The 121,115-nt window shown below is 49.3% G+C and overlaps 1 protein-coding gene across 1 annotated transcript; it reads left to right on the forward strand.

The window, feature by feature from the left end:
- Positions 1–1,433: 1,433 nt before the first annotated feature.
- Positions 1,434–91,073, forward strand: WNK2 (WNK lysine deficient protein kinase 2; the record flags this gene model as incomplete). The annotated part of the gene is made up of 29 exons (XM_084237042.1): positions 1,434–2,120; positions 32,980–33,152; positions 33,448–33,668; positions 36,180–36,337; positions 37,300–37,388; positions 37,861–38,080; positions 41,386–41,668; positions 44,333–44,535; positions 46,683–46,838; positions 47,384–47,575; positions 48,464–49,030; positions 49,952–50,248; positions 50,714–50,763; positions 51,601–51,769; positions 51,845–51,961; positions 52,298–52,468; positions 52,679–52,724; positions 53,282–53,401; positions 67,643–68,466; positions 68,660–68,732; positions 71,034–71,116; positions 71,211–71,887; positions 74,174–74,388; positions 75,392–75,601; positions 76,302–76,400; positions 82,180–82,224; positions 83,543–83,802; positions 88,265–88,388; positions 90,972–91,073. 29 exons carry the CDS (start codon positions 1,434–1,436, stop codon positions 90,995–90,997), a joined length of 6,555 nt encoding a protein of 2,184 aa, XP_084093168.1. The 3' UTR covers positions 90,998–91,073.
- Between the last annotated feature and the right edge of the window lie 30,042 nt (positions 91,074–121,115).

Here is a 121,115-nt window from a genome sequence, read left to right on the forward strand (position 1 = left end):
GGGGGGAAGAAATAAGGGAAGGCTCCCAGGGGGAGCTGGCATTTGACTGTGGTGCTGGAAGAACCCCGAGCCAAGGGGTTCTTCCCCCCATCTACCGGCATCACAGTTCTGTCTCAGCAGCATTGGGATGAAGGGCGGATACCTTCTGCCTCGCCCCTGTTTGCTCAGCTGTAAAATGGTGATGATTATGACAGTACTTGCCTTCCTGATAGAGAGGTCCTGATGGGCGCTGCCTGTGAAATGAGAGGAGGAAAGGACCCCCACCCTCCTCAAACCGGATCGGTCCCGAATTGGAGTCTGGGGAGGGGCTCTGGCTTCTTCATGAGGGGTGAGGTTACCCTTCACGGGCACAGGGCTCAGAGGTTTGGGGCGACTGCCGAGGCCAGGTGCGGCGGAGGGTAGGGGGGTGTCTCAGGGACAAGAGGAGCCCCGTTACAGCATGGAGCAGGGAGCCTGGAGGGCCAGGGCCAGCCCGACCCGGAAGGGGGTCGGGGTGGGGGTCCGCGGACCTGGGGCAGTGGGCGGGGCTCGGGCCCTCCTGCAGGTGTCTTCGAGCCGCAACCAGGTGGGCGTGCCAGGCTCCGCCCCGCGCGCCGAACGGGGGCGGGCGAGCGGAGGACCCGCCCTCCTTGCGCGCCGGGTCGGAGCCGGTGCCGGAGCAGAGCCGCGCGGAGACAGAGCGGCGCGAGCGGACGTTGCCCGCAGGGACGGCCCGAAGGAGCAGAGCCGCGACCCGGTTCCTAGAACCACCAGCCCCGGGCGCGGACCCTGGCCCCGAGAACGACCCGCCCAGCGCGAACCCCGGCCCGGAGAGTGACCCGGCCCGAGCGCGGACCCTGGCCCCGGAGTGCGGCCTCGCCCGCCTCGCCCGCCCCGGCTACTGGCCCTTGGGCATGGACGGCGCCCGCTCGCCCTGTGAGTGCAGAGACCCCCGCCCGCCGCCTTTGTGTGCGCGCCGCGCCGCCGCAGCCCCCTCGCCGCGCGCCCCTCCTGCGCCCCGGGCCGCGTCCTTTGTGGAGCCGCCGCCTGGCCGTTGCCTCCCGGTTCCCCGACCTCCCTATCCCCTCTGCAGCCTCTCTTGGGGACCCCAGGGACAGACCCCCAGGACAGTCGAACCCTCAGGACATCCCCGCAGGTCCCCGTCCCCGGGGCTTCCTCTGCAGCTTGTCCCGAGGTCCCCAGGGACGCTCCAGCAGGCCCCCTTCCTGGGGGCCCCAGGGACAGCCCAGCAGGCCCCCTCCGTGGCTGGAGCTTAGCAGGGCACGGCCCCTCAAACCCGGCCTCCTGGTCGGGTGTGCAGTCCCCTTGTAGGCCCCCTCCGCGGCTGGGGCTGGGCAGGGCGCGGGCCCCCGGGCGGCGCTGTCTCATCCCACGGCCGGGCAGGTGCGGCGGGCCGGCGCTCACGCGGGCCTGCGTGTCCTTGGCCCGCAGAGATGGACGGCGATGGCAGCCGCCGAGACGCCCCCGGCGCACTGATGGAGGCCGGGCGCGGCGCGGGGCCCGCGGGCATGGCGGAGTCGGCGGTCGTGCCGCGGACGCGGGCGGCGCGGCCCGGGCCCCAGCGCTTTCTGCGGCGCAGCGTGGTGGAGTCGGACCAGGAGGAGCCGCCCGGCCTGGAGGCAGCCGAGGCGCCTGGCGTGCAGCCCCCGCAGCCCCTCCAGCGCCGGGTGCTGCTGCTTTGCAAGACGCGCCGCCTCATAGCTGAGCGCGCTCGCGGCCGCCCCGCCGCCCCCGCGCCCGCCGCGCCTTCGGTGCCCGCCGCGCCGCCTGGCGCCCCTGCCAAACCCGGCCCGGAGCCCGCCGGCCCGCGGGAGCCGGGCCCCGATTCGACCGCTGTCCCGCCCGCACCCGCCCCCGACGGCGGCCCCCGGGGGGATGAGGAGGAGGCCGGGAGGAAAGAGGACGCCGGGGCCACTGAGGTGAAGCCGGAGCCGGGGCGCGCTCGCCGGGATGAGCCCGAGGTGGAGGAGGACGATGAGGACGACCTCAAGGCCGTGGCCACATCTCTGGACGGCCGCTTCCTTAAGTTTGACATCGAGCTGGGCCGCGGCTCCTTCAAGACGGTCTACAAGGGGCTGGACACCGAGACCTGGGTGGAAGTGGCCTGGTGCGAGCTGCAGGTGAGGGGCGCGCTGCTGCAGGTGGGCTGTGGGCGCGGGCTCCATGCTTGGGGCCAGCCGGGTCTGCGGGTGTGCCACCCTCGGTGTGAGTGATGCTGTGTCAGGATGGACCGCGGAGGTCGGACCTCCTGGTATGCGGTGGCGCCCACGCTGGAGAGGGGGCACTCCTGGGGCCTTTCTGTTCTCCTGCTCCTTCTTGATTTTTTAATTCAGGCTGTTCTGACTCAGGCTGTCTGGATGGTTGTATCTTTGCAGAAGTAGCCTGAAAGCTGCAGGGCCTTGTGTCCAGGTGTTGACAGGGCACCTTGGGGCCTCTGAGCTGCTCTTTAAGTCAGTAGCTTTCCCTGTCTTGTAAGGTGCAGGCACCCCAGCCAGGGTGTCTGAGGGGTGGCTTCTGCCCTGACTGGTTAAGGGCATACTCTGGTATGCCCTGGTCCAGCAGGGTGAGGCCTGGAAATACTTAGTGGCCTTAGAGCTCTAAGTCCCTGTTCCTTCACAAAATGGATGCATGAGTGATCTTATAACAAGGCTTGCAAAACGTGGGTGGGTTTTTGTTTTGTTTTTTGATACAAAGGCTTTGGGCATGTATTTTTCATAACCTGGCGCTCACGTTGGCTGTGTCAGCCCTGGCCCTGGAGATTATATAAATGGTAACCTGAGCTTCTCTGGGCCAGCCTTGGAAGCTGGGGCAGTGCCTGTCAGAGCGGGTGTTTATGGGCCCTCCCTCATTTTGGGGTGGGGGCAGCTGTTGGGCATGGGGCTGGTCAGTGTGAGCTCTGGCTGTGTGGGTGTAAGCCTACCCCGGTGCCCTGTAAAGTTAGCTGGCCCTTCCAGGCCTGATGTAGGCCTCCTGCCACACCGCCTGCCACACCGCAGGACGCCTGCCGCTTTGGCTCAGAAACAGATTTGGTTGCTCTGCCCTCTGGGCCCCTGCAGAATGGCCTGTGTGTGGGTGTGCAAGCTAGGCTGATTTGGTGGGTGTCTACCTGTCTTTGACCTTTCTCCCAAGACAGAGCTCAAGGCCACCCCTTTCTATGGCCCCTTGGTTCTGCCATGGAAATGTGAGCTTTCTGTGATATGCTGATGGCATCCTGTGCAGTCTTCAGAAGGTACTGAGCGCTCCCCTCCTTCTGCTGACTGCAGATTCTGAGCCTGCTGAGAGGTGCAGGACAGGGATAGGGATTTGGGCTGTGGTCTGGGCACCCTGGGGTGTGCTGGGGCATCCCTGCTGCCTGAGACCCAAAGGGAGAGTAAGAGAGGGCAAAGTGGGTTGGGGGGTGTTTGCTGCCTCCTGATTCTGGAGAGGCCGAGTGCTTCCTGGCTATGTGAGGTGGCAGATGAGTGGGGACCTGGGTGCTATAGCAGGCGAGATCCAAGTGAGACCTCACAGCAGAGCTAAGCTGATCTGGTTAAGGCATTGCAGCACATGTGACCCTCGGGACAGGCTGTTCATTTCCAGTCCCTTTAAGGAAGGGCAAGCTGTTCTGTCTCTGGTACCCCCAGCAGAGTAGCCCAGGGATGGAACCTGGCTATTGTTCAGGGGTCTGGACTCCAGCAGGAGTGAGGAGGCTGGAGGTGGCTTCTTGTCTGTCTGCTGGGGGCCCCAGACATCCAGGGAAACATCCCTATAGCTCCCCCAACAAGAGGGCACTTTTAATGTTTGCCTTAGGTTGATTTGTAGACTTTGGGGTCACTACCTCCTGTTTGATTGAGAGTGTTTTACACCAGAGCAGCCCAAAATAGCCCCTTTTGCCAAGAACTAGCCTCCATGTCTGGCCTCTTCACTAACTATGAGCTATTACCCTGTTTTATTTTTGAGGACCCCCCCCCAAGGTCACCAGCAAGGACATAACCAGTACAGGGGGGACTGCAGCATCATGGGAGTGGGCGACCAGTCTGGTGTGGCCATCCTTGAGTATGGAGGGCAATAGCTTGCATGTTGGCTTTGTGCCTGGCGAGGGGGTTCACAGTGTAGAAATGTCCATCCTCCACTAGCCCCCAGATTCCCGAGTGTTAGGGTTTCTGGTGGAGGGCTGAGTACTGGGAGCTTTGTAGGATTCCTTTTGATCTTTGTTTTCCTCTTCCCTAGCACCCCAAAATGCATTGGTAGAAAACTTTGGAATGCCCCCAAAATAACTAACCCTCCACAGTCTGCCCCCTTCTCCTGCCCTTGAAATTCTGGGGGGCTCTGCACCTGCCCACCACCCACTTCCTTTATCCCGGGTTCCCTGCTATGGGAGGAAAAGCCCATTTCTGGACTTACTAAGTTTGGCTTAGGGGATATAGAATCCCTGTGACTTTCAATTTCCTTTGATAAATTAGTGTTGAAAGGGCTTTGTGGAGAGCAGTATGTGTTTGTCTCACATCAGAGGGCAGCAAGATGGTTCACCTCCTGAATTCTCCAGATGTCCAAAGCTGACACTGACTTTTTTTTGGGGAAAGCCATTTTAAAGTATTACCTCTGTGACTTTTTCACTTTTGAGTGTACTTTTATTCCTGATGCCAAAATATATTACAATAGCAATGAAATAAGTGGAAACATACCTGCAGCTCTCTTGGCTCCTGTCCCTAGCAACGTGGGTCATTTTTGGCTCTCTCTGGGCCTGCCCATACCCCCATTCTTTCAGACAATGTTTGGGGAGCTGGAGGCTCCTCACTGGCTCTGGTCTGCCCTAGGAGCAGGTCTGGACCACTGACGCTGTCCCAGGCAGCTCAGGGCACCCTCTTGTACCTGCTGCCTCCTCTGAGCCAGTGTATGTCCTTGAGTAGAGAAAATGCAGCCAACCCGGACCCCAGCCTGCTGGCATTTCCTGGATTACCTGTTTCTCTTGCATTTTCCTCAGAAGCTTGAAGAAAGCCATTGTTTTCAGCCCTCTCTACTGATGCCACCCCCTCCCTTTAGCAAACCCTGCCTTTAGAGGAGATGGGCACTCAGATCCTCTATGCCACTCCCTCCCCTTCATAAGGTGGTTGTGAGCTGCCGTGGCAGGCTGGGTACTATCTCCAGGGATCCTGCTTGGAACCCATGTTCCTTGCTGGTGTCTGGACATTGGAGTTGGTCTGACTCACAGAGGTGTCACTCCTTGACCTGCCACCCAAGCATGAGTCCTGAAGAGGTATCATGAGAACTGAAGCCCCAACAGGTGGTGAAAAGTGCTAGATTACCCTGGTGCCATCATGAAGTCATCCTGCTGCTTCTATGTGCTTCCCAGGGGTGGCTGGGTTTGCATGGGCGCTAATGGCCTGGGCACAAGACTGGGAAATGACTTGCACAGACCCTAGGACTCCAGTGATTATATGGCTGTTGGTGTCCCCTTCATGCAGCCACAGAGGAATTGTGTTTCCAACTTAACCACCCCAGCCAGATGTTTGTGTCCTGTTTACCTGCCTATGCTCTGGGAGCAAATGATGCTGGTGGGTGGCTATGCTGAGCACACTGGTCCCCTCACTGTCCACAGAGGATGGTGGATCTGCCTGTCATCACTGTGGCCAGCCAGCCTGTCCTATGGCAGCCATGTGCTCATGTACCTGAGTGCTGAGCTCACATATCTGACCATGCAGCTGGAACATTGTCTCTCATAGATGGGCCAGGCACATGCCCTGTGTTCTGGGCAGCCTTGGGCAGGCCTAGGTTTGAGAGGTCCTTGTGGCTTCATGCAAAAGGCTTGGCCACCAGCCTGGTGTCCTTTCAGAGGAGCCCTGTGCAGCCTGCCCAACTGATTTGGGAGAGGAGGGGGTCAGCAAGGGATGGCTCGCTCACCAGAGCAGGGTGAACTCAGCTTGGCTGCTGCCCTGCTTTTTTATTTTTATAGTTGTAATTTCCTAAGAGCTCTTGTTGGGAGAGCTGTCACTTGAAATCATTTGGATGCCAGCACTGAGCCTGTTCTCTAGAATGAGATGGCTCATGCGCCACACTGACCATGGCCTTGGATTGTTGGCAAGAGAGGTTGGCGCCAACTGCACTGGAGGCCTGAGAGGACTGCTTCCCTGCCAAGGCAGAAATGTGGGCACCCAGAACCTAGAGCCCCTCCTCTGCCCTGTGTGGTGTTGGGTAGTGAGGTCAGTGATGACGGACAGGCATCCCGAGTGAGCGAGCTGAGGGTCACAGTCATGGGGCGTGCGGGCGTGCCAGGCTGTTCTCTGTTGGAAGCAGGCGCTGCTGTGGCAGGGTGTTTGCCTTTCCAGGTGTTGTCAAGAAGACCTGGTGTGAGGAGATGCCTCCTTCTGGGCTGAATCACTGTGTGACTTGGGCCCCAGAGCAAGGACCCCAAACTGTCTCACTTGGGTGAAGAGCTAACGGGTCTCTCCCTCCATTCCTGCCATTTCCTGCTAGGTGGCAGCTGAGAGCTTACTCTGAGGTGGGTGCAACTTTGCTGGTGGACTATTAGCCAGAACTGTGTGGTAGCCAAAAAAAAAAAAAAAAAAAAAAAAAAGAATCACTAAGAAGAAGGTAGGGATTGAATGTCCCAGAGTTTCCTGATGCTGGTCCCATGTGAGGGACTCAACATGATGGGTTGGTGTGGTTCATCAGCTCAACCAGCATTTGTTGATCATGTTCCCTGGTTTCCTTGTCCCACAGTGGGCAAGCCGGAATAGCACCCTGGGAGACAGGGAACAGGAGACCAGAGAACACATGGAGCATATTGGTGGTAAGATAGGGAGGGACATCCAACGTGAGAAGCCTGTAGGCAGGTGTGGAGAGAGGCTGTCTTGTTGTGGCCGTGGGTCGACCAGTCTCGCCCGTCCTTCCACACACCTTGCGGAGCTGCTGGACTCGTGCCCCTTCAGCAGGACTGCGGGTGTCTCTTGGAGTCTGTGGGTTGGACTGACTTCAGACTGGAATTGGACAACACCTGTGGTGATGACATGAAGCTCCAGGCGACTGCTTTGAAGGAGGAGAGCTTGACCCAGTCCAGTGGCGGTTTTGAGGAGCAGGGGGTTCTCCCTTGTGTCTTGCTAAGATGGGTGTGGCATCAGCCCATAGTGATGTGGAGGGAAGGTCAAGAGTCTCAAAGCCAGGTACATTCCTTGCCCAACACACAAACATCCAGAGCAAAGGGGCCTGCTGTATTTAGACTCAGTCCCACAGCTTTCCAGCAAGGTGACCTTGGGGAAGGCACCTGCCTTTGTGTGCCTTGGTTTACCTGTTTGTGCAGTAGAAAGAGAGCTCACAACCCTTGTGGGCTGTGGAGGCTGTTGGAAGAAGTATGTTAGCACTGAACTGGCACTCAGAGCGAAGCACACACGCGGATTGCCCCTTAGATACAGGCAGGCTGAGGGTTGTGCTTCTGCTCTAGGCTCTGCCCAAGCACCTGGCTGCTGCCTTCTTATCTTGTGAGGTGCAGATAAGGAAAAGGGTGTGAATGCAGCAGCTGGAATCTCCTGAGAAGCAAGTTAGGTGCTGCCTCTGGCCACAGAAAATCCCAAGGTTGTTTTGGGGAGTCCCTCTGGGTACAGAGGCCCCAGGGGAGGACTGTTATGAACAAAGGAATAAAGTCCCATCTATGATTAGCATGCTGAAGGCTGGTTGCAGTTTCCCCACTTCAAAATATTTTCAAATCCAGTTTTGTTCCCTGGAGGATTGAATTCTAGGAATTTCCTGGATTACTTAATTTCTATCTCTGATTTATATTAGCTTTAAAAATATATATTCATTTTTGGGTAAAGAAAAAAGATAGACTGGCGTAGAGAAATAGATTAATGGAATAGGATGTAGAGTCCAGTAACAGAGCTACAGAAATATAGTCAACTGACCTTTGACAAAGGAGCAAAGGTAATGGAGAAAGAACAGTCTTTTCAACAAATGGCACTGGAATAAGTGGACACCCACATGCCTAGAGAATCTGGACACTTCATAAGAATCTGGACACTTCACAAGAATTAACTCAAAATGGATGTAGACCTAAATGTAAAAAGTGAAATGAAACTCATAAAAGATGATATAGGAAGAAACCTAGATGGCCTTGGGCCTGATGATAACTTATTTTTTTAAGATTTATTTATTTATTTATATAAGCACTGGGGTACAGTCAGAAGCACAGGAGGGTGAGAGAATTCACCAGAGCCAGAGCGGAGGGAGAGCAGAACAGGCAGACTGATGAAGTACACTGCTGAGGGGAGCAGCGGGCGCGGCAGGAGAGGTCTGCGTGCCATGTGGGACCCTCACCCAGTGGCCGGGGATTGAACTGGCACTACAGAGGCTGTGGGCAGCTTCGCAACCCAGCGCTCAACCACTGCGCCACTGGGGAGGCCCCTGATGATGACTTACTATTTTATTTTTTAAAGATATATTTATTTATGCACACAAGAACTGGGGCAGAGGCCAGAGGTGCAGGGAGGGGACTGGTGAAAGGATTCACTAGAGACAGAGTAGGAAGTAGAACAGGTGGATCTACTGAAATATACTGTTGAGGGGAGCGGTGGGCAAGACAGGAGAGATCTACTGTGCCATGTGGGTTAGCTCCCTGGCAGGGATCAAACTTATGCTCATGCAACAGTGGCTGGTGATAGCTTAATAGCACTGAGACTTTAACCCCTGCATTATCAGGGAGGCCTCCGAGGATGACTTTTTAGATCCAACACCAAAGGTGTGATTCCTGAAAGAAAGCTTTTTAAGTGGAACTTCATTAAAATGAAAAACTTACGATCTGCAAAAGACACCATTAAGAAAAGACTGGGAGAAAAATCTTTGCAAGACTTACATTTAAGGTCTGTTATCCAGAATGTACAAAGAATATACTCTTACAACTCAACTATAAGAAAACAAACAACTTGATTAAAATCTAGGCCTAAGGCCTTAGCAGAAACCTCTCCAAAGATGTTCACATGGCAAATAAGCATATGAAAAGATGCTCCATGCAATATGTCATCAGGAAAATGTAGAGTAAAACAATGAGATGCCAAGACACAGCTATTCCAATGGTCACAATCCAGCGCACTAATACCAAATGCTGGCGGGATTGTGGAGCAACAGGAACTCCCATTCATAGCTGGTGGGAATGCACAATGTTACAGCCACTTTGGAAGACACTTTGGCAGATTTTTTCAAAATTAAACATACTGTACAATTTATTAAATATGCTGCTTTTTATTAAACATACTCTCACCATACAATTTGTTAAATATGCTTCTCACCATGAAATTTATTAAATATGCTCATACAATTTATTAAATTTATCCAAGGGGCCCAAAAACTTATTTCCACCAAAAACCTGCATGGGGCTGTTTATAGTAGTTTTGTTCATAATTACCAGAACTTGGAAGCAACCAAGATATTCTTCAGTAAATAAATGGATAATAAACTGTGGTCCATCCAGACAATGGAATGTTATTCAGTGCTAAAAGGAAATGAGCTATCAAGCCATGCAAAGACACAGAGGAGCCTTAAATGCATATTACTAAGTGAAAGAAGCCAATCTGAAATGCTACACACTGTATTATTCCAACTATGTGACATTCTGGAAAAGGAAAAAACTAGATGATAAAAATATCAGGGTCTGGGGGAGGGGGGGATGAAGAGGCAGAACACAGATGATTCTTAGGGCAGTGAAAATATTCTGTTTGATACTATAATGAGGGGTACATGTCTTTATACATTTCTTCAAGCCCACAAAATGTATGACAAGGATGAACCCTAACGTATATATATTGACTCATCAATTGTAATAAGGTACCACACCCAATGCAATGTTAATATTAAGGTAGGCTGAGAGGAGAGTGTGAGGGAGTTTTAGAGAACTCTTGCCTTTCTGTTCAACCTTGCCATGAGCCTAGCATTTTTCTAGGAAATAGTTTATTAATGAAAGACATTGTAACAGCAATTTTAAAGAAGTTTTCAGAAATGGAAAAAATCACCCATAATCCAAGTGAATGCAACTAACTATTTTTGCATGGTGCCTTCAAGTTCTTGTTCACACACATATTATCTTTTATAAATACAGCTGCAATCACAGGGTGTCACAGAGTTTAAAATCCATCTTTTGATTTGTTCCTGAAGGGTCTTTTAATGCTGTTGGTTTGTGAGCAGAGCCTGTGGCTTGGGCTGTCTCCGTGCTTGTTCTGGTCTTCGCTAAGGGCTTTCCCAGGAACACCTGCTCAGCTGTACTGGGGGAGGTAGGGGCTGGGAAGAACCTCCTAGGCTGCTTCTGGGGCTGTGGGACCCCTGAGCAGCTGCTTCTGGGAGCTTCAGTGCCCAGTGGTCTTCATGCTTTTGTGCTTGTGCCAGGAGGGCCTAGCAGGTGCTTCCTTCACAAGGACCTGACGTCCAGGGCTGACCTTCAACTGGGTGTGTTTCTCAAAATGTTCACAAGTGAGGTTTCCAGAAATTAAAAATGTTTTGGCAAGCCTGCCCAAACTGTTAGACAGGGGGGCCAATGGGGTGGAGTGCAGGTAGTGCTGGGTGAGAGACTGGATGCCCCTGAATTTGTGGCTGAGGACCTCAGGATGCCTAGATCCACACTGCGCTCCTCAGGTCTTAAAATCACCTCAGGAGGCTTCAGGATTCTGTATTCAAGAAGAGGGGTTCACACATGAGCTTACACGGAAGACAACGGTTGGTGACGGTCCAGGCCCTCCCCGGGTCCATATCTTCCATGTGTACAGGAAGGAGGTGTCACCAACTAGGTTTGGGTCATGCTGGATAAGGCAGATGCTGCTACTGCTGCAAGACTTCTTCTTTAAAGTGCCCACTGTGTTGCAAAGCTCTCTGCTTTTATTTAGCTTCTCCAGGGACCAGGATGAGCTCTTGGGAGTGGCATGTGGGGCCAACTGTTGGTAGAGGTACAGATGTTTCCACGGCCTGTCTTGGCTCTATCACAAATACTGCGGGGGGCTCCTCTGTGGTGGTGCCACTGACAGTACTTGGGTCTAGACTTAGAAAGCTGGGCTCGCCCTTGGGACTCTCCCTCTACCTCAGACCAAAAGTTGCCCTGAAAGGACTTGTTCTCCTTCTGATGTCCACTTCACACTCTCCTTGCCCCCAGGTTCCATCTTTCCTGGCTCTGTGTGTGCTTGCTCAGTGGTGGATAAGCTAGGAAAATTCTCAGCTGTAAGCTGAGTGTGGCTGAGGATGTAGATCATCCCCTGGATCTGAAACCTGGAGGACAGCTGAGGGCCCCAATAGCTCAGCAGTGTTGACAGGAACAATAGTACTTTCCTGCTTTCTCTTTACTCTCTTTAGCCATGTTGGATTTGTTCCTAATCTCATTGCCTCATGATTGCATGAAGGCTCCTATAGCTCCAGGCATCACAGCAACATTTGAAGGTAGGAAGCAAGAGGGTGGTTAGGTGAGATGTCCATATTTTAATTCACAAAGGGAAATATTTACTGTAGGTCTCTCTGGTTAGAGTGGGATTGTGTGGTTTCCCTCAGCTGCAGCGGCCTCTGGGAAAAACTTGATGGCATAAATCTGATCTGTTTCCTGGGACTGGGCATTATGAGTTCTGTTGGTAGGGAGGAGTGGCAAGCCCTGAGTGGGGGGCACCTGCCTGTGTCTGTCCTGGTTGCGTCATCCTTTGTGGTTTTGTTGGTCCCTGTAAGATGTGTCTTCTGCCTGAGCCTGTTCCCAAATAGAACAGACCATTCCTGCTGCTTCTGGGAGCCTCAGGGGCGGCACTCCCCACTCTTACCCTGCCTCCTTCCACCTCTCACCAGGGAACCCTGGGCCTTAGCCTCTGCTGCTGTCACCCATCACTCTCCTCCTTTCCTCACTGGTGATTTTTCCTTTCTGCTAGCAATCCAGTTTCCCCCACAAACTTCATTTTGAAAAACTTAAACCAACTGGAAAGTTGGAAGTGCCAGTTGTTAATGTTCCACCACCTCTGCTTTTTATCTGCTTCTCTGTAAGTATTTTATTCTGGTACATTTATACTTCACCCTGATTCCTTCTGCATGTGTCCAATAGGAACCGGAATGTTTTTCCACAAAACCAAACCCAGTGTCCCTCAAATTCATCCTGGATCCCATCAGTCACATACCTAACTGTGTTTGTCATGGTTCCCCTTTGTAGCAGGATCCAGTCAGGGGTTGAACATTGCGTCTAGTTTCATGTCAGTTTTAATTATTAATGATCCCTCTGTCTTTCAAATCATAGCGTCACTGCCTCTGTGAGATGCCACTGGACTCTCTGGGTCCTCGTGCGACCACATTTCTGGTGGGATCCTGTGACTGGTGTTAATCAGACCATGACTAGGTCAGCCTGTCCTCTGGCACATGGACTGGAGTCTCTGAGCTGGGTTAGGTTTACTGTCAGGTGATGGAGGGTCTCTGTGAGGTTTCATACGTCTGATCTGTGGCCTTAGGGTCCTGGGGTGATCCTGCTGGAATCATTGGACTTTTTGGAAAGACACCCTGGTCAAGTTGGTTCTCTGCTTATACCTCCCAGGGACCAGTCAGCAGTGGAGCCAGGATCCAAATCAGTCTACCTGGGAACACTGCCAGGAGGCTGGGCTACAGGTGCAGGTTGTCCAGGCTCAGGGGTGCAACCTTTCTCCTTCTTGAACCAGCACCTGAGCAAGACTGCTCTGCCTAACAAACCTTACTGCTGAGCTCCTTCAGGGCCCCTGGCCTACAGAAGGGGACCTGTGGGAGTACCCTGACCTCCTGAACCCCCATGGACCTCAGGCCCTGATGCCCATCTGGGACTTATATCTATTCCACCCTCATGTTCACTCCAGGGTGGGGATGGGGAGGCCATTTTTGGGCCCCTTCACTAAGCCAGGATGGTTCTGGCCCCTTCACTAAGCCCCTTCACTAAGCCACAGCTGGTGCTGTGAGGGCGGAGCTAGGTGGGGATGATGGGAGGTCACTCGGGGTGCATATCTCTAGCAACCTAAGATGCAAGGAAGGTGTGGACGTGATGGAGCTGAAGCCCAAACAAGAGCAAACTGCCCCAAATCTCCTTCTGACAGCTGTTTCCACTCTTGTGTGTGCCCTTGGCTTCTTTTTGTGCTCTTGGGTATTTTTGCAAAGTCATAGTCAAAGCTTCTGCACTAACGTGTGCGGTGACAGTGAATCACCCCACAGCCTGCGGCCCCCACTGCCCCAGCTTTCACACCAGTCTTCTTGGGAGTCAGTGGCCAGGGCAGCTCCCTGCATCCCCCGGGGGTGGTCTGGGGTACGCCCAGCCTCAGCCCTACCACGTAACTGGATGCAGGCTCCCTCATGTCCCCGTCACCTCAGGCCTGGGACCTGACATGTTGGGGCACCAGCCCCGGGCTCTGTGAGGTGTGGTTCTCAGCCTGGCTGCTGCTGCTGGCCCCTCAGAAGGTGGCCTGTGCCCTCCTGTCCTGTATCTTCAAGCCAGGAAGCATCTTGCTATGTAGGCCAGCAGCCATCTGCTGACATCTGCCCGGACAGGTTCCGAGGAATTCTTTTCTTTAATTAAGAGATTTGAGCAGGAGAGTAAATTTGGTCTTTTGGAGAGGGCGGAGAAGAGCGCGGACAGGAGCAGGGCAGGCTTGTGGTCACGGCACCTCCCTGGGTGTGGTGGGGTCAGTGTGGAAGACGGTCATCCTGGAGTCTTTGAATAAGTGCAGTGACTAACTTGAGACCCTAGGGTCCTGCCACAGCTGAAAGACACCCATGTCACTGTGCTGATGTCGTTTTTGGAGTTGTTGGGGATGGGGTCCTTGGGAAATATTTCACCAGAGCTCCCCTTTCGGCGGCGCGCAGCAAAGTTTCCCAGGTGAGTTTCTCCACGACAGAGATGTTAGTTATATCCAAAAGGGCAGGTTTATTAGGGAAAGGGACAAAAGAATAAAAGACACTTGCATAGACACTAGTGGGCAGGAAGAGCTGCCTCAAAAGGGACAGGTTTGCTAAGAGAGGCCTGCATGGTTGCAGGTGGGCGGCCTTGAGGAGAGCTGCCTCTGCCTCTGCTGAGGCAGGCAGGAGGCTGCTGCCCTATGGAGGGAGAGAGTTGGCGAAAAGCAGCACCTGCATAGGCACAGACGGGCAGATTGCATGATACAGTCTTCTCTTTGGGTGGGGTCACGCCTCCTTGGAGTGGTTTGTTTGCTCTTGATTTTGGAAAACTAAGTAGAATTTGAAAGGGACCAGAGATTCTACAGTGGCCCTCAATCTCCATATCTTTACCTCTGGTCTGTACCCTGTGACCCTCACAGCAGTCTGATACTTTGCTTGGGTCTGTGCCTTGGCGCCAAAGGATTTTCAGTTCCTCTAGTGGGTTTAATGACTACATTAATCACATCTACTCCCACCTCCAGCTCTTGGCACTGTAGAGCCAGGTTTCTGTGGTGCTTCCTTTCCAGTTTTTCTACCCTTATCCTCCATCAGTGCCACTCCTTTTGTGTTCCTGAAGGTCTGTGAGGATGACTACAGCCACAGGCAGGGAGGTCCTAAGTACCGCCATGGGATGGTTTAGATAACTGCACATTCTCAGGCCTAGTACTCAGATGGCATTGTACCTCCTGACTGTGCACTGGGCCCATGCCATGCGTATAAGCTCCCCTACTTTTGCTTTGGGATGATTGCCCCTTCTGACAATGACTTAGGAGTGGGCTTGGTCAACTAGACCATGGGGATACAAGGGGACAAAAGCCACTTTCTGTGGTCACCATCTGACTGCTAGCAGACTTTGGCACATTTCCTAGGTTTATCTGGGGTGGATCTTCCTTGATGGTGCCACTGAGTTGGCTTTGAGGGTTCCAGGCAAGGATTCTAAGAGAGGGTGTAGGTACCACATGTGGTCCTTGTGAGTATACACAGCAGACTTGAACCTGGAGCCGCCACTAGGGGAGAGGACTGTAGTATAGTGAGAGGGCTGCGCCTGATGTCTTGGGTGGGCCAGGCTGGCCACTAAGGGTTCTGGGGGTGATTGAGAGTACCTTGGCATCTCTCTTGGCACAAGGGTAATGCCCTGAGTGATTTGGAGTGACATGGAGGAGGACATAGCACCTTTGGAGGAGGTGGGGCCTGAAAATGGCAGAGGGAATGAGAGAGATATGCTGGGGCCCTGTTCTCCCACTCTGACCTCATGGTGGGTGGGGCTTTAGCCTTTAGAATCAGGTCATCTGGGGCTTGGGGCCCAGCTTCAAGGGGCTCTCCTGCAGCCTCCCATCTTGTTTAGTTGCCTTGGCAAGTTTGAGGTTAATGTCCTGCATCCCTGGAGTGCTTGAGGGTGGTCTGGCAGCCCAGCTCTGCCCGAGGGGAGAGAGGCCCAGACTGCTGAATTTGCAACTGTATAAAGAAGCTTAAAAAGAAGGTCAGAAAGTGAATAAATCTAGCTAGGAGTACTTCAGAGAAAGATAGGATGGGGCAGGTTGAGGGAAATTGGCAAAGCACATTAAAAGTGAACAGCAGGAAATAAAATAAAGGGAAAGCAGATAAAAGTAAATACAGTGAAAGTTTCTAAAAATGAAAAAGATAGGTGGGATTTTTCTGGAAATGTAGAAGAAAATGCAGCAAAAAATGACAGAAAAGACAAAGTGATTTACTTTTCTGGAGATGTAACTGGCACCCATGGGCAGGTTCACCCCCCATGGAGCTAGGGAGCACCCCCATCTGGGGCAGCCACATGGCCTGTCCTTTTATGCTAGGGTTTCCTGCCCATGGGTCACCTGCATCTGGCTGTCCAAGCCCATGTAGAGCCCATGTACTGCACCGCTTTGCTGTCTGTCCTTTCCCGTGGGTGAATGTCTCAGTCTGTCTGTCCATCCATCCACTGCCAGACATTTGGACAGCTGTGGTTGGACAAGGAGGTGGAAGTTGAGGAGTGGGCATTGTCTGTGTGGGTGAGCCTATTCTCTCTCTGTTCCTCTGTAGCACAAGGCGTCGTTCCCTGCCCAGGCTGGATGCACTCTTGTCCTGTTCCTGGCTTCCTGGGAGATGAGAGTGTGGAGAGGCCTTCGTCCAGTCCTGCATCCTTCCTGCAGCCTGCCCTGGACTATGTCCAGACCCAGACCCCAGTGGGTGTGCTCTGGGCAAAGTGGCCACCCTGCAGGAGGCCTGGCTCTTCTTGGCCCCACCTGCTCACCTGCTCGCCACATACCCTGGGAAGAGTGAGTTTGGCTCAGGTCTGGCCTGCTGAAATGGTTCATCAGCCTCTGTAAATATTTGATGACAGTGATGATAAAAAACAAAGGCCTGCTGTGTTCCCGGAGGGAGCGAGACCATGACGTTGGACGTTCCGGCCCTGCTGGCTGCTTCCTTGAACAGTTTATGGATGTGTTTCTGAGGCAGGTCCTTTGTGTCCTGTTCTTGCAGCGCAGGTAGAGCAGAGGCCCTTCATGGCCTGGCAAGGTGGAGCTGGCGGCAGCCCCGCCAACTTTCCACCTGAATCTGCCTATGCCTCTGGGAGGGCTGCTGGGCCCGCCAGAGGTCACTGTGAGGGGTTGTCCTTCAGATATCACCAAAGGCCCTGGAGAAAGGCTCAGAGAAGCCAGGGTAGCTTGGGTGTTTGACAGTATAAGGGTCAGTGTCAGATCATGGCTCTTTCCCTCCCTGCCCTGTGCTATTGCTTCCCTGTGGCCCTGCCCTGTATTCCTGCCCTATGGTCCTACCCCCTGGGCCTGACCTGTGGTCCTGAGTGTGCTGCCCAGCCCACTGGCTGCTGCATGTGCAGTGATACCTCATCAGGGCTTTGCTGGCTCTTTGAGCACTTGTGCCTGCTTGCCAGAGAAGAGCCCTGTGGCACTTCCGTGGGAATGACTAGCCCTTTGAGGCACCCTGGCCAGGGAAGCAAATGCCCGGGGTTCTGGCTGTGGGACCTGGCCCTCATCCACAGTGAAGATTTCTCCTTGGTTGGGGCTGAAACCACTGGACCCCTGTACTCCTAGGGGGTGGGGCAGGTGTTCCAGGCTGATGGCCTTTAAACAAAAGCTATTTGCTGTGTTTTCTTGGGGGAAGGAGATACGGGCAGGGCTAGAGCTGGAGTAGTTTGGTAGTGGTTTGGTCATGAGGTTTGGAAAGACCTTCCTCTCTGGGTGTAATGGTGGTAACAGCCAGGCCATTTCCTGAGTGCTCACTGAGTTCTATGCTAATGCTGCTCACCTCTTCTGATTCAATCCTGCCTGCAACCCAGGAGGTGGCTTACCCTAGGGGTTCTGGGGATCCTGAGACCCACCAAAGCAGTGCTCTGTGGAGACTGGGTGGCCCCGCTGCCCTGGGTTGCCTTTGTCTGGCATGCCCCTGCTGCAGGGGCTGACCTGGAGCCCCCACTGCCCAGGGCTGTGAAGGCCCTTCCTGGGGACTGCAGATAGGTGGTGGTGGCAGGTTGGCCTGTCTGATGGGGTGGAAGATGCTCTTGGGAGCTGTGAGGGTGCTTTGGGGAACTTGGACCTCAAATTGGGGCAAGGATTCTGCTTCCCTGGTGAGGTGTGGCCCAGGAGAAGACGTGGTGGCCAGGAGGTGATGTTGGAGGAACCCCAGGCACAGCAGCACACATATGGGGATATGTGGGGTGCACATAAAGGTGGGGCTTCCTTTTATTTTTAGAGTAGGAAAAAGCAAATTGATAGAGATGGCTGTATGTCTTTGACATAAGATGTGAAGCTAGGTGATAGCTGGAGCCTTTGGAGCCCTTGTCCAGGCCCAGGGGCAGGTGAAGGGGTTGGCAGAAGTGGGGGGGAATATGGGAAGCTGGGTGGTGGTCTCCATGGGCTTGTGACCCCTTACGTGGCTCTAGGGACATTGCAGATGCCAGTGACTTGAGGACCCTGACGTGGGTGATGATCCTGGACTATCTGAGCCCAGTGTCATCACCAGGATCCTTATGAGAGGGATAGGAGGGCCCCAGGGTAACAGGACAATGAAAGAGGGAGGAGGGCCACGAGCCAAGGGACGTGCTGTCCTGTGTCCCATCCTTAGTGTGCGGGCTGCCTCTGATTCTGCCTGGGGCTCGTGGAGGGGTGGCTCTCTCCGTTGTCTCATCCCACAGCTGACTGTGTCCTGGGTGCCAGAGGGCTGAGTTGACCTCATCAGCCAGGTGGGATCCTCCAGGGTGGCGTTCTGTACTGCAGGGAGGGAGGAACCTGTCCCCTCCTGGTGGCCAGGGAGGGTGGCAGGGCTGGGGGGCGTCCTGCTACAGCCGTAGACCCTGGGGCTGACAGCTTTGGGTGGGGGACTGTTGAGTATAGGAGAGTGTGTTGGACCTGTTGTGCTCAAGTCAGAAATGATCACATTTTGGGGAGATCTTGTTTGCTGCTCCCATTCTGCCGCAAATGTTACTGTTAGTGTGCCCTCCCCAAAGTCTGTATCTGCAGGTCACCTTTACGAGTGAGGGGGTCTGGGCAGCACACTGGCTGTTTGGCTTCCCGCTGGTCAGCACGTTCTCTTCCTCCCAAGCTGGTCTTCTCTGTGCTGCCCTATCTCTGCTCTCATCTCTGTTGTCCCCTACCTCGGTCCCCCTGCCCCATCGCTGCCCCCTTGCCTATTTCTGTCCCCTTTCCCATTCTCTGTCATTCCCCCATTTCTATCCCCTCCCCCATCTGTCCCTCCTCCCCATCTCTGTCCCCCATTTCTGTCCCCTTCCCCCTCCTCTGTCCCCTCCCCCCAGCTGGCTGGAGCCTGGTATCCATAGCAACAGTTGCTGCTGTGGAAGCTGGCGCCTGCTCCCTCATCCCGTGGGGAGGTATTTTTGGCACTGCAGAGGGATTTCATTTTATTTTATCTTTGGTGTTGACTTTTACTCTTTGAGTGAGTGCTACACAGAACTGGGGGCAGGGTGCTAGGAGACCAGGGGTGGGGGTGGGGGCACCTTGTGGGGCCCTGTGGATGTGCGTCCTGTTTATTCTGGCAGAGATGCTGGCCCTTTGAGCAGCTCTGGGGCATCAGCGCTTAGGTGTAGACATTGTGCCGGGTACTGTGAACGGTGACTCTGACAATGGAAGAAATCCAGGATTGCTTTACTTCATTGCCTTGGAGCCCAGCTTTGGCCCAGACCCTGACCAGCCTCACGCTGGGAATCTCATGGTCCTGCCCAGAGGCCATCTATGTATGAGGAAGCTGATGCCACCAGGGTGTCTATGGAACATCTGCTTGCTTCCCACAAGGCCCCCCACGTGGATGGTATAATGTCTAGGATCAGCTTCCCCTGCTGTGTGAGACCCCCATCCTTGTTTCTTTGGGCTTCGAAGTTACTTTCCTCCCCGACCTGGTCCTGTCAGCATCTGGAGACCCAAACTTACCCTTGCTAGGGGTACCACCAGGATGCTCGGGAGACCCTGGGCAGGGAAGCCTGGCTTGTCTTGCTCTTCCACATACCTGTGAGTGCTGGGGCCCTTGCATATCCACCCTTGCCCTTAGGAGGACACCCTGAGATCCCCTTTATTGGGTTTCCTGGGGATACACTGTGCTGGTGGCAGGTGTGGAATGCAGTGTGGTTTCCCAAGCTTCTCTTTAGTCTGCCTGGGGAGTATACCCTCCCCAAAGTCTGTATCTGCAGATCATCTTTATGTGAGGGGGTCTGGGCAGCAGACTGGGTGTTTGGCTTCCCATTGGACTCTTTTCGTCTGTGAGTGGAGTGGCGGTGATGGCAGCTTGCAGGGTGCTAGATGCATGCTTAACCAGGTCCTGTGGGCAAAGAGTTTGCCCCACACGGGGCATCCAAATCAGAGGCAAGGCCTACTGTGACAGAAGCTGGCTGAGGACATGACTATTCCACGAGGTGAATTCTGCCTTGTTACTGTGGAAATTCCAAACACCAGGAAATACAGAGAATGACCACTAAGTATTATCAGGGGTCTCCTAATTTCTTCCTCTAAAAACCCTCAGACATGGGTAAAACCCCAAGCACATAGCTGTGGGGTTTGGTCTGCCCAGATCTTGGGGCTCTCAGCCACTTGCTCCCACAAGCAGAACCTCAGCTCCCCCACTCCTCGGGAGAGTCATGTCTCCTGCTAGTCTGCACACAGTAGGCTCTCAGTGCTTGCCCAGGTCTCTGGTCCCCTCCTCTGCCCCCTGGAGGGGCAGGAGCCTGGTAGGTGGGCAGGGGGCATGGAGATTTGTGAGTTTGCATTTGGAATCCTGGTCCAGTGAATGTATCTGGTACAAGCCCCAGAGCTGTTTATAGAAGAGATGCCAGAGGGGCACTGAGGAAGCCAACACTATGGTAACCGCCCAGGGAAGGAAAATAGCCTCCTGTAAACACCGCAGTGCCCAGAACTCCTGAGGCCGAGGTGGCCCTGCAGACACTTTCTGTGTTTAGTTTCATGAAGTTCAGCTGATGGCAGAGAATTGGGGACTGGAGGAAAAGAAGAAAAAAGCCCCCATGCCTTCCTCCCTGAGTGTACCGCCAGTTGGCTCATTTGTTTTATTAAATTCCCAGCATGGTGCCTGTCACCATGGGGCCCCGTCCGACTCATGCATCCTTGCCCCTGGGTTTCTACCTGCTCTGTGACAGCATGGCCTTCCTCTCCACCACCAGGCCCTGCTTGGGATGTCCGGTTCTTTCTTGAGATTATAAATAACCACCAGTGATGAAGTCCAGACGCACACACGCAGGTCGCTTAGCTTTAGACCATCTCCCCGTGGGGAGCTGAGGGCAAGTCCTGGGAAATCTTGGTCACCTGCCTGCGCATGCATGTTGCAGTGCCGACAGGGATGGCTTTGTGTTTGCTGTGCTTGCCATCCCTTTACTTTGTGTTCAGGTGAAACATGTTTTAAAAATAGTTGAGGAAATAGTGTTTTCTAGAGGAGAATCCCCCTGCTCTGTCAGCTAGGCTGAGAGTGAGTATGCCTGTGTACATATGCTGTGTGTGCATCCTTCTGCAGGCATGTCCATGGGTGCCACTGGGCAAGCCCAGCGCTTCCCCACAACTGCTCAGAGGTGTGGGGGTCTGTTGGGTTTAGGGCGATTGGTCCCTGAACTCAGGCCAATGCCAGGAGGCAGAGGAACTGGGCATCAGAGCTAGGCCCACTTGGGTGCCCTCCAGCTATGTGAACTGGGAGGGCAGTCAGGTGTGTGTAGTTGAGTGCTGGGAGTTACCACTGCCTGGTGAAAGTTCAGGGTGCCCTCCTGATGCCCCTTCCTGCGAGGGATGGGGTTGGGGACTGACCAGTCTCTAGGATGACAGTAATTGGTTGCGACTGTGTCCTGTAGTTTATGTTGACTTAGTGACCCTGTCTCAGACCTTTCCAGTGTGCACAGGGCCTGCCAGGCATAGAAGGAGAACCCCTGTGTGAAAAGCAGGGATGCCCAGGGGCTGGTTTGTGTGGGTTACATAGCGCCTGAACCCTAGCCCTGACCTGGGAACCGTGGGTGCCTGTGGCATGATGAGGGAAACCTCTGATCAGCACTGACATTTTCTCAACCCTCTGCCCTCTGCTGGGGAGGGGTAGCCTCTGCCTGACTGCTATGAGGATGGAGGAGTCAGGCTTGTGGTGCTGGGCCCTGATCCATGCTCTTGGGGGCAGGCAGGTCCCTGGTGGCTGGTGGCCAACCTGCTGACCACTCTGTGCATGGTCCTTCATGGGAAGTGGTGTCCTGCCTCACCCTGCTGAGTACCGTCCTCCTCCCCTTTTCCTCTTCCTCTCCTCTCTCCCTTCCCCCTCCTTCTCCCTCTCCTATCTTAGGATCCATCTGAATAGCTTCACCTGTGCCAACCATCTTCCCACTTTCAGGCCCACATCCCCGACCAGCCTAGTGGGGGATGAGGGGGTTGGCCCTTTAGCTGGGGAAAGGCCTCCTGTCTCGGGGATGCTAAATAGTGGGGAAAGGGAAGTTGGGCAGGCAGACCTTATCTCAGAGCCCAGGACCTTATCATGGTCCCTTCTCGGTCTAGGCTATATGAGGATAAGGTGAACATGGGCCTGCCCTCCTGTAGGTGATGGCCTCAGGGACATGAGTGATATGTTGAGGGCTTGATGGGGCTCCTGGGACCAAGAAAGCCCTCCAAGGGAGGGTATGAGTGATAAGGAGGGAGATTCCGACTCTCACCCTCGTTATCCTATATCCACAGGATGTCAGACCTCAGGGTTTGCTCTCAGGCTTGGGGTCATTCCCACCTGTTGGAAATGATACATCATTGGTGGAGGTGGAGAAGGCTTGCAGGGGGCCAAACGCTGTTTTCTGGGACTCTGTCATGAGGTGGGGAATAGGCTTTACCATAATCTGGGGAGTAATTCCCCTAGCAAGAAGGGGCCTGCCAAGCACTGGCTATCTCTTAGATTTGGGATTCCATTCTGATCTTGGGAAAGACACAAGGCATCATTCCTGGTGATCTGGCAGCAGTGCTCTGCAGGGGACATGCCTAGGCTGCATACTGAAGAGGGCAGGTGGAGATTGGCAGAGAGCAGGATGTGGGGCGGCATGCCTGTAACTCTCATTTCATTTAATGCTTCATTTCACTGTGCGTTATTGTATGCTTCTTCGTCATTATTTCATCAGTACTTGCATATCCAGTGCATAGAGTGGTAATTTTGACAGCTGTGGTCTCAGATGTGTTTGCCTTATAATTGGATAAACCATGCTTTGGGTTTTAGACAGTTTAGAGTTTGCACTTGGGAAGTTTGTTTTGCATCTTTTGTAAGTTAGTGGTCCCACTAGAGAGGACATGAATATGTGATTATTTAAGTCCTATGTACCTAGCACTTTACCACTTCCTTGGTCATCCATGAGTCTTGGAATATTGAACTTGGCTTACCCACCCCTGCCTTTTGTGATGTCATGTAACCCAGCCCTCTACCTAGAAAATCCCATGTGACATTCCCACCATTGTTTTGTGTTGTCAGTATTAATTGAGAGTGGCTAGTGCTTTCACCCTTTCCTTTGCTTTCTGCTCCTGCCTGCATTTCCCTTTGCCTGGAGAATTCCCTGTTGTGTTTCATTTAGTAGTTGTTTGCTGGTGATAAAGTCTTAAAAGATCTTTGTTCTTATTTGAAAAATATATTCGTGGGATATAGAATTCCACATTACTAGTGTAGGGTAAGGAAAAATGTCAGGCTTTTCTGCCCTCCCATCATTAGGATAGATGATAGATCCTCGCGGTCCTGAATGCATGCCTGATGATGGGCACCTGGAATAGGGTGTGGGCATAGGTAGATGGGATTCACCAGGGCTGAGACTGGGCTTTTGAGGGCGGTGTCACGGGGACGCCAGCAGAAGCCGAAGCAGAAGCTGAGAGAGAAGCAAGAGAAGCAGAAGCCGGGAGAAGGCCAGAGAGCCCAGAGTGAAGACCTGCTGGGGGCTGGGAGGCCTGCCAGCCTCCCGGCCCCCCAGCACCCCTGCCTGCCGTATGCCTGGTGAACCCCAACAAAAAACCTGCAAAAACCACTGAGGACACTGACTCCTCCTTTACCCAGTCTGCATGGGATCCTAGAAAACCTGCACCGTGTCCATTCCTGCCCCTACAACTAGTATCTCCAGTACTTTAAAAATGTTATTCTTACTCAATTGTTAGTGTTGACATCAGCACCAGTCTACTTTGGGCTCCCTGGGTGGTAGCAGCAAATCTGTGTTTTTTCCCCCTTTTACTGCATCAAAGATTTTCTGTGTTGGACTTTCAGCAACTTTTTTTTGCTGTAATGTGCAGGTGTGTTTTTCTTTGTATTTGACCTTCGTGGGTTTACAGCCCTACTTGAATCTATGTCTGCATGCCTTGCTTCAGTTTGGAAAACTTTGGGGCATTAGTTTATACATACTGTTTTTACTCCATTCTTCATGCCCTCCCCTTCTGGAATCCCATTTATACAAAAGTTGGACCTTTTTACTGTGTTCTATAAGTTTTATTATTCTCTTTCCTGTAGTTTCCATCCATTTATCTCTCCATGATTTTAGCCTCCATATGTTCTGTTGACCTGGCTTCCAGTTTGCTAATCCCGTCTTTAGCTATGTTTAGCTAATTTGCTGTTTAACCAGCTGTTGATTTCCTAATTCCCTTTCTTAGTTCTTGATTCCATTTGCTGGATTTTAGTTCTGGTGAATTTCTCCGTCTTATTATCTATTTTCTTGACTGTACTAATCACAGTAATTGTAACGTCCTCATCTGATAACTGCACTATATGGATGCTTTGGTCATTTGCTGACATTGTCTATTTTCCCCTTGCTTTTCTATCATTTTTATCATTTTCCATCATTCTTGTCTCTTGGTCCATTGGTCGTTTTTTATTGTAGTGTTTACAACTTACAGATATATCTGAAGTTGGGAGTGATTTTGTCTTTCTCTAGAGAAGAATTACTCTTGCTCCTCGCAGTTTGTTAAAATAGGAGCAGATCACATTAATACCATCGGGAATTGACCTTATTCAAACCTAAGCCTCAACCTTTGTAAGGGCTGCTCTGTGTGGTTCTAGCGATTCTTCTACATTTCAGCTTTCTTCAGGGATGAAACTGAATGGAAGTCTGCATGTTCACAAGGCCTCTCTTCCTTGCAGGTCTCATCATGCTGCTGATCTTCTACCCAGTGTCTCAACTTCTAGCCTGCTGCTTAGTGTGATGCCCTAAGGCAGCACTGTCCTTTGGAAATGTAATGTGAGCTACATGTGTAATAGGCCACTTAATAGCTGCACTCAAAGTATGAAAGGAACAGGTGGAATTAATTTTGACTATATATATTTTATTTTATTCTATCCAAAAGTCTTTTAAAGCTTTATTTTGTCTATTCATGCATATTAGAGCTGGTGTGTAGGCCAGAAGTGTAAGGAATGAGAGGAATCACCAGAAACAGAGTGGGGAGCAAAACAGATGTATCTACTGAAATACACTGCTGAGGGGAGCAATGGGCGAGACAGGAGAGGTCTGCTGCACCAGGTGTGTTATCTCTCCGACTGGGGATTGAACTCATGCTGCAGTAGCTGGCAATAGCTTGATAGCACTGAGACTTTGACCCTGAGTCACTAGGAAGCCCCCCAAAAGTCTTTTTAACATGTATTAATGTGATTATTAGAGATTAAAAAATCATTTTTTAAAATACCACATCTTAGAGATCAAATGTTTGTCTTACACTTAGATTCCATCTCAGTTTGGACTAGCTGTGTGTCAAGTGCTCCCAGCTTGGGCCACACAGCTTTGAGCGAGATGGGGGCTCCCTTCTCCTGGCATCAAACCTGTGCTGGTAACGCATTTCATGTACATGTGCATTGAGCTCTGTCTGGTCCTGGTTGTGGCCATAAGGCTCTGACTACTATGTTGGGCAGGACCTGAGATTTCCTGGACTAGGGTCAGATATGAACCTTGGGGCCTTCCCACACTCCAGGCTGTCCCAGCCTCTGTGCTCTGTGGCCCTGATCTTGTGTGCTGGCTCTGTCCATTGATGCCCCTTAAACTGCCCTGCACCCTAGTGCAGTCTGACCCAGCCAGTCACTGTGGATGTTCAGGCTAGGGGCTGTTTACTCAGCAGTCCTGACCTGAGGTCATTGGGGGCCAGAGCCCCTGGGTCTGGCCTGTGAGGTTACCCCAGGTCTGTAGGTTGCTTGGGCCACTCAGGGTTTGAACAAAAGGAGTAAGATCCAGGCGCTCCATTCCAGGGTGGAACTTGGAGAGCTGGCGAGAGAGACCTTCTGTGTCATGTTCCCTATCCTGTGTAGTATCTCCCCATCCTAGGTGGTGTTTTTCCTCCCATCCTGTGTGGTGTCCCCGCACCCTGTGTAGTATCTCTCCATCCTGTTTGGACCCTGATCTCTTGGGTTCTATCCTTCCCCTTTCACCCCCTGCCTGCTGTGCACCAGCTGCTTGCTTCTAGGAGTCTTGGGGCACATGTGACTCTGGGTAGGACTAGGTCACCTGCCGCCCTGGTCTGGCCTGGAGAAGGGACTCTTGGGTGACCCTAAGAGCCAGGACAACTATGCAGCTTTGGTCCTCGCCACCTTGGTCCTCACACAGGTTGCTGTGGTGGATGCCTGCCTCCTTGGGCGGTAGGGGGAGGGGTGGGCTGAGCACTGGGTGGGCCTTTCCTGAGGTGAGACTCTGTGATGGAGTTCTGTAGGAGGCAGGTGTCTGTCCCTTAGTTGTTTCCCCCAAAGTGAGTGGTCCTCTCCACTGACATCACTTTCCTGTTGGTCAGCACACCTTGGGTGGGCTGGCCATCATCCTGAGGACCTGAGGGGACCCAGGGTGTGTGGGGGCTCCTGTCCAGAGCCCCTATTCAGGAAGTGCATATGAACATGGTGTTGGTCAGCTGTCCTGCTGAGAGGAAAGGCCTGACAGGATGTAGGGCACAGAGGACTCTAGGTCCCCTCCTTTTATTTCTGGAGAACTAGGTCAACTTGCAATACTGCAAAGCTTTTTACTTGAAGTGAGACGCTCGTGTATCCTTCGCCCAGTACACCTTGGCATCAAGCTCCCTCTCATGTGTCCACTTGAACCCTGAGGCCCCAGGAGCCCTTGGCACCATTCTGTGCTTAAGTCCTGCTGTGGGGACACACACACCTGTTCTGTCCTTTTTGTGTTGGGCCCGTTCTGCATAGCACCCAAACACATGCAGCTCCCTCAAGCGCCTCACCTGATATCCCTCTGCCCGGCCCCCAGCACCCCCAACCACCCCTTGCCAGCACTGCGTTATATGGAGGGACGTGGCCTGCTGGGTGTCAGGAACAGGAAAATGGGGCTTCTCACTCAAGGACCCTCTGTGCAGAGCTATGTTTGGTTGCAACAGCTCTGGGTGCTGTTGATGAGGGTGGTGACGAGGGTGGTGGTCCTGATCCTGCTCACAACCTGGTGCCTAGGGTCCTGCCAGGGGTGGGGGCTCCTTAATAGGTGGGTAGGGGCAGCTCTACCTACACCAGACTGCTCATTGTAAAAACACATAGTTGGACTCCAGTGAGGGTCTGGGGCTGGGCCCATCATAGACAGGGTTACAGACCCCACTGTGTCCACAGACCTGGAGGAGGCCCAGCTGGTCTCATGAAGGGTCGCTTGGGGTGAGGACATGCTGAGAAGGTGTCTGAAGGGTTCCGTGACATGGCTGTAACTGGCCTACTCCATCTCCCATTTGATGTGAGTCAGAGGTAGACAGAGCATGCTGGGTGGCATCAGTTCAGGGGTGATTAAGTTTCCTATGAAGGGTGATGAAAGTGTAGAGGAGAAGGCTCCATGGATGGTGAGGGCCACCTTGTTTACTGTTTGCTTTGCTATCCCCATGCACTGTTAATTTGTAATGGTAACTCGAGCCACAAGAGAAGTGTCTGGAGCTCTGAGCCAGGTGACCCTAGGAAATAAAAGAACCTAAATTCTAATACGTGTTGTTTTATGGTAGAGAAGTGCGGTCAGTGATCAATAAAAGTCTTTAAGGAAAGGCAATTGCATTAGGTCTGTGGGAGTGGAAATATGAACCTGAGCTGGAGTTAGATACTCTGTTATTCATGTTATTTATAAAACAGCCGGGAAGACCAGCAGGTTCCACAGGAACTTTTCAAAGAGCATTAAAAAATGTCAATATTTACAAAATGCTGGAGCTGACATCCTTTACAACTATTTAGGTCCCAGCTCGCACGTGGGTAGGGCACCTAGCTGACAGTCTTCCTGTAGGTGGCAGACTTAGTGGGATTGGCAGGACTGGTCGCTTTGCCTTTTGCAGGAAGTTTAGGGACTTGGGGTGACCTTTTAAATAGTAAAGTCCCCTTAAAGATACTGGTTTCTTCTGCCTGCTCTGCTCCCCGCTCTGGCTCTGGTGAATTCTCTCACCCTCCCGTGCTTCTGACTGTACCCAGTGCATGTATAAAACAAACAAAAACAAACAAATAAATAAATAATACATGACTCTTTAAAAAAAAAAAAAAAGATACTGGTTTTAAGTTGTCTGTGTGCCTTCACCTCCCCCAGCCCCCCACATATACTTTAAAGGAAATAGTATTTACAAAAGCAGTGAGGAGCCATTTCCTCCTCAGGGAATTTGTTGGTGCTCTTGACAAAGATGACATGAATCTTGGAAGTGCCTGACCCTTGTTCACCCTCCCCACTGAGGCTCATTCTTTGTGCTGAGCAGGATCTGGCCTGCAACCCCGTCATCTCTTTGCAATGCCCCTGACTCCAGGGGCAGGATTTCCCATTTTAATAATGATGCCTTCTTTTAAATGTGAATCAGAGAAAGCTGCGCTAACTCACCTGTGATTTCATAAACTATTGTGTAAGATGAGTGAGGTTAAGGAGGGCCCTTCATTGAAAAGAGGTGAGTTTATTTTTAAAACTGCAGTAAATTGTAGAGGGAGCAGGTCACAGCAGAAAGGGTGAGAATAGAGCCTCTGTCCAGGTCTCTTCTTCATTGTCCATGGTGAGATCTCAGCTTCAGAGAAGGGTCTGGACAGCCCCACTGAGCTGCCTGCCTCCAGGCAGCCCCCATCTGTCCCAGCGCCATCATAAACCCACAGTCTGCTGTCTCCAGGACCTCATACCCAAATCAGACATTCTGGGACCTAAGTACCCTGGGTGGGTGGAGGCTGTTCTGTGCCCCAGGCTGTGGGGTCCTGGAATTGGCTGCCTGCTGTAGGGGGTTTTCCTTGGGCCTGGGGTATCCATAGCTGGTGCCTCCCACCTGTCCCTTTGTCCTATTCTTCGACACATGTAACTGCATGTTTAGGTTTTCTCTATAGTTTCCTACTCCTCTTGTCCCCCTGCTGCATGCCCCTCCCCTTCCACAGCCCTTCCTGCATCCTTGATCCCTGGTGGCCATCTGGTGCCTGAGTGAGGTGTATGGATGCTCGCCATGAGTAATGTTGAGACAGAGCAGCACCAGATACCTCTACCCTTGTACGCTTATCATGCAGAGATATACTGGACTCAGCCCATGGACCCCACTTTAGGGTGCAATAGTAGGCTAGGAATGTGCCACCCCCAGAGCTGGGGTTGAGCTTGGGTTCAATCTTCCATATCTGGGAACAGCTAGGGGGCTTTTCCCATCAGAGGGTCAGTGGGCTGTTGCTCCCATCTGGGACCACTTGTTCCTGAAGCCCCTGTCCTGGATTGGTTCCCTTGCTTGGAACAATTCTTAACAAAGATTCTTAAAGAGGTTTTGGTTTAATTATTGACCAAATGGGGCTGGAGAAAGCCCCTGTCAGGTTGAACCCCAGGACTGGTAACACTGATTCTGGGCACATTTTCTAGTTGTTCAGACTCTGCCCCCTGACTGGACTCAGGGTAGCCAGGCAGACTGCTCTTGGGGGTTGGTGTGCTCTTACCTACCTGGCTGAAGGGAGCCAGCTACAGCATCCCCAGAGGGCAGTGAGGGTGGCCCCTGGGTCTGAGGATTGAAGCCCTTGCTGTGTGTCTCCTTGGGCAGAGCTGGCAAATAGGAGAGGCCTCCTGGGAGAGGGCTGGCCTTGGGCCCACTTCCCTGATCTCTTGGTCAACACCAAAAGAAACTGCATGTTTCCCTGCAACCCTGGAGAGGCCATTGAATCAGGGCTGTCCTCTGACCTGCTTGGACTAGCTGCCACAATGGCAGACTGGGCGTTTTTCCTGTAAGAAGAAGAGCTGTGTTATCCCAGAGTGCTTTAACTTTTACAGTCTGATTGATTCATACTCTCTTTTGGGGAACAGGATTCTCTAATTTATGCAGCACAGGGACTGGTGGGAGGAAAGCCCGTGTATGTGTAGGGGGGCGGGGATACAAGCCCATGTCTGGGTGGTGTGTCTGGGCTGGGTGAGCCTGTGTGTGGGTAGGTGCACTGTTTGCATTGCCACGTGTGTGAGCAGTCAGCGCAGCCCGAGCAACCCACCCTCTCAACACTGAACTTCAAGAGCACTTGACCAGCAAGTCTGGGAGTCTTTAGAGAGCAGATGCTTCCTTCCCTGTGGCTCATGACTTTGAGTCGTCTTAGCACATTAATGAATTCACCCCCCAGTCCCAGACAGTGGGATGTGCCAGTCACTGGGCTGGTTCTGCCCCCAGGAGTCACTGATCTGATGGTCCCACCAGCCGTCAACCAGCAGGGACCGGGGCCTGGCCAGCCCTGGGAGAGGACGCCAGGCAGCATGCCTGCAGGTGGCCCTGGGCAGTGCTCTGAGGACATGCTACTGACCTTTCAAGTGATCAAGCAGCGAGTCACCTGGTTAAAAATAGCCAGGCCGCTTAGACTCTAAAATCAGGTCTCGTCCCACCTCCACCCCTAGCCCAGTTCCAGAGGCACTGTAGCTAGATTCTGGCTCCATCTTCTTTCTGTGTCTTTGGTTGGTCACCTTTAGCTTGTGTCTGTCATGGAAAATGGAGACTGAAGCATAGCAGGGTGCATTACTCTCTTGATTTTTGTCGTGTTATTTATAACATGAGCCATTTGCTCTGACGTTACGATGAAACCTTTTACTCGTTGGTTTGATGCAAAAATATGGGCAGAAACCAATTTATACTATAAACAGTTTAGTGAGTTTCCTCTCGAATCAGGGACCAGGCTTCAGGGACAGGAATTGTAACTGAAACTGTCCCATGCTGGCCGCCCGCTGGGCAACCCCCTTCTCTCTAGTTTCCCTCATTGACCACTGGCCCAGCCTTTTCCCTTCCTTCCTGTGTGTGGTGTTGAGGAGAGTGACCTCAGAGTTCTGCGTGTCTGAGAACATGTCTGGAGCTGTGTGGTCTATGGACTGTCAGCTGGTGTGGTGCTCAGCATCGGAAGGGCCCTGTGTTGCCGGTGAGCCTCGGGTCTCTGGGTGCTCCTGGGCAGACAGGACTTGCTCACTGTTCTCAGAATCACTGGGATGCTGGGGGAGGGTCATTTTCATTTTTCTGAGCTGCTGTGGCCAGTCTTATTCTACATAGTTCTTCATCTCAAAAATGCTGATCCATTACCCCCTTCTCCTTCAACATATGTCTTTTCTCCTCTTAGAATTGCTGCTACCTGCTCTTTGAGCTTTCTGCTTGTTCTTCCATGTCTCCTGTTTCTTTTGTAGTTTCTGTCTTTCTTCAACTTCTCTCATTTGGTCTTTGGATATTTCTACCTTAGCATTTGGAAGATGGTGCTCCAGACACTCAGATCTTTAGTGTGTGGACAGATAAGCTCTGACTGCTCGTGTGGGGTGTGGGACATTGTAGACCTTGGGTGCTTGGCTCACTCCTCATGTGGGGTGCTTTGGGGACTTGACCTCGTGAGTCCTAAGAGGGAGCTTGTTCCTTTTTTTCAGCATCCTGTTCTGGTTTGGGCACACTGTGGTGTGTCTCCACTCATCTGGTGAGAGCTATTTCTTCTGTTCCCTTTAAACAGTTGTGGGTGGGGCTGCAGGAACACCAGGGCTGTGTGTGTTCCTGTGTCTCAGGTGGGTGCTGGGAGAAGCAGGCCAGAGCAGGTGTGGTCTGCTGCAGGCCCCTCCAGCAGCCTTGTGCTGGGGCTAAGAGGCATCCTCCCACCAAGCACGTACTGTGGTCCATCCTCTTACTCCAGATGCCTGGTGGGGTGGGGTGGGTCTCTGTGGGGCTGCATCTGGTAATCATTATTCCAGGCACCTTTCCATGTGCTTAATTGCCTTTTCTGGGTCTGCTTTTGTGACATACCTGTTCATATCTTTTTTATGATCGAGTTCTCTGTGTGTCCTGGGTCTGAGATGCTGGTGAAATATATTGAGAATAGCTGCTCCAGTTGGCAGCTTTTATTGTCTTCAATAAATTATTTTTGATGAGCAGAGCATGTTTTTCATGTTACTATCTAGATTAAACACTGACTTTATTTGTACTTAATGTTTCATTGGATTATAGAATCTCTCTTTTTAAAAAAAAAAACTGAGCTTCAATTTGCAAGATCTCTTTCTTGATTTTCCTTTTTAAGTAGAAGCTGCTCTGAATTATGTGTGTCAACATTTTGGATCCTTATGAGGACATGAGTTGGAATCTTTTGAAGTTGACCTTGGTCCCTGAATTATTTGTTTTTCTGAGATTAGCCATGCTGAAGTTTCTTCCTGTAATTTCTTTGCTCTCTGGCCATCATGCCCTCAGTGCCACTTGAAGAGGCTAATGTGGTAGTGTTGGGTGGGGCTGGGAGGGGAGGGGTGGAGAATGATGACGCAGCTGCTTAGGCTCTCACTTCTCACACGGATGAAGGTGGACAGGAGCCATGGCCCACCTCTTCTCCATGGGTGGTCTGGGATTTGGCTGGGTGTTCTGTGGGTCTTCCAGAAGGACCCCAGGAGTTTGGCCTTTGTGTTCCTTCGTTCTGAAGTTTCTGTCCACCTGAATCCTCTATTGCTCTCTCCCTTCCCTTTGCTCTTCGGTTACATTGTGGCTTCCTCCTGGGATTTGTATGCTCTGTTCTGATATCCAAGGCTTCTGGTGGGGGAGGGCGTCAGCATGGGCTCTGTGGCCTGTGACACTGGGGACATGTGTTCAGATGAAGGAGATAAGGCCTGATTGGGGCCTTCAAGGGCAGATTCTCCCATGAGATGAAGTGGAAGCATAGAGCTCTCTGGTTTAGCTCAGCACTCACTTTGTGTGGGTTTCAGGAAGGAAAAGGCCAGGATCATGTTGCAGGGCTGTGCAAAGGGTCTGGGGTGGTGAGAGATGGGGGCTTAGTTGGGCAAATGGGGGATCCTGGAGTGTGTCGGCCACTTCTGGCACCACCGTGGGCTCAGCAGGATCCTTGTGCTCCTCCACTTCTCCTGGTTTTCTGGTTCTAATCTGCTGTAGATGTGTCCTCAAAGTCGTGTGGAAATTACAAGTGTCTGATGTGTCTTTTACAATCCTCAGTAAGTGATGTTGGGGAACAGACCTTAGTTGTTTCCATGGAAATAGCACAGGAGTATTGCATGGTGGGTTTTGAGTGTCTTTTCCTTGAGTTCATTGTGCTGGAGCTCACTGGGGTCGATGAGGCCTCAGGGATCTCTGAGGGGAGTATCTTGGCCTGTACCCAGAAGGCTTCTGGGCTCCTTTGGGTCATGTTGTTACCTGTGCCATTCTCTGGATGGCAGGTCCCCACTGGGATGGTTGACCCACCCGGGGCAGGCATGGCAGCAAGGTTGTGCAGGCGTCCCTAACGTGTGTCTCTCTCTAGGACCGGAAGCTCACCAAACTAGAGCGGCAGCGCTTTAAGGAGGAGGCTGAGATGCTCAAGGGCCTGCAGCACCCCAACATTGTGCGCTTCTATGACTTCTGGGAGTCCAGTGCTAAGGGCAAGCGCTGCATCGTGCTGGTGACTGAGCTGATGACTTCAGGGACGCTGAAGACGTGAGCTCGCTGTCCAGCCAGGCTTCGGGTGGGGCTTGTCCCGGGCACGGGGGCCACCATAGCTGGGCGCCCGCATATCCTATCTGCCCGGGGCAACACACATGAGGCATGTGGCCCTCCAAAAGGTGCACGGCCCCCTCTCCACAAACCACATGGCTCCCACAGGTACTTAGCCCCCTCCTCATATTAGTTCCCCTCCGACCCCCCACCAAGGTACTGGACCCTCCCTGCTTGAGCCCCATTCCTGCAGGTACACAGCCCCTCCCCACACAAGCCACATGACCCCCCTCTGCAGGTACCTGAAGCGTTTCAAGGTGATGAAACCCAAGGTGCTGCGCAGCTGGTGCCGGCAGATCCTGAAGGGCCTGCTGTTCCTGCACACCCGGACGCCCCCCATCATCCACCGAGACCTCAAATGTGACAACATCTTCATCACGGGGCCCACAGGGTCTGTGAAGATTGGAGACTTGGGCCTGGCCACCCTCAAGAGAGCATCTTTTGCCAAGAGTGTTATAGGTGAGCCCTCCTTCCCACACGCTCAGCACACTCCCAGCCACACTCTGACCCTGGGTGATCTGCATAAGCCCCTGGGTGTGTTTGTGTGAATCTCTGCGTCGTCTGCACATGAGTCCCTGAGTTGTCAGTCCCTGGACTCTTTGGGGGCCACAACTCACCCCAGATTTGGCTTAATCAAAGCCCAAAAGGCTCTACACTCATGGAGAATGAGGACTGATTAGTGAGTCTCCCTAAGTAGGCAGCCCTGTCTTGAGCAAGGGGCCAACAACTGAAAAGAGAGAGGGGTTCGTGATTATATGGGGGGGGGAGGTTCAACCCAGATATGTTAATGGGGATCACTAGGCCTGTGAACTAGAGCTCCTAGCCTGTGTAAGGAGGCACATTAATGGGGCCTGCTCTGTAATATATCCAGGGCACCCACAGAGGCTGGTCCTGGACCACCTCCTGGGTGCAGCTATCAGACGGGACTTTGTAGGTATTTTGGTAGAACTTTAGAGGTGGCACATTCAGGACACCCATGGGCAGTGGGCCTCCCAGGTGTTTTTCACATGGTGGTGAGGAAGGACAAATGAACGATTGGGTACGTTCCCATTGTTTGTTTCCATTTCTATGAATCTGGTACCCTTGGGGGCCAAGAAGGTACCTGCTGTCTAGAGGGCATGGATTCACATGTGTGCTTGTGGGTGTGTAGCACACTTTTCTGTTCAACATGAGATTTTTTTTTTAAAGATTTATTTATTTATTTGTTTATACAAGCACTGGGTACAGTCAGAAGCGTGGGAGGGTGAGAGAATTCACCAGAGCCAGAGCGGGGAGCAGAGCAGGCAGAAGGACCGAAGTACACTGCTGAGGGGAGCAGCAGGTGGCAGGAGAGGTCTGCGCGCCATGCGGGACCCTCCTCCAGTGGCGGGGAGCCTCCGGGGATGGAACCTGCGCTGCAGAGGCTGCGGGCAGCTTCACAACCCAGCGCTGAACCGCTGTGCCACCGGGGAGGCCCTGTTCAACATGAGATTTAAATGACTACATGAAGACAGAGAAATGGTTTGAGTATGTCGAGCACGTATACAGATGTGGGCATCCATTGTCTCATCTTGAAGCTGAGCAGCGGCCCCACACATGCACTGCCTACCACCAGCCCCAGGCTGTCAAGAATGCCTTGGGATGCTTCTTGCCTAACAGTTTCCAGTGGTCTCAGAAGAACCCGAACAGGGGGAGGGAGCCCTGCCAGAGAAGTAGGGGTCCCTGCTGGAAAAGCAGGGTCCTCACTGGGTCTCGACATGGCAGGTCTCTACAAAGTGAGTAGGGGTCTTTGCTGGGCTGCTCAGTCCCAGGCTTTCCTGCTAGCAGACCTGGAGTTCCTTCAGTAGAATCATATGACCCCTAAACCCAAAAGGATAAACTAACCAGAGAAGGTCCCTTGGACTCTTGTTCTTTCTCTATTCACTTCCCCTTATTTCTGATGGAATCTTCCAGAATTCTTTATGCATGTCTGTAAATCTAAACATAGATTTTTGTTTTACCAAAAATGTTAGCTTTTTTTTTTTTTTTTGGTTAAACATATACTATATATTATACTGAAATTATGGGTAAATGAACAGAAATTAAGATCACCTATAACCGACCTGCATCCCAGAGAGTGTCTCTGTGGCCGTTTTGATGGCCCCCATATGCTTTAAACATAATAGTTTGTTTTGTATCTGCTGCTTTGCATCTGCTTTTTATAAAAACTGTAGAATTTTTAAAATCTTCAAAGACCAACAAAATAAAGCCATAATAGCTCCTTTTTTCTGCATTCAGCTTCACAGACACTCAGTTGGACCTGTTTATAAAAGGATTTGTGATTTTTAAAGCACAAGTTTGTCATAGAAAACTTAAAAAATCTCAGACCACCACAACCCCACCTCCCAGATGTGCTCTGTGGCCTGTGTGTGGCACTTTATCTGGCGTTAGCACATGTATTGTTTTAATGAACTGGGGCTTAGCGTCCCATTTCCCCAAACATTCTAAGTGTGAACATTAGACATTTTAAAACTGGTGGCTAGAATACATGAGCAGTTTCCCACATGGCACCCACCTGGCGCCTTCCCGCTGGTCCTGCCACCCACTGCCTGATGCTCTGTGTGTGGTGTGCCCATCTGCGGACATTCCAGCCTATCCATGGGGTTTTGCAATTTAAGGAGTTATGTGGTAACCAACTTGTTTCACCTGGTCCATCCCATGACTTATGCACTGGGGGTGCTGCCTCCCTCCCAGGAGGCCTCTTGGTGCTCTGTGCTTAGCCCCATGCCCAGGTATGTAATGGTCTCTGGGTGCTGTGGCACCAGGGCACTGTGAGCCATTTCTGACCCTGAAACAAGAAATCCAGGGGAATTTTTGGAACTTGTGTCTGCAGGACACTCTAGTTTGAACCAGGATTCCAGGAGAATGGTGGCAGGTGGAAGAGGAGGGCCGCAGCAGGCAAGGGGCTCTGGGGCTGGGGCTGCTGACCCTGTGTCTGTTGCCCTGCCATAGGCACCCCTGAGTTCATGGCGCCAGAGATGTATGAAGAGCACTACGACGAGTCCGTGGATGTCTATGCCTTTGGGATGTGCATGCTGGAGATGGCCACCTCCGAGTACCCCTACTCAGAGTGCCAGAACGCTGCCCAGATCTATCGGAAGGTCACCTGTGTGAGTGCATGGTCCCCAAGGTGGCCTGCAGCCTGGCTGGGCACTGTGTGCTTCATAAATCCTTTCCATATCCATGCAAGGATGGGAATAATGCCTTTTTACACAAAGGGAAACTGAGACCTAGGGGGCATGCTCGGGTCTTTGCGACTGCATTAGGAAGCACAAAGCCACCCTAAGGGCTCAGCACAGTGCCTGGAGATGTCAAGGACTTCACAGAAGGCACACACACCTGTCCTAAGTCCCCCAGTTTGGGCCACCCTGTGCTGTAGACTTTCCAGTACTCTCCTGTCACCAAGCCCTTGGCCTCAGCTCTCCTCTGATGGCTTCAGCTGTGCAGGCATATCTTCCCATCCTCCTGCAGAATCCTCTGGGTAGGGAGCAGAGTGGGCATCAGGATAGCTGGGACCAGGATTTTCTGGGTCCTGGTCCTTCACCTTTTGACTGCCTCCTTTCTTATTTAGTCCTAGATCCTCCCCTGTACTCATCCAGCCCTCAGAACAGCCCTTTTCCCTCATCTAGCCGCCAGACCTTACTCCTTCCTCATTCAGTGCCAAGATCTTTCCCATTTCCTCATCCAGCCCCTCATCTTCCCCCTTCCTCATCTAACCATCAGACCCTCCCTTTTCTTCATTCAGCCTCCTAGATTCTCCTTTTTCTTTAACCCCCAGACTCTCCTCTAGTTGTCATTAGACCCCAAGACCCCCCTCCCTTTCTCATCTACCCCATTCCTCATCTAGCTCACCGATCATCCCCCTTCCTCATCAACCCAAGACACACTGGCCACTGGCTGGTGTGTGACATGGTGGTCCTTCCTTGGGCATTGGGTATATTTCCTGGCCTCTCTGAGATCCCACCTTTCTGACTCTCCCTGGCTGGGGGCTTAGAGTGAACTGAGCCCCAAACGAGCCTTCTACCCAGCAGCCCATTTGGTATGAAGTGACTCTGCTCTAATGTCATTTCAGGGCATCAAGCCGGCCAGCTTTGAGAAAGTGCATGATCCTGAAATCAAGGAAATTATTGGGGAGTGTATCTGCAAAAACAAGGAAGAAAGGTGAGTCCCAGGTGGAAAGGGGGGAAATAAATAGCATTTAGGTGTGCAGATTTGGGCACAGTGTGGTTACCATAGCAATGCTCAGTAGCCCTATCATCCCACATCTTGCTTCTGGAGGTCAGTATCCCCTCAGGTAAGGAGTGGTGGGGGTGGTGGGATGGTATCTGCTTCCTCAAGATCCAGGTCCCTCTCACATGCAGCCACATCTCTTGTGCTAACTAAATGCTTACTGTGCCACAGCTGGCTGTATCACATGGTGGGAAGCCTGACTTAACTTCTTTTCTGAATTCCATGGGTATCCCTGTCTATGATGAGAGAGAAGTAGAGACCCGGTCAGGCGTAGTGTTCTCTTTCCCAGGGAGGTAAGGAAGACAGATGCAAACAGTGGTGTACCCCACTCCAGGGCCTAGTGTAGTGTCTTCTTTCAAAAGGGTCCAGGCCCCTGCAGGCCCATTGACTCTCCCCTCCCCAGGTATGAGATCAAGGACCTGCTGAGCCATGCTTTCTTCGCCGAGGACACTGGTGTGAGAGTGGAGCTGGCAGAGGAAGACCACGGCAGGAAGTCAACTATTGCTCTGCGTCTCTGGGTTGAGGATCCCAAGAAATTGAAGGGCAAGCCCAAGGACAATGGGGCCATAGAGTTCACCTTTGATCTGGAGAAGGAGACTCCCGATGATGTAGCACAGGAAATGGTAATGAGGGTGGGCACCAGGCTTGGGTGCCATGAAAGTCTATGGCTTCCAAAGATTACCCTGAAGTTGGCAAAGGAGCTTTGTGCAGGCAGTTCTGGTCTTCCAGACGCACAGGTGGGGGCTTTCTGGGTATGTCTGAAGGACCACGTGGGTCTGGGTGATTTGCTACATAGATATGGGGTGTCCACTTGGCAGTGGTGCATGAGGAAAGGTGTAGGGTGACTGTGACCTTGGCACTGGTCATTAATGGGACGTCATGCCCACACACATGCTGGATGCAGCAGGGACACAGGTCACTTTCCAGTGGAATGCAAGATTCTGAGAGACGTGTCTTATCCTGCCAGTGCCCTGGCCACCAGCATTAACAATGTGGTGTCAATTTTGTATATCAGGAAAGGCCCTGTTTGACCAAATTCTTGATGCTTTTACATAACTGTGAGCCTCTGGGTTTGGGATCTTCCTCTCCTGTTTCTGAGGGGCATTGCTGACTGGCAGGTGCAGGAATGTAGGAGGGGTTCTGTTTTACTGGGGAAACAAAAGGTAAGAACAATGAGCCTGATTTTGAATGGAAAGGCTGAGCAAGAGGAAAGACCCACTTGCTCATCATGGGAGGTGTGTGCTGGGCTGCACCTGTGATAACCACAGCTGCATATGTCAACATTTCACTGAAGAACACATCTATCACATGTATGTAAAAATATGCATGAGCTGCAATGGTATGGCTGATGGAGCCTGCCAACCTGAACTGCCCGTGAGTGGGTTGGAGGAGCAGAGGCCTTGGCCTTGAAAGGTAGACTCTCCACTTGAAGGGTGGGAGAGGAGGCATACAGGGCGGCTTTGTCTTTTCCCTCTGAATTTACCTCTAAACTCACCTAAATTTATCTCCAGGGTCCCACAGGTGGGGGTCATGTGAGACTTGTGGGGGGAACTGAGAACATGGATGAGAATAGAGATGCCCTAGGAGGCTGAGAGAAGTTGGGTCTATGGAGATCTGGCTGCTTTGATTTGGAATGACCCCTGGGGTTGGACCCCTGGGGTAGGGATGGTGGGGAGGGGAGGGGACTGGCAGCCCAGCCCAGGACATTTTTGAGTTCCCCCTGAAGGCTTTGGGATAATGGGATGTTCCAGTGTGGCCCAGAATGTGGCTAAATTCTCCTCTGTTTGGGAAAAAATAGAAGAAACACCTTGGAGAGGATCGAGGGGGGTGACTATAAAGAGGGAGATGGAAGGAAAAGTGGGTCAGGCAGAAAATAGACATGCAGGCAGGCGTGTCTGCGGGATGCCTTCCTTCAGTGGCCTTTGAAGGGGTGGGTTTCCTGGGCCCCGCTGGCCCATGGAGTGCTGGGCATGAGTGCTGACCCTCTCCTGGCCCCCACAACCTCTGCCTGCTTGCATTGCTTTGGGGCTGGACTGAGCCTAGGGGAGTGGCCTTGGCACGGATGTTTGCAGGATTTCAGCACTGTTCATTCTAAGAGTCATCTCCTGAAACAGGGATTTTGAATAATCACACAATGTAGCCAATACACAAGAAACAATTTGAAACGATGCCTCTGGCCTGGTGCCTTATCATCCTAGTATATCTGGTTCCCACAGAGGAGGATATTTCCCATACAGTCACCCTGGGGGCAGAACTGGTTGCAGAGTGGAGAGGTGCCTTGGGGGTCAGGGGCCCTGGTTCCAGCAATGACTTTGTGGCAGGAGCATGTTGCGGCATGTCTGCAAGCAGAGGTCCTGCCACGGTACCTCTCAGGGCAGTGTTTGGGGATAGCCACTGCAGGACAGGATGCCCACTATGATCGTGTGATTGAGGGTGTCTGCCAGGCATTTCCACATGAAGTTTTAATTCATAACTATTTCTGGGCGGTCCCTTGAAACTACATAAATGTCCCACTTTTACTAAACTTCCCATTTATGTATTTCTGTGGATACATGGTTCATGGTTTTCTGTTCTATTCAGTAGTCACCTGCTCCATCTGTGTTACCTGCCCCACGTCACAGTCACCCAAATGCAACATGTAAACATGGAGCTCTCGTACTCTTTGTGGTCAGGACTCTGAGAGGGTTGGTGGATGCTTCTGGCTCAGGGCCCTCTCAGGGTACAGCTGGGGTGTTGGCTGGCGCTAGGCAGAGGGTCAGTGTCTGAGCTCTGGCTGTTTGGTGGGACGCTCGGCACCCAGCTGGGAGTTTTTCCCTAGGGGCTGCCCATGTGCAGGTGATGAACTGCGTGTGGACACAGATGAAGAAAGAGACTGAGTTAGAGGCTGAGAGAGGGAGTGAGAGAGTCAGAGAGGGAAAGAGAGACATAGAGATGATACTTGGTGTCCCCATGCTGCCCCACTGGTCACTTGATTGCTTGGACATGAAGTGCACTTCCACATCCCTCAAAGCACCTTGACATCACTGTTTATGGTCACACTCATAATGTCACGGATTTGGCTGTGAGAGGCCCTGGGCACTGGCTCCATGTTGTCTTACACCTCCTCACTTTCTGACCTCTTGTCCTGTCCCTGTGGCCTGAACCTGCATTTCTCAGGAGCCTACACTCATAGTGGCTGTGGTGCCAGCTTATGTGCACATCTGCATGTATTTATGTCTGTTGTACAAGGGGACTGTGATTCACAACGACCACTCCATATGGTGATGACGGCAAGAAGCCTGGCTTCTGCTATTCTGTGGTTTTGCTACCAGTGTCCTCCCAGACAGCCATGAGACCCCTGGCTCCTTACAGTGGTCTCTGACAATGTTAGGTAAACCGGGTTCAGTTTGCCTGGCATAGTAAGTACCTTACTGGGCTCAAATTACAAAGTATGGCTCCTTCCCAGGCCTCAGTGACACATCAGAGAATTGGAGGTCGGCTTGGGCCATAGCTCCTTGTCCCTTGTTCCTGAGCACACTAGGACCCCTAGTTGCAGCTAGGACCCCTCCTGTCTTTGGCTGTCCTGGGTGAAGTGTTCCAGGAAGCCCCTACAGCCCAGTGTTGGGAGTGGAGGCTGCTTTACATGTCAGCCTTGCAGGAGGAGATGGGGATTCCCCTGTCCCATCACTCATCAGGCCATGCTCACAAGCACCTACCACCCTTGCTTTTCAGGAGCTGGGCCAGCACAGTCCAGTAGTCATTCTCCCTGCATTTATAGTCAGTGGTGGGAGGAGAATTGCTTGAATGATGAGGAGAGAGTCCTGAGAGATGAGGGTGAGGGGCCCCATGGAGGGGCTCTGGTGAACACCCCACAAGCAGCATTGCAGGCAGACTGAGCAGTGGATTGTGTGGGGTGGGGGTGCACTGACGACATGCACTCCCTTTGTAGATCGAGTCGGGATTCTTTCATGAGAGTGATGTGAAGATTGTGGCCAAGTCCATTCGTGACCGTGTAGCACTGATCCAGTGGCGGCGTGAGAGGATCTGGCCGGCTCTGCAGCCTCCAGAGCAGCAGGACCCCAGCAGCCCTGACAAGGGCAAGGGCCCCCCTCCGACCGTGCAGGTGCAGGTGGGTCACCATGTGCAAACTGGGCCACCTGAGCCTGAGGAGCCTGAGGTCGACCAACACCTGCTCCCACCTGTGCTGCCAGCCAGCGCCACCTCCCTGGCCTGTGAGTACCATACCCACTTGTCGGCTGATGGGGGCTAAAGAGAGGGTAATGGGAGCGTCGACATGATCAGAAGGGTATAAGATTTGCTGAAGTCTATTCTCTCAGTACAGGCAGAACCAGAACCTCCCCTGCCCTAAGCCGGCAGGGCTGGAGTGACTTGATTACAATACTTACCCCATCTGGTGGTAACAGTCACGGCGGGCGTGGTAGGGCCCCCAAGTGCTGGGCAAAGGCATGGAAGCCACGGGTGGTCATGCTGCTGCTGGGCTGGCTCATCCCCAAGGTTACCTCCCTTCCAGGGCTCAGCCTTGAGACCTTTAGCATGTGTTGGTGTTTGGGGATCCCTGGAAGAGAGAATATAGTGTTTCTGCAAGTACAGCCAAGTGTCCCGCCTCTTCCCTAACACTTCAGTTGTGAGCTGAGGCTGGAGGACACAGCCTTTCCTGGCTGATATGTGAATAAGCCACCTGCCAGGCCACCATGTGGGTTGCTCATGTGGACAGACTAAAATAGTCTGTTTAATTTATTTAATAGGCATTTCCTTCATCTGTCATTGAAATAGCTAACTGGTCTTTAAAATAGGGTATTTAAATTCTAACCAGTGACTGGCTGTCATTTTGAGAGTTTGCCTACTGTTTTCTTCCTTCCAACCCAAGTTTGCTTTCTTCCTCCTACCCAAGTTTGCTTTAGAGCATAAAATTGCTCCATTTTTTGATAAATCTAAAAAAGTAATTAAAGAACATAAACTTTGTGTAGGAAAAGCTCTTTGTATAGGACACACCAAAATTTGGTTGTTGGTGGGACAGCTTCTAGGACAGGAATGAAGAAATCATGGATTGCATTTTGAAGAGATACAGTCTGGTACCTGGAAATACACTGGCTGTGGTCAGATGTAACACAGGTACTACCTTCCATGTGGACGTGAGCTGATGGGTGAGTTCAGTTCAGGGTGGGCATTCTTTCTGCAAACTCACCCCTTCCTGTCCCACTCAAAACGATTCTGTGTGCTTCATGCAGTGGTCATGATGTTTCTTAAAAATGTTTTATTCATTTGCTATCCTTTCTTTAAAGTAGAAATATAGTCATATAAAATTCATGAATTCCAAGAGGGTATACAACAAAGCCAGTTAATCTTCCTCCCTAAAGGCAATGTTACCAGACTCTTAATTGAAACTTCCAGAGATAATCTACACATGACATCTACCACGTACTCATACATGCGCACATGGAATCTACCACACACACACACACATGCATGCCAGTGTACTTATGGGTGCATGTGTGCATATAACTCATACCCACACACATGCATAAGTGCACACACAGAGATAGGCATGCACACGTGCACATCCATACATTTGTGCTCCGAGCTCTGAGTCAGAACATCGGAGCCTCAACTCGACTGTGTGTAACACATAAATGTGAGTAATAGGGATGCAGGCTGCACACACATCACTGGAGAAGGACATGCTGCAGTCACACTTACGTATGTTGGAAGGTACAACAAACAGATGTTTGATTCTCCACTGCATCTTCCTTAACTCCCCACACAGCCCAAGCCAAGTTCCATAAGAGAGTGTTTCCAGCACTCATGTTTGTGAGGATACACTTTGTCAATAGGTTTAGAAAATGGCTTTTGAAATTAATATTTAATTATATGAGCAATAAACATGTTCACTTGAAAAAATTAAAAGTCACATCTCTGGTTGAAGTCACTTTATTTGATATGTGTCAGGTCCTTACACGTCCTCTCTTTCTGATTGGAAATGACTCCCCCTACCCCCCACCACCTCAGTAAAAATCAGTCCCTTGTCTAATTAACTGCACAATAAACCTCAGCATTCATGCATTTTCCTGGGTTAAAATATGTTCTAATCAGCATTCTTCACTGGCACGGCCACATAGGTGACCCATCTCCCGAGGTACATCTTCATGAGATGAGCCTGTGGACTGTGGGGGTCCTGTCTATACCCCTATGTGAGGGTGCTCCACCTATTGTGATGGGTTGAATGGTCAGCTGGGCTAACTGTGGTGAGGTTGGCTTCTGGGGGGCCTCCTTGGGCTTTGGAGACTCTGGATCTCCCTCTTGGTCTCTCTGTGAGTTGGGGGTCCTTATCAAACCCCTTTAGCAACCACATTAGATGGGCCCACAATGAGAGGCCAGGTATCTCTGCTTTATACTCTGCCGTGGTGAGTGAGGCTGGTCAATCCTGAGCTGTAAGATGTGGGTGACAATTGTTTTCTCCACAGGACAGTACTTTTCCTAACTAGGACCTTCTATCAGGTGTCTAGACCCCTCGTGCCTTTCACCAGATGTTCACTTTTGGGGTAAAGCAGGTGCCACTGATGCTCATGTGTAGGTTGGGGGTTGTGCAAGGCACCCACCTGGGACCTGTGGTCCCTGTGCTGGGGGATGAGAGGTGGGAGGGCAGTCAAGCCACCAGGACCATCTCTGGGTGGTGCAGTCGCAGTCACCCCCACCCCATTCCTAGCAGCTGATTGTCTAAAACAGAACACATTTATCATTTATGGGGTCTGGTAATGCAACCAAGTCATTGTTTTGCAGAAGAAAACGCACAGATGCTTGAATGTTTCTGAGATGTGTACAGAACATGTGGGGTTATCTTTGGGGTGTTTCCAGAGCTGTGCCTTTGTCTTCTGCAGCGGACAGCACCTTTGACAGTGGCCAGGGCTCCACAGTGTACTCGGATTCCCAGAGCAGCCAGCAGAGTGTGGTGCTGGGCTCGATGGCTGATGTGGTACCTCCCGCCGCCCAGTGTGTGTGCAGCCCCCCTGTGAGCGTGAGCGAGGGCGCGGTCTTGCCGCACAGCCTGCCCACACTGGGAGCCTACCAGCAACCTGCCGCGGTGAGTGACACCCCACCCCGAGCCTGGAAGTGTGCTTTGGGCCGACCACGTGCTAGCCTGTGGTCAGTCATTCCAGGTGGATCCTAGGAAGCCAGGGTGCAGGTGAAGTAAAGTAGCCTGTGCTTATCTCAACAAACCAGGTGAGGAAACAGTCAGTGACTCGTGCTCGCATGGCTGTGGTAAAGCAGGTATACCTGTGAGCAGTGCTGGGTCTGGGCTATCTCACTTGCAAAGACGCCATTTACAGTAGTGAAACCTTTAATTCTATCTGGTGTTCCACTTCACTGAGAGGTGTCAAGTAACTCCCTGCTTTTCTCCAGCAGGCCTTATGTAGCTGTTAGAAGTTAAAGCTATGAAAACCAGAATTGAATCGTCAGAAATGTTTGTGATGATGTTTGAGAGCAGGTTCGGAGGATGCTCCTGATTGTGCCTTGTGCTTATCCTGTGGGATAACTTGTGAGATATGGAAAGACTGCAGCTGAAGTGGAGATTGCTAGATGAGGGGTTGAATTTGGCATTTATTTTTTGATAGGTGGTGGGGTGGGGTCCAGAAGGCGGTTTAGTCCCCTGGGACCAGAGGCAGGTTCAGGCCTAGGTGTCTCTCCCCACAGGGCCACCTTCTTGGCATTACCTTTCTGCTACTTCTGTTCATCTGAGCTGGGCTGTTGGAAGGCTCAGAAAGCCCCTTGGAAAATCAGTGATGCCTCAGCTGATGGTGCCAAGGACTCATTTGCAGTTTGCATTTTTGTTTGTTTCAGGAAATGAAATAAGATTTTAAATGGCAAGAAGGGTGGGTGCTACCCATTCACTTGGGTAGCAGCTCCTTTCTGACTTTGAAGGCTGTCCTGTGGGGCTAAGCCAAAACATTCCACAAGCGGGGTCAGGGTTTCTCATGGTCAGTTGTATGCTGTCCTCCTGGTCCCCACACGCCATGTCTGGGCCGGTTCCGATTTGCACATAGGAAACCCAAGCACAGGCAGTCAGGGACCTGATCAGGATCTACCCCAGGCAGAGCTGCCAGAGTGCTTGCCCGTCTCCCTGTCTGTTAACACAAAAACACCTTGGGCCCAGTGTGGGGCCTGGGTGGATATCCAGGGTTTGCTGAGGGCTCGAGGGAGGGTTGCCATGGTGCTGCACCCCTGGGACTGGGTAAAGATGAGGCAGATGGTGGGCAGAGGAGTCAGGAGCCACTGTTCAGAGACTTGGGCCCTGCCAGCCCCTAAATCCTGGCTGGCTGGGCCTGGGCCTATGGAGCAGGTGTGTGGTGGCTTGTTCTGCTCCATGGCTTCAGATTAGAGGCTCCATCCCACCATGCTGCTGCTTGTGGCATGTTTTCTATGAAAGATAAAATGAGTTTTAGAAATTACTACCACCTATTCCACCCAGAAGCCCTCTATATGAGAGCATTTGACGGTTGGCATGAGAACCAGGCCCCAGCTTTAATTCTTCCAGAGGCGCCTGCCCCTCCTACTCTGAGATTTTGAAGTAAATCCAAGACAGAAAAGAGTTTTGCCAATAAATATTTCAATCTATATCTTTAGGATCAGGACTCTTAAACCCAACACCATGATTGTACCTAAAAGTGAGCAAATTCATAGTACCAGGCCTCCAGGGCACAGATTTCCAGTTCTCACCACATCCATGCTGTGGTTGGCTGCTCATACTGCAGCCCCTTCCTGGTGCCAGGGTCAGCAAGGTCTGCTGCTGAGTGCCCTTCTCTCAGCACTGTCTTGCCCCTAGCTCCTACTTGTCCACATTCTATATGTGATGCTTTCTACATTTTATGTAGTCCTGTGGGCAAGAGGGCAGGCACCTATCTGTATCTCTCACCACTGAATGTCATAAGTGTTTCTTCATGGTTTTACAAAATCCTTAGAATGATTTTTTTCTCACAGTTGCATAAGAGTCTGTGGAGCTGATGTTCCAGAACATTCCCTGGTTGAGATTAAGCCATTTTCTGCTTAGGGGTCACCCCACTGGGCTTCTTCTGTATAACCATGTTCCCAGGAAAAGGTGTCTTTAGTGGAATGAACCAGCAAGGGCGGGGGTGGGTAAGAGGCCATCATGCTGCCTGATAGCTGTCAAATGTGTGCCTGGGTGGGGTCCTCAGGGCAGGTCCTGAGTGTTGTCCCTGATATTCTCTGCAGCCTGGCCTGTCGGTGGGCTCTGTTCCACCCCCCACCCACCCTCCACTCCCGCAGCCTCATTTCCCAGAGCCAGCCTTGAGCTTTGCTCCTGTGTTGCCACCACCTAGTGCCCCTGTGCCAACGGGCCCAGGCCAGCCAGCACCCCTTGGCCACCAGGTGAGTGTGGGCTGCCTTCCTTATAGTATGGATTCCCATCCATCTCTCAGACTCCCCTACCCACCTGGCCCTGCCTGGTCCTCTCTATGGTGTTGAGCTCTGCTAACTCAGGCCCCTGGGCCATGAGCACCTCCTGGCAGGCCCCAGCCCCCTTTAATTTTCTGTATGGTTTCTCAGGATCTGGGGTGCGTATGGGAGTGGGGGTGTGTCTGTGGAGTTCACACAGATCCACAGAACAAAACATGGGCCAGCACTTGTTAAGAGCATTTCTCCCAGTTCTGTAAGTCCTGGGCTTCAGGGCTTGGTGGAGTTTGTGTGCATGCGTGCATTGTGCACTTGTGTACACACGTGTGTATGCATATGTGCCTGCCTGCACACATGCCCAGGTGTGTATGTGTATGTGCATGTGTGCCTCATGTGCACGGGTGCTTGTGCATATGTGCGGGTTTGCATGGGTATAAGTTTTGGTTTTCTCTGTGCTGTGTGAGCATGCAGGATATCTCAGCAGGATGGTGGTCTAAGAGAAGCCTCTTCTCTCCTTCCAGCCTCCTCCCCTGGCCCAGCCGGCACCCTTGCCACAGGTCCTGGCCTCACAGCCTGTAGGCCCTCTGCAACCTGTGCCCCCCCACCTGCCTCCATACCTGACTCCGACCTCCCAGGTGGTGGCCCCCACTCAGCTGACTCCTATCCAGATGCCACCCGCACCCCTACCACCACTGGCTCAAGTCCCTCCACAGGTACTCCTGGCCATCTACCCAGCCTTGCTCCTAGGGCCCTGCTGTGGTGGTGGCTGTGTTTTGCCAGTCCTGGACGAGTTGCCTCTCTTCTGGTCACAGATATGTAGGAAGACTTTCACTTTGGCTGTCACCTGTCATTAGTATTGCCTTGTCCTGCTGGCATTAGAGCATCTGTTAGTGTCTCGTTAAGCGCACCACCAGGCTTGTCAGTGGTCTTGGCATTTAGTTGCTTTTCGGATACACAGAAATTGATTTACTTATTTTCACTGCCTTATAATTGTGTAAAGGTCTCTGTGATGGGACACTCATGCACCTACTCCCAGAGAGGATTTATTTTAAATCTAGATCTGCCGAAGTGTTTGGAGGCTAAATCCACAGCTCAGCCGGCAGGAGTCTCCAGGATGGCCTGGGATGTCACAGGGAAAGAGATACACTTTTACTGAGAGGATTTGGTGTCAGTGTGACTATATATAGACGGGGGCAGCCAGGAAAAGTAATTTCAGGTGTTTGGGGCCAGCGGTGGCTTTGATAGTCCCAGCCTTTCTGAAAGAGAATGTGCACGGTAGTGAAACTGGTGATACATCTGTGACCCTTCATGTCTGAGCTGCCCCTGCTGTCCTCAGAGCCACCTGGCAAGCAGTTCATGACAGACCCCAGAGGGACCCAGTGCCAAAGGAGTTCCTCCTGAAGGCTGTATCTGAGGCCTGCCTTCCCTTCTCTACGTGAATGGCGTTATATTCTTAGTTTCTGTTTAAGTTGGGTTTGTGTTTGGGTTGCCTTGGGTAGCTGCATGAAAGTGCCTCGAGCAGAAGCCTAGGACTGAATCTGGTGCAAATATCATGCAGATGGGTGGGCCTGGGGGCTCACCTGCTCCCCTGTCTCTTTCAGATTCCTCCGCTTCCTGTCGCCCCCCCCATCGCCCCATTGGCGACAATCGACAGCCTCCCCACAGCCCTCCCTACAGCCCTCCCCGACCTGCCTGCTGCCAGTGGGCCTCCTATGCCTCCCCCATCTCAGTATTTCTCTCCAGCTGTCATCTTGCCAAGCCTCCCGCTCAGCGCCGCTGCCACCCCTCTGCCTGCATCTCCGGCACTGCCTCTGCAGGCGGTCAAACTACCCCACCCTGCTGGGGCACCACTGGCTGTGCCGTGTCCGACTATCATGCCAAATGTGGCAGCTGCCGCCACCGCCATCCCTCTGCTGGCCGTGGCCCCTCAGGGTGTGGCCGCCCTGTCCATTCACCCTGCCGTGACCCAGCTCCCAGCCCAGCCCATGTACCCGGCTGCCTTCCCGCATATGGTGCCTGGTGATGTCCCACCTTCTCCCCTCCATGCGGCCCAGACTGTGAGGGCTGCCCCAACGCAGTCGGCGCCCCCCACGCTGCCGCAGCCCCACCAGCCGGGTGTCGCCAGCCTTTCCGAGCAGGCTGCTCCAGCCACTGGCGTGGGGAGCCAGGTAACCCACCTGCTAGGCCAGATCCTCCCAACAGGCACTGGGACATCCCTTAGCAGCTAGAAGTGCCAGGGGCTCTCTATTCCTCTGTATCTTGATGGGGGGCAGAGGGCAGGAGAGCAGACAGCTGCAAGAGTCTGTTGCTCTGAGTAACACCAGCTCACAGGATAAGGGCTGATTCTGGGGAAAGCCGAAGGGCACGTGAGAAGGAGCGCAGTGGCCTAGGGCCGTGGTGTCAGGGCCTGGCCAAAACACTTGGTGCTAAGTCCTTTGTTTAGCCAGTGGCTATAGAAGGCACTGTGTGCTCAGAGATCAAGGCCAGCCCTGGAGGCCAGCCCTGCTGTCTCTCTGGTGGAAGGCCTGAGGTTTTTTTGATGAGCTGGGCCTTCATATCTGACCATACCGCATTGCTAATCACTCTCACACCAGCAGATCCCGGCCTCCTTGGACTGGGGTAGGATGGGGCTCCTGTCCTTTCAGATTGGGCCGCCTCCTGCAGGAAGCCTTTCCCCTAAGTGTGTTCAAGTGGGAACATGGGGTCAGGCTGAGGCCCACAGCTCCCCTGTTTCATGTGTGACTTGGGACTGCGATGCAGCCTTTGACCTGACATGGGCCTAGGAACTGAGCAGCATGTGGTCCAGGCCCTGTGGGTTGGTGGGGTGTTCTTGTCGATACTAAATGTGCCCTGCTTAGAGCTTTCACAAGAGTGCCCATTCTTGTTTCTGCAAAATTCTTACATTAACATGCTTTGAAGTCAGGACTTGCTTTTGGGGGCATGGGTTGGATTGGAGAGGGATATCCCTGTGTCCCCGGTGTACTCACTGCTTAGATGGGGGACCTATCTGCTTTGGTCCAGGCCCCTGGACTCCTCAGCAAAGGCAATGGCTGGCACCCGACTTCCCTTTCTGTCCCCTGTGCCCCCAGACCCTGCTTGGCCACCCACCTCCATATGCCGTGGACGTCACTGCCCAGGTCCCCACCGTGCCTGTGCCTCCCACCACCATCCTCTCCCCACCTCTGCCGGAAGTGCTGCCACCCACAGCCCCTGAGCTCCTGCCTCAACTCCCTGGCTCCCTGGTGCCTCCAGTGGTGGCGGCTACTCAGAGCTTGCCCATCCAGACTGCTGCAGCCGTACCCCCAGCTAACCCAACGCTGCCCAGTGGGCCTGTGATCTCTGGCCCCTGCCCGGCTGTCCAGCTGACAGTGGAGCCAGCCCCAGAGGTATGCACCCTTCTCTGAGCTTAGCCACCACTTCCCACCCCCTGTATGGAGTCTTTGGGTCTTAGCCCTGGAAGCAGGGGTGGCATGGTTGGAAGATGGATGTGTGTGTGGGGCAGCCAGAAGGTGCTGTTCTGTTCCTCTTCCTGGTCCCTGGATGCCATATTTTTCTTAAATGCTCATCAGCGGGGCGGGTGTGGTTGTTCTGTGGATTTGGAGAGGGCTTCCTTGGAGCTGTGAAAGGCCGCGTTGGCTGGTGCATTTCTGCTCAGGGACCATCACAGTCGGTCAGCAATTTTGGAAAAGAGTGTCCCCAGCTTATAGGAATCTGCTTCACTCTGAGCAGCTCCAGGTGCAGCCCCTTGTGGTGGGCTTGCTGCACTGCATGGGAGCCGGTGGGGGGCATGAGGCTGTGTGTGTTGAACCTGCAGGGAGACCACGACCCATCCTCCTATGGTTTTGTTTCAGGAGCTGGCCTCACAGGACAAGCAGTCCAGCCACCTGCAGAACTGTGAGAGGTAAGGGCCCAGCCTGCCTGCTGCCTTTCCTCCCAGAGTCCTGCTGTTCTTTGCTTTCACACATCGGCACTTCTGAAATATGTCACTTGTTTCCAAGTGGGGCTGACCTAGTGGGGCTGTGGGTTGCACCTTTGGGGATTTGTCGGTGCTTGATGAAATTTGGTTGCCAGGGCCCCCTGGCTGTGTTCTGGGCCCTGGCACTGGCCTGTGGTGCCTTGGGTGTTTCAGAAGTGAGAGGCCATGGACGGAGAGTTGGTGGGACACAGAGCTGGGGGAGGCCAGAGAGCAGGGCAGAGTTCAGTCTGAACCCCTGGTCACCTGGTGTTCGGCTTCCAGGTGCCTGCCACTCTCCAGTCACAGAACTTGTCTGTTTTTGGAGGGAATTGGTTATAGGAAGTGACGGTGCCTCCCACCCTCCCAGTGATCAGGCAGCTCAAGAGCAACTGCAGCCCCATGTACTTGGCACGTTCCACTGCTGTTCACAGATGGGGAAATGCATGGGGGAGGACTGTTTCCTATATCTGAGGCTTACCATGAGCCTCACAGGTCAGGACTCTGAGGGGCCCATGGTTGTGGGTCAGAAAGCCCATGCAACCACGAGAGGCCAGCATAGCCCAGGATAGGCTTTTGCGCGGGGGGCGGGGGCGGGGGAGCAGTGGCCCTGGAAATGGGCTCAGGGGGATGCAGCAGGGCATGGCTGGCTCAAGATTTTCTAGCTGAAAGCATCTAACTGCTGAAGCTTCTGACTGTTTCCTTAAAAGCTAAGACTCCCATGTGACCCGGGCCTGCAGGGCACCACTGCATGCGCCATACATGACCTTCTTGATTTTTACGCAGCTATGGAGGGTCCGATGTCACTTCTGGAAAAGAGATGAGTGACAGCTGTGATGGCGCTTTTGGGGGGGGTAAGCTGGAAGGCAGGGCCTCTCGGAAACATCACCGCAGGTCCACACGCATGCGGTCCCGCCAGGAGAGGGCCAGCAGGCCCCGGCTGACAATCCTCAATGTGAGTAGCCTGGTGGGCAGGCTGTGGCCAGGGGTCCCAATGAGTTACCCCCACCTGACTGCCGAGTGTCCATAGGTGTGCAACACAGGTGATAAGATGGTGGAGTGCCAGCTGGAGACGCACAACCACAAGATGGTGACCTTTAAGTTCGACCTGGATGGGGATGCGCCTGATGAGATCGCCACCTACATGGTGAGGCAGCTGTCCTGCTTGGGCGCGCCCCAGGATGTAGCCCTGGGGAGTGGAGCTGGTAGTATGCTCAGCCTGCCTTTCCTGGACTTCTGTCCTGGACCCACAGGTGGTCACCTGCTTTGGGCAGTGCTGGCTGGCAGCACTGAGGATCATTTCCAAGCCACCGTTTCTATGGTGCTTGTTGCTTCATTTGCTGAGTTATGCAGCACCCAGATGGGCTGATCCTGGCATGTGTCCCCCTTGGGCCTGGGCAGAGCAGGAATCCATCAGAAGGGCCAGTAGATGCAGAGTGGTCATGTCCTCAGTTGTCCCAGCGGGGTGACATGTGCCTTGTAGGTGGAGCACGACTTCATCCTGCCTGCTGAGCGGGAGACCTTCATCGAGCAGATGAAAGATGTCATGGACAAGGCGGAGGACATGCTAAGTGAAGACACAGACGCTGACCATGGCTCTGACCCAGGAGCCAGCCCTCCACACATGGGTACCTGTGGCCTGGGTGCTGGGGAAGTAAGTTGGTCACAAGACTGGGGGCTGTGTGGGGGGGCCATGCAGGGATAAAATGACTGCCTGATGGAGAAATGTGGGGTCATCAGTGCAGGGTGACTAGAAGTAGCGAATTGGGTCAATTAGAAACACAGATGTTGAGGCCACGTTGCAATCTGATGGAAGCTCTTGTTCTGCATGGTCTGCTGACTTCTGATCCTTTACTACCTCCAGGAGGGTCGACAATCCCAAGAGAATGCCCCAGTGTATCAGCAAAACGGTATGTCTACTTTCCCTCTGGGCCATGTCCACCCACCAGACCAGCCTTTTGGGGGCATTTCCATCTGCCAAGACCCATTGGTACATTGTAAGGGGGTTTGGTCCTGGGGCAATTGCTAGAGTGTAAGTGTTCACCTGGGGATGGTTGCCCTGCCTGGGGAGCCTCATCTGGCCTGGTAGGGTCTGGGCGTGTGTGGACTTGCAGCCCTTGGGCAGTGTTACCCTTTTACTGATAGCATCATGGGTATATTGGGAAGTAAGCCCCTGAGGAGCCCCCTAGAAGATTGCCACCCCCTCCACCCCCAACTGTTAGGAAAAGAGTTGATATAAGCCCCTAACCATGGTACTTTACCTGAGGGATCTGACTTAGCACCTGTTCATGGAGGAAAGCCATTTAGGATTATGGCTGGAGACTTGGGTCCCCTGCACACACCTTTCCTAGTGAAAAACCCACCTATGTGAGTTCCCAAATTCCCTTTGGCAGGTCTGATGCTGATGGTGAGGGGTCACAACGACCTTGGGAGAAACTGGCTTCCTCTGTTTTTGTTCTGCCCTTAGTCCTGCACACGGGAAAGAGGTGGTTCATCATCTGTCCTGTGGCTGAGCACCCAGCTGTAGAGGCCCCTGAATCTTCACCTCCACTTCCTCTGGGTTCCCAGCAGCCAGAAACCAGCCAAGGTATGAGCAGCCAGGAACCCCAGTCTGCCTCCCTAGAAATTCTGCATGTCCCCTCCTGTGTTTTGCTCCAGGTCTTCCAGGGGTCCTCTGTTTGTGTTTACTCTTTGGCTCACACTTTGCTGGCACTTGCAACTTGGCCATCAAAGTGCCAGGTCTTGCCCTGAAGGGTTGCCTGGAAGCCCAGAGCAGACCAAATGTTCTACTCTGCCTGTGTCTTCACCTAGTGAGACACAAGCTGTGCAGGTGTGTACCCTGAGGCACTGCCCTTTCTTATCACTATCATGTGACTCATAAGCTCCTCCTTCCCTCTGCATGACCCACATGCAGTGAACATGCCCCTGCTTATTCTGCTTGTTTTGGGGGTGGGGTGGGAAAGTCTCTCTCATCATAAAGACACTGTTTTTAAATTGTCCACAAGGAAAGAACCATAAGGTAGTCTGCACCTGTATGGATAGGTGCCAGCAAACTTGTCCTTAGAGCTATCTGCTAAATCTTGATTTTTGTGGTCACTTGAGAGGCTGAAAATAGTTCCTTGAACAAATTTGACCTTTAGTTCCCTATAAGCTGGTAGGGAAAAATGTTGTCTTTTATATAATTCATCCTGACTTTATGGTACGTTCATGAAAAACTTCTGTAAGTCAATTTTAATTTTGTGTCATGTGCTTCCATTATACTTTTGAGAATTTGTTCCTGTGAGGAAAAGGTCAGACAAATAACAAAATCACCAGCACAGTCACAGATAAAAATTGGTGATCTAGTGAACAGGAGCGAGGCACAATGTCTGCAGAGGTTTAACTTTAATAATGTGTTTGTGTATTGTTACTTGATTTAAACACACAGTTAATTGGGAGGGGATTTTTATCAAAATAAAGCTAGTTTTCAGTGGTATAGTGACAAATTGGCCTTAAACCCTCATCCCTTCATCTGTGCACCGACCTCAGGAAATGTTTTGTAGCCAGTTTTTTTTACCTATCAAAATAAGAAAAAGGAGTCAGTCATTCCATGGATGGCAGTTTGGTTAATTTAGATGAATTGTTCATGAAGATCACCAAAAATGTTGGACCAGTTATAAGGATCATTGGCTTGAAGGTAGTTAGGAAGTCTGAAGATAGTGGAGAGTTATCAGGCTGGTGTCCTGGAGAGGCTGGAGACCTTGGATGTGATCCCATTTTGGGCCCTATTCCTATGGGGACATCTCCCATGCCTGCAGGGGTGGCAGAAATGCTGAGCAATACTTCCATAGCCTCATCAGGCTTGAGCAAAAGGGCTCAGAGTCATGGGCCAGGAGTGCTGTGCTGAAGTGCTGTGCTGAAGGAGGGCACCCAGAAGTAGGCAGGCCAGGCAGAGAGTATTACACCAAGATTACCTCGAAGTATTACCTTCATAATTGTGAAAGTGGATGGTTTCTCTCCAGAGGTTCAGATAGTGCAGTCCCAGAGATCCAGGAAATACCAGGAGGTCATAGGAAGGGAGGAAATGAGGAAAGCAACCTCCAAAAGCTGTTTATGAATTCCTGGGCTCACACAGGAGTTCATAAACTCTTGCATGCTTCATCTGATCTTAATTAGTGTATAAAGAACTTTGAGAGCTGATCTAGTAGATAAAGTCCTGTACAGGTTCCAGACTGGCCTATGTATGGGATATATGGATTTCACATCAGGTTACTGATCAAAGACATGGAGACCTCACAAGACATTGTAACCACTGCTCATGGAAGGAAGGCGGGCTGCTTGAACCCAGCAGGTCAATTGTCTGCTAAAGCAAAAATATCAGCATTCATGGTAGGATTTAAACATACTTAGAATCTCATAATATTATTTTAAAAATTCAGTCCAGTCCAACCAATGCAATTCAAAATTGGTTGTCATATGAAGAACCATAAAAAAATACACACTTGCTTGGAAAAAGAGAGCCAATGTATGACAATGATGAGATGATAGATGTTGGAATGATCTGACAAAAAAGCAGCTGATTTAAAAATGACTGAACAATTATAAACATGATCATCTCAATAGATGCCAAAGAAAGCATTTGACAAGATACAACATCCATTTATGATACACACACTCCAAAAATGGGAATAAATGGAACCTATTTAAACATTATAAAAGCCATGAATGACAAACCCACAGCCAACATCATCCTTAATGGTGAAAAGCTGAAAGTGTTCCCACTGACATCAGGAACGAGACAGGGATATCCACTATCACTACTATTATTTATCCTAGTACTGGAAAGTCCTAGCTGAAGCATTTAGGCAAGATAAAGACATAAAAGGATTCCAAATCAGAAAAGAAGTGAAACTGACTGTTTGCAGATGACATGGTGATATATTTAGAGAAACCAAAAGACTCTACCAAAAAACTTAACAGAGAAATTAATGAATACAGTAAAGTGGCAGGATACAAAATCAATATGCTAAAAATCAGTGACATTTCTTTATGTAAACAATGAATCAGAAGACAGGCAAATAAGGAATACAATCCCATTTACAATCATGCCAAAAATAACAAAATAACTGGGAGTAAACTTAATGAAGGATGTGAAGGACCTGCACATTGAAAATCATAAAACTCTGCTAAAGGAAATAAGAGAATATATAGAGAAATGGAAAGATATCATATGCTCGTGGGTTGGAAGAATTAACATCATTAAAATGGCCATAATACCCAAAGCAACTTATAGATTCACTACAATACCTGTCAAGGAAATAAAACAAGAAATATCAAATTTACATGGAACCACAAAAGGCCCTGAATAAGTAAAACAACCTGAGAGAAAAGAAAATTTGTGGCATCACTTTATGACTTCAAACTGTGTTACACAGCAACAGTAATCCAAACAGTATGGTACTGAAACAAAAACAGAAACTCAGACCAGTGGAATGGAATTGAAAACCTAGAGGTAGACCCACATAAATATAGACAAAGGTTTGACAAAGGTTTATGGCCATACAATGGAGAAAATATAGCCTCTTTATTAAATGATGCTGGGAAACATGGATAGCCACTTACAAAAAAAAAAAAAAGAAGAAGAAAGAAAAAAGACCCATACCTAACTCCACATACAAAATTAATTCAAAATGGATTAAAGATCTGGATATAAGAACTGAAACCATAAAGTAATTGAAAGAAAATATAGGGGACACAATGTAGGACATCTACCACAAAGGTATATTTGGGGACTCAACCCCAACAGCAATGGAAACAAAAGCAAAAATAAACAAGTGGGATTCATCAAACTTAAAGGCTTTTGTACCTCAAAAGAAACCATTGCAAAAACAAAAAGGTAACCTACAGAATGAGGGGGGGAAATTGCATGCCACACAAGGGTACAAAATATACAAAGTTTTTATATAACCCAATAGTAAATAAACAACCCAATTAAAAAATGGGCAAAAAACCCTAAACAGATAACTTTTCTAAAGAAGATATTCAGATGGCCTATAGACATGAAAAATTCTTTAGCATCACTTATTATAAAGAAAATACAAATCAAAACTACATTGAGATACCACTTCACCTCTGTGAGGATGGCCCATATAAAAAGGAATCAACAAATGTTGGTGAGGTTAAGGTGAAAAGGGAACTCTCATCTACTGTTGGTTGGAATGCAAGTTGGTGCAGCCCTTATGGAAAATAGTGTGGAGATTTCTTAAGAAAATAAAAATGGAAATTCTGTATGATCTGACACTACTTCTATTTAGGAATATATCCAAATAATATGAAACCTCTAATATGAAATGATTGATCTATGCCTATGTACATAGTAGCACTGCCCACAGTTGCCAAGTCATGTAACCAACATACATGCTCTTCAACAGATGAGTGGATAAAGAAATTGTGGAATATATACTCAATGCAGTACTATATAGCTGCGAAAAAAATGAACTAGTGGCATTTGGGTCACAATGGATGAACCTCAAGGTGATTATATTAAGTGAAATAAGTCAAAAAGTGAAAGACAGATCTTGACTGTTTTCACACATCTGTGGAATATAAATAATCAAAAAACATACACAGGAAAAGTATAGTTGGTATAAATCTTTGAACTCAGTGAAAGAATCTAATGGTTATAGAGGGACTGGAGGAAGACATGAGGGAGGGAGGCAGATGGGATGGGGATATGGGCACGGGTGGTTTGATGAAGGGTGAGTGGAACATGTATGCATAAGGAAAAAAAGTAAAAACAAAAAAAAAAACAACAAACAGACAAAGATAGTACCAAAAAGCGAATTATAAACCAAAGTTTTTCATGGACATAGGGGATGGGAGGAAGGTCTCATAAAATATAAGCAAGTCAACTTCAACAATATTGAAAAAGGTGGTATACCATGACAAATTGGAGTGTATCCTGGGAAGGCAATATTTAAAAACCAACCCACCACATTAGTAATGAAAGGAATTTCCCTCCCCTACAAAGGGAAAGGCGCACGTTCATATCAGTTGAAACAGAAAAATTATTTGACAAAATGCAACATCCATTCACGATAAAATTTATCAGCAAACTAGCAACCTAAGGGGGCTTCCTCAATCTGATGAAAGGAATCTACAGAAAATGACAGCTAACACATTTAATGGTGTAAGAACAAGTATGTTTTCCCTGAAATTAGGATCAAGGCACATATGTCCACTCTATTTATTGCTATTCAACTGGACTCAAACTCTAGACTGAACTCGAAATCTTAGCCAGACTTCCAGAAGGGTAAGAAATAGAAATAAGAGGAATGTGCATGTGCATTGAAAAGGAAGAAACAAACCTATCTTTATTTGCAGAAAATATGATTTTACATGGAGAATATCACATGAATTCTAAACAAGTCCTTACAACCAATAAGTGAGGTTAGCAGGCGCACAGGATATATAGTCAACATACAGCTGTACTTCTATCTGTTGACAGTAAACATTTGAAAAATAACTCTTCAAAGAATACCACTTACAGTAGCTCCTCTGCAGAGATACATGGATATAAATTTAATAAAACAAGAGTGTGTACCCTAAAGACTATAAATGACTGATGAAATGAATCAAAGATGACCTAAATAAATGGAAAAACATGGTGCCTTCATGGATTGGAGACTCAACACACTCAACATAGTACAATGTCAGCTTTCTCCAAAGTGATCTTGAGATTTAATGCAATACCAATAAAATTCAAATTCTGCTTTTTGTAGTCATAGACAAGCTGACTCTAAAATTTATATGAAAGTGCAAAAAGCCCACAAATCTGAAAAAGGAGACTCAAGGTGAAGGAATCAAACTCTACCCAATACTCAGACTTAATTATGATGTTACAATAATCCAGACAGTATAGTATTGCCAAAAGGGATTAACACATAGATCAATGAAATGGAAGAGAGAGCCCAGAAATATACCCTTAAAAGATATGGTCATTTGATTTTTTGACAAAGCTGCAGAAGGATCAATGGAGAAAAGATAGCCTTTTCAATAAATGATACTGGAACAAGTGGTTTCCAAATGCAACAATTGAACTTAACCTTTGCCTGGCATCTTATACAAAAAATTAATTAAAAATGCAGCATGTATCCAAATGTAAAAGATAACTATATAACTTTTAGAAGAAAACATTGGAGAAAAATCTTTGCGACCTGTGCCAAGGAATTCTTAGACATGACCAAAAGGGGCATGATCCATGAAAAAAAAAAGAAGTGGATAAACCAGACTTTTCAGAATAAAAATAATTTTATTTCTGAAAGCCACTGTTAAAGAGAATGAAAAGACAACCTATAGATGGGAGAAAATAATTACAGATCACATATGCAATATAGTGTTTGTTCCCAAAATACTTTAAGAAAACTTTTGAAACTCAAAATAAACTCAAGTAACTCACTTAGAAATAGGCAATGGACTTGAACACTTTATCAAAGAGGATATAAAGATGGCAGTTGAGAACATCAAAAAATATTCAATGTCTTTGACTACCAGGGAAAGGCAAATTATAACAACACCAACTGTACCTGTTGATTTTTTCCAAATTGGAAACTACACAAAATAAAATAACTAAATGGAAGTTCTAGAATTGAAAAATATAGTAGTTAAAATTAAGACCTCACTGGGTGGTTTACACACTACTAGAGAGAGAATTAGCAAACTAAAAGGTAACCCAAAAGTGAAATATTTAAAGTAAAATAAGGGTATTGTAAATAATGGAAAATAGAAAAGAGGAGCTAGAAGTATAGTAGTTATAGTAACATGGTCAAACATAGGATATGACTGGGGTCCCAGAAAGCAAAAGAATGAGACAAAACAAGTTTGAGGAGAAAATGCAGAATTGTAATACATTAAACCACAGATTCAAGAAGCCTTCTAAACTCTGAGAGAAAAACTAGTTTAAGATCTTATAGTTAAAAATCCTAAAAGCCAATAACAGCTGGGTGTTAAAGGATGCTAGGTTGCAAAAAGAGCTTTCACAGTGGATCCTGTCATGACTGGCACACAGAAGACATCAACAGCTTTTACCACTGAGATAATCAACAATCACCATTACTTCCCCTCCCAAGAAGGAAATGCTTCTGACTCCCTGCCTCAGAAAGAGTTGTGTTGTACCTACTGCCAACCTGCCCTTAGACCCCAGGGGCCCAGCTGCTTTGAGTGCACCCATGCTCTAGACTCTGGATCCAAGGTCACTGTGAGCACATATGCTCCAGTCCCTAGCTCCACAGGCATCTATATAGTAGACATCATTGCCACCACCACCAGAAGAGTGCCCACAGCCAGACGTGGTGCCAAGAGGGGTTCCCTGAGCCACAACATCCCCAGGGGAGAAAAAGACATTAGGAGGTGCCCAGCAATCTTTGTCCCCTAACAGCCCTCACATCTACTGCCTAAATCTGAAGATTTGGACACCTCAGACCCCTGTAATCTTTGCTAATACTAATCTCAACTGATGGAGCTGCATGGAGACTGCACTGCTGGGCCTGTCCTGTAGCTTGAACCACCACACAATCCCTAGGTGGTGTCCCTGCATTGATCCACAGGTGAAGGTTTCCTCCACCAAAACTAGTCTGTAAAGTCCGAAAGAGGTGTCTGCTCCATCTGATGCACAGACATCAACACAAAGTTACAAGAAATGGGACAAACCAAGTAAACATGACAACACCAAAGGAAGACAATAATTTTCTAGTAACTGAATCTAAAAAAGTCAAGATCTACAAATTATTGGGCAAGAATGCAAAGTAAGTGTTTTAAAGTACCTCAGTGAGATACAAGATAACATAGGTGGACAATGCAATAAAATCAGGGAAATAATATATGAACAAAATGGAAATGGAAATCATAAAAAAGAGGCAAAACAAATTTGGGAGCAGAAGAATATAGAAAATGGAATGAAAATCACAGTAGAGAGCATTAATAGCAGACTTAATCAATAGGTAGGAAAACTGAGTTCAAAGATAGCTTATTTGGAGTTTCCAATCGAGGAGAAAAAAGAATGATATAGAGGAAAGAAAGCCTAAGTGAACTGGGGAGGAGACTGACAATAAAATAATATTTACATTATGGAAGTCCCACAAAGAGGAAAAAGGGGAGAGAACAAGAGAGGGAGGGAGGGGAAAAAGCAGTTTTAAGAGGCGGTTTATAGCAATAAAAACCTACATTAAGAAAATGAAAGATCTCACTGAACAACCTAAATTTATACCTCATATAATGAGAAAAAGAACAAACTAAGCACAAAGACAGCAGAAATTGGGAAATGATATAGAGCGGAAATAAATGAAATAGACTAGAAATTAAACAAAAAAATTCAATGAAACTAATTCTTTTAAAAAATAAAAAATTGACAAACTTTTATTTTTTTTTAATTTTTTTTATTAAATAATAAATTTTATTTTTATATTCCCCCATACAACTGCACATGCCCCATTCTGACCCCAATCCCTCCCCTCCCGGCCCCCACCCCCCAAAAAGTATCTCTGGTTCATAGTTTTTTGTTGATTTTGACTTTCACTTTCTTATAGTTATTCTTTTTCCTGGTCCCTTATTTAAGTTTTCTAGATTCCTGCTATGAGTGAGACCATCCGGTATTTTTCTTTTTCTTTCTGGCTTATTTCGCTGAGCATGATCCCTTCCAGCGCCATCCATGTTGCTGCAAATTGCATGTGCTTATCTTTTTTGAATGCTGAGTAATATTCCATGGTATATATGTACCACATCTTCTTGATCCAGTCATCTATTTTTGGGCATTTGGGTTGTTTCCAAAGCTTAGCTATTGTAAACAGTGCTGTTATAAACATAGGGGTGCAGGTGTTCTTTGGAATTGATGTTTCTGTGTCCTTTGGGTAAATACCTAGGAGTGGAATTGCTGGATCATATGGAAGCTCTATGTTTAGTAGGTCCAGAAATCTCCACACAGCTTTCCACAGTGGTTGGACCAGTTTGCACTCCCACCAACAGTGCAGAAGAGTTCCTTTGTCTCCACACCCTCGCCAACATTTGTTGTTGCTAGTTTTTTTAATATGTGCCATTCTCACTGGTGTAAGATGGTATCTCATGGTAGTTTTGATTTGCATTTCCCTGATTACAAGTGATGTTGAACATTTTTTCATATGTCTGTTGGCCATTTGCATCTCCTCTTCAGAGAAGTTTCTTTTTAGCTCTTCTGCCCATTTTTTGACTGGGTTATTTTCTTTGTTGTTGTTGAGTCTCATCAGCTCTTTGCAGATTTTTGTGATCAGTCCTTTATCATTAGTGTTGGGTGCAAAAATGTTCTCCCAGTTGGTGGGGTTTCTCTTTGTTTTTGTTATTGTCTCTTTTGCTGTGCAGAAGCTCTTTAATTTGATGTAGTCCCAGCTGTTTATCTTTGTCTTCACTATCACTGCTTTGGGTGATGTGTCTGTAAAGATGTCTTTGATATGCAAATCACGTAGTGTTTCACCTATATTTCCTTCTATGTATTTTATGGTTTCAGGTCTTATGTCTAGTTCTTTAATCCATTTTGAGTTGATTTTTGTGTATGGTGTGAGGTAGTGGTCAAGCTTCATTCTTTTGCATGTGGCAACCCAGTTTTCCCAGCACCATTTATTGAACAAACTTTCTTTGCTCCAATGCATAGTCTTTGCTCCTTTGTCAAAGATTAGTTGACCATAAATATGTGGGTTTATTTCTGGATTTTCTATTCGATTCCATTGGTCTCTATGTCTGTTCTTGTTCCAATACCATGCAGTTTTGATGATTATGGCTTTGTAGTATAGTTTGAAGTCTGGGAGTGTGATGCCTCCATTTCCTTCTTTTTTTTTCAGGAGAGCTTTGGCTATTTGGGGTGTTTGGTGATTCCATATGAATTTCATCAATAATTGTTCTATTTCTTTGAAGAATGACATTGAAATTTTGATTGGAATAGCATTGAATCGGTATATTGCTTTTGGTAGGATGGCCATTTTAATAATGTTTATTCTTCCAATCCATGAGCAGGGGATGTCTTTCCATTTCTTTGTGTCTTCTTCTATTTCTTTTAACAGTGTTTTATAATTTTCTTTGTATAGGTCCTTTACCTCTTTTGTTAGATTTATTCCCAAATATTTGATTTTTTTTGTTTCGATAATAAAAGGGATTTTTTTTTTATTTCTTCTTCTTCAGATTTATTGTTTGTGTATAGGAAGGCTACTGACTTTTGCATGTTGATTTTGTATCCTGCCACTTTACTTAATTGATTGATAAGTTGAATTAGTTTTTCTGTGGAGTTTTTGGGGTTCTCTATGTATATTATCATATCATCTGCAAATAGTGATAGTTTGACTTCTTCTTTTCCTATTTGGATTCCTTGGATGTCCTTCTCTTGTCTTATTGCTCTGGCTAGGACTTCCAGTATTATATTGAAAAGCAGTGGTGAGAGTGGACATCCTTGTCTTGTTCCAGATCTTAATGGAATTGCTTTCAGCTTTTCACCATTGAGGATGATACTGGCTGTTGGCTTGTCATAGATGGCCTTTATGATGTTGAGGTATGTTCCTTGTATCCCAAGAATTTCAAGGGCTTTTATCATGAATGGGTGTTGCACTTTGTCGAAAGCTTTCTCAGCTTCTATTGATATTATCATATGGTTTTTATATTTCTTTTTGTTGATGTGTTGGATAACGTTGATTGATTTTCGGATGTTAAACCATCCTTGTGTCCCTAGAATGAATCCTACTTGGTCGTGGTGAATTATCTTATGGATACATTGTTGGATTCTGATAGCTAAAATTTTATTGAGGATTTTTGCATCAGTGTTCATTAGGGAGATTGGCCTGTAGTTTTCCTTTTTTGTGTTGTCCTTATTCGGTTTTGGTATTAGTGTAATGTTGGCTTCATAGAACGTGTTTGGTATTGTCCCTTCCTTCTCAATTTTTTGGAAGAGTTTGTGAAGGATAGGCACTAATTTGTCTCTGAATCTTTGGTAGAATTCATTTGTAAATCCATCAGGTCCTGGGCTTTTGTTTTTGGGAAGGTTTTTGATTACCATTTCAATTTCCTGCTTGTAATTGGTCTGTTTAGGTGTTCTATTTCTTCTTTATCTAGCTTTGGGTGATTGTAGAGTTGTAGGAATTTGTCCATCTCCTCTAGATTGTTGAACTTGTTTCCATATAACTGTTCATAGTAGTTACTGATTATTCTTTTGATTTCTGCTGTGTCCGTTGTGATTTCTCCTCTTTCATTTATGAGCTTGTTTATTTGTGCTTTCTCCCTTTTTTCCTTTGTGAGCCTGGCTAGGGGTTTGTCTATTTTATTGATTTTTTCAAAGAACCAGCTCTTGGTTTCATTGATCTTTTGGATTGTTTTTTTAGTTTCAATTTCATTTATTTCTGCTTTGGTTTTTATTATTTCTTTTCTTCTACTGATTTTGGAGTTTTTTTTTGTTGTTCTTTTTCTAGATCTCTGAGCTTCGAGATTAGGTTGTTTCTTTGAGTTCTTTCTTGGTTTTTGATGTGAGCTTCTATTGCTATATATTTTCCTCTTATTACTGCTTTTGCTGCATCCCATACATTTAGGATATTAGTGTCCTCCTTGTCATTCAATTCAAAGAATTTTTTTAATTTCTTCTTTGATCTCCTCATTAGTCCAGTGGTCTTCCAGTAGTTTGGTTTTTAATCTCCATGAGGTAGAATAGTTCCTTGCCTTCTTTTTATGGTTTATTTCTAGTTTGATGCCTTCATGGTCAGAAAAAATGGTTGGTATGATTTCAATCTTGGTGTATCTGTTGATGTTTGTCTTGTGCCCCAGTATGTGATCGATCCTGGAGAATGATCCATGTGCGCTTGAGAAAAATGTGTACTCCGTTTTTTTGGGGTTTAGTGTTCTATAGATGTCTGTTAAGCCCAAATGCTCTAGGTCCTTATTTAGAGCTTTAGTTTCTTTACTTATTTTTTGTCTTGTTGATCTATCCATTGTTGATAGTGGTGTGTTGAAGTCTCCCACTATGTATGTGTTTTCTCTGATGTCTGTTTTCAGAGAGGACAACAGTTGTCTGATATATTTTGGTGCTCCTTCGTTTGGTGAGTATATGTTAATGAGTGTTATTTCTTCTTGAAGTATTGTCCCCTTGATCATAATGTAGTGACCACTGGGGTGTCTTTTTATTTTTTTGAGTTTGAAGTCTGTTTTATCTGATATAAGTATAGCTGTTCCTGCTTTCTTTTTTGGTCCATTTGCTTATAGGATTGTTTTCCATCCTTTAACTTTAAGCCTATTTTTATCTTTTGTAGCTAAATGTGTTTCCTGGAGACAGCAAAAGGTTGGGTTTTGTTTCTTAATCCAGGCTGCAACTCTGTGTCTTTTTATTGAAGAGTTTAGTCCATTTACATTTAGAGTTAATATTGATATGTTAGCATCTGTATTTGCCATTGTGTTTGTCTTTCCTTTGATTTTATTTATTTATTCTTTTAATAACTTTTTTTCTTTTTTTTGGTCTTCTTTCGTTGTTATTCGTCCCTCTGAGGTTCTGGCTTTAGGATTCCTTGTAGTATTTTTTGGAGTGGGGGTTTAGTCGTAATGAAATTCCGGAGTTTCTCTTTGTCTGGGAAGGTCCACATTCTTTCTTCAAAGAGGAAGGAGAGCTTTGCGGGATACAGTATTCTTGGTTGGCATCTGTTTTCTTGGAGTCTGTTGACTATGTCCCTCCACTCTCTCCTTGCCCGTAGTGTTTCTTCGGAGAAGTCTGATGTCAGCCTGATTGGTTTTCCTTTGAATGTTATCTGTTTCTTCCCTCTTGAAAATTCACAAACTTTTAGCTAGATTAAGAAAAAAAGACTGAAATAATTAATAAAAGCAAAATTGAAAGAGGAGACATTACACTTCATACCATAGAATACAAAGAATCATGATAGAAAAATTGGATAAATTCCTAGGAACAAACAACCTAACAAGATTGAATCATGAAGAAGTAGAAAATCAGTTATCAGAAACTTTTAACAAACAGGAGCTTCATTGGTAAATTCTACCAAACATTCAAAGAAGAATTAACACCAGTCCTTCCCAAATTCTTCCAAAGATATTAAAGAGGAGGAAATGCTTCTAAACTCATTTCAATAGGCAACATTCCCCTGATACCAAAGTCAGAAAAGGACACTCCAAGAAAAGAAAATTATAGGCCAGTATTGCTGATGAATATGAATGTAACAGCAGGAATAAGAGTGCCCACTCGCACCATCATCCTGGAAATCCTTGCCAATGCAATTACACAAGAAAAAAATCAAAAGTTATCCAGATTGGAAAAGAAGAAGTAAAATTATCTTTGCAGATGATATGATCTTGCATATATATATAATATGTATATATATATTATATATATATAAAAACCTTAAAGATATGTCCAAAAAACTGTTAACGTGATAAATAAGCAGTAATGCGACAGGATCCAAAATCAACATGCGAAAGTCATTTGTATTTCTATGTACTAACAATGAACTATCCAAAAAGAAAGTAATCTCATTTACAATAGTATTAAAAAGAATAACTTACTTAGGAATAAATTTAAATAAGAAGGTGAAAGACCTGTACACTGACAAGTAGGAGACAATGATGAAAGAAACTGAAGGCATAAATAAATGGAAAGATGTTCTGTGCTCATTGTTGGAAGGATAATGGTATTAAATATCCATACTATTCAAAACAATATATAGATGCAGTGCAATCACTATCAAAATTCCAATGATGCTTTTCACAGAATTGAACAGTCCTGAAGTTCACATGGCTTCTGTACAGGGAAAGAAACCAATAAATTGAAAATCCTACAGTGGGAGAAAATCTGCTTATTTTAGTGTTCATATTCTACTCTGTTACACAGTGGGTGCACAGCCCCCTCACACATATTGTGTTAGTGTTCGGGGCCTGCTCTGGCAGAAGCTGGTGCCCCACGAGGTGGCCAGTGAGCTGTGGGGACATCGTGGCAGCAAGCAGCCTAGGTGTGCCACTCGGGGGCCTCTGACATGTGGAGAGACACAGGCACCAGCACACAAGTGCCGGCTGCCTTTCACTGAGTCAGCTGAGGGGTGTACTTACATGGCAGCACTATAAAGAAATAAGAGGAAATGGTGTCAAAATTAGGTACCCAGTGCTTGGGAAGGGGCAGCTGAGTCAGGGACTTCTCATCCTGGCTGTGCCCACTACTCCCAAAGCTTTTCATTTTTTATGCATTTTGTTTGTGTTTTTTAAAAAGAAATTTTTCAGTAAATGCCAAGTAAATTTGGAAAACACCATCCTGTATCCACTACTTGGACGTTCCTGGTCCTGTGAACACCTGGGGAGGCTGTTCACTGTGAGGGGTGCCCAGCTGTTGAGCTGCAGCCCATCACTTGTCCCTCTTTAGCCCCAGGCAGGATTCTGGCACTTTGTTGACCTTACCAAAGCCTGGTGTCAGGTCTTTGAAGTCCCTGCTCACTCGGGGCAGGGAGTGCCCACAACTCACCATCAATTCTGTCTTCATCTACCCCTGTGGGGAATAGCCAGTGCACACAGTCAGAACTTTGTTTGCACAAACTCATCTGGTAGGTGGGCATGGAGGACACTTACAGACAGGCAGCAGGTTCAATGGCTGTGCTATGGGAAAGTCCAAAAGGACAGTGGTGTATTGTGGACACTGCTAGAGCAGAAGTGAGGAGGAGGGGTGACGGGTGCTGTGGACACTATTTCAGCAGGGGCTTGCGTGCAGGGCTGCTACCTGGGGTAGAAAGCATCTTTTTTGGCCAGAGAAATGCCAGTGAATGTGACCAGAGAGGCCAGTACAGAGGCCTTTTCCTATTTTCTCTAGACCCAGCACCCGGTAAAGACCAACTGTCCCTGGAGGAGAAACCTGGCATCCCGGCTGCTCCACAACTTCTGAGCCAAGCAGGCCCCAGGGACACCCCTGGCAGCACACCAGCCCCTTTGGTGCCATCCTCCCCTCCCGTGACAACTCTGCCCCAGGATGCAAGTGCATCAGCTGCCGGTCCCAAGCCAGAGCCAGCAGCAGGGGCTGCCGTGCAGGCAGGGGGCCCAGGGGCCCCTCAGGGGTTGGCCAGTGAGTGTGAGACTCAACGGCCAGTGGCAGAAATTCATGACACGCAGCTTGCCACAGGGTCCCTGGGTGAGGGTCAGGAGCCTTGCATCCCACCTGCAGAAGCCCCTCGCCACCCCCTGGGTCTGGGAGAGACTGTCTCATCCAGGAAGGGCAGTATCCAAGGGGAACTCATGCCGGCTCCAGCCCCTGTGCCCTGTGCCCCCGGTGGGGCCCCTCAGCCTGCCCTGGGCCAGCCCCTAGCACCAGTCCCCACTGCAGTGGGGGCTGTCAGCATGGCTGCCCCACAGCTCCCCAGTCCCCCACTGGGCCCCACTGCACCCCCACAGCCACCCTCTGCCTTGGAGTCTGATGGGGAAGGGCCACCCCCCAGGGTGGGCTTTGTGGACAACACTATCAAGAGCCTGGATGAGAAGCTGCGTACCCTGCTCTACCAGGAGCATGTGCCCACCTCCTCTGCCTCAGCCGGGACCCCCATGGAGGCAAGTGACAAAGACTTCACCCTGGAGCCCCTGAAAGGGGACCGACCCCACACAGAGGCAGCCAGGGGGGACCCGGCTCTGCTGTCCCAGCTGGAGGTGAGTGCCCTGCTTCTCCAAGTGGTGCTGTCTCTAGGGGGACCAGGACAGGGTAGGGGTCATACATAACTACATCCCAAAACCCCCAACCTGGGGCCTGGGACCAGCCTTCAGACAGGGCAGAGGGCTTTTAGCTTAGCTGCAGCAGTGGCAGCAGGGGAGGCTCACAACTGTTTCTGTCTCATTTCTCTAGGTGGAAAAGTCAGAAATAGTCCCTGGGGGGGGATCCACATTGGAGCAGGCCACATCCTCATCGGCAGTGACAGGTAATGAGCCCCAGGCCACCAGTCCACCTCCCAGTACTTCCTTGCTCTGAAATATTCTGCATCTCTATCCTCACCATCCGCAGAGCACTGGGCCCAGGGCCAGAGCTGTGGCGATGCTCTATAGCCCACTGAGACCTAGCAGAGGCCACATGCCACATCTCAGGTGACAGACTGTCTGGAAATGAGAGCCACTGGCAGGAATCAGGACGTAGTCAGCCTGTCCCCCACAGGCTCCACTGACCAAGTGTTCTCACATGTGCTGTAGGGTACCCCCAACCCATTTTCTGCAGTAGGTTACAAGATACCCAAGGTTATCTTGGATGGGGCTGGATTTGAACAGATCCACAGAAGCTGCAGGGCTACGTGGAAATTCTGACATGGGACTCCCCTTGGCCCCTGGATCTCCTGTGTGACAGTGGACACGGTGCTGTAGTTTCATTACCTGAGAGCACCTGTGTTGGCCTGAGGGTGCTAGTCTGTCCTAAGTGGTATACTCCTCCTTGGCCTGGGATTTCTTGGGCAAATTATCAAGATGAGGATGCAGCTGAGCCTCCTAATTGGAGACTATGTGCACTAGTGGCAGGCACAGCTCTCCCGCAGCTCACAGCTGTGGGGGCCCCTAACTCTGGCCAGCTTTCCAGATGTGACACTCACCCATGCCATGCTTTGGAGGGGTGGGCAGTATGCATGGATCAGAAGCTGTAACACAGGATACTTCTCTGGGGAAGATGCAGGTACAGGCAGGGCGGAGCAGGTGAGAGGCTGGCTGAGTGCCTGCTGCTGCTCTGGGCCTCCCACATGAGCTGCATGCCATGGCACCTCTGCAAATGGGGAAGCAGCGAGGGACTCCAGGTGCTGGAGCCACTACTAAGCCACGCTTTCTGAGTGCAGGAGCATTGGGAGCTCCCAGGAAACAGATTCTGGGTTGGAAAGGTGATATTTCTGGTAGCCAGGGATGTCTAGACACAGAGGGAGTACAGTAGGCAATGGATCCCCACATCTGGAGGTATGCAGAGAGGATGAGCACCACTGCAAGCCCTTGAAGAGGGGTTGAAGAGGGGTGTCAGGCATGCCCCGTGTTGGGGGTATATGGTAGGCGCGTCTCCTCAGGAATCTGGGTTGGGAGGATAGCCCTCTGCAGCTTCCTGGAGGCTTCTGGGCTCTGTCACCCTCACTGCAGTATGTAGGTTCAGCTTGAGTTATTCACGTGGCCCCTCCTGCCCACAGCTTTCTTTTACTGTGGTTGGTCTCAGCTTAAGTGAGGCCCCCTACCCCATAGGCTCCCTGGACATGCTGCTTCTCATTCGCTCTCACAGCAGTCTCAGGAGGCTGGTCCAAGTACATGCTGGGTCCCCATCTGAGACAACTCAGATGACCTGACCTTCCCTAGATGCTGGCAGCAGGGATAGAATCACCCTGTTGGGCCTCCCCGGTGGCGCAGCGGTTGAGCGCTGGGTTGCAAAGCTGCCCGCAGCCTCTGCAGCGCCAGTTCGATCCCCGGCCGCTCGCCGGCCACCGGAGGAGTGTCCCACATGGCGCGCAGACCTCTCCTGCCGCCCGCTGCTCCCCTCAGCAGTGTACCTCGGTCCTTCTGCCTGCTCTGCTCCCCGCTCTGGCTCTGGTGAATTCTCTCACCCTCCAGTGCTTCTGACTGTACCCAGTGCTTGTATAAATAAATAAAAAAATCTTTAAAAAAAAAAAAAAAAGAATCACCCTGTTGATCTCTTCCAGGTAAGAGATGTCAGGTGAGATAGGCGATGCCATCAGGTGATGAGATGACAAGTGAGACAGGTGACTTCATCAGGTGATGAGATGACAGGTGAGACAAGGATGCCATCAGGTGATATAGCTATATCAGATGAGATAGGTGATCCCACCAGGTGATGAAATAACAGGTGAGAGTGATATAAGTGACGCCATCAGGTGATGAGATGATAGGTGAGACAGATGACTCCATCAAGTGACGAAGTGCTAGGTGATACAGATGGTTCCATCAGGTGATGAGGTGACTGGTGAGACAGGTGTAGAGTGCCTGACTACTCTGAAGGGTGGCGCAGGTGCTGCCCTAGGGGTCATACATGAGGTGGGATCGACTCCTTCCTGGGTGCGGAATGTTCCTATGATTGATGGGTAGGACACCAGTGTGTTTGCAGTATCTTAGTGCCAGGAGTGAGCTCAGCCGGCTCCGCAGGTTGCCCTATTACCCTTGGGCTGCTGCTCTCCCACCTGGTCTACTCACTTGGCCTGGCCAGTCCTTTATTCCCATCTCCAGCCTTAATAATGGTTTTGATGTTCCAACAGCAGAATCATCTTCCACTAACTCGCTGGGCTCTGATGGAGGATGTGTGGCTTCAGATTCACCCCCAGCACCCAGCGCCTCCCAGGTGAGGGCATTTCTCTGATGAGATGCTTGGCCAGTTGGTGGGGTGGTCTTCACTGCTGTTCAGGTGGAATCTTCTCATTTTGCTTATTCCAAAGGATGCTGCCGCTTCTGTCACTCCTGCACAATTGGAACGCACAGGCCAGAGCAGTGGGCTCCCCAGGGAAACCTTGGCTAACCCCATGCAGATCTGCCCCGGGATGTTGACTGAGGACGGCCAGGCCAGCCACCCCCAGATGCATAGTGCTCTGGCCTCGGGCTCCCCTCGGAAGCAGGATAGCAGCTCGCCAGCCAAAACCATGGGCCGGTTCTCTGTGGTCAGCACCCAGGACGAGTGGACCCTGGCCTCCCCCCAAAGCCTTCGGTACTCAGCCCCACCGGATGTCTACTTGGACCAGGCTCCCCGCAGCCCTGATGTGAAGTTGGCTGTGCGGCGGGCCCAGACGGCCTCCTCCATTGAGGTTGGCATGGGCGAGCCCGCGTCCAGCGACTCTGGGGATGAATGCCCACGCCGGAGGCTCCCCCCACAGAAGAACACCTCCCTGCCCAGTGGTGGGGGCATGGCCAGTGACTTGGTGAAGAAGGCCACCGCCTTTCTGCACAGGTCCTCGCCAGCTGATTCGCCGGGCCTGGGGACACCCAGCAGGACGGGTGTGAAGGTCCCTACTATCAGCGTCACTTCCTTCCACTCCCAGTCATCCTACATCAGCAGTGACAACGACTCAGAGATTGAGGATGCTGACATCAGGAAGGAACTGCAGAGTCTGCGAGAGAAGTAGGTCCCAGGGGACAATGGGCCCCAAGGTGTCCAGCCAGTAGCAGCAGGGAGACATGTTGTGGCCTGAGGCATCAGGGAAATGTGTTGGGATTGAAGTCCAGGTCACGCAGTGTCCTTCTAGTAGGTCAGCTCGGTCCCTGGGTCTAGTAAGATAGCTTGGGCCATGCCTTTGCCCCACACACCCTGATTACCCAACCCTGGACAGCTCCTGGGTCATTCAGACCCAGGTCTTTCTCAGACTCATTTTTACCCTCAGTGAGTGTGGTTGGGGGACCCCAGGGTGCTGTTGCACCCTGGAGCTCTGGCGGGAGAGGAGGGCCCAGGTATAGTTACTGCGGTGTGGAGAGGCTGCTGTCTGTGGAGGAGTGATAATGACTGAGTGTACTTGGTGTGGGCTGAAAAATGCAGGCTCAGGCCCCATGACTGCTACCCATCTCCTACCCACCCTGCTCTCTGGGGTCTGTGCCCACCTCTCTACCCTACCCCGGCCACTGTCAGAACCAGCTCTGAGGACTTTTGGAGTCTCACCCCCATCTCCTAGTGCCATATAACTGAGTGGCAGGGTGGGCTGTGGCCTTAGAGTGAGGACTCCATAGTTCTTCATTGTAACCTCTCACAGGTGGTCACCCTGGGATTCAATGGCCAGTGGGAACAAGGGGTCTGGTTACCCACCACCATCGTGAGGGGGGCCAGTGGATAGGGAGGAAGGTCTGGATGTAAGAAAATCTGGGAGGTGCCACTGTGGAATCTGAGGAAGGCCTATAGCCTGGGGGCGGGGTGGGGGGTGGAAGTGGGGGTGGGACCTGGAAATGAAGGGGCAGGGCCTGAGATGAAGGGAGCCAGGGAAGGAAAAGACAATATGAGAAGCACCTCAAAGGAGAGGATTTAGAGAGCCCGAGAAGGGGGAGATGAAGATAGTAAGTTAGGTTCTCCTGCCTAGTAGTAGTGCAGTAGAGCCTGTGGAAAGGGGTAACCATTGAGAAAGAGGGTAGGGAGAATCTTGGACCTAAGGGGATTTGGTGCTGTCTGATAGGAAGCAGCCAGCAAACCTGGCTCGGGTAACCCCTCTACCCAGGCACCCTGTGGATGCAGGTGCTGGACCCCACCAGCATTTCCAGTTCTTAGAGCTGCCAGGATCCTCTGGGCAAGGTGGATGGAAGGGGTGGGCTTTGGGAAGAAGACTCAGAGTGGGGATATCCCCTAAGTACTCCTGAATCACATGCTCCCTGTGACCTAGCAGCCCCCCTCAGTCAGTTTCACCTGGGAACATCACGCCATATGAAAAGCTTTTCCAATGCAGCAGCAGTTTGCTCTTTATTCAGTATTTGTGGCTAAGGCCACATGGGTTTCTTTTTTTAAATACCTGAAAAAGAGTCATTTTTCTACAACAAACCTGGCAAGTACTGAGGTTACAAGAGGTAAAATTGGAACTTGCTTTCTCATTTCCAACCTTGAAAAACACCTGTTTCCATAGGCACACTTGGAGAGGAGATGGGCCTGGACTGAGGCCAAGGGGCAGCAGCCCACCAGAGACATTGAGGGGCTGGCATCAGGCTTCATGCCAGTTACAGGAAGGGTATGAGGGAGGTGGCCTGGGGCTCAGTCAGCAAGGCCCAGAGAGAGCTGTCAGGGAGCCCCCAGCCCTCTGGAGTATCCAAGAAACGGTCCTGACCCACCAGCAAGGGTCTGCTTGCCCTCTCCCCACAACTTGACCACAGCTTCCCATCCATGGGCCCTGTCAACTTCTGCTCAGTGCCTGGGGGCAATGGTGCTTGTGGGGCTCAGCCTGAGCTAGGAGTTACCCTGCAGATCTCCAGACACCCATAGTATCACAAGAGTAAGGCTTTCTCCAACCAAGATGCTCTCCACCCTTCTCTCGAGAGTAGGAAATACCCCTGACTTGCCCATAAATGAGCCCCTGGGTAATAGTCCCCCCAGGGCTGAGCCCCCATGGTGTTTCTCTTCGTCTGGATCTGTGTGTGGGGTCTGTATTGAGTACATCAATGTAAATGAAGTCATCCACACCCACACTCCCAAAACTGAAAACAACAGCTTTTAAGAGTCTGGTTATCTGAAAATGTTACTCTCCTTCATGCAGTGCATATCATGGGCATGCTGCCACCCGAGACTCCACTGGGCTTAGATGAAAACAAAGTGACATTTAAATGCCTGGGTCCTTGTGCAGCACAATTCATGTGCCCAGGCTGCTCAGTGGGCACCCTCCTCCTTACCCCCAGCCTCAGGGTGCTTGGAAGCCAAGACCCACCACTGCTCTCTCTGCAGGCACCTGAAGGAGATCTCAGAACTGCAGAGCCAGCAGAAGCAAGAGATTGAGGCCCTGTACCGACGCCTGGGCAAGCCGCTGCCCCCCAACCTCGGCCTATTCCACACTGCACCCCCTGCTGGCCGTTGCAGGAGGACCAGCAGGAACAAACTGAAGGCGGGGAAGCTGCTGAACCCACTAGTGCAGCAGCTCAAGGCTGTGGCTTCCAGTACAGGTCGGGGTGCCCTGCTGGCTGGCCTAGGGGTGGGCTGGGATGGAGTGGGGACAGCTCGGTGCCAGAGTACACCAGACCTGGGAGAACACTTCTCCAGTCCCTTACACTGAAGCAGGGAAGTCCCTGGCAGGTCTCAGGGGCCAGGATCTGTGCCCTCTGTGTAGAGAGGGGAGGCCAGCCTTCAGCTTTAAGGAGATGCCTCATTGGAAGATGAGGGCCTCAACTGTCCCAGGCTGCAGTGTGCTATGGAGGAAGACCCCTCCCCCCCCCAATCTTTTCTTCCCTGAAGGGACAGGGTTTCTTCCTCTGGCCCCTTTTCTCAGGCACATGTCACCTGCTAACTGGGGACAAGAGGTGCCTTTGGGGGAGAGGGAGGGTGGTAAGAACTCCTGCCCTATTAACCAAAATGCCTGGCTAACCCATTGGCCTGGCTCAGGCAGCACCCATCCCACCTCCTTTCATGGGGCTGGCCTTGTTGGGCCTCTCATAGCTGCCCCACTGTGCCCACCATGGGCAAGTAACATTGAGGGTATACCTGACTCTGAGCCCCTGAACCCTGGGGTGGAGACCAGTGAGCTGAAATCCCCAAGCTTCCAGGCAGAAAACTGGCTGTCAGCCCTCCTTGGCATTGCGGATAACCTGCAGGGCACTCCTCCTTGAATTATAAGAATTCCAAGAATTCCATGCTGATTTCTAGAATTAACAGCAGACTCATTACAGTGCAGAAGCCCACTGGCCCACCCTGAGCTCAGGTGTGCATCTCCAGATGTGCTGTGTCCCTTTCACTGAGTTTGCACTCGCCTGCACGGCCTTGGCAATGGGTGGAGTCTGTAGTTGCTTTCTTTAATCTCTCCACATCCCCTGCAGAGACCACAGGGAGCGCCTTGACCGGCAGGGCCTCAGTTTCCTCAAGGTCACCCAGCAAAGAGCAGTGAGGACCCCGCGCTGCGCTGCTGGTCTGCCTGCGCGCCTCATCCTGCCTGTCCCCCTTCTCCCCACCCAGGTCACTTGTCAGACTGCAGCCGAGGCCCTCCTGCTAAGGACCTTGCCAAAGCCAGTGTGGGGCCCGCGGCAGCCGTCCCGGCGGCCGTCCCGGCTTCAGACCCATGTGGGAAGGCAGTTCAGACCCGGCAGCCTTGCTCCGTCCGGGCTTCCCTGTCTTCGGACATCTGCTCCGGCTTAGCCAGTGATGGAGGCGGAGCGCACGGCCAAGGTGATTCCAGCTTGCCGTCTCCTGGCATGGTCTAGCGTGTCGGGCCCATGTGATGTAGAGGGGACGCAGCTGCGGCCAAAGGCTGCCAAGCAGCTTTTTAAAGAACAAGTCATAGACCTAGCCCTGAGTGCAGAGAGTGGAGTACCCCAATCGCCCAGTCTTGTGTAAGCGGCTCAGAGGGAGGCGATGCTTTGCTAGAGCCGGCCTGGGGAAGGAGCCAGGATACCGGGAGGTCAGCCAGTTGTGGCATGTGTGTGAGCTCTGCGCCGGTTCCCAGGCACTGGCTGCCCCATCCTGCCCCCGAGCCACACAGGTCCTTCCTTCAGGAGGGCCGGCCGGGACGAGGGCTCAGCTCTCGAGCTGGGAGTCTGGCCTTGAGGAGGAAATGCTCATCACCGCTGCTGTGGACGCGGTGGCTGCGCGGTGAGGTGCTCTACCCCATCTCTGTGCAGAAAAGCTGTGGTGACTGCTGAAGGCCTCCCCACCCTGCCCCCCATACTCTCCTGGGGTCCGCCTCTATTCCACTCCTACGTTGCCTCCTTTCCATCCTGTGGTCGGTGGCTTTGGTCCTCTGGGCTGGGCTAGATGGAGCCGTGGCTGTTAAGTGACGAGGCTGATGTGGCTGGTGGTGTGTAGGAGGAACCCCAGAGACCTGTACTTGATGCCTGTCTCTTTCTCTTCCCTCTATATTCATTTGCAGGCTGGACGCTTTACCACCCAACGTCTGAGAGAGTGGCCCATAAGTCTAGTAGCAAACCTCGCGCTCGATTCCTCAGTGGACCCGTGTCTGTGTCCATCTGTCTGTATTTGTTCTTTTGTATTTTATCATCTCCTGGCCCTTGGTTTCTTCCCGCCCCCCTGTCTTCATTACCTTCATACATTGTGTAGGATGCTACCCCACTCCCTTTGAAACCCCTGTTTAATATCAAAAGTGGAACCCCGTCCACGCCCATCCTCTGGCCCAGAAAGAGCCAGTGCATGCTCTCGGCCGTGCCCGGGCACCAGCATGTGTGGCTGCTGCCCTCTTGGCCTTGGGCATGCCGCCCCCACACCACCCAGGCGCTCCGCATTCCTTTCGTCACGCGTTTAATTTTTTTTTTTTTAATGTTGGACGTAGTTTTATTTCTGTTGCTATTGTGGCAAATACACAAGTCCACTGTCCCAAGTTCCAGCGACAACAAAAGACAACCCCGGCCTTCTCTAGACGCATGGTGTGTTTCGCACATGTCTGGACTCTGAAGACATGCATGTAGCGAGCCGATACAGTGGTAGAAGGTCACTGGAGGGTGTCACTTCCATACAAGGGTCGTATCACGACAGTACTGTCACGCCCACGCCCCACTCCCTGCATGTGGAAATGCTGAGAGAACTGCTCCAGCTAGGACACCCGCCCCTAGGCCCCCCAGGAAGCTAGGTCTGCTCACCTTGGGAATCTCTCTAGCCCCCAACATGCCCTCTGCCTGCCCGACCTTCTCTCTAGCTGGAGCACTTTCCTTGGTGTATTTCCCCCTCATCTCATGGCCTCCCCGAGATGAAGTCGATCATGCAGTCCCTTAAAGCTCTGCTGAACCAAAGCGCAGTTCCAGCCGTCCTCAGACACCCTGGCACTCCCTCCTCGCACCCACGGACTCGTGTCCAGGAAAGGCACACCTGCTCAGGGCCATCCAAAATCCTTTTTAGCCCTCAGAACAATTGGCAAGTGAATCCAAAACTGTAGAGGTTTCAGGGTTTTTTTTTTTTTTTCAACAGAAAAATTAAGCTTTTTACCAATTGTATTGGACACGCTGGTTTGGGGCACGTGGCTTTTTGCTCGTACAATAAAGATACATTGTTCTTGTTGGGAACCAGAGGCCACGTCCACAGTAGTGTCTTTCAGAGCTCGGTGTCCATTCCCTTCAATGGTCCCATGTCGCCCTCCCTGGGAGGGACAGACGGGAGGCACAAGGACCACATAGAAATGCGGGGGGGCTGCCTGGTGGCCTCTCGTCCAGTAGCAGGATGCCTGTTTGACCTTGAGTGTCATCAGGGCTACTGGTTAGTTCCTGAGTTGGGTAGTAGGGAGGGGAGACTTACACGTCCTGCCTGCCTCGTACCATTGCCTGGGTTGCCCATGTGTGCCAAGGAAGCTGCTAATCTGAGGGCACCTGGGTCTCCAGGTGTCTTGAGGTCAGAGGGGTGCCTGCATTGTTGCCAGGAGACCCACTGGCCCAGTGAGGGACACAACTTGTAGTACATGGAGTTTACTCGGGGCACCTGGGGTACCAATGTGTGAGTGATCTGAGGCCATTGCCACACTACTTTTCTACCCATGTGGTTTTGCCTTTTATTTTAAGAGTTTTTATTTGTTTCACTATTAATTATTGTTCTAAGATTAAAAAATTTTGAGGCACAGCAGGGACAGAGGATTTGGGTTTTCTCTGTCCCTGTGGCTAGGAGAAAGGAATGCGTGAGGTATGGCTGGTGGCAGGCAGGGTGATATGGCTGGGTAGGAGGATTCTAAGTGGTGGCCCTGCCTGGTGGCCTTGTTTCCTCTGATGCTGTGAATCCCGTGGTATTGCCCATGCAATAGCCCAGCACCTCTCAACATGTCCTGGCTGAGTCCTTTATCTTTTCAGGCTTACAGTGTGACCCCCACATGACACTGCTTGGTCATGCTCCTGGCAGCCCCTGTGACTGAGCTCCACTGCAGCTCCAACAGGGCAGGACACCTGAGCCTCTGTCCCGGCCCCTCCTGGAGCCACTGTCATCTGGTTCCTAGGTGACCAAGTTGCTTTAAGGTCTGAGAGGGCTGAGGGATGAATGACTGGAGGAAAGTTCAAAGCTGGTTATGCCCTCCTGAGGGTTGAGAGGCAGTAGGAGAGAAGGTACTAGGTAGGGGTGGCTGAGCACACAGGTGTGCGGAGGACCCTGAAGTGTGCTTGCCCAGGGGGATCCAGGTCACTCAGTGGGGCCCCAGTTGGCTCAACTGCAGGTGCAAAGGGAGCTGAGCTTGGGCATTGAGGACCAGCTGGCCCAGCCTGAGGTAGAGACCAAACCCAGAGAAGGTTTTCAGTTTGCTGCCTTGAACTGAACAGGAGACAAGGCTCTGGGAAACTAAAACCCATGTCACATTTTGAAGCACAGAAAGAAAGGGAAACTAAGAGGAAATGAGAGGATCCAGGCAGGGAGGGGAAGCTGGTTGGAGATGTCTGGGCTATCTGTGGTAGAGCAACAGGTGACTGGGAGTTGCAGGTGAGGTGCTGGTGGGGAATCAGGAGGTGAGCCTATGTGGATGGATGCCACCAGCTCCTGGATGGAAAGCATGGGAAGGGGACATTCTTGGGGAGGGGCAGCCCTAGAGGGTAAGCTATTAAAGGAGTGGGTGGGCAGACCCCCAGGGAGGGTTGTACCCTTTAACAGGGGTGAGAATCCAGGCACAGAGCCTGTGGTAGCCATCCATACTACAGGACTTTTCTGTGGTCATATGGGTTCAGGGGAGCTCGGAATATCTGAACAGGAATAAGAGTCATGGAGGTGCAGGTCAGCTATAGAAGCCCTGTGTCCTGGTGTCTTGTTGATCAGAAGCTGATGTAGGCCTATTGACCCCTCTTCCAGCTATTCATCTGGGCCAAGGCAGGAGCTAACAACATTCCAGGTCTGTGTCAATGGGGTCAGCATGACGTTATTCCCTGTGCTGTTGGCCTGGTGTCTATGCTGCGATGGATTTGGCTCTGGTACTTTTGAATGCTGCAGGGTAGCTATTCAGGTCCTGACGTCAGTCTGGAGTGTTTCAGTTCCTCTCTGGGGCCCACTGAGGTGGGTGTGGGAGAGGGCCCTTTGACAGGACAGGAGGGACATCCAGTGATGCCCTCCATCAGACATACTACACGTACACAGGGCACTAGACTGACATGGTGAGGGCTGCCCCCATAGCAGGCTGTTGTGGGTCCCTGTGCCTCAGGCTTTGTGCCACCCCGGTGATGGAACTTGGAGTGAAGTTACCCTATGGTAGAGACACACCCTGCTTCCTAGTTTATGCTACATGGGCAAATTCAGGCACTTTTCCCAGTTTAAGAAGTAGGTACCTTAATATGTAGACACCTGGATGGCATTTGGTCCCTCTGTGTCCTGTTTCTTCTCAGGCCTGAACTGAGAGCTTCAGCATTCTGCAGCCTGGGCATTTCCTGAGACCCTGGCCTGGAAGTGGGGATGGGCAGCTGGGTGCTCCTGAGAGCTTCTGGAGAAGTGTTGTACACAGGACACAGTTGTCCTGAGGCTGCATAGCTCCCCCACCCAACTCCTGCCATGTGAAAGCTTTTCTAGTCGTTCTGGGGTCTCCAATATTCCTGGGGCCTTGGCTAAGGAAGTATTCTGGGGGGACCTCCACTCTGCATGGGAAACTAGGGGTGGGGCTGGGTAAGCTGTCATGCCACCTGTGGGTCTGGGTGGCATCCTGTGGGCTCCGTGGGGTGTCCTGTGGGTGTTGGTTCTCTGTGGGGTCTCCTGTAGGCCCCACATGATTGATTCCCCCTGTGCCCTTGCATGGCTGCCTCGTGTCCTGGTGGCTGTGTGGGCAGGAAGCTGGGGGTATATTCCAGCACAGAGTGCATGAACTGAGCTTGGGAGGCTTGTTTATCGGCTACCATCTGCGTTGTAAGTGTTGAGGCAGGCCCCAAGTTAGGACCCAGAGCTTTCGGAGGAGGCTAAAGGGACAGCCTAAGGGTGGACTGAGCTCTGGAATGTGCTGGCCACCGACTGTGTGGTGACTCTGACTGGTTCTGCGTTTTGCTGAGTGATATGACCTCTGTGAGGAGGGACGCCATCCCTGGTTTTTGTTTAAAGGTAAGCCTTCAGGGCTGGGAGCCATCTGTGCTTCTGTCACCTCAGGCTGTGTGTGGCAAGGGCGTGGTGTCTTCCAGGGCCCTAGGCCTTGGGTTCCCTTGAGCTCCCCCTGGTGGCTCTGAGCAGGAGGCTCCTGTGGCTAGCGTGTCCTCTTTCCTGGATGTCTGACAGGAGTCAACCCCACACGCAGAGTCCAGCCACAGCAACAGCTGCCAGGCTGCACAGAATGACTTTTTAAAGAACTTGCTGCTGTTAGGCTGCAGGGCCCTGGCAGGACATTTAGTCCCTCATCCTTGGGTTGTCCACAGGGGACTACTGTCCTACAGAGGACACTGCAACCACATGAACCCCATGGGGAAATCGGCACAGACCCAAAGCTCAGGGAACCCTCCTTCCTGTGTTGCAGAGAGCCCTGTGCTCCTGGAGGGTTCCACCTTGGAACACAGACAGCCAAGGCCATCTGAGCTCCCATGGAGAGACCATCTGTCCAGACCACCCTGCCTGGCCTTGTTGTTTGCACGTTAGAGAACTGACAGAACATCTCGCCTTTCCCCAGTCAGCCTCAGGAATGCACAGGAGGAGCTAAAATACTCATAAAACTCACAATTCAATATGAACTCGGTTTATGAGGCTAGGGCACACGACTCCTTAGAAGTCTGGACTGACGTTTGCCCCCAACCCCTGGGCAGAGGCATTTCAGACAGGGCAGGTCAGCATGGCCGGGCTCTCTGAGACCCTTAGAATGGTGGAATCCCTCACAGTGAGAGTGCTGGCCATGGTTGTGCAGGGTGCTGTGTTATTGGCAAGGGACTGTGGGCGGGAGTGCAGACAACCCTCCCTGCTGGTGTGACCTTGCTGAGTGACCTTGGGGACATCTGAGCTGTCCTTGCCCTACCCTCCTCTGCCTGCCCAGCTTCCTGGAAGGCTGCAGAGTAAACCGGATGTGGCAGCCCCTCCTGGCCAGCTCATCTGCCTTGCAGGTGAGCACTGACCAGTCAGGTCATGTCAAATGCTAAAGTCAGTGTATTGCCTGCCTGTCTTAGCACTGACAGCCTTCAGGAAGAACAAAGTCTAGAGCATCTAATGGTGGTCTGATAACAGGAGGCCAGAAGGTTCCAAACACAGGTTTAGCTCTGCCTCTGTGGACACAGAACATCAAAAAAGAGACAGAGGCTTTGTAGAGAATTAGGGTTGGGCCCTGCCACTCCCTCCTTAGACAGTACCCCTTGGATCTCCTCACTGGATGCCCACTGCTGGCCTGATCAGGGATCTGGGATTGGCCTCAAACCTGCAAAACAATGTATCTTATTGCACTTGGAAAACCTCCATGGGCCTGGCAGTGGGCAGTACCGTACTGGCTCCATTGAGAGCCCTGGTGGCCAGTGTCCGCGGGCTTCCCTGCCTCAACCAGTGGGGCTCCAGAAGCCTTGGTTTGAAAGCCAGGTGGTGTGCTTTGCTTTTTTTACTTTTGTTTTCTTTTTCTTTTTTTTTTCCAATGCTTCTAGACACACACACACACACACTTCTACCTGGAGCTTGGAGGCTTGACCCTGCACCTCCGCCCTGGCGAAGCTCTTGTGAATCTGCACACTGACTCGGGCACCCTGTTAGCCAGGGTGGCTGCCCCTTCTCTCTGAACTGCAGGCCTTGTCCTCCTCGCACACTGATGACCTTTGCTTAGAGTGTGGTGGCTTGTCCCCCGTGTGTGCTGTCCTGCCTAACCCTGTGGTCTTGTGTCGTTTCTTCTTCCCTTGCAGGGTCTGCCTTGAAGCGTCTCTGTCTAGGCAAAGACCACAGCAGTCGTAATTATCGGGTTTTTTACGCCTTGTTGCTCTCCATGCATGGGCTTTATTGTGCTAGTGCGCTTCAGGGTTTCCGGGTCGGCCAGAGCTGGGGGCTGGTGGGCAAGTGAGGGCCTACTCCGAGCCCACCCTCTGTGGCCCACCTCGCCTGGCTTAGTGGGATAGTTGCCCTTGGGCACCCCTTTGTTTCCCTGGCTCCTAGAGTTTGTGCCTTCCCATCTAGAGGGATTTTCCCTCTCTGGAACAAGCACATGTTACCATTATTAATTGGCTCCTTTTCCAAAACCATAGGAATGAGTATTTCCTTGAAGTGCTAGAGATGAGGCCCCCAGTGGAGAGATGCCAGATAAAATGGGTATCAGTGTACCTGGGCTGCCCACACTCTCCTCTTGCGCCCAACTTTTTTTTCTTTTTTGTTTTCTGGCTGAAAGTTCATGTAGAAATAGCTCCATGTATGTAAAATCTCATCACTAATGTTTAATTGTGTCTGTGCTTTTTCATCGCTAGCCACTAAAGTAGACTACATTTTGCAACGGCTTGTTTGAAGAGATGGTCATTAGGCTATTTTTTTTTTAATGCAGTAAAATTTTAAATTGGGTTATTCAAAATTGTCAACTAGAAATTAGGTTTCTTTGGTGGATGAAGGGGACATATTTTAAGAAAATGAAACAGTCCTGTTACAATCTTTAAAAATAAAGTCACTGAAGTGGCCAAGTGCTCTCTCCTTGTCCAGCCCACCTATGTCTCACAGTAGGCCCAGCCCTATCAGGCAGAAGGCTGTGGGTACTACCCCTTCTATGAGCACCTGCCCCATATGCCCTGGTGAGGAGAAGGTGCAATTGCATTAAAATTCACAGGCATTCCAACAGTCAACCAATGAAAGGACTTTACCTTGCTAGGACAGCAGTCATTATGTGCTGGCCACTCTGCCCTAAGGGACAACACTCTGAGTCCTCATGATACAGCTGGGAGTGTGGAGACCTGAGATCCTGCCCCAGTTTGTGTCTCACTGTGCCAGGACTTCTAAGCTCTACCATGTGGGCAGCTGGCAGTTCTGGGAAGTATGGGTGCAGAGTGGGGTGCTGAGATAGTTGTAACTAGGGTCTATCCCATGGCTGGGCAGGTAAGATGGATCATGGCCATCTGGTATAATCCAGCCCCCCATGGCCTGTGGAAATGCTCCACCATGGGCCCCAAATGCAGACCATCTCCTGAAGCAAGGTGTTGTCTGTCTAGGTGAGACCATTGTGAGACCGAGGAGCTGGCCGTGGTGCTGGCCTGCAGTGTCACCAACCCTGGCCTGTGTGTGCCTCTCTAGGGTCCTCCACCAGCAGCCTGGTCCCAGGCCCCGAGCCAGGCCCTCAGCCAGCCCTGCATGTTCAGGCCCAGGTGAACAATAGCAACAACAAGAAAGGTACCTTCACGGATGACCTGCACAAGCTGGTGGATGAGTGGACAAGCAGGACGGCGGGGGCCACGCAGATGAAACCCTCACTCAACCAGCTGAAACAGACGCAGAAGCTGCACAGCATGGAGGCCCCAGCAGGCCAGCCCCCGGCCCCTGGAGAGGCTCGGGCTGTAAGTTCGGTGTGGGACACAGGCCTGCTCAGGGACCCTCAGCTGGCAAGTTAAAGGGAGGGGTAGGAGCGGGGTTGCAACCCCACATCTCAGCAGAGCGGCCCCAGCCTGGTATTTCCCTGATGATCAGTGATATTAAGCATCTTTTCATGTGCTTATTGGACACTTGTGTATCTTCTTTGAAGTAATAACAATTCAAGTCTTTGACCCATTTTCAAATGAGGGTTTTTGTTGTTGTTGTTATTGAGTTTGAGAACTATATTCCTATATGTTCTGGATATGAATCCTTTATCAGATATATAATGTGCAAGTATTTCTTCCCATTCTATGGGTTGACTTTTCACTCTGTTGATATTTTGACACACTTTTTAATTTTCTTAAAGTTCAGTTTATCCTTTTTTTTTCCTTTTGGTGGTTTCCATGTCTTTGGTGTCATATCCAAGATATCATTGCATAATTCAATGTCATTAGGCTTTTTCATTATGTTTCCTTCTGAGAATTTAATAATTTTAGCTCTTATTTGTAGGCATTTTCCCCATTTAATCTAGGCAATTTTTATCTAGGCCTTTCTTTATTGAATTATCTTGTTGCCCTTGTTGAGAATTAACTGACCATATATATATAAGGGTTTATTTCTGAATTCTCTATTCTATATTGTCTCTATATCTGTCCCCTTGCTAATATCACACTGATTTCTCTAGCTTTGTACTAAGTTTTGAACTCATGAAGTATAAGTCTCCAATTTTATCCTTTTTCAAGATTGTTTTGATTATTGAGACCCTTTAAGACTTCATGCGAATTTTAGAATGAATTTTTCTATTTCTTGAAAAAATACCTTTAAGATGTTGACAGTGATTACATTTAACCTGTAGATCACACTGGGTATTATTGGCATAGTAACAATATTGAATCTACCATTCTATGTCTTCCCATTTATGTCTTTAATTTCTTTTGACAATGTTTTATAATTTTCAGCATGTAAGTTTCAACTTCTTAGTTAACTTTATTCCAATTTTATTATTTAAGTTTTCAGTGTAACTGTTTTCTTAATTTCCTTTTAGATTGTTCATTGCTGCTGTATAGAGATGGAACTGATTTTGGCATGGTGATTTTGTACCCTGCAACTGTGCTGTATTCATAAATTAATTCTAGCATTTGTGTATGTGTGTGTGAGTGTGTGTGTATTCTTTAGGGTTATCTACCTGTAAGATCATGTCATCTCTGAACAAAGATATTTTCACTTCTTCCTTTCCAATTTGCATGCCTTTTGTTTCTTTTTCTTGCCTAATTTCTCTAATAGAACTTCCAATATTATAGTGAATAGATGTGGCACAAGCAGACATCCTTGTTTTGTTCCTAATCTTAGAGGAAAATCTTTCAGTCTTACACTATTTGGTATGATGTTAGTTACATGTTTCTTGTATATTGCCTTTATCATATAGAAGAAATTCCATTCTGTTTCTAGTTTGTTGAGCACTTTTGTTGTAAAAGCATTTTGGATTTTGTCAAATGCTCTTTCTGCAATGAGATAATCATATATTTTTTTTGTCCTTCATCCTATTAATAGTATGCTATATTGATTAATTTTCATATGTTTAGCTACTCTTACTTTCCTGGGATAAATCCCCCCTGGTTATGGTGTATACCCCTTATAATATGCTGCTAAGTTTGGTTTGCTAATGTATTATTGAGGTTTTTTTTTTGTCTGTGTTCAGAGGTATTAATCTGTAATATTCTTTTCTTGTGATATGTTTTTCTGGCTTGGTATCAGGCTTGGTATTTTATCCTTATACCTTTTTCTAGTGATGGCCACATAGAACCAGGAATCTTTCCCTTCTATTATGGGAAGAATTTGAAAAAAAAATTGTTGATTCTTTAAATGTGTGGTAGAATTCACCAATGAAGTAATTTGATTCTGGGATTTTCTTTGTTGGAAGGTCTTTGATTACCAGTTCAGTCTCACTACTGATGATAGGTCTATTCAGGGTTTCTGTTTCTTCTTGAGTCAGTTATGGCATTTGTGTGTTTCTAGCAATGTGTTTATTTCATCTAACTTACCCAGTTTGATAGCTAGTTAGAACTGTCAATTATTTGATCTTGCTAAGAACCAACTTCTGATTTCATTGATTTTTCTGTTTGTTTTCTATTCTGGTTACCTCTGCTGTAATCTTTATTATATGGCATACAGATAGCTTATTGATTTTAAGACCTTTCTTCTTTTTTCATGTAGTCATGTATAGATAAAAATTCTCTTCTTTTGCTCCATCTTATAAATTATGACATGTTGTGTTTTCCTTTTCATTTTTCCCAAGTATTTTCTAATTTCCTTTGTGATTACTTCTTTACACTCTTCTTCGTTTGCCTATTTATGAGCATGTTGTTTAATTTTTACATGTATGTCTTTCCTAATTTCTTGTTAGTGATCTTTTAATTCCATTCACTGTATTAAAAAAGATACTTTGTATAACTTTGTGGCCTAATATATGATCTATTCTAGAGAATATATTCTATTGTTGGGTGAAGTATCCTGTAAATATTTGTTAGTGCTAATTGACTTATGGTGGTATTCAAGTCCACTCTTTCCTTACTGGTCCTCTCTCTAGTTGTTCTATCCATTATTGAGAGTGAACTGTTGAAGTCTGCAACTATTAGTTCACAGTTGCCTATTTCTTCCATGGTTTTCTCTCTATTTGTATCATATAATTTGGGACCTTGTTATTTGGTGCATATAATTATAATTATTATAGTTCCTGATGGATCAATAGCTTTTGTTTGTTAATGATGAATGTGAAATGGTATTTTTAATTTTGTTGAATCCAGTTTATCAGTTACTATGATAATTTTTTCTAGTGCTAAGGAAACTTAATCTCTTCCAAGACCATGTAGATAGTCTATGTCTTTTCTGGATACTTCATAGTTGCTGAAGGGGTCAAGTTGATTTTTTCCTGCTTGCATACCTGGTTGTTCCAGCACCTTCCTTTCACATAGAATTGCACAAACCTTTGTCAAGTGGCCTTAGATGTGCAGATCCATTCTGAATTCACTATTTTGTTCCATAAATCCATTTTTTTATCCTTATGACAACCCTACATCCTCTTAGTTTTTGTAACTTTATAGTGAGTTTTCTATCTGGTAGTGTAAGACCTCCAGTGTTGAACTTCTTCAATAATTTACTTGTTTTTTTATGTCCTTAATATTTCCATCTGTATTTTAGAAATAGTCTGTCAATTTCTATTTAGTAGCCTTCTGGGACTTTGACTGGGATTGTATGAGTCTATTGATCAACTAAGTGAGATATGACATTAACACAGTATCTTGTGTTCCTATGAACGTGATATCTCTCTGTGTCTGTTTTCTCTCAGCAAAATTTTATAGATTTTAGGATAAAGGTATTGCATATCTTTTATTAAATTTATCCTAGGTAGTTGATGTTTTAGAATATGGTGTAAATCATATGTTTATATTTTCATTTTCAAATTGTATGTTGCTAATATATAGAAATATGGTTTATTTTGTACCTTGTATCTTGCAATCTTGCTAATTTTGCTTGCTTGTTCTAGAAATTAGTTTGTTCTTTTGGTTTTCTCCAAACACAATCTTGTCATCTGCAAATAGGGATGGTTTTCCATTTCTGTTCCTTTTATGTATTGCTGACACTTCCCATGTGGTGTGGGATAGAATAGGGAGGAGCTAGGGAGAAGTGCATTTGGCATTCCACATGGGCACAGATCTGGCTGGGGGCTCTGCAGAAACTCCGCACCAATGTTGGAGGGGCCTCCTGACTGCTGTGCCTGCTTTTTGGGAAGAGTGTAGAATTCCTTAGAGGCTCCCTGTGTCTGTGGAGATGTAGCAGTTTCTATGGGGTCAGTGACCTGGTGTTCCTAACTGACAGCTTATTGTGATGCTTTACCTTTTGACAGTAAGCTAGCTGTTATTTTGTTCAGAGGTTTGAAGGTTGTTTATCTGCTTTTGCATTTCCTGCTGCCATTCATCAGTTTCTATATCTTGGCGACACTGGCCTTGCCACCATCCCAATGACTCCTGTCCTTGTGCTACATCTATGCTGACCAGGATATTGCCTTCACTCCTGGCCTCTAGATGTTCACCTATCATGCTCTTGCTTCCCTGCACCTCTTAAGGCAGCACTTACTGGCCAGCAAGGGGGCCTTTGGGTGGGTGTCCAGTTGCTTACTATGCCATGGAGGCCACATTGAACAGGGTCTGCTCTGAAGCCTGCTCTGCCTCTGGCCAGTGGGGCGTGTAGCCCAGAGTGACTGGGCTGTAGCTTTGGGAAACACAGAAGGGTGGTTTTTTTCTGGTCTGGTGTCAGTTTTTAGAAGGTGTCTGGGAGGTCCTGGGAACGCTCTTTCCTGAGGATAGAGAAGCTGTGGGAACTCCACCTTCTCTTGTGGGGAAGCCAGCTGCTTCCCACCATGCATATTCCCCACTTCTTGTCTTATAGGTGAATGCACCTCGAACTGCAATGGGGATGCCATGTCTGGCCCTGGCGCCCGGCCTTCCACCCACCTCGGTCATTCTTGGAGCCACCCCGGCCCTGCCTGTGCCCATGCCTGTGCCCGTGCCAGGTACTGCCCTCTCCAGCCCCCCAGCCCCACCCTGTGCACTGCCTCTGAGCCAGTCTGGAAACCTGCTACCTGCTGCAGTGTCCTGGGGGCCCTGGGCAACCCAGGTGGGCAGCTGGTGCCCTTCTCAGGGGCCAGGCTTAGGCACAGTGGGCGTGCCTGTACTCCCCGTGCTCCTGCTGCCTCCTGCAGTCAGCTCACCTGGCCCCAGACTGCGGATCATGTAGCTCTGATTCACCACTTGCCAGATGGACCACGCCGGGCAGCCTGGTGGTGCTGGTATGGCTCAGCCTCCAAGTGCTGCCCTCCTGCTACCCTGGGGCCACCCCTGCTTCCTCTGTGCTGCAGACCCCCTTTGTTCCCTTTTTGGTTCCATGGTCTATACTCAACACTTTTGCACCCACTTCCTGTACTTGATCCAATGGTAGAACACTGTAATCACTTGCAGAAGTACAGTGCCTTGAATTCCAGCTTTTCCATTTCCGGAGGAAAAGAGATGTTAAAATCATATCAAAAAAAGGTGTGTTTCATTTACAATTGGCTTGTGCGTTGATACCTGACTTATCACCTTAAGCTGCAGAGATTTGAATGGTTTACAAATCTGAAGCTAAAGCCTGATCTTTAGTTTTCTGTTGTAAATGCCTTTAAAAGATTGAACTAGTGATCTTGAACATTGAAGTTGCAAATGTGGGAGTTCTACTTTGAGGTCAGTAAATGTAGGCTTTCAGGGCTCCCCAGAGCTGCAGCTTGGCCACTCTGGGTGCACACTGGGCTGCTGACCAGGGGCCAGAGTGGTCGCTGATAGGAGACAGATGACACATACCCTTAACTGCAGGCTGCAGTGCTTCCAGCCAGCTGCCGGATGTGTGCTTATGGGACCAAGTTGCTAGCGGTAGTGTTTCTTCTAGTAAGGAATTAAGCAACTGTGTTAGACTATGTGGAACCTTCTGGAAAGTATTAGGTGAGCAGAAGCCCTCATGATCCAAAATCTTTGTGAGAGTACATGAAGTGAGGGTATGTGTTTGGTATAACTGCCACCACCTTGGAGAAACTCTCTGGGGTCCCACCAGCCCTCCACTGGCCTTCCTCTCTTTTCTTTCATTTGTACTGAGGCCTGTGGCCCCTTGGGCCTTGCTCTGCTGTGCACCCCAGACTATGCTTCCTACACTGAGGCTGCCCTGTTGGAGTGGGCACATTCTCCCCTGAAGGCTTCAGCAGACTCATCCCATATGGGCACAGAACAGCTCACGGTGAGAGACGAAGGTCATTCTCTGCTCCCGCTGGAGGCAGCTGCTGGGGCTGCCCAGCTATGGAATGACTAGCTCTGCTGTACTTTGGGACCTCGTTAGGACTGGCTAAATTATTTTGGTTTAAATACATTATTCCATCAATTCAGTTAGAATTCAGTTTTCTAGGTGATTATGCAGAATCTTTCGTCAGGGCCTAGCACTAGTCAGAGATCCTCTGTTCTGTGCCCCTCAGCCCCCAGGTTGCATTCACATTGCCCTGTTCCTGGGGGCAATGGCAGTGCTCGCTCCTACCACCCTCAGCCACAACAGGTGGGAGGCGTGCATTTCTTGACTTGTACCCAACGGTCAGTAGCACAGAATCCCCGAGGTTGTATATGAGGAGAAAAATAAACATTTTTGCTTGAAAACAGTGTGGAACAACATCTTTCTTACTCTCTGTCCATGTAAAAGCTGAACCAACCAACCTCATAGGGAGCTCAGGTACTGGTGACTGGGTGGGTGGCACTGCCTGTCCTGGGTGTGGCTTCGTGCTCAGCTGTGGTGGGCACTGAGCCAGCTTGGCTCTGGGGATGAGAGGGGCGTTGGTCAGTGCCGGTGCCCTGCACATGGTACCCCCCAAGTCAGCCAGGTTTCAACCACACTGAACTTGAACTGCATTTAGGTGCTGGTTAATTGCCCTCCCCCTCCCAGCCCTAGACATACATCCATGTGGATTGTCTCCCTGAGCTGGGTTTGTGTGACCTGCTATAGAGAGTGAGGGGAGGTGTTGGACTCATATGCTATGTGAAGAGGTCCTGGGGCCAGGTTACCTACTGGTTGTGTGGAGAGCTCTGTTGCCCTGGGAGGCTCAGGGCTGTGGGCTTGGGGAGGCTCCCTGTAGGACTCACTACGTGGTCCTGCCAACTCCTCCTGGGCCTTGTACTCTGGGCTGGCACTCCTGCCCTGCCAGATGAGTGACTACCTGGTCAGCTTGCTATGACCCCCACTGAGATACAGGCTGTGTGCCTCTGCTCTTGGAAAGAGAGACTCCCATCCCAGAAGGAGAGACCTGTGTTTGTGCACCTCACCTTAGCACTGGTCCTGGGCAGAGGCAGTTTTCTTGGGTGGCTGCTTCTCCAACTGTGCTGGACCCTGAGGCAGCTTTCTCTCAGTGCTTTGGGCCTTGCAGGCATGGGTGGCCCAATTTGGTTCAGGTCCAGAGCAGTCTGGGTCTGTGCATAGTGTGCAGCCAGGCCTCTGGCCCTCGAAGTGGAGCATGACCACTCATCTGTGGTCCACCAGCACCCCCAGTGACCACTTGGGGCCAATAATGAGCTGTGGTGGTTTTGTTTTCTAGATTCTGAGAGTGAGGAGCCCGACTGAGCCCAGGCAGGCCAACTGACCCTGACGCGGGCCCGTGTCATCTCAGGCGGAGAAGGGGACGCTGGGAGCGCCAGGGCCTCGGCGAGCCTGAGCCGCCTGTCACTCACACTGTTTTGTAACCACTTTCTAAACATTTTTTATTCACAATTGGAAACACAAATGTAATGCAAGAATAAAAAATATTTTGGGGGAAAAAGGACTTTGGTTTTTGAAACTCTCCTTTCTGGTGGCCCCCAGCAGGCAGGCTACCAGGATGGTGGTGGGCATGTGGGCGCCGAGGAAAGTCTGGATCAGGAAGGTACAGATCCAGGTGCCTCTCAGCTGAGGTTCCTGGGTGTGGTGACTAACATTTGTGTTTTCCACGACTCTACAGTGCTCCTGGGAGCTCAAGTCCCTGGGGTCAGAAGGGTGATGAGGCCACTATGTCTCGGAGAAGTGGTGAGGATGTGCATGGCTGACAGATCTAAACCCTGTTTTCAGGTGTTGTCCTCATCACACCCAGAGAAGACTCCCAGTCTCTGTAGAGTCCCGTAGACATAAGACCCCAGTAGGATGAGCATATCAACCATCTCCAGCACTCTCGCCTGGCCCCCAACTCCTGGCCTTTGCACACAGCCCCATTTATTATGTTGACACTCAGGACTCAGCTGCTCTGTCACCGGGAGGCTTAGGCAGGTATTCACAAAGGCCTGATGAAGCCTTGGCTCCGTGGGGCTGCAGGGGTGGCAGGACGTGCTGCTGGCCCTAGCAGGGCTGCCCCTCTATGGTATTCAAAGCACACTGTGAAAAACAAAACCTGCCAGTGGCTCTGCAGAGTAAAATCACACCCAGCCTAGCCAGCAAGGATGAGAGCTTGAGCTGGGACCAAAGGCCTGGGTAGAATCCAGGAGTCACCACATCAAGAGGGGGAAAGTCATCTTTTTTTTTATTAATCTCTCACTGTGACCTAGTGCTTCCTCCAATGAAGGCCCTGGGGTAGAAGCAGCAGCACCTGGGGCATCAACATGGGGGTCCATGGATACTGCATGTCACACTGCCATTGTTGCTGGTGCCCCACAATGTCATTTATATTCCTTATGCCCAAATGCCAGACCCTGAGATTTAACTCCAGTCCAACCATGGATGAAAGAAGGGCAGCTCACGTTCCTATCTCCTGCCAACTTAAGTGCAAGTCAACATCATGGCTTCACCAGGGCTGAGCTGGAGTGGTTTGGGGTATCTCAGGGATTGCCCACCCCATGTCTCGTGAACTCTGCCCACATTGAGCAGACACTCTGAGCACGGGCAGTCACCTTGGAGCCCAGTCTCCTCTATGAAAAGGCAGAGCAGGTAAGCAGCCAACAGTTTTGTGTTTTCTTTTTTTAAAGATTTATTTATGCATACAAGAACTGGGGTACAGGCCAGAGGTGCAGAGGGTGAGAGGATTCACCAGAGACAGACTGGGGAGCAGAACAGGCAGATCTACTGAAATACACTGCTGAGGGGAGCAGCAGGCGAGACAGGAAAGGTCTGCTGCGCCATGTGAGTAGCTCCCTGGCCGGGGATCAGACTTGTGCTGCAGAGGCTGTGGATAGCTTCACAGTGCTGTGCTTAACCCCTTGCATCACCAGGGAGGCCCAACTTTGTGTTTTCTTTGCATTCTTTTTGTCACCATCTATAGGTGGCTCACTTTACCAGTGTCCTTAGGAATTGGACAAGGAGTGCTCTGCTCTCTGAGTGAGCAGGGGAGCTTCACCCTGAGGACTCTGAGCCACCTGTCTCCAGGACCAGCACAGGGCAGCTGTACCAACTGGGGCCTGAAATGGAGGGGCACTAGAAACCCCCATAGCCAGTTGGCAGGCCCAGGAGCTGGATGGTGGGGACCGTGGGTGGCAGGGACCATGGGTGGCAGGTGATATCTCTGAACTCAAGTGCTGCTGTCTTTCCCCTTTAGAAAGCTTCTCTCAGGAAGTGCCATGCCTTGGATACTGCCAGGTGAGGAGCAGGTAGGCCTAGGTTCCGGATCAGCACAGACTGGGCCCAAGCAGAGGAGGGACTGGCTGGGGGGTTTGAAGGAGCAGGCCAGGAAGTAAAGGGAAGCTCAGGATAAAAGGAAGGATCAGTCATATATGGATTAAGTTGAGTTCCCAAACTTTACAGACTATCTATTTGCTGGGAGACAGGAGCCAGACAGAGACAGCTAACATAAGAGATTCAGGGTTCAGAGAAGGAGGTGAGGTTGAGACAGGTGGTTTTAGGGAGTGAAAGTGTTCTGTGTGAGAGTCCTGGGGAGAAAGACATGAGGCCTGGGCACAACCCTCTGACAGTACACACAGGAGTGACCCCAACTGCACACTGTGGGCTTCAGCTGATAAGGAGATACCACAGGGATGACGCCCTCCTGAAGAGAAGGAATGACAGGGCCTGACTGACTACAGGTGAGCTGTGAGCCACGTGGCCCAGAGTGGCCTGAGCCCCGGGCCCCATCCACCTGCCCCCTCCCCACTGCACAGTGAGCCACCCGTGTTCTCTCTGTGCATGAGCAGAGCAAGGGGGGAGAGGGCTGGCTAGTACCCACTGGCCGCCCCTCCCCAGCCCAGCAGTGATGAGCCCTGTTGCCAGACAGCTCTTTGTTTTGAAGACAGAATCTTCCACTTTTTTCTGTGTGGTCTGTGAGACCCACAGGACACTGGCAGTCGGTGACCAAGCACTGATAGCCTGAGACCAGTCATAGTGATGTGTGCCCTGCTGCAGCTGTGGGCTGCCCTGCTGGTGCTACTTGACTATATGACACAGGTGCCAGGAGTCCTGGAAGCTGCCTGGCAGTTACTCTTTTATTTTGCTCTGCTGGGCTTGACATTAAAGATCAGGCAGGTTTTGAGCAGAGGGCAAAGACCTTGGGGAATTCAACCCTCTTCTGACAAGTGCCCTGGGCAAGGCCCAAAGAAAACCAGCCAGGAGACAGCCTTCCCTGAAGCCCTCCAGGAACCAGACATGGAGCCCACTCCTCCCAAAGTACCACCTGTCGACCTGGCCACAGTGAAGCTGGCTCTGGGAATCCTGGGTCTCAAAAACCAGAAGGCTCATCTGCAAGCAATGAACAGCCAGCTCGACGAGCAGATGAAGAGACTGCAGGTGCAGTTTCAGGAGGAGCTGGAGTCATACCAACAACGAGTCCTGGCGCTGGAGAGCAGGAGAGCTGAGGAGGAGGAGCAGCACCTGACCATCCTAAAGAAGCTGCTCAGCGCCTGCCAGGGCCTCGACTCCTCCCTTCAGGTTCGGGACATGTACAAGAAGATCACCCACACCCAGAGCACAGCGCTGGAGAGAGCCTCTGCCTGCCACCTGAGAGAGCTCTGCCGCTGGGAGAAGAGGGCCCAGGAGAGCCAGGAGGCTGGTGTGTCCAAAAAGGAGCTCCAGGCACTCAAAATGAGCAATGGATGCCTCAGGGAGGAGCTGGAGACATGGGAGGCCAAATTCTGTCTTTCCACCTGTGAACCTGGTGCTCCTTGGGCTCCCCACTAGAGGCCCCGCACTTTCAGGGGCTTTCCTGGGTCCAGCTGTAGTGGGGCCTGGGGGTGGGGTCCCCTCAGGTTTGGCCACCCCCACACCAGCTACTGATACTCCATCTACCCAGGCTCCTATAAACTGTCTTCGCTCACTTTGAATCCCCTCTTGATGCCTCATAGTTCCTATTGTAGTTTGATAGTTTTAAGATTGGATTTTAAATTAAAAATTGTTTACTGTAATCCTATGAATACAGAACTTCTAGGTTGGGACCCTCTACCACTACATAGTTTAAGTTCTCTACGCAAATTTTGATAAATTCTCTCTTCCTCCAACAGTGTTGCTTGACGAGAGAGGCATTAACAACACTCGATTGTCTACACTGTAAACCGGCACTAGAGATCTGTTTGTATAACTTATGGGAACTTGACTGGTGTTCAAAAACAATGAAATGGTAAGACATGTAAACACCACCCCCTCCCGCTCAAGCCCATGAAACTATGAAACTAAAAACTGTGCATTTCGAAAACAATATTTAGAACAGGGAAGAAAGTGCACACACTCTTTTCCCCACACTTTCCTAGTATGTACCCGAGTGCAGGAGAGCTGCTGCTGCACCACACAGGATTGCAGATGAAGAGCTGGGGTGGGGCAGGGGCAGAGCTGTGCTGGATAATGGAGCAGAGCAGGGAGGCTGAGGCCCCCAGGCAGCAGCAGTGAGGGGTGGTCTGGGGGAGAGGGAGGAGCCAGTGAGGAGCTGATAGGGAACCTGGGACCCACCCTACCCCTTACCCCACCCACCATCCACTTCCTGATGAGCACTGGGCCTGGGGTGTGAGCCCAGAGCAGAGAGCCTCCTGGACAGCACCTGCAGACAAGACAAGGGCCAACACCTTGCAGAAAGTAGGACTGACGCCTCCATCTAGAGTAGATTTGTGTTCACAGCCTCATTTGCACAATAGAAGGTTGTGGAGCTTCGGAGAAGTCTTCAGCTCTGTTCTAGATTTGGGGGAGCAGCAGTGGGAAAAGCCAAAGTGTCCTATGGCCACATGGAGCTCACAACCCCCTGAGGGCAAGTCAGTAGGAAGCAAGATATTACTGCCTGTGTCCTTTGGCTCTGCAGACATTTCCACAGTGGATGGGGTGTCATGATAAGGGTTCACAGCAAGAGGGTACATTTAGCTGATATTAACATAGGTAAAGAGGCAGGTGGGAGTATTGGGAAATATTCCATCTGAAGGAATGGGGAGCATAAAGGTGCTGACACCAGGTTCTGGAGCTGGAGGAAACAATGGTTCAGGGTGTCTCAGGGGCTGCCCATCCCACGTCTCCTGGGCTCTTTGCCCACATTGAGCAGACACTCTGGGCATGGGCAGTCACCTTGGAGCTTGGTCTCCTTTATGAAATGGTAGAGCAGGCAAGCATGCAGCCAGCTAGTAGTTTTGTGTTTCCACTGCATTCTTTCTGTCACCATCTACAGGTGGCTCACTTCACCAGTGTCCTTAGGAATTGGACAAGGAGTAAGTGGGTCCCCAATATTGCAGTGCTCTGCTCGCAGAGTGAGCAGGGGAGCTTCACCTTGAGGACTCTAAGCCACCTCTCTAGGACCAGCATAGCGCAGCTGTACCAACGGGGGTCTCACATGGAGGGGTACAGGAGTGCCAGGGGCCATAGACCATGAATTCTGATACAAAATCTCCTGGTTTTCAGTTTTGTACTGATCCAAAGTAGACAGGTCAAGCAGCACAAAGACCCACATGCTGCATGTGTGTGTGTGTGTGGGGGGGTGTCTCCCTTCTGCGATTTGCCTGTGTTGAGCTGTACCTGGGCCCTATGGTCTCAGACACAGCAAGGGTTGTAGATCCTGTCCCACCCTGCCTGTGCAGCGGTAAGGCGCGCTCTCCACATCCTCATGATTCACTGTGATCTTCAGTCCCTGGGACGAAGCCAACTTCTCCTTTGGCTGAATGGGCTTGAGGCCAGCCTTCCCTTCATCACAGGGCAGACACAGACCTGACTTCCCTTCCTTGTCTCACGGAGCTCGTGGCCGATCAGCTGAGATTAGAGGCAAGATTAGCGCTGTTTATCCTCTGAAACCAGCTAGAGGCAGAGAAAAATGTTTCCTGTGATTTGGGCTGACTGTGAGACTTCCCCGAGTGCAACCCATTTCTCTGTAAACGACCCACCAGTGAGGACCCCACCTGTAAATGAACCACCCATTTCTAAGTCACCCATGTGTAAATCAAACACCTGTAAACCATCCACCAGGAAATTAATGACCTATAAAGCAATCCTGTAAATCACCCACCTATAAGTCACTCACTCACCTGTGGATTGCTGCCACCTGTCACTGGAGCCCAAGCCTCTTACTCCAAGGGTGTGAACAATGTCTTCCTCCTCCCTTGTTTGGGTTTGTCCTTGGCAAGTTCATGACCTGTGGAAAGGAGGAGGACCAGGAGCCTGGCTGGGGCTGGCTCAGGTGAGCAACCCCCACCTCAGCGGGCAGTGTGACTAGGGGACTACGCAGGTGCACAGGGAGCAGGCTCTTCTTCCCCATGGACATGGGGCCTCCTCAGACTTGCTGGCCCTTTGGTGCTGGACCTGGGCCTCTGGTGCCAGCTCTTTAAATCTCCAAATATTTGCATGTGAGTTACAAGTCCTGAGTGAGAAGGTGACCTTTTTGCTCAAAGGACATTCTCTCCCCATCATCTGCTGTACTATGCTAAATCAAGAAAGTATTTACTTGTGTAAATATTTTCATGAGAGGCTTTTGCAGTGCTCCATAAGCATTAGTTAAGCCACTGGCAGCCCCTGGTGCTGGGGGATGGCCAGCATCCAGATTTGGGAGTAGAAAACCCTGTGGCCAGGTGGCAGGCCTGGAACCTGAAAGGTGAGGATTGTGGGTGGCAGGGTGTAGGGTAAGTGAAAAAGTATCAAGCTTTTCCACCCTCTCACCATTAGCATTAATGATGGATCCCTGAGGTCCTACATGCATGCCTGATGGCAGACACATGCATGTCTATGTGGGCATGCATAGGTGGGCATACCTGGGCTGAGACGGGGCTTATAAGGACAGCGTCATGGAGATACCAGCAGAAAAAGCAACAGCAGAATGAGAGCAGAACCAGCAGAGAAGCAGATACCACAAGAGAATGCCAGAGAGCCCAGAAAGAGTGAAGATTTGCCGGGGGCTGGGAGGCCTGCCATCCTCCCGGCCCCCTGGCACTGCTGCCTGCCATGTACCTGGTAAAAGCTCAATAAAAGCCTGAAAAGCTGCCGAAGGCTCCAGGACTCTCTTTTACCTGTCTGCTCAGATCATAGCGATTCTGCACTGTGCCATCCTGGCACTACACAGGGACTGTACTGTGGCAGGGATGGTGAGTGGTGAAGCAGCATGGCAGGTATGGCAGGTGTCAGGGACAGCAGTGGTGGTCAAGTTGGTGCAATCTCTGAGCTCTTGTGCTGCTGTCTTTTCCCTTTAGAAAGCTGCTCTCGGGAGAGCCATGCCTTGGAGACTGCCAGGTGAGAAGCAGGTAGGCCTAGGTTCCGGGTGAGCACAGGCTTGGCCTGAGAGAGCAAGGACTGGCTGCTCACTCACTGGTGGGCCCTGTGTGCAGGGCCAGGCCAGAAAGGAGTGCTGCCTCACACAGGTGCTTGGGAGCCAGGCTTTGTGGGGGTCTCAAGAGGCAACACCAGCACCTCATAATTCTGATGCTCCCTGTGGTGGTACGCAAGCACGGGGCCATTGCCACTCTGGGCTGTGGCACTGAGGATGCCAGGACATGAATAAAGGAGAATCCTGGAGCCCTCAGTGGCTTTTTCAGGCTTTAATGCTCTTTCTACACCAATTGTTGTGGGGCAAACCTGCAGGCTGGCAAGGCAGGGAGGCGGGGGGGCCAGGAGGGTGGCAGGCCTCCTAACCCTCAGGGAAGCTGTACACTTTTCTTTGGGCTCTCTCTGGCGTTCATCACGGTGTCTTCCTCTTGCAGCTGTTGCTTGTCCTTTCTTGCCATTCTCCACTGCCACCGTTCCTAAGTGATGCTGCCCTTATAGACTCCGCCTCCAGGTTCAGGCGTGCACATTCCGCATGCCCATGCCATACACTAGGTGTCCACCATCAGGCATATGTGCCCTGCACCCATGCTCCTAAGTGCCTTCTGCACTCAAGGCCTCGGGTGGCAGCCACAGAGGCTAACCTTCATTTACTCTACACACCCTCTGAAAGCCAATCTTCACTTACTCTACACCTCCTCAGAAGGCCAATGACGGAACAGTGGAACAGCTTTACTAAACTTTTCTGTAAAAAAATATTAACTTTTTTCATCACAAAGTGGGTTTAGTGAAGCAGACTGAGCCAATCTCTCATTCTTACTGTCAGCAGCAAGTTTACACAAAGGTATGGGACAGAGTGATTAGAAAAAGCCACACTCAGAGCAAAACGTGGGGGGTGCTGTGTGTGAAGGACTCCAAAAGGCGATGGCAGACCGTAAGCTCCCCAGGGATGTGCAGAACCAAACTCCTTGCTTACAGAGGCCTGGATGCCCAGCGTGGGAGGACAGCAGGAGCCAGTGGGTGACGCCTCCTCTCCCTACTTCTGTAAGTCCTGCAACATCAGGATGCCTCCTCTGCACAGGAAGACAGAGGGAGACACACAGACAGAGTCAGAGACAGTGAGAGGGAGACAGGAAAAGGGGAAGGTGGAGGAGAGAGACAGCAAGGGAGAGCGATGGAGGGAGAGACAGAGAAACAGGGAGAGAAAGAGGGAGACACAGAGACAGGAGATATCGAGGGAGAGAGACAAAGTGAGAGAAATAGAGGGAGAGACAGACAGCGCAGATGGTTCCAGAAGTCGAAGTGGTTGAGTGGGTGGAGTAGAACAGCCACTCCGGGAACCGCTGCAGTAAATGCTGCCTGTTGGGAAACCCTGTTTCCCCATTTTCTCCAGAGCTGGGCGGCCAAGGGACTCAGCTCCTACCTCTACTTAAGAGGGGACATATGGCAGATGGAGCTCCAGCCCCCAAGACTGAGCACACTGACAAGACTGACGATCTGGGGGGAGTCTGACTCTGAAGTCTGTTGGAGCTGGGTGGGTTTGAAGGAGAAGGCCAGGAGGGAGAGGGAACCTGGGGATCAAGGGAAGGTTCAGTCATACATGGATTAAGTTGAGTTTCCCAAACTTCAGAGACCAATTACTTCCTTGAAGCCAGGAGCCAGGGAGAGCCTAAGATACCTTCCCAGATGGAACCAGCTTAGCTCTGGGGTGTCCTGTGAGCTCCCCACAACCTAAATACTGATCAGAACACATTATCTGGAGGAAGCTTCCTTGGTAGGGAACACAGCCAGTGACGCCATGAGGGCACTGTTCATGGGATTTAACAAAAAACTTTAACAAGGTCAGTGTCTATCTTACATCTTTTTAAAAACAATGGAAGCTTTATTGGCATATAATTGACACACAATAAGCTGCATGTAAAAGTACACTAAGCCATTCTGACAGATGCACCACTTGTGAAAATGTCACAATCAAAATAGTTATCAGATTTCATGCATCAGACAGGATTTCATGCATCAGACAGGAACATGAAAATTCACAACTTGTTATATCAAGAAAAGTAAAGACAGAAAAAAAGTAAAATCACAAACCTAAATAAAAATTTTAAATAGCTACATTGGGGGCCTCCCTAGTGGTGCAAGGGGTTAAGCACAGCACTGTGAAGCTATCCACAGCCTCTGCAACACAAAATTTGATCACACGGTGGGCCAGGGAGCTGACCCACATGGCACAGCAGACCTCTCCTGTCTTGCCTGCTGCTCCCCTCAGCAGTGTATTTCAGTAGATCTGCCGGTTCTGTTCCCCACTCTGTCTCTGGTGAATCCTCTCACCCCCCACACCTCTGGCCTGTACCCCAGTTCTTATATACATAAATAAATCAATCTTTAAAAAAAAAAAAAAGCTACACTGGTCTGGAGCATTATCTAATCAGCCTCTCAACATGGAACATTTTATTGCTTTTCCAGTTTTTATTATAAGAATTGTTTGTTGGTAAATATGTGTGTGTTTATAATGTTACTCCCAAGAGTGACTTTTGGAGTACAACTCCAGAGCTAGAATACAGGGATTGTGGGTGTTTTAATGTTGGAACTCTGCTAAGACAATTCTACTAAGCCTGAAATACTCCATTTTTGGATGAATTCTCACTTTGTAGATCTTGGAAATCAGCCCTTTGTGGGATGTATTATAGGCAAATATCTTGGGGAGACTGAAAGACTTGGGAGAGGGGGAGGGCTCCCTCTACAGGCCAACCTGATTCCAATTTTAGTTCAGGTTTCTTTACACCTGTACACAAACTTGACAAGGCAGACAGTGGTAGGCAAGAAAAGTAGAGAGGACAGGACAACAAGTGGAACTTTAACGAAGTAGATATGAATCTAAATATATCCATGGTCAGTTACTCATCGTGGTGTAAATACATGAATTCAAAGACAGACTGCAGAACAAAAAGTAATACGTACAGAAACCACAACTTTCTATTGTGACCACGACGTGCACATTAATATCCAATCAAACAGAGCCAGTGAACACAAGAGATTGAGAGTTCAGGGAAGGAGGTGAGGTTGAGACAGGTGGTTTTAGGGAGTGAAAGTGTTCTGAGTGACAGAGTCCTGGGGAGAAAGACATGAGGCCTGGGCACAACCCTCTGACAGTACACACAGGAGTGACCCCAACTGCACACTGTGGGCTTCAGCTGATAAGGAGATATCATAGGGATGACGCCCTCCTGCAGAAAAGGAATGGCAGGGCCTGACTGACTGCAGGTGAGCTGTGAGCCACGTGGCCCAGAGTGGCCTGAGCCCTGGGCCCCATCCACCTGCCCCCTCCCCACTGCACAGTGAGCCACCCGTGTTCTCTCTGTGCATGAGCAGAGCAAGCGGGGAGAGGGGTGGCTAGTACCTACTGGCCACGCCCCCCCCCCACCAGCCCAGCAGTGATGAGCCCTGTTGCCAGACAGCTCTTTGTTTTGAAGACTGAATCTTCCACTGTGTTCTGTGTGATCCATGAAGCCCACAGACACTGGTAGTTGGTGGCCAAGCACTGACAGCCTAAGAGCAGTTATGGCCATGTGTGGCCAGCTGTTGCTGCAGCAGCTGTGGGCTGCCTTGCTGGTGGGCTGCCAGCTGAGGGCTGCCTTGACTGCATGGCACAGGTGCCAGGAGTCCTGGAAGCTGCCTGGCAGTTACTCTTTTACTTTGCTCTGCTGGGCATCACATTGAAGATGAGGCAGGTCTTGAGCAGAGGGCAAGGAATTGGGGAACTCAACCCTCTTCTGACAAGTGCCCTGCACAAGGCCCAAAGAAGACCAGCCAGGAGTTAGCCGTCCCTGAAGCCCTCCAGGAACCAGACACGGAGCCCACTCCTCCCAAAGTACCACCTGTTGACCTGGCCACAGTGAAGCTGGCTCTGGGAATCCTCAGCCTCCAAAACCAAAGGGCTCATCTGCGAGTAATCAACACCCAGCTCGATGAGCAGATACAGAGGCTGCAGGTACGGTTTCAGGAGGAGATGAAGTCATACCAACAACGAGTCCTGGCGCTGGAGAGCAGGAGAGCTGAGGAGGAGGAGCAGCGCCTGACCATCCTAAGGAAGCTGCTCAGCTCTTTCCAGGGCCTCAACTCTGCCCTTCAGGCCCAGGGCCTGTACAAGAAGATCACCCACACCCAGAGCACAGTGCCAGAGAGAGCCTCTGCCTGCCACCTGAGAGCTCCGCTGCTGAGAGCAGAGGGCTGAGGGGTGCCAGGAGGCTGGCACGTCGAAGGAGAAGGAGCTCCAGGAGCTCAAGACCAGCAATGGATGCCTCGGGGAGGAGCTGGCCACAGGGGAGGCCAAATTCATTCCCCCACCGCCTCAGTGAGTCTGGTGCTCCTTGGGCTCCCCCCTAGAGGCCCTGCATTACCAGAGCTTTCCTGGGTCCAGCTGTGGTGGGGCCTGGGGGTGGGGTCCCTTCAGGTTTGACCATCCCCACACCAGCTACTGACACCCAGGCATCTGTGAGCTGTCTCCCCAGCTCACCTTGAATCCCCCATCGATGCCCTATAGTTCCCATTATAGTTTCATAGTTTTAAAATTTTATATAAATTAAAAATTGTTCACTCTAATCCTATGAGTATGGAATTTCTTAGTTGGGACCCTCCATGGTGGAAGTTCTCTATGCAAATTTTCATAAAATTCCCTCTCCCTCTATCAGTGTTGATTGATAAGAGAGAGGCATTAACAACACGTGATTGTCTACACTGTAGGCTGGCACTAGAGAGCTGTATGTATAACTTATGGGAACTTGATTGGTTTTCAAAAACAATGAAATGATAAGACATGTAAACACCACCCCCTCCCGCTCAAGCCCCATGGGGTGCTTGTTAGTGTGCCCTATGGTCCCAGTTCTATTTGGGAATAGATATTTTGCTACTCTGGCCTCTCCTTATTCACTTACACTTCATTTTAATTGAGTATTCTTATTGAAACGCCTAAATTTCAGGCAGTGAAAATAACTTTTCCCTTGTTTACACCCACATTCACACAGAAATGCCCATGGCAGATACAAGGTCCTTTAGTGGTGGTGTCAGTATACAGGAAACTATGAAACTAAAAAACTGTGCATTTTGAAAACAATATTTAGAACAGGGAGGAAAGTGCACACACTCTTTTCCCCACACTTTCCTAGTATGTACCCGAGTGCAGGAGAGCTGCTGCTGCACCACACAGGATTGCAGATGAAGAGCTGGGGTGGGGGGTCTCCCCTGGTGGCACAGTGGTTGAGTCTGCAGCGCCGTTTGTTCCCAGGCTGCCGGCGAGGGTCCCACAAAAAAAAAAAAAAAAAGAGCTGGGGTGGGGCAGGGGCAGCGCTGTGCAGGATAATGGAGCAGGCAGGGAGGCTGAGGACCCCAGGCAGCAGAGGTGAGCAGGTGGCCTGGGGGAGAGGGAGGAGGAGGTGTCATCCAAGCCAGTGAGGAGCCGACCTGGGAACCTGGGACCTGCCCTACCCTTTACCCCATCACCCCCTTCCTGATGGAGCATTGGCAGCCAGCCACCTCGGGCCCTGGGGTGTGCGCCCAGAGCGAGAGCCTCCTGGACAGCACGTGCAGACAAGGGCCAACACCTTGCAGAAAGCAGGACTGACTCCTCCATGTAGAGTAGATTTGTGTTCACAGCCTCATTTGCACAATAGAAGGTTGTAGAGCTTTGGGGAAGTCTTCAGCTCTGTTCTAGATTTGGGGGAGCAGCAGTGGGAAAAGTCAAAGTGTCCTATGGCCCCACAAAGCTCACATTCCCCTAAGACAAGTCAGAACGCAAGCAAGATATCACCGCCTATGTCCCCTGGCTCAGCAGACATTTCCATAATCGATGGGGTGTCAGGATAAGGGTTCATTTGAGATGCTGGAACTTTGACTTCTGAGATTATATGGATGAATTAAAACATTTTGGAAATGGAATGAGTGTATTTTGCATGCAAAAAAGGTGAATTTGGGAGGGGCACAGGCAGAATGTTAGAGCTTGATTTCATTTTCTTCAAATGTTGATGTTGAAACCTAACACCCTGTAGGATAAATGAAGATTGCTCAGCCTTTTGGGCTTGTCTCTGTGGCTATCTACTGGGGCCTTGAATGCAGGAGGTGCTTGGGAGCATGGACGAGGGGTACACATGCCAGTCTCCTGACACCTCCCCCACTCCAGCCCCTCTGCCTGCCCTGCACCTGGTTGCCTCCCTACAAACAGTGTAGAAAAATCATTCAAGGCCTGAAAAAGTCACCGAGGGCTCCAGGACTCTCCTTTACCCATCTGACAGGATCCACAGAGAAGCTGCCCTGGGCCTTGCTGGCATAACACACCCAATGTGACGGCATTTGGAGTTGGGGCTCTTAAAAGGAGGTTGGGTCATAAGACTGGAGCCCTCCAGAATGAGATTAGTGTTATTTATAGAGAATATATATTTTGGTCATCTTATTTGGCCTTCATCCACAGTTACTAGCTCACAGTTTGCAAAAGTTTTAAGATCTCCTAAGTTTTGCCAGTGTTAAAGGTATTGTTAGGAGGAAAGGGTGTCCTGAGCTAATTCCATACAGACTTTGTGGACTCCGCCCCCACTCCAGACTAAAGCCATCAAGACATTGGGAAAGGCAAATCCCATCACCACCAAAGGGAGGGTTGCTGGGACCTGAGGGCGGAGTTAAGCTGCCAGGTTTGGTATAAAATCAGACACACGGGCCTTGGGGTTCTCTCTCTTGGCTTCACAGCTCTTGGCTCACTGCCAGCTCTCAGCGTGCCATTGGGATTCCAGGTCGGTAGAATGAGTAAGACACATTAAGACTTTATCTCCCTCTTTTCTCCCTAAGTTGTACATTTCCTCATTTCCCCTTCCCTTGTCAATAAACCTTTTATTAACATTTTGTCTGTGTCTACATTTGAGTATTATTAAGTCCCTTTTAAGCGCATGGGTGGGGACCCACAGTCAGGCAACCTATTTTATATTGGGGTTGCCCTGTAACAGTATTATTTGCTACATTCATGAGGTAACTTTTGGAAAACACCTGAGGATGGGGGTGGGAGCTGCTTGCCAAGGAAATCAACACAAATAGAAGGTGGAACCTTCAGTCCTCTCCTCAGACCACTGAGGAGGGAAGAGAGGCTGGAGATAGAGCAGTGGCCAATGACCTAATAAGTCATGCCTACTTAATGCCCCTCCCCCGAAGTTGGAGATATGGACACAGGCAGATACAGAGTCAGCATTTACCAGAACAGAAACTCTGCTGGAGCTACACTGGGTTAGAGTCTTTATGGGGCCACCTAGCTGTGTGCTAGAGCAGAGTGCCTGTGTTTGAGACCAGAACTGCTGGCCAAACCTTGGTGAGGGTGAGGGAAGGCAGTGGGGGAGACACTCTTTCCTACTGTTTATCTCCAGGAGTTTCACAGAACCTCTGGGGGAAGATCAAAGAAAACTCCCTCTTTCTGGTGGAAGGAGGTGAAGAAACCATTGGAATGTGCCCAGAGCAGTCTGCTCACACTCCACTGCCAAGAAGAGCTGCCCCACTTGAACCCAACCAGCCTTCTTGTTTCACCTCAAATGAGGGAGACTGGCAGAGGTGACTGAGAAGGTTTGTAAAGATCACATCTCAAGGTCATCGGTCATAAGAAAATATGAGTCCTACTCATGGAATTTGTGCGCTGCCCTCACACCAGGCAACCACATCCTAAGGCTTCTATATAGTTAGGGAATTGGAATGCAAGCAACTGCATATCTCAGATCTTATGTAGGAAGAACTCTTCACGGAAACACAAAGAAATAGGGGGTACAAAAACAAGGCAGGACAGGAATTTAGCCTCTGACATATCTAGTCATGCACTAAATAGTGACATTCTGTGAAGACTGCATCTACAACTTGGTTCCCAAGTTCCCATTCCACCTAGGGTTTTACATCAGCTTTACACATTCTGTGTATACCACGTCTCTGTATAGATCATTTCCGCTTGTGTTTGAGTTAATCTCATATTGTTTTGTTCATCATAGCCCCTAAGAACGCAAAACCCACTGCTAAATTTGCCAGTAAGAGGCCACATTGAGTAATTGCCCTGGCAACAAAATTAAAAGTAATTAAGGACTACAAAAGTGGATAATCAGTGATGATTATTGCTCGCCAGTCAAGCACGTCCAATTCCACCAGAGCTAAGATCCTGAACTAGAATGAAGTTGTAGAAGCTGTTGAAAGATCTGCTTCATTGAAAGCAATGAGACTAACAAAAATTTGAGAAAGGCCTATATCAGAGAGAAACTTCAACCTGGATTAAAGAGCTGACACCGAAGCACAGGCTCTTAGCACCATGATGCGCAAGCAGAATTTGCAGTGTTGAAAAACCTGAACCCAGTGATGATACGGAATCTACTGCTAGTTCTGGGTGGTCTAAATGATTTAAGAATCCTTATTCATTACCTAATGTGAAATGAGTGAAAATGAGTGGTGAGTCTGGGAGTGCTGGTGTAAAGGGAGCTGAAAAATGTTTGGAGACTCTAGATAAGCTGGTAATGGAGGAAAATTACTTGCCAGAGTAAATCTTTAATATGGATGAAAACTCCCTATCCTGAGAATGGATGCCTCAAAGGACTTTCATACATAAGGCAGCCAAATAAAAGCCAGGTTTCAAGGCTTTTGAGGACATAATAACAGTTTTGTTTGGGGCAATGTTGCAGGCTACAAATTAAAACTCCAATTCAGTGTAGTCTAAGTGTATAATGTTTACAAGGTCTGCAGCAGGGTATAGTAATGTCTTAGAACTTTATATTCACTTCCCACTCACCAACTCCCCCAAAGTAACTTCCCGTCCTACATCTCCATAGTCTATGTACCATATTATATCTTTTATATCATACTATGTCTTTCTTAGGTCTAAACATTAAATATACAAATACCATTGTATTTTAAGTGCTGACAACTTTCAGTACAGTGACAGGTTGTACAGGTTAGTAGTTGAGGAGCTACCTTATAATGCAGGTGTAGGTGTGTAGTAGGCTATATACCATCTAGGTTTGTGTAATTACACTCCATAACATTTGCACAAGCACAAAACCACCTAACAATGCATTTCTTAGAACAGACCCCGTCATTAAGGGATGCAGCTTTGTGTGATGCATGACATTGAGTACTGAAATCCTCACCAAAGTTTTAAGCATGAAAAGATATAAATAGAATCCAAACTGAGGAAAAAAGGGTAACAACGTGATTTTTTATATCTGGAATGCCCTAAGACCCCTATACCTCACCAATGCTCACTTCTTGGTTTTGATTTCTTTTGTGAAGTGTAGGCTAGGGATTTTTCCTTTTGGGTTTTGGTTGAAATAAGGGTTAAAAGTCTGTCTTTCACTTGTTGCAGTACTCTGGATTCTGGGATTAGATAAAAAATGTTTCTTTGGTGTTTGTGGTGTGTGTGTGTGTGTGTGTTCCATGTGATTTGTAAACATCGTATTGGGTACTCATAATTGGTTGTTGGTTGATAAGTAACAATAGGAACCAATTAAGAATAGGAACTTTGCCTGGGATACTGGTACATTGCTGTGTTCAAAACTGGTCAACATATAGCTATAAGCCTGTAAAAACAAGATTATTAACATGCTTGTTTTGGGGAAACTGCATAGCACAGTGTGACAGGGTAGAGAAATATGAGTGCCACAGTAGACTGGCCTCTGTTGTGGGGCATTTAATCAAGCACAGTGTCTAAATGGAGACTAAATCGAGTTAAAGAGAGAAAAACATAGTTAAAATTGCTCTTGGCTTGCTATTTTGCAAGTTGGGAGAGCAGAGTCACAGATAGTTGGTTGGAACTTTGAGAGGCAAAATCCCTGGGAAAGAGGGAAATTTTTAAGTAACAACTGCCCTGAGCTTCTGACAATAGAGCAGTATATTCTGAAACACCTAGGAGAAAAGTTTGCACTTTTTCTTTGCCCCTTGAATTCATAAATGTAATCAGTCTTTGAAATGTAAACATCCTGGGAGAACAGGGGCTGAAATGCTGCCCTGAGGTACTGAAGAGGGAAAAAAGTCTTTTTTTTTTTTTTAATAAGACTTTGCCTTGACTTTTCTTCCCCCAAATATTTATTTATTTATGCATACAAGAGCTGGGGCACAGGCCAAGGTATGGGGGGGGTGAGAGGATCCACCAGAGACAGAGTGGGGAAACAGAACAGGGGGACCAACTGAAATATACTGCTGAGAGGAGCAGTGGGCGAGTAAGGAGAGATCTGCTGCGCCCTGTGGATCACCATCCTGCCCCCAAGTCGAACTTGTGCTGCAGTGGCTGCCAGTAGCTTCATAGTGCTGCGTCTTAACTCCTTGGGCCACCAGGGAGTCCCCACCCTTGACTTTTTAATTGCTATTAGAAATGAAGTATTACAGGGCCTCCCCGGTGGCGCAGCAGTTGAGCGCTGGGTTGCAAAGCTGCCCGCAGCCTCTGCGGCGCCGGTTCAATCCCCGGCTGCTCCCCAGGAGGGTCCCACATGGCGCGCAGACCTCTCCTGCCGCCCGCTGCTCCCCTCAGCAGTGTACTTTGGTCCTTCTGCCTGTTCTGCTCCCTGCTCTGGCTCTGGTGAATTCTCTCACCCTCCCACGGTTCTGACTGTACCCAGTGCTTGTATAAACAAAAAAACAAACAAACAAATAAATAAAATGAATAAAACATGCCTCTAAAAAAAAAAAAAAGAAATGAAGTATTACAAAGGAAAACACACATACACACACACTCACATAAAATCAAAAATAGGAAAGGAAAATAAAAAACATAGAATGTGTTTTCTGGATAAAGAATATAGATAACTTAATTTCCTTTCAAAACTACTTAGGTAGTTTCCCAAGTCTCTTTTTGGAAAATTAAGGTTAATAATAGTAAGGTTAATATGATTAATAATAAAATAAGATTAACAAAATTAACTTTAATAATAGAAATTCATTGACTATCTAAATCATTCTACTAAAATGTTTATTAATTTAGGTTTACTTTTGGAACTAAAAAGTGTTAGTGCATCACTGACCCAGGGTCCCCAATCTGTTAAAGGCTGTACACTGTAAAAGGGGTCCAACCATCTGTGTGCCGAAAGACAAAAAAAGTAGACTCTTAGTATGAAAGATTTGTAATAGAATTGGCATGCATGGAGAGAGAGAAAGAAGAAAGGATTTCAAATAATTGTTTCTTAATAAAACTCCAAAAATTGCCCATCCCCCCATGGGCAAATGTCCAGCCCAAAAGGCTTAGCCAGAATTGGGTGACTGAGGCTCAAACACTTGCCACAAATCTAAGGTACCTGCTGGTAGGGAACCACAAAAAGGGGGTATGCAGGTGCCAGAGATCTGGGACAGAAAGAAAGGCACAAAATTTAAAATATACCCCATAATCTGCCATGTGGTCAAGATAATGATTGCCGTTCTCTCTCCCAAAATGATAATTTCCTGGGATCAGCTTCTCAATGTGTTTCTCACCCATGGATCTCTTTCAAGGATCTTTTCAAGATGTCTCTCCTTCATGTGTGTCTCCTCCTTTTGCCACCTCCACTGATATGCCCACCTTGCGTCTTTGCAGCTTCCCCCCATTCAGGAAGCCTGGTCCATGGCATGCTAGGACTTGTAATCCAAGGTGACTGCATGTAAGTGGGGATGGGGAAAATAGTGCCCAATCATTGTGCTGCAATACTTACCCCCTTTCATGGAAGTGCAGTTGTAATAGAAGTTTGGTCTGTGAGTAAAATGTGTCTTCTGTCACGTAGAAAATTTGAAACATGTTATAGAAATTATAAAAAAGTTATTTGGGACCTCTCCGGTGACAAGAGGTTAAGCACAGCACAATGAAGCTATCCGCAGCCTCTACAGCATTACTTTGATTCTGGCCTGCCAGGGAGCTACCCACATGGCACAGCAGACCTCTCCTGTTTCGTCCCCTGTTCCCCTCAGCAATGTATTTCAGTAGATCTGCCTGTTCTGTTCCCCACTCTGTCTCTGGTGAATCCTCTCACCCCCACACCTCTGGCCTGTACCCAGTTCTTGTATGCATAAATAAATAAATCTTTAAAAAAAAAGTTATTTGTAAGTCTTTCAATCTAAAAGGATGCTGGTATAACACAGTTTTACAGTGACTGAAAATATAAAATTAGAAAAATAGGGCCTCCCTGGTGGCACAAGGGGTTAAGACGCAACCTGTGAAGCTGTTCGCAGCCTCTGCAGCATGAGTTCAATCCCCAGCCAGGGAGAAACACACATGGCTCAGCAGACCTCTCCTGATTTGCCCGCTGCTCCCCTCAGCAGTGTACTTTGGTCAATCTGCCTGTTCCATTCCCCACTCTGTCTCTGGTGAATCCTCCCAACACCAAGCCTCTGGCCTGTACCCCAGCTCTTATATCCATAAATAAATAAATCTTAACAAAAATAAAATTAGAAAAATAAAGTTTAAGGGTTGAGAGTTCTACTTAATGTGTAAAATTGAAGATTATCAAAATAAAGAATAATAAGAAAAATACCTATGTAAGTAAAGATGTGTGTGTTTTGTGAAAAAGGAAGACATAAAAATGGAAACATTTTTTGTTGCAGGAAAAGATTTAGCCTCAAGATGAAACTGGTTTTGTTTGAAATGGGATAATATAAGAAAAGAGGAAAATAAAAGGAATGTGTGAAAGATTTGTGGGAAAGAAATCTGGTCTTAAAATAAAACAAACCAGTTTTTCCAGAATGGGAACAAGGAAAGTTCTAAAAGGAAAAAGAAAGTGTTATATGTAAGATCATATGAATTATTATGAAATAATTTTAAGTTAAGCTTTAATGTCAATAGTATACTTATATGAAATCAAACTTTAATTTCTCGTTCTGGTAACCTCAGTTTGTTTGTAAGTGTGGGCAACTGTAAAAGTTATTATTCAAAATGATTACACTGAAATTACTTTCATCAGTTTAAAAGTTGGTAAATTTCAAAAGGAAAGATGTCACAATCTTTAAGCAACACAAGGCCATTATTTTTTGAGTGATAGGGAAATGACCACAGACAACATAGCCCAGACTGGGGTCACAGAAACTAGACACTCTGCTCACATCTCACTTGAAGTGGCTTATATGTCTTCAATTTTTATTGTTAATAACAGAGCACAAAGTGACATATTATACTTACAAAAATTGTATAAGGCATAGATTCCAGAGAGAAAATCTATTTATTGTGGTGCAATTTCCCTAGCACCCTTTGGGACATGAGAAAAAGAAAAGTAGGCAGCACTATATTTCTACAAATGATTCATTATAAATAGTATATTTTATTTTGGTGGCCTTGCAATAGAGATGAATTTATGTGGCACTGTATATTATGTTCATTTGGCCACATGACTCCATTTATCTCTCTAAACATTTCCTTGTGTCTTAAATGACTTTGCCAGATATAAATATATGAGACAGTAATTTTTCAAGTAATATTTCAGAGAAAATGTATCAAGAAATTCGATAAAATATAAGCAGATTTCAAAACGTGTGGCATGGGTGAAGTCAAAGTAGACAGCCATTGGGAAAACCAGGAATTTGTCTTTAAGCAAATTGGGAGGGATTTTCTAATGTAACTCTTTTAGAACTCTGGAGTCTAGTCAAAGACTTGCAGCTTCCGGAGGGAAGACTTGGGTAATGTTTATGGACTAGGGCGATCAAAAGGAATCACATATGTGGAAAGTTGAGAAGGCTACTTTATGCCCAGGGAGATACAAAATCTTAGAAAACCTAAGGCTGGATGTAATTGCCTAAGGGACAGGAAAAGGCTGGTGGAGAAACCCTCAGGAGACACAACAGTCTCAGACTCAGCTGAGGCAACTGATTGATGAAGGAGTTGGAGGTGAAGTGCCCTCGGTAAGCCCATTTCTCTAGCCTCATCTCCAGATGAACACAAGGGACGCTGGGAGGAGGGAGCTGCCTCCCCACCTATATCCCGATCTCCGGATGATAATTGTTCAAATAGCCACACACCTACGGCCCAGGTAGTTTGGGATTGTGTCTTCACCTGTTCTGGGCTTTATTAGAAATGTCCCTGCACTTATGTCACTCTACTGCTGTCCCAAATCACCTACCAATCCTGGACAGACTGTATCAGGACATTACCTTGGGATATACAGTGTCTCACTCCTCAAAAGACCTGATGGTTAGGAATCTGCATGTACGGGCCTCACAGAATTACAATGCACATGAAGTCTTCAGGGCAGGGTCACCAACTTCAGAACATACTTCCTGACACTGCACCCTACATGCTGCAGGGGTGTTGAGAAAGCCAATTGCACACCAGCAAAATGTATATACCCCAAATTCATGGCACTTGGTTCTTATTTTTCTCTCCAGTGGCAGTGAGCGCTGGGAGTAAACTTCATATTCTCTTCATGGAACAAGAGCAGCACTGAGGGACTGAGCACACCTGGGATCTCACTGACCAAGCCTCCTGACCTGACTGGAGTTGGTAAGGAACAGGTCCCCAGACAGGGACCATGTGTCTGACTGTCTTCAGGTCTACTAGAGTGGTCTGGAAAATGACCACCCACTGTCCACAGAGACAAAATTCACTGGAGGTACAACCACACCTGCTAATTTTCCAGGTCTCTTGTGCAGACGTGTCTATGGCTGGTTTGAAGGACTGAACACGCACATAGCTACTGACAATCTCTGAGAACTTTTCTCCTTTGCACCACAGTCCCCCACACCATTCCAATCTGTCCAGTCACCATGTCCGTGATCTCCTATCAGGGAAACCCCTAGGATTCACGCCCACCCATCCAGCCCACATATCCATTGTGAGCACAAGCATCTGTGTGACACAGATACACAAGCACACACATGCCCTCTCCTCTCTGCCCCCAAACATCCACTAGTTCAGGGATCATACTCACTGGAAAACAGCTGCTCACCCTCCACACTCCTCCCTGAACCTTTGCTTCCTCCGGCTCCAGAACCTGATGTCAGCACCTTTATGCTCCCCATTCCTTCAGATGGAATATTTCCCAACATTCCCACCTGCCTCCTCACCTATTTTAATATCAGCTATATGTCCCTCTTTCCCTGATGCTGCAAGGGGTTAAGTCTCAGCGCTATGAAGCTATAGGCAGCCACTGCAGCATGGGTTTGATCCCAGACCAGGGGGCAACCTACATCACCCAGCAAACCTCTCCTGTCTCGCCTGCTGCTCCCCTCAGCAGTGTATTTCAGTCAATCTGCCTGTTCTGCTCCCCACTCTGTCTCTGGTGAATCCTCTTACACCCCTCACCTCTGGCCTACACCCCCAGTTCTTGTGCATAAATGCATAAATAAAATAAATCTTAATAAAAATAAACACCCCCGTTGCTGTGAGCTGTCGTCCTGATATCCATCCACCACTAAGGAAATGTCTGCAGAGCCAAAGGATGGCAGTAATATCTTCCTTCCTATCTGACTTGCCCTCGGGGGAATGTGAGCTCTGTGTGGCCATAGGACTTTGGCTTTTCCCACTGCTGCTCCCTCAAATCTAGAACAGAGCTGAAGTCCCTCCAGAAGCTCCACAACCTTCTATTGTGCAAATGAGGCCGTGAAAACAAATCCACTCTAGATGGAGGAGTCAATCCTGCAGGTGCTGTCCAAGGGGCCTCTCTGCTCTGGCTCACACCCCAGGCCCTAAGGTGGCTGGCTGCCAATGCTACATCAGGAAGGGGGTGATGGGGTAAAGGGTAGGGCAGGTCCCAGGTTCCCAGGTCAGCTCCTCACTGGCTTGAATGACACCTCCTCCTCCCTCTCCCCCAAGCCACCCCTCACCTCTGCTGCCTGGGGGCCTCAGCCTCCCTGCCTGCTCCTTTATCCTGCACAGCGCTGCCCCTGCCCCACCCCAGCTCTTCATCTGCAATCCTGTGTGGTGCAGCAGCAGCTCTCCTGCACTCGGGTACATACTAGGAAAGTGTGGGGAAAAGAGTGAGTGCACTTTCCTCCCTGTTCTAAATATTGTTTTCAAAATGCACACTTTTTAGTTTCATAGTTTCCTGTATACTGACACCACCACTAAAGGACCTTGTATCTGCCATGGGCATTTCTGTGTGAATGTGGGTGTAAACAAGGGAAAAGTTATTTTCACTGCCTGAAATTTAGGCGTTTCAATAAGAATACTCAATTAAAATGAAGTGTAAGTGAATAAGGAGGGACCAGAGTAGCAAAATATCTATTCCCAAATAGAACTGGGACCATAGGGCACACTAACAAGCACCCCATGGGGCTTGAGCGGGAGGGGGTGGTGTTTACATGTCTTATCATTTCATTGTTTTTGAAAACCAATCAAGTTCCCATAAGTTATACATACAGCTCTCTAGTGCCAGCCTACAGTGTAGACAATCACGTGTTGTTAATGCCTCTCTCTTATCAATCAACACTGATAGAGGGAGAGGGAATTTTATGAAAATTTGCATAGAGAACTTCCACCATGGAGGGTCCCAACTAAGAAATTCCATACTCATAGGATTAGAGTGAACAATTTTTTATATACAATCTTAAAACTATGAAACTATAATGGGAAGTACAGGGCATCAGTAGGGGATTCAAGGTGAGCGGGGGAGACAGCTCACAGATGTCTGGGTGTCAGTAGCTGGTGTGGGGATGATCAAACCTGAGGGGATCCAACCCCTAGGCCCCACCACAGCTGGACCCAGGAAAGCCCCTGGCAATGCAGGGCTTCTAGGGGGGAGCCCAAGGAGCACCCGGCTAGGGGGGTGGGGAAGGGAAGAGATAGAATTTGGCCTCCCATGTGGCCATCTCCTCCCTGAGGCATCCATTGCTGGTCTTGAGTTCCTGGAGTTCCTTCTCCTTCGATGTGCCAGCCTTCTGGCTCCCCTCGGCCCTCTGCTCTCAGCAGCGGAGCTCTCAGGTGGCAGGCAGAGGCTCTCTCCGGCACTGTGCTCTGGGTGTAAGAGATCTTCCTGTATAGGCCCCGGGCCTGAAGGGCAGAGTTGAGGCCCTGGCAGGTGCTGAGCAGCTTCTTTAGGATGGTCAGGTGCTGCTCCTCCTCCTCAACTCTCCTGCTCTCCAGCGCCAAGATTCGTTGTTGGTATGACTCCAGCTCCTCCTGAAACTGTACCTGCAGCCTCTGGATCTGCTCATCGAGCTGGGTGTTGATAACTCACAGATGAGCCCTTTGGTTTTGGAGGCTGAGGATTCCAGAGCCAGCTTCACTGTGGCCAGGTCAACAGGTGGTACTTTGGGAGGAGTGGGCTCCGTGTCTGGTTCCTGGAGGGCTTCAGGGACGGCTGACTCCTGGCTGGTCTTCTTTGGGCCTTGCGCAGGGCACTTGTCAGAAGAGGGCTGAGTTCTCCAATTCCCTGCCCTCTGCTCAAGACCTGCCTCATCTTCAATGTGATGCTCAGCAGAGCAAAGTAAAAGAGTAACTGCCAGGCAGCTTCCAGGACTCCTGGCACCTGTGCCATGCAGTCAAGTAGCACCAGCAAGGCAGCCCACAGCTGCTGCAGCAACAGCTGGCCACACATGGCCATAACTGCTCTTAGGCTGTCAGTGCTTGGCCACCAACTACCAGTGTCTGTGGGCTTCATGGACCACACAGAACACAGTGGAAGATTCAGTCTTCAAAACAAAGAGCTGCCTGGCAACAGGGCTCATCACTGCTGGGCTGGGGGAGGGGTGGCTAGCCACCACTCTCCCTGCTTGCTCTGCTCATGCACAGAGAGAACACGGGTGGCTCACTGTGCAGTGGGGAGGGGGCAGGTGGATGGGGCCCAGGGCTCAGGCCACTCTGGGCCACGTGGCTCACAGCTCACCTGCAGTCAGTCAGGCCCTGCCATTCCTTCTCTGCAGGAGGGCGTCATCCCTGTGGTATCTCCTTATCAGCTGAAGCCCACAGTGTGCAGTTGGGGTCACGCCTGTGTGTACTGTCAGAGGGTTGTGCCCAGGCCTCATGTCTTTCTCCCCAGGACTCTGTCACTCAGAACACTTTCACTCCCTAAAACCAACTGTCTCAACCTTACCTCCTTCCCTGAACTCTCATTCTCTTGTGTTCGCTGGCTCTGTTTGATTGGATATTAATGTGCACGTCGTGGTCACAATAGAAAGTTGTGGTTTCTGTACGTATTACTTTTTGTTCTGCAGTCTGTCTTTGAATTCATGTATTTATACCATGATGAGTAACTGACCATGGATATATTTAGATTCATATCTACTTTGTTAAAGTTCCACTTGTCCTGTCCTCTTTACTTTTCTTGTCTACCACGGTCTGCCTTGTCAAGTTTGTGTACAGGTGTAAAGAAACCTGAACTAAAATTGGAATCAGGTTGGCCTGTAGAGGGAGCCCTCCCCCACTCCCATGTCTTTCAGTCTCCCCAAGATATTTGCACATAATATATCCCACAAAGGCTGAAATCCAGTATCCACAAAGAACTCATTCATCTCAACAAAAAGAAAATAAATAAATAAATTCAAAAAATGGTCAGAAGTGCTCAAAGTGAATTCTCCGAAGAAGACGTGCAGATGGCCAACAAGACATGAAAAGAATACTCATCACCACTAATCACAGCAAATGCAAATCGAGACCACATGGAGAATGGCCCATATCAAAAAAGTCCTTGTACAACCAATGTAGGTGAGGGTGTGGAGACAAAGGAGCCCTCATACACTGTTGGTGGGAATGTGTATAGGCCTAGAGTTGAATAAAAGTTTCTTAAAATATCAAAATAGATTTACCACAGGATCAAACAATTCCATGCCCAGGTATCTAGGGAGAATCCAAAAACACAAATTCAGGGGCTATATGCACCTCTGAATTCATTGCAGACAATTTTTAATAGCTCGGCTATGGAAACAGCCCGTATACCTAAGGATAGAGTGGATCAAGAAGATTGGGTTTGTCTATACAGATTCGAATACTACTCAGTTATTAAATAAAAGAGGAAACCTTTCATTTTTTTGACAATATGGAGAAACTGAGGAGGTTGTGCTAAATGAAACAAATCAGAAGGGCTAAGAATATACCAGATGATTTCATGCATATATAATATAGGGAATCAAAACAAGGGAACAATCAAAACCAAAGCAAACAAACCCTAGGAATCTGAATGTAGAATTGATGTTAAGAGTGTGGAAGGGTGGTAGTAGGGAACAAAGCAGGCGGGGACCCCAATGCACTATGGTGGAGAGAAATGGTTGTTTGATGGTGGTGCGTTAACATGCCTCTGAGATATGTGAACTGATCTCTGTAAGTCATAAACAGTGTTGAAAGTAATGTGACCTCAATAAAAAAAATGAGGGGTGGAGGGAGCAGAGCAGAGAGAGAGAGTTAGGAAAACTCAGTTGCAATTTCCATCTTGCCCAATTGATGATGGAAAACCACTCCACAAGGAGGAGGCACCCTCTTCCTTGAACTCCCGCTTTCCTCCATGAAGTTACTTTTGCTCTTGCTGATGTTGTCCTCGCCCTGCCCTTTCTAGAATAGCTCTGCACAACCCCTGGGATCTCTGCTGCCATTGAGGTGCCTTCCACATCAGTTAATAAAGACAATTAAATTTTCAAATTCACTCAATCAAATTGTGTTTTTTAACACTTCAACATTTTGTAATGATTCTATGTTGTCTCCTCGCTAAGCATATTGATTATATTTTTTTTTACTATTTCTGTAGCTTTTCCATGAATATATAACTAATCCAATATTCTTTCAAATAAACTATACTGCTTTGTGGAAAATGCAAAAACCTTATAAGAAAGCTTCTTCCCCATATGTTACAACATTTTGATTGCTGTCTCTCATTATTTTGACTTTAGAACTCTATAGCCAGACGTTTTACACGGTTACAAGACAAAATAATGTAAAATTACCACTAATTCACTTTAACTTTTAACACAATCCTCCAGGGAGTTGATCTGATCTTGGAGATCTTTTGTTGTTGAAGTTTCAATATTTTCATAATATTTGTAAGTGTTGGGGTTGCTCATATTGTCTAATTTGAATTTAAACATTCCTCCGTCCCCCTTGACACCTAACAGTCACTGATGCATTTGCTGTCTCCACAGTTGTGCATTTTCTAGAATGTCACATAGTTGGAATTTGTATGTAGTCTCCTTAGATGGGCTTCTTTCAGTTATAATATGCATTTATGGCTCCTCTGTGTCTTTTCAGGGTTTGATGCCTCATTTCTGCTTTAGTATTAATAACATTCCATAGTCTGGGTACACAGCATCTACTCACCTCCCAAGGACATTGTGGTTGCTTTCAAGTTTTGCTGTGATGAATAAAGCTCCTCTAAATATATGTATGCAGGTTTTGTGTGGACTTAAATTTTCAGCTGATTTGGAGTTTATTTTTAATTGGTACAGAGTGCTGGTTTTGAGTGAGAAGAATATTCTGTTGCTATATGTGGTGATGGTAGCAAGACAACGTGAGTGTGCCTAATAGCACTAAACTGTACACTTCTACTAGTTAAGATGATAAACTTTATGTTTTATGTATATTAACACAATTGTAAAAAGAGAGGATTCACGCAAAAATCTCCTGTATCAGATTCTTAGTGAGATTGTGTTAGCAAACTTCCAACATTAACAGGAATAAAAACTAAAAACATGCACCTCTCAGATCCAGGTATTTCATCTCTAGAGTTGCACCCCAAAACAGTCACCCTTCAGAATGACATTATAAACACATACATATTTACCAACAAATAATTCACATAAAATGGAAATCCAATAAAATCTTCCTTATGGAGAGGTTGATTAGATACTGCTCCAGACCAACACAGCTATTTAAAATTTTGCTCTAGAAGTGTGAATTTGACATTGGGTTTCGTGCCCATATTTTAATGTGTTGAAAACTCACCTTGCAAAACAGCGTCCAGAGGGGCCAGTGCATGCGGTTCTTGTAAGTTATTTTCACCTGTCGACAGTCGCAGACAGTAACGGCCGCATCCAGAGGTCATGTGACCACCCGACTGCGCAGATGACCGTTGGTGGAACCTGCCTCCTGTCACTCACAGGAAGGCCCTAGTTCTGGGCAGGCTCAGGGCCAAGGAGGCGCAGACACACTGCCCCCTCCTGTTAGAGGTGGGACTGCGGTGGCAAGACATCCCAGGAAGAGGGGGAGGCGATGAGGACTAAGATTTCATTGTTCTCAGGTCATATTTTAATGCTTTGATTCCCACGTGCCTCGCCCAGAGCCTCACCTTTCATCTGTGCCCTTGTGCCTATGTCGCGAGCTGCCACCTTCCCAGGTCAGGTCGTCAGCCCAGGGCCCCGCTCCCGGGCCAGAGAGGAGGCTACACTGTCAGCGCAGAGCCTGCTGCCCGCCCCTGCGTGTGTAGACCCCAGCGCCGCGTGTGCAGCGCCCGCGTTGGACGAGCCTGTGTCCACTTGCGAAGATGCTCAGGGTGAGTTGCGCAGGCTGACAGCTCTCTCCCTGCAGCGGGCTCCCTGCGGGCTCCTTGGGGCTCCCCCAAAGCGAACCCTTTTCCGGGGACATGTCCTTTCCCGTGTGCTGTGTCCTGTAGGGTTAGTATAGGATTTCCTCTGCTCCTCTCATTTTAGTGATGTCTTAGAAGGAGGAGGAGATGCGATGGTTGGTTACTCTATCACCTGGAATTGAAAGTTCTCGGTCACAGAATTCATGTATATTCTGCTTTTATTTTTGGTTAGAAAAAAGCAGAAAATTTAGTAATCTTTATTAAAACCAAATCTACATATTTCATTATAAACTGAAAATTATTCTGATTATATTTAGTACAATATAAAAGAAAACTAGTACAGTTAAAAATATTTTATTTCTGCACAATTATATAATGGACAGCAATTTGCTCTGTACTTATTTTTCCAGGTTAGTCTTTCCTTCATATTCATTGAATTGTATATGGATAATACTTCCATAAATTCATTTTAAACTGATGTTGAAGTGATATATATATATATATATATGATGTTTGCTTCAAGTGTACAACATAATGATTCGGTGTTGGTATATATTGTGAAATGATTGCCATAGTAAATCTAGTTAACATTCACTACTTAGAAACAGTTTTGAAAAGAGCACAGGGCACTCCCCATACCTGTACACTAATGCTCAGGACAGAGAGAGCACACAAACACCCAATTCCGCATTAATCTCTGGAAGGAGATGATTGCCTGTTCTGACAGTCGCTGCCTAAGGGTCTGACTTCTAATCTTCCTGCATGTGGGAGCCAACTGGAATACTTCTGGGCCCCTGAAAGAGCTATTAGGCCTTATCTCCCCAACCCCTGTTCATTCCGATAGTAAACCAAGCCTCAAGCTTCTCTCTAGAAAGTGCTTACCTACTCACTTAGCACCCCCAATGTCATCACTACCACCTCAGGGATTGGCTCCAGAATCACCCATCTCTTAGAACTGACAGGGTTCAGCATTCATGAGTTCTCTGGGGCCACAAAGGGCAAAGACATGACTTAGCACAGAGTGAGTATGCAAAACAACCAGTTTCTTAATGTCAAGGGTCCTACTTCTCCCAGAAGCTGCCTGAAAGATGACTTCTAATTATTCTGCATCAGAGAGGTGAAGGAGCAGACCAACTACTAGACGTCCAGGACTTAAATAGGTTGGTGTGTGTTCCTCATGCCTTTGGGACATTGATGTGTGCTGGTGCAATCTAATCTATTGAGATCCACATAGAGAGCAACTGGGACAATCATAAAGGCTTGAGAGTCAACCAAGACCCCAGGGTCGGGATAGACCTCAAATGGGGATTGATAGGTTCATTTCCTGCACAAATCCAAAAAATGAAGAAAAATGAAGAAACTGCAGAGCATGTTACAAATAAAAGAACAAGGTAGATGTCCAAAAGTTGATCTTAATAAAATAGAGTGAAGTGATTTGCCTGACAGAGAGCACAAAATAATGGGGTTAAGTTGCTCATTGAAGTAAGGAGAGAAATACATGCACAAAGTGATAAGTTCAACAAAGGGAAAAATGTTAGAATATCATACAAATATTATAGAAATGAAGAGCACAACAAATAAATTTAAAAATTCGATAGAGGTATTCAACAACTGACTGGATAAGGTGGAAGAAAGGATCAATGAACTCAAAAACAGGTCAGTGGAAATCATGCATCAAGTGAGTGAAATAT

This window comes from Talpa europaea, assembly GCF_964194135.1.
Source record: "Talpa europaea genome assembly, chromosome: 7".
In the NCBI taxonomy this organism is placed as follows: domain Eukaryota; kingdom Metazoa; phylum Chordata; class Mammalia; order Eulipotyphla; family Talpidae; genus Talpa; species Talpa europaea.